The following is a 121,896-nucleotide window of genomic DNA, read 5'->3' on the forward strand; positions in this document are numbered from 1 at the left end:
TAAACTACTGCAGCTTGTACAGATACAAATATATTTAGAAAATACATGTATGTGCACTCATCGGGTGCAATATAAGCATGCACTTGCTCTTGTCAACTTAATTTCATTCAGTTTGGCAAGCTTTATTTTGCTAAACCCTTGTGTTTATGCAAACTATTTGAATCCAGCACATGTATGGTGGACAGCGTGACTTACAGTGCAAACTACTGTATGGTAACTTATGAGTGTGAATATCATCCCTAAATATCAATAGCTATCACTATTGGTACTTTGAAAAAATATTAACACAATTCCATTTTTTATCAGTAATCATTCCTAATGTGTATATATAATGACCAAGTGGGTAAAGGCAAGTATTAAATTGAGAAAAGTACATCTCTTTACTGTAATGCAACCTTTAAAATTTGGAAAAAAACCCCACCAATTTACTCCACGTAACGATATAACAATATCCAGTATATAAGACGATATATAGTCTCATATCTTGATATGATATGATATCTTTATATTGCCCAGCCCTAGTTGGGGATGTACATACTTTGACACAGAGACGCAGTAAGTAAGGTGTTGTGTAGAAACAGGATGAATCCCCTGCTTCCTTTGTCTTATCCACATGTAATCCAACACTGTGAGGGACGCTTCGTAGAGCTCGGGGGAACGCGGCAAACAGGCGCGATCCATCTTGGTGCTAATTAGAGATGTCTCAATTTTATTGGCATGAAAAATACCGGATACTGTTCATAACTTCAGCTCTGGCCGGCATATGTGCTCAGGGATCTATTCCTCATCAAATATCAGATAACTAAATATAGCAATAACACTCCTGAGGGCAGTCTTAATGACAGTAATGGGTACAACTGTAATGCATCACCGTAACACCCATAATAACAGTAAAGAATATCCACAGGGGAGGCTGCAGCATTTATGCAGCAGTTACCAATGCATGTGGTCTGAATTAAAAGTTTTCTTTATAATGTTGGGTGTGGAAATCATCAGTATGGTGAACACATCTTTGGCCAATTAAATTGCTCAGGTGAAACTACAGCACCTGTTGATTAAATAGGGTAATGCGTTATATATTTATTCTGAACATTTTAATCTCTGTTCCAGTTTTTCACAGATACAGCGAGACTTAACTGGCTTGTAAACCTTGGATTACAGATTAATTTAAAGTACTTATACATTTTTCTATTTCCAACTATGATCTTTTCCCTTTTAAATCATATATTTATATATTTATATATATATATATTTACAAACGAAGAAAAAGATTCAGGAAACCCATCAAATGTCCACCCACACAGTTAAAGAAATTAATGAATAGTAATAAGTGCTTGACACAAAAGAGTGCTTGACACAAAAAATTAAATCAAATTGGTTTTATTTCTTTCAAACATGGGGATAGGGCAATGAGTAACTTAAAAAGACGAGGCCCGAAAAATTTGCAATAAAAAAGTAAAAAAGTTACAGGAAAATTACCTGAAAAAAGTGTATCTCTCTCTCTCTCTCTGTCTCTCTCTCTCTCTCTCTCTCTCTACATATATATATATATATATATATATATATATATATATATATATATATTATAGCCACAGCTATTTTAAATATAAAATTATTGAAATTATAATTATAAATGTAGTTCTCTTGACATTTTTCCATAGTTCCTTTGGCTAATTTTCCAATAATCCTCCTCTCTTTTTTAAAACCAATTTTAAGGTAATATTCTTGTCCAGTTTAGCTAATTTCTTGCAATTTGTGGGACATTGCTTGCTAAGTCGGTCATTTCCTTTTTTCCCAGTTTTTTTGGAAGTATCTAACGAATTTGCTCAGGTTTCAAAGTGTCAAATAGCTTGTGAAAGGTATCTGAATGCACCACAAGAAATTCAAGTTTCAAAGGGTTAAAGAAATCAGATGTAAAAGCTCAAACTTCAGTTAATCCGTTGAAAAACTCAGTAGTAAAAATCAGATGTTCAGGCCAACATAAATCCACTGCACCTGTCAGAAGAACTGTAATTACAATATACAAAGTGAGTGCACTAATTTGAGAGTGCTAATTTGCCAGATGGATGATGTATTATATTAAAAATGCATGACCAAATCTGTAATATAATATAATCATTTGTTTTATATTAAAAGTACATAATGAAAGCAGACATTTATATCATATTCATTTGCACTACTCAAATACAAAGTGTTAGAGGGGTGATTTAAGATATTATGGGATAGTCTGAAAATGTTTAAGGAGGAAGCAAGAAGACGTGATGCAAATAATTGCAGTGGATATGGGCAAATAAGTTCAGTTTTCATTGCCATGTTCTGGCAGCTGGAAATCTTAAATATACAAATGTATAGGTTAAAGCTGCACGAATAAATTGTTAACCCTAACCCTAACCCTAACCCTTAAAAATATCAAATGATTATGTGAAATTTGACTGGAATAACTTATAGTGAAAACATACAGAGAATTATGCTGTACCGCTGAGCTCTTCTGAGCTTTATGCTCATTGTTTTACTTTTAGGACCTGCACCTTTGGTGTTTTGGTTCATTCTCACAGCTCTCATCAGCCGTGTTTCCAGAAGCAGCAGGCAGCTGTTTTTTATGCCTCCCCACCAGCTGTGGCCTGAGGCTTTATTTTTTCGGGTTGTCCGTTTGTCCATCCGGGTTATCCGTTTGTTTGACCCATCTTTCCACCCTCCTGGCCAGCCCACGCAGGCTTTCTCACTCTTTATACATTACTTGCTTTGAGCATCAAATACTGCTGCAGATGGGGTTTCACTGGAGTTAGTTGAAAGCCTGACCCCTAAATTCCACTGGATCCATCAACGGCAAGTTACGGCCACGGCAATGCCTCCTGAGATGATTGTGGACATTCTAGACAATGCTCATTAGTCTACCGGGCGTGCCTCAGAGCGTCTCAGCAGCATCCCAGAAGCGGCTGGCAACTCTGCTCCGCATAAAATACGTGGTGAGTCTATTTTTGCTGGACACAGACAGCAGATGCGTCAAGCCGCACCGAGCAGATAGTACCAGGCAGGAAGTCAAGCAGCGTTGCATCCAACCAGTTTTCAAAATAAAACGCCCTGCACGGACTCAGGATCATGTTTAACTTAACTGAAACATAACTTCGACAATATAAGCTACTTCTCCTTCCACCAGCCCTTTGTATTCTGTCCAGTAGGAGAATTAATGCTCCTGCTAACAGTCACTGTGTATGAAATAGACAGAAGTAGGTCATAATTAACAGCAGCACTGTATTTTTAACAAAAACACAATTAGAAACCTCTATGTATCTATTTCGTTTATAATTAAATTATTCATCTGTATAATTATTAAGATTGATATGTTTTTAATTAAAACACAGCCACAAATCTTTTATCTGTTCCATGTTGGACTGAATTTATTTGTAGACGGATCTGTATAATTATCAAGATGATTTTTTTGACTGTTGCAAGGCCAAAATTCTTTGATCTACTTTGTTTCTGGCTGGACTGTAGGCTGCAGCACGTACGTAACAAGTGCCATGTTAGAATCACAAAAATCAAGGAAAATGACCATAAAATTAAGGAAAATGACAAAAAAGGCACAAGTCTGCAGTATCAGCTGGCAGGACGCTCTGCTTCTGAAACACTCACAGACGCTTTCGGTGGGACATAGAGCCATGTGGAGGACGTAGCAAAACAGCGCTGCAGATGTAATGCCATCGTCATACTGCCGGTGGAATCGAGGGGTGATGGCTCTCATTTACACACCAAAGTGTTCTTTGGCGTTGTTCTTACACACATAAGGGTGTGACAGAGTGCCAGCATTCGACAGCCTGGGAATGAGAATGGGCTGGCTAATTAAGGGAAAATTTCACGCAAATATCGGATAGGATAAAATAATGAAGTAATGATATTTTATATCCAAAAGGTCAAGGGTCAGCTTTACTGTGACATCATGATGTTCTGCAAAAATACTTTTCTGGCCATTATTCAGTTTCATAAGACATTTTGTCAGATGAAACTGTGCTAATTGTATAGATCCTCTGTGCTGCCTGATGCATTAGGCATCCATGTGTTAGAGGTTGTAGCTTTGTCTACTGTCATGGCGACATGAGTCTGGACAGACATGGATGTAAACTGTAAAGGAACTGGTTGAGTAAAACTGCTTTGAGTTAAACTTTGAACGTGACCCGCCACTTTTGATCCTTGATGACTGATACACATGCAAACAGTTACACAGATGTTCATAAAAATTAGAATGATATTGTGATGTTCAGTACTATTATTGAGATGGATAGCTGGATAGATAAAATAAAGACTTCAGGCAATTGTTTCCGTAAGCCGCTGTTTGTTTGCATTCTGGTCACGACTGGAGAAGATGGAGGTTTCACAGCTGAGACAAAGTAAAGTTTCAGACTGGAGTTCCCAGGCTTGGCTTAAAAGGATTTCAACACACAGCAGTGAGAAGGCTACTGTGAATCAACACTTCTCACAGCTCCAGCCTTTATTACACCCGCAGAAACATATAAATAATTCCAGCACAGCCAGTGTCTCATTCGTCATTTGATGGCTTGATGAATGCATCAGAGGATTTCCTATTGCTGGGTGCGAGGCGCATCCATAAAAAAAACAGCATTCATTAGCTGTATATCATGCCTGTATTGAAATGTCATACAGACTACTGCGTTGCATCGGGAAAACAAATTACATGATCAGATGAAAAATATCCTGTATGTTGGTACCTTTTGCAAACGACATTCTCTACGTTTCAAGTTTTGGAAGACTTCATATCGGAGTGATTTACATTCACATCTGTAATTCTCTCCCCAACATGTAATTCTGACAAGTCCTTTTGTTATGTAAAACGATTAAATGAAATGAAATTAAATGAAATATCTTCTCCCAGAGAATCAATGAGCTCCATTCCCCTGGTGCACTGTGTAATTACAAAACCCTCATTAGATTATGAAACTATACAACATATGGTGAGAGGAGGAGATTCCTTTGATGTGCTCTTGTAATGACTGCAGCAAAAAAAAAAGAAAAAAGAAGAGAGAGAATTGCCTGCCTTTACTTCATTTGAATCTCTTGAAAGAAATCAAAGCTTTGAAAGTGAGGTTTTCTGTATTTTGCTGCTCCCCCACCTCCGGCCACTCCTGCAACTCCTCTGAAGTGACTCAGATACCAACCAGGATTCTGGCATTGACCCTGGAAATGTCAAACTGTTTGGACACGCTGGGGCCAGCGGTGTCACAGCCTTTTTGATACGCAGAGAATGTTTGTCGTTTTGCCAGAGGACGCTGTTGGTAAAAAAGAACGAGGCTTGTTGTTTGAAGGAAACTCACGCTCCTTGTGAAACATGAGAAAGACGCTTTAGGCGGCACTCATCTCTCTGTTCTCGGTGCAACACATTTCACAGACTCGCTGTTTAGAAAAGGATAGCTGGCTGCATAACAGAGTCATTCAGTGCAACTATGTTTGACAGACGCTGACAACCAGCAGTGTTTACAGCAAGCAAAGTACATTACAAAGGGAAAACCAAGGTCCATTAAAGAAACAAAGAAACAAGAGTGATATCTGTTTTCCAAATCATCTTATTTCTCTATCTGTCAGGTGGATAGCCTCTTGATTACACTACTGCCTCCAGTGTGGAAACATTTTTTTTTTTTCTTGTAATTTCCTGAAAGAGAAGCATTTAGAAATTGAGATGTGTCAGCAATGCATTAAAAAAAAGCATGGAAAATCCTTCACAGTAGTCTGGAGCAGCACTTTTTGAGCTGTGGGTTGAGATCCAAATCGACTTACAGGCTTGTTGCTGGTGGGTCCCTTTATGACGATGATATGAAATTTTTTAATAAGCCTGTTTCCCAGAGCAAGGGAGGCAAATATCTCACTGGGGTCCTCAGCTAAAATCATTTAAGAAGCTCTCATCTAGACAACAGAGTTATATGTAATATTGGAAAATTTGTAGGTGGGATAATTTTATGAACCATGTTGTAATTTATGGGAGGTTTTGTGTCCATACAGGACTTAGGGGCAGCAGGTTGTAAGGTCATGTAATGCAGTGTTTCTCAAAGTTTTTTTTTTAATAATGTACCCCCTTTGAAATAATATATATGCTTATTACCCTCTGACCAACGTGAAACTTTTTTAGTGGAGGCTAGGGGATGATCACTATATAGTTGTATTGACGACAGCGGTGGTATTTAGAAATCAAATATTGAAATCATGTAAATAATACACATATGATGATATCATGGAAATAATCCAGCGCCTCTTAGATCATTTCTGCTTGTTTACGTTCTCACTTTGTCTCCCTCCTCCAACACCATCTGGTTGCCTTTTCACTACCCATAAAGTGTAATTGCTCTTTTTGTAGCTTTTGTATAGTTATGGTTTCAGACTCTCTCCTGGCTCTCAAATTTTGGTTTAATTTATTTGGCAAAAAAGAGAAAAAATGCACAATAAACAAAGTTAAAGATTAATTTGAATGATAGCTTTTTTTTTTTCAAATTTTCTTTAGATATCACGATAATATTGTTTTTGTGAAATCTTTTTGGTCACGGCAGTCGTGCTGTATTAATCTGATGGTATGCAAGGGCTAGAAGACAGGCGCGCTGAACAAAGATGGACGTGATTGTGATTGTTTTTGTTGCAGCAGTTGACAGTTTATAGTAGCTCAGTCAGACAGCTCACTTTTGAAAAGTTTATTACAGCAAAGCAAAGAGTTTGGCATCTTTGTCCTCCTCACTCCCCGTGCATACCTTCACATGAGATATTGAGGAGTGATGATTCGGAGCCTGCAGGTGGATGCTACGGTGGAGGTGACCGATGTAGGGCAGCAGCTGCATTGACAAGGCAGAGGGAGAGCTGGGAAATGTTTGTAGCCTAAATATATTGCAAAATTTAGACGGTGTGTTCTGTAGACAAGTTTAAAGAAGAATCTTTTTCATGATAAATAAGTGGATTTATGGACATGTATTCGCCATCACAGATGGCGATAGCTAAAGGAATTGCAAGTCAGGCAGAATCTTAAGAAAACTATATTGTCTGTCAGATCTGAGTAATTATTGCAAGCAGAGAGCACAGATTTTGACTCTACTTGCAGCTAAATGTGCTGTTGTCTATCTAGTTAGACAATTGTTGTATGTTTCTGTGATGAAGCACCACCTTGTAATTTTGGAGCATTTTAGGAGGAGCAAGTTTTAACACTTTTTCTCAAAGGATAAACAGGATTGTTTCATTTAAAAAAAAGAAGAAAAAAGAAGAAGATTGGACTCAGAATGGGTCAACATGAGGATAACAGATGGCGCTCTCGTTGTGGAAGGCAGAATGAAATAAAAAAGACAATCATTTTGAAACAATTCAACGAGAAACTACAAAGCAGGGATAAATCTGTTGCAGAGCTGTGCATTTCAAACTAAAGTGACCATTTTGCCTGCTGATTTACATCAAAACGCTTCCCTTCACACAGCGAGATTTCACCCACTGTGATAACACAAGTCATGACAGGCTTTTTTCAGAGTTGCTGAAAAGCAACTTTGGCTTTTGATTTGATAACTTGAGCATCCCCTCTGAGGTGACGAGTTTGTAAAGGACCCTTGATGTTACGGTAGAATTAGAAATGACACGCAGGCAGCTGATTGAACTTGACTGAACTCACATTCTGTTATCAGGCCACTTAAAATTTTTGCTGCAGCTGTCGGGGGGCTGAAAATTCTTAATTGGTATTTTCTCTAAAGCGACATTTCCATTCACCAACAGGTCTATTTTATTTTTCTGTGAGCACTTAATATGAGAAATTATTTACAGATGTCAAGAGATGGCATCAGCTAATCAAACACAACATACACAATCAACAGCTCAGCAAAATGACAAAGAATACCCAAAATTGTACAACAGACACGGCAATGACTTCCTCAAAAGCTAGATACAGGACAGTTTATGGCTTGAGGTCACCCAGTATCCTGTTAATTAAATAATCATTATATGTTGGTCACAGAAATGGACGAACCACAACAGCTAGCGTTAGCATCAAATTTGGTAGTGTAGTTAATGTTAGCCTCTGACATTCTCTGTCTGGATAGGTTGAGTTGTTGTTGTGGAGTGGACACAGGCAATATTTAGGAGGAAACATTGGGCAACATTCACTTTTTTTTTTAATGAACACATCAACACTGATAATTCGCACCAGAAGCGGTCGACATGGTTGTCATGAGGAAACTTGCATACAGATTTTACCCTACTGCATTTTTGCATTGCATTGGCTAGAAATGGCTTTTAGAAATTTCTTATTTATTTATTTACAAAAAAAAAGGACCTTTCAACTACACTCTCTTTGGCAGAATGACTTTGCTTAGGTGTCAGAAATTGTAAAATTTTTGACTTTTTGATATACTTGCACAATAGTACTTCAAAATGTAACTCAGTGTAACCACCATTAGCTGTTAGCTCCAGCCACTGGCTGCAGAACTAACAATACCTTGCTCTCTCCTCCAGCTGATGTAAACACAGATTTGTTTTTCACATTGTAGCATTATCAGATATAAAATAGGGTACGTCTCTGACACGCTAATCTTGAGTTCCAGCCTGTTTTCATTCAGAACATGTAAAATAGTGCTGCTTTGTCAGTGCTATTGGTTTAAGGCACCAGTCACCTGTGCATGAAATGTCACTGAATGGCTGAGAACGTGGACAGACCTGGTCGCATTGTCATTATACTCCGGCGAATGGCTGGACAGCACCTGCCACGTCCACATGCTACGGACACGGGTGAGTTGTCAATTGACAACCCGGCCGGATGGAACCTGTCGCGTGCACATGAAACGCTACCAGTAACGACATGATACAAGAAGCGGGAGGGCCCCTAAAGGGTGGGTGGAAGAGGTGATGGATGGTTCCCACAAACAACGTCCATTCATGTATTTTTTTTGTGAACTCGCCGACATTGGCTGCCTTGTGCTGTTGTTGCCTATACGTAACCACATGCCATGTCAAGTCCACTGACAAGGCAGTAATATGTGACGTTAGGATGAGAATGTGTTGCGAGTTTAATGCGTTCTGTCGTCCCAAAGACGTTCCTTAAGATCTCTGTTCATACCAAACACGTTTTCTATTGTCCCCTGGACGACAGGACACCATTCGTCTCAAGCCCTGCTGTTTTAGCCTGCTCAAAGTTGATGTGACACAACAGAAAAACATTGGCTGCTGAATGCCATGTTATTTGCTGGCAGTCAACAAAGCGAATATCAGCTAATAAATCAGTGTGTCCCCATTAATAGGTGGTAGACCAAAGTGTTGGACCAACAAACAGACCCTCACTGCCATCCCTTTAGCCATGCTGCTAACATGGCTCAATATTAGTCATTGTTAGCACAGGGATGCTTAAAAACCACAAGTCTTAAGTTACACAACCATAGTTTATTACTGATGTCATCACTTACACAGACAAAGGAAGTGTCAGCGATACCTACTGAAAGGTGACCAGCAAATCATACTCGAGTAACTACTCAAAAACAGTTTTGGGAACATTGTTGTCATCACACAGCCAGTGACCAGATGCTGTGTGTTTAATTTACACTGCTGTTGTCTATAATCTGAACTCCAGAGCTGTGATACAAAAACAAAATCTGGCAGAGGTGGCAGAAAAATGGCAGAGTGATTTTCAAAGGAAAAATAAACCATGACTGGATCCAACTTTCTGCCTGTTAACAGCTGGTAGGTTTGATCAGTTTATACCTTTTACAGCACCGGTTTAGTTCAGCGTCCTCATATTGTGATGTAGGTTTATGTTAAGTTTAAAAGTTTATCTTCCTCTTCTGTGTTATGGCACACAGTGTGTATGATGAATGTGGCTGTGTATTTCTTTGAAAATCACCCTGAATATCTGCTGCTCAGCCACATATTTTCATCTTTATCAATACCTTTGAAACTACACGTTGTCAGAGAAGAAAGCCACAATGGACTGATAAAACAAAGTCACATTTTGTATTGAATATTTGCAATGCTTACAACACACTGGCCTGCCATTCACTCCGGTCGACTTGTGATGCAGATCCCTTGAAAAGGACATATTACTCTAGAAATTAACACACAGTTCACCGTTGTATTCCACTACAAGCAGTACAATGTCAGAGAATAAATCCTGTTGTCCGGTAAGGCTAATCATAAGGAGTCCTCCAAAAAGAAGTGCTGAATGTTCAGAGCTTGATGTCCATAGAGTTCAAGAAGAAGCATTCAGAGTTTTCCAAAAGATTAATTGCAGTCCAGATGAAAGGAAGTCTTTATTTACAGAAAGGTCCTTTTGCACTACATCTCTTTTGATGATCCGACAAAGACCAGAGCTGTTGGTTCACCTGGGACAGAAAGAAAATGTGTTAAAATGAAATCAGAGCCATCAGAGAAGTGCTAACATCAAAATTCCATCTAAGAAAGTCACCTCCACAAGCATCACTGAATATATTTGTGTGTTTGAATGGTACTTCACATCGTTTTCATCTAAATTGTACATAAATGCCTGCTTCTCTCTATCAGAGTGATGTAACACAAAGAAGCAGAGCACTTGACATAAACAGAGACTGATAACACGACTGAGCAGGGAAAGAAAAGGGCACGACCTACGGTAATAAAGCTCAACTTTGTCAACAGAAGATCCGAGGAAAAAGACATTAGACTCCTGCCCACACTGATTGACATGTTAAAGCTGTTGGCATAACAGCTACAATATCAGATGCATTATTCAACACTGAAGACTCTTTTTAGTCTTGCAGTTTATTTTTAATGTTTCCAATGTGAGAAAGCTCATTATATTCATATGAAAAATAAGGCTAAAGTTCTTAAACCCCTGCTAGAGGCCTTAAGAGGCTTTATACTGTAGATGAGTTGGATGAAACAAACTACATGCTCACAATTTTTCCTTTTGTAGAGGCTAAGCAGCCGTTTATCATGCAGTGGTGCTACAGTTAAGGCCACGGGGTAGCTAAAATCAGAGGTGTCTGTCTCATTGGGAGCAGGAATGCTTTGCAAATATGACAATCTCTCTATTAAAGATCTTGTGTGTAAAGTTGATCTGACATGATGAGTGCATGATGCTAGCAGGGGAAAACATAATCTTAGCTATCCCAAAACAGGTGAAAAAGAATATCAATAAAATCATGTACAAGCCTGTTTGCTTGAAATGGATGTATCTTTTTTTCATATGTAAAGTGAGTAAAAAGTAGCCTTTATAGTGCTGGCCAGCCAAAAAAAAAATCATGTAAATATATGTTAAAATGAAAACTTATCACAATATCACCAGTGATGGAAGAAGTATGTAGATTTTTTACTTAAGTAAAATCACTAATACCACCCTGTATTTTATTTACAAGCTAAAGTCCTGCATTTAAAATTTTACTGAAGTAATAGTAAGTAAGAATGAAGTAAAAGCATCAAATGCAGAAAATAAAAAAAAACAAACAAAACACCCAAAGAACTAAAAATTTTAAAAAAGAAAAAAAATCTTAAAAACTCACAAAAGGGGGAAAAACACCCCAAATTCTTGGAGGATTTACCAGAAATAGAAAAACATTTGAAAAACTAAAAATTATTTAAAAAATAAAAAAACCTAAACATGATTTTAAGAAGAACTAAAAAACACCCCAATAAACTTTTTTTTTTTTTTAAAAAAAAGAAGAAAATAATCCCCCCAAACAATGGAGAAGAAATACTCTAAAATAGACAAAGATTTAAGTGTTTATCAAAATTGTTAATTTTCTGTCAATCGACTGATGGATTAATCAACTCGTCATAGCAGCTGTACTTGGTAGTAATTAAATTCATCCAAAACTTAATATTTTATTAACTTCCTTTTTTTTGCAAAAAAGTTTCATCTGTAAAGTAACTAAAGCATTCAGACAAATGTAGTGAAGTTAAAAGAACAGTATTTCCTCATGAAGTCTAGTGAGTTAAAAGTGTAAGGTGACACGAAAAGAAAATGCTTAAGCGTAAACCAAGTATCTCAAATTTGTATTTAAGTGCAGTACTTGAGTAAATTTTCTGAGTAGCATTCCACCACTGACTATCACACAGCAGTTTATTGACCAAACCGATAAATCGGTTCGACCTCTAGCACCACCTGTACCCAGTCTGTGTGGTGTTGTCCTTCTGACAGTGTGAAAGACAACAGTCAAGTGTAAAGGTCAAGTTGTGGAATTCTTTCAGATTCAGTATCACCGCAGTACCTCATAAAAGACTCATATTGGCCTCATGTATCAGTACATCGATCTCTCCATTAGAGTGGTGGGCAGTATTCAGGATGACTGATGCTGGTGAGTTGGGTTTGTGCTCCGCACTGAGGTTTTCTCTCCCCTAGTTCGATGCTGTCAGATACTCTGAAGACCTCCATTCTCCTTGAGATTAAATTGCCTGTCATGAGGCCCAGTGGCTGACTGGCAGCTCCTCTGCTCCTCCAAAAGTACATTCTGGAAAAGACTCTCGAGGAACATAACATAACAACCTTCATAACGATGTCCGCTATCGATTTCAACCGTCTGGCAGCTGCCACGTAGGTTTGATGGACTGAGGGAAGCCGTCGTCGAACTTGTAAGGCTCCATTATCGATGCTGAACTTTTGATAGGAAGCACACAGTGCTGACAGCCTGGTTAGATTAATTCACAAATGAGTTGTTTGACACAGAACACAGTGGACCAGCAGCGCCGCACTGCACAGTGTCATATAAATCATCCTCAATTATGCAGAAAAGCAAAACAATCCAAAAACCATCAGGCCATCACTTGACAAGAAAACCTGCATAATCATATCAAACACAGGGTAAAGAGTTTCCATAAATTTAGGTTGTGGCAGCACTTTGCCGTTCTCCGTACCGGCTGTAATAAATTCTTCCCTTTACAGAGTCATTTACATTCTCAGCTGTCACTGTGATTAATGTGGTACTAATTTGAGAATAATTCCACGCCGAAAAGACAAAGAGCAGCGCTGCTTCTTGTCAGAAGAGAAAATGTCTTCAGAGATGGATCTATACTCCGCGCCTCACTTCAGGAGGGGGGAAATCATTAACAGTATTTGAGTGACTGTCTCCAACAATGCTAAAAATACTGAGAGGAAAACTAAGTCTTCAGTGGGTGTTGCGTTCGTTTAATTGGTGGCTGACAAGTGCTAATTTAACTGGCAAAGGATTCATTTCCATTTAGTGCCTGAAGTAAGGTTGGCTGAAAGATTTAACACAGCAGGTGCATGGGCTTGTGTTTGTGTAATTCAGCCGTGTAATTGGCACACCGCAGTGTCCTTCTCAGCAATATGTTTTGTGTTGTGACTAGTGAGGCTGGGATTTTCATAGTATGGCAATTTTAAAGCTGCATTAGGCAGGATTTTTATGTGAGAATCGGCCTGTAAAATCAGCAAAAACAGAAAGCAGAGACACTGCAGATTCACCTTTACACAAATTAAGTGTCACTGTCAGGCCCACTGGGTAACGACCTCCACAAATCAAAACCTATAGTGACTATGGTAACACTTTATATTGGTACACGATACACTATTGCTTGTTTCTCAGCATGAATATTAGCTGAATATTGTCACTGTAAAGCACTTACTAATGGCTTCTTGCGTGTGGCCATACTCTACAATTAAGAGGCCATCAAAGGCCCGTTGGTAAGAGCTGAGGAGATATTGGGGGATTTATTGGTATCTTTTGCTGAGGATTGCAGATTGCAACCAGCTGAAATTTCTCTCAGAATATTTCAAGTGTTCATTGTTCAGGAGGTTTTTGCCAGGAACCAAACTGTCTGCAGAGGTCTCTTTCTCTCCAAAACAAACTGACCAGGTGATTAAAATAGGTAAAAACACTGAATAAAGAAGTTTCACATTAAAATCAGTGTTTTTTCCAATGATTTTAGGCATGTTGGAGACGGGCATTAGCCTAGCACATGCTAATGTGTGCTCACCTTTTCTTTTTCCGATAACTTAAAGTCCAGATGTTCAGGAGGTTGTACTGAGAATCTAATTTTCAGCAGAGGTCTCTTCCTTCCCAAAACAAACAAACCTGGTGATTTCAACCGGCGGCTATTATAAAGTTGTGATATGTAGTGATAGATGCACTACATATCAAAACACAGAATAAAGCAGTCCCGTGGTTAAAAAAAAAGGTTTGCCTGATGCTCTCGTTTCAGAAGGACTTCCCACTACATTGGCCCTAGAGCCAGCGTTTGCTTTGTTCATTTTGGGTTTCTGTAAGTGCCATGGCAGTCTCGTAGATGAGAACCTGCCCCCTATATAGATACAAACGGCTCATTCTTAGGTAACGAAAACACAACAATTCTTATTTTTTAGGTGATTTAACAGGAAAGAAAATATACTCATTATATCATATTCTATTTCTGTAAATATACTAAATCGTACACACTGGACCTTTCATTAAGAGTTTTCTCTCAACAACAGTCCAGTTACCCTGAATTGCGGCCTTGAAGTGTTAATAGTGTCCAGATAATTCATTCTGACTTGTTGTCTGTAAGTGTTACTGAAGTGGAGGTTTCTGTGGAGTGGAGAATGAGGAAAAAAATAAAATTCCTTTAATTTTTAGACCAAAAATAAAAAGAATGAATAGAGTAAACATTTTAACTAATAGATATCATCATGAAACTTCCTTAGCTGATTATTTATATTACGATAATTATATTTTGTGTTAGAAGTTTTCTTAATTGTAATGTTGCAAATCAGGCATTATGTTAGTTAGTTTATTGCATTAATTTCCAGAACAGAAGCTGATTAAAAATAAACACTAAAATGGGCCTTTTGGATGTTTTCTTTTCATGGGTCTGAAAGAAGAAATGTTGTGAAGGCAAACTGGTGATCAGTGCGTAAAAAAACTATGTTTCACCTCAGGTATCTCACTTGTACAGTGTTACTTTGACTGTTTTTAAGGGAACTTTGTAGGCAAAATGCCGCGGGGCTCGTCATTAACATGAAGGAGAACATAAGATAGTAGTGGCAGAAAACATAAAGTATCTTATTTTCACCTGTTTCTATGACATGAAAACCTGAATCTGCTTTAAACACCCTCCGGGCAAAGCGTATTTTCAGTCACTGAACAGTCACAGTAAAGTTACACTATAGGAAACTTTGCACCTTGTGTGGCAGAGAGAGATAACACTTTTTGTGAGCTTTGCGGAGGCTTCACAGAACTGCTACTATAATTCTGATTGTTCGAGGCAATGTCAGATGAATAATGCAAATCTTCAGCATATTTTGCTGGCCCTTTTTTTTTTGATCACTTGTTGGAAGAGTTCACACCAGACTTTACAAGAGATATTCAACACCTCATACTGTTAGATTTAATGCTCTTTACTTATTTAATGTCTAGCTAGTGACGAAACTCTGAAGATAGAACCTTTATGGAAATCCTGCTGTCAGCATGCAAAATAAATAAATCAATAAAAATAAAATACTGCAACCTGTAATTGCAGAAAAATCTTCCTTGACTGATGACTGGATAGAGATCGTTCATCAAATATGTGTGACAGAGAAATCTCCAAGATAAATTTACAAATGTCTCGTCAAGGACTGAGTTGTGTAAAGTCATGAATAATACAAGTAATGAGGAACTTTAAAAAATAGTAAAAAACAGTCTTAAAAACAGTGATTGGATTATTTTCCCACATGATTACATCCTCACTGTTTACATTCCAAAATTCCCAGTTTAAAGAGCGACTGTAAATGCACAGATTTTAACAGCTCAACATCTCTACCTGTCAGACCCTGTTCATCACTCTGAGATTTCCTCCGCGCTGACACACTGTATTCCCTGCTGAGTCGTGGGATTTGTAGTAGCCAGTCACTGCTTTGTTTACAGTGTGAATTCTCAAGGTGTCTCCAGTGTGTATGAATGCATTTATGATACAGAGCAATAGAGGTCAGTATAGCTGGAGGTACAGTGTTTATGTTGTAGCTGTTTTCCCAAACGCTCTGCAGAGCTGAACAAGAAAGCCCGACCCCCCGTTGCTTCAAGCGGCCTGCAGGAAGATTTGAAACTTAAGAAACTTGTTTCTCTCGCTGAGTTCAAAGGTGCGTGAGATAAATCCGCTGGGTAATGCTGATGCTTTGAACAGGTTGTTGTCGTCTTTGTGGATCATACACCTCCTCTTGCTCTCCTCTCTGGTGGAGTTACACTTCTGGGAAATGTGGTTAATAATACAATTTGCCTTGTCTGTTTTAATGACAATGAGGAGTGACACTTTGTAGTAAATTACATGCGTACGTTCTTTCTGTGCTATGAAGTAATAATGAGACACATTAATGATCCCTGTTGGGAATTTCTCTGTATTTTTTTATTTGGACGTGAAGCCTTCAAATAGAAAAACAGATTTATTACCTGGACTGCACTGTGAAGCATCTGACGTTACCAGAGCTGGTCTCTGTCAGCGGAAATCTTTCCAGGCATCCACGTTAAAGAAGACAGCAAGAAAAAATACGTTAATTTTCATACTTTAAAATACTTATCAATATCCAATAGTTGTCAAAATTACCAAAATCTTTTCTCTAAACTTGGTCAGACCAGTCAAAGAAAAGAAAATATATATATATATATATATATATATATATATATATATATATATATATATATCCCACTTTGAGGTCCCGACAAGTCCCCGAATCAATAGCCCCAGGCTCCAGGCTCCCGGCTCCAGGCAGGTGTGGTGCGGCCAGTTTAAATAATTAAGTACATGGAGAGAGGCAGAACTGAAGTCTACGGGTCGTCATAACACAGTGAAGGATACACGCATCATGTTACAACGTTAAAAGCAGGTAATTGGAGTGAGTAATTGGCCAGTTTGGGTGCTCAAAGTGGGCTGAAAGTGCTAAGGAGACATGGCAGCTCATTGATTACAGGCCCCCGGGGACCCGAGCAGCGACTACAAACATTAGCTGTTTTTAGGTAAAGGCAGGGAGGAAGATTGTTACAGAAGCCACAGCGGTTGACTTTGAGGAGTTGAAGGTGTGCGAGGTCAGATTCAACAGGTTCGAACATGGTATCACGAATGTCCCTTTTTTTTTTTTTGGTGACACTTTATAATAACTGTTATTAATACATGCTTAGTTGATAGTTAGGCTTATTAAATAGTTATTTTACTGTTTACAAACAACTACATGATAAGTAACAGTATTTACTAATTCTAAGTTATAATATAATGTATTTTGTTTTGTAATAATGTTAAATGGTTAATAAACACTGTGTTGTGCATCTGTCACATTGACTTGGTGGCCATTATAAAGTTGTAATATTTAAAGATGCACTACATACCATTTATTAACAATTTGAGTTATTATAATCATCAGTTGCAATTTTATAATCACCATCTTAATAATGTTACAGTTTCCAAGCCAAATATTAAACATTAACAAATATTTAATATAATACATAAAATGTTGCGAAGTGCACAACAATAAACTGTTAAAGTAACTTAAATTATAGCATTGAAAAAGTTATTAACATCTGTTTTTATTTAAATGTACCTTAGTAGTTTTGATCTTGTTCCCTGTAGCACAGCTCCAGCCCTTCAGATCAGGAAGAACTTTGCATTCCTCCCCATCAAGGCACGGATGCATCTGACACCACCACTTCTGCTCCACTATCGAGGCTGTAAACAAATGTAGAAGTCAAACATCAAACAGTCAAAAACATATGTTTTTTTTAAATGTCATACCAGTGTTTAAAAAAAAGGTGACATTTTTCCCCCATATAAAAACAATATTAAAAACGAAAATAAATTAAAACAATAAATTAAAAAGTTGTATTTTATATTAAACTAATATTTATATTAAACTAAAAATTTCTGATGAATTTGTACGACAATTGCTGTCACAATAACACATTTATGGACTAAATTCAGTTTACAAAACTTGTAAAGCATGCACCCATCCCCACTGAAAATTTGATTTTTTTTTAAGCTTTATTGCCCTGTTTAAAACATTTTTTTATGGTTTAGTAATTTAAAAAAGTGATAAAATGTTACATTACCTACATTTTAACAGGGTAACTAGTAATCTGTAATTTGTAATTTTAGGATATTCTGTAATTTTAGGATTTTTTAAAGTTTTTTTAGGACATTTCTCAGATTTTAGGACATTTCTCGGATTTTAGGACATTTCTCAGATTCTAAGACATTGCTTAGATTTTCGGATATTAGGAATGCAGCTAGGACCTTTATTGGGGGATGTGGGGGACCCTCTACTGGCACTTTTTTTGATGAACAAGCTCTATTTAGATGTTGCTTTATACACTGTGGCACCTTATGTATACTAAAAGTACAAAAAATGATTCCCAGTGTTAATCACTTCAGTAGTATTGTGAATTAGGAAATGGGGGCCAGATTTGGGCTGTAAGTTGAGTGTCACCGGTGTAGGAGGTTGCCGCATGTTGTCAACTGTGTAAATCTTCCATTAGATAAACATTACTTTAAATATTATCCTCGCATTTATGATGATAATATTTGCACACATCTTATTTTTCCCCACTGTTTTGTTGCTTCCTTCGTGAAATCAAAATTAGGTATTTTTCATTTTTTCTTAACTTTAGGAGATAATTTGTGTTTTAAGCTCACATCTATAACATTATGAGCCTGAAACGAAGCGGTTCCTGAAATACCAAATAAATCTTCATAGATGTGTCTCAACAATGCTGTCAAATTTTGACAGCTGTCTCAGGTAAATGATGTAAGCTTTGCTTTTTGACTAGCAACACTCGCTAAATCTATTTTGAGTATTCAAGCACACAAGGTGTTGGGAGCCTTGTCATATCCATGTGTTGAAGATGGGGAACTGGAAAGAGATCATCTGACGGGAAAACATCCAGCTTCACTGAGATGCCTCCATAAAAGAGAGCATTAAGCTTCTGCTACTCCATTGTACAAGACATAATTTAAATTTGGCGTATTACAGAGGTCATTATCTACGTTCCACATCCCCCTCCACCAGCATTAGTGTTTTTTTCCTAATGAAGAGGACTGTTATTATAATCCACCCATAACACCGGAGCCTCACTAGAGTAAATTGCATAGAATGGATACTTTATGACGTGAGGGAATCAATTTGCACCACACAGCCATGGTTATAGCAGCAGTGCGGTGTAAAACGTGCATCAGGTCAACTGCAAGCAGATGGTGGTTGTGTAGCAGCAGCTATTAAAAAGCCACAAAGGTTTCTCATGAAATGAAATGGGAGTATTGATAACAAAACATACACATAGTGCATGGGATACGTTTCACTTAACAGTTAATGATGCTTTAAAAACAAGAGAGCAGCTCAGGCTGAAAACATCTGGGAGCAGAAATTAGATTTATGCTTTTATTTATGTCATTTTCCTTAGTGTAGCTGTTAAATATGCCTACAAATTTTTGCTTTGACCTTGAGCTCATATCCATTTATGATCAGTAAGGGCTGAGCTTCACACATCGCTATATTATCTTTTATATGTTTTACAAAAACATGTTGAATAATCAAGGCGTTTTCTTATAATCAGAAGTTAAAATGTCTTAATTGCAATCATGTGCCAGGATTGAAGATTACAGTGCTGTGGCTGAGTGTCTCTGGAGTGTGGCCAATGTATAGTTCTGACATCAGTTAGCTCAAACTATAGCAGATAACGAGTCGTAATTCTGCTGTTAAGTGCATATTTGGAAACCAAACTTGCAGCTCTGATTGACTGTCGACATGTGACCTAACAAAGATTTTACTGATGCTCAGGGTAAATTCCTTCTTTGTCTTTAACCCTGTTGTACCTCACACAGATTGGTGATATAATTGTAGTTTTTGTCATCAGCAGCAAATCAGGTTACGTATAAAACAGTTTGAACGTGGGCTGTGAAATGATTATTTTAATTGCAATTAATCCTAATATTTAATCACATGTTTACAGTTCCATTATTTTCATGTCAAAACTGTTTGAAGTCCATAGTGACAAGGTAAAGCAATTCTTATCAGATCGTATTGATCAAGAATCAAACGACAGCAAAAAACTACATGGGATGAGCATAAAGTGGGAATGTCTGTAAAGGGGAGACTCATGCCCCCCCCCCCCCAAAAAAAAAAAAAAAAAAAAAAAATTTGTATACAGATAACCTGAGTTCAGAGGTCAGGGGGACCCTGTGAAATTGGCATGCTGTTTTCTCATTGCCAAAATTTACCATTAATGAGATGTAAGTATGATATGTCTGTCTTCTAATTTCATACGATACCAGTATCATCAATTTAGCTTTAAAACACAGCTTACTGCCTCTGAAAGACACGAATCTGTGATTAACAGGATTAAAAATAAACAAAAACAAACATTATGCACAGACCTTAATAATGTTTTTTTTATATATATATATTTCTTAATTGAGTACTTTTAATACTTAAGTACATTTTCCTGATTATACTTAGTTACTTTTACTTTAGTATTTAGTATTTAGTCCTGCATTTTCGATGCAACAGAGTATTTTCTCAGGTTGGCGTTACTACCTTGCAATCAAGACACGTTTTGAGAAACTGAATTGAGTGACTTTTGCAGGATTTTTTTGTTTTTTTTGGCTCCTGTACCTCTCTGAATTACACATTCAAATCTATTCGTCTCCTCAGTTGTCCGGAGGTTCATTTGTCTTCGTATAAAGAGGAGATTGTCTCACACAGAGTGGAGCTAAAGGTAATCCCTGGTTGTAGAAGAAAGAATAATTAAAAGGTTAAGTGCTGAACATTTTTTTTTTTTGTGGGATCACCCGTGGAGCTTTAAACTGAGGCCAGTGGCTCACAGCTCTAATTTGCAGAAAATGTCAATACTAAAATGTCAAGGAATAGGTCAAACACGATTGGGTCCAGAGTTTAGCCAGAAACCCGCGCTTTTCAGACCAAAGTGAAGCAGCCACTTGAGCTGAGTCGGCGGTCTGACACATTAGCATGCTAAGAAGCCCTCTGGGGCACTGGCTTTACTGTCAGGCAGTAGGTAGTTTCCCCCTCTTTTTATAGGTGATTTAATAAAACACAAAAAAACCTCAGCGCCTTTTTGTTATGACCTGGATTTACCAGACTGTATTCACTGTTAATACTACGACTACAGTTAAACATTACAAAGTGACATCAGTCTGTTATGTCACAGCATTAAACAGGATAATGGTAGCCAAAAGTACTAAAACTGTCTCTACAAATACTTTTATCACTGCTGGAGTATTTCCTATTCCACTGCAGTATTACTTGAATCAGTATTACCACTGATACTACTCATACTCTAGTTCATACATGTACATTATCATACACAAAATTATGTTTGGCAAATGAAACCTTTCAAGGGAGAAATAGAAAAAGACAGGCTTGATTTTATATAATTGATTGCAAAATTACTATTATTTATTAAAATTGGTGAACATAAAGACTAATGTAAGGTTAAACAGTTTAATTGTCTTATCTAAAGTCATTTTAATGAGTATCCACATCCTGTCTCTTTGCTCAGATTCCAGGATATTGACTATATAAGCAGCATAGAGGAGATCTGGACCAAAAGTTAGGTTCGAAAAATGTTAAGGATCAATTGACTTGAGGCACTTGAACGTTTGGGCTTGAATGATGAGTTTAATTTGAGTGTTAAACTCAAACTTTCTATATGTTTTACTGTTGTGAGGTGCAATAGTGTGTTTATAGCAACATTGTTTATAGAGTATTGTATTAAATGTCCCATGAAATGGGACTACAGTACCCTTGAGTATGATCTTGAGTCGGGGATACAGAAATGTTTTTCACTAACGATAAATTTGATAAATGTGCTATACACATCTAAGTGTTCTTGCTCTATAACAGAAAGAAAGCGTTTTTCATTGCACTTCCAGCACCTACTTTTGCAGAGCATTTAACCCTTTGAAACCTGAGTGAACTGGTTTGATTTTTCAAAAAAGCATGGAGGGGAAAGGGCAGTTACCAACTTGGCAAGAAATATCCCACAAATTGCGAGAAATTAGTAAAATGTGACAAGAAAATGACCTAAAAATTTTGTTTTACAAAGGGGGGAGGATTATGAGAAATTTATTTAGTAGAAAAATATTCCAAAAATAATATTTATAATTATGTTTGTATGTATATATGTATTAAAAGCATCACTCGCAGTCTTGTTTTTTTTTTTTAGTTGTTTTTTGAATTTTTTGTTTTTTAATTTTTTAAACTCTTCACTAATTTCCAGATCATTTTTGAGTCATGTCTCTTAAAGTTAAAGTTCCCATATTTTTTCAAAGAAATCAAAGAATTTAGTCAGGTTTCAAAGGGTTAGGACAGGTGAGGGTTGAATACTTTCATGCATCTGACAATTTGTAGACCAAACAATGAAGAAAAAATTCAACAGGTTAATTAAAAAGCCACATCAAAGGATGTAAAGGATTTTTTAAATGTTACTTGAGTTTATAAAATTGAATATAAGTGGTGAAATTATCATATGCAGTTTTCACCAGTCCCCTCCTCATACAGCGTGAAAAGATCTTTGTGTCTGGAGTGTTCATCATGAAATGTCCCTATCTGGATTAAATCCAATCTGTAATTATGTATTTACCAAATTTCCCCCGCAGTTGTAATCTGCTAAAACAACAGTGTGACATTTATAAATGATCTCAAACAGATTATTTTAATCTATATATCCCCCCTGACAGCATCTTGTAGAAGAAATTAAATATAAGTGAGTTAGTGTGTGCTGGAACACTTATCGATGATCTCAGCAAAACTAATTCCCAAGATTTGTGGAAAGGCATATCAGCAAAAAAAAGAAAGAAAAGAAGATGGCCCATGAAATATTCAGCCGGAGCATACCATCTACACAGGACGGGGCAGCTCTGGTGGTGCCGGCCACTTGCCCGGGAAAGCAGGAGCACTTCACAGTTTGTGAGCGCTCCTCGATTTTGTTCTTGTTGCAGCAGCGATGCAATGCCACAACCTCACAGGTGCCTGTTCGGACATGGTGCACTGCTGGAAAAAACAACAGGAAGGAAGGAATAATCAGTGACGATTCAGTTCAACAGTCCTTAGCTACACACCCACAGTGGCGGTCTTTGACTGAGTCCCTAAAGATTATCTCTCTTTGGTCTCTATTGTCTTCTGCATCAGTCTTATCTGTCTCAATAATGAAAAAAATACCAGTGAGAGTCTACCTATTTTTGAAAAAGGGCCCTTTTTTTTTACAGAGGGTTCAATTTTCACTTTTCACTTCATCATTTTGTTTGAGTGGCCTAAAGATTTTGAAGGTGGATGCTGGTTTCATTGATACGTTTCGACTGTGTAACTCAGTTTTTGTACTCTGAGCATGATGACATCAGGCGTCATTGTTCGACTTCTTTGACTTATTAAACAAAACATGCAAGTGTTTTCACAGGCTGAGTAGTAGTACACGTGCCTTGTAAACTGAAAGATCAGTGGCGTGTCATGTTGCACTGCCATGTTTCTGCAGTAGCTCAGACCAGACAAATCAAATACTGTCTCTACAAAGGGCCATATGCATATAAGTTTTTATTTGTTTCACTGCATTCAAGCAGACAGTGTCATTATCTGTATTTGTACAGCATCAAGAGGCCTGTGACAAATGCATTATTGTTTGTATAACCAAGATAACAACTTAACAGTTGTAGCCATACATTAGGATTGTCAGTGACTGTCTGTCCATATAACATTTCCCCTTTTGGCGATAGGCATTTTGACAGTTTCGCATTAGCAGTCCTTCTGGGAAGAGCAGTGTTGGAATAACCCTTTTTTAATCTTTAACTGCTTTATTCTCTGTTTTTACAGGTTTTAATCGCCTGGTCTGTTTGTTTTGGAGAAGAAGAGACCTCTACAGATAATTCAACTCCTGTTATCAACCTCCTGAACATCTGGATCTGAAGTTATTTGATAAGAAGGTGAGCACACATTAGCAGGTACTAGGTTTTTTCGGCCAGACCGCATCAGAAAAACACAGAATTTTCACGTTAACCTGCTTTATTCTGTGTTTGTACTGGTTTAAATCACCATTTGTTTTGGAGAAATAGAGACCTCTGTTGATAATTTGGCTCTTGTGCCACTAAATCCTCCTAAATCTTACAAAAGATTTAGAAATAGGTAAAACATGTTGTATGTCATGAAATGCAAACAAAAATATATCCATGACACATATGATGATGGTGTCATGCAGCGGCTGAATTAGGGTACTGGCGCCTTTTTTTGTTCTTATTCAGGCACAGATGTAAATATAACTTTTGTTTGTTTAAAAGAAAACTAAGCCGGGCAACTTTAAGCTCCTGATGACATCATCAGGGTTATTTTCTCAGACTTTAGAGAGCTCCCTGCAAAGCCACCAAAGACACTGTACAACTGTTTTCACATGCAGAGTAGTACTCTCTGTGGCGAGTAAGCCTATCCTTACGTGAAATTGATGGATTGTCCCTTTAAGTCCATTTAATCCTTTTAACAGGAGCTTTAAGTGGTGTAGTTGCGGTAACCAATCAGGATCTGGCATTGCAAACATCATTAAGAACATTATTTTCATCCTCATCCATGTAATTGAAGAATTAAAGGTACCTTTAAATAAATAATAACTCACGTATGGGATGGTAATGATTGGAACTGATACTGTTCCACATTTCCCACAACAGGCAGCAGTCTTTAAAAAAAAAAAATTCAGATATGTGAAGAGGAAAGTGCAGCGCTGCAGTATTTGGAGCCAATTTCCAGATCACGCTCCATTGTCTGAATTATTTAGAGCCTGAGCTGCTCCATTCTCTTTTAATTGCATGTGACATTTTCTTGAGGTGTCCTTCTGCTGAGATACTCACTGCTGCTGCAGTAAACAGTAATTCTGAAATGATTGCGTGAAACTGGACCTAACTGTCTATACTGTCGCGCCTCGACCAAACCCAGTTAATTACGTTTTCACTTCAGCGTGTTATATCGGCGGACAGCAGCACTTTCCAGCTGCTGTAACAAGCAACTACTGAGACTAACAGTGATGGAGTCAGCTGCTCTGCTGAGCCTGAATGATATTAAATCTGACAAAGATGCTCTGCAACTGTTGAGCATCACTATACCTCAGAGATTTGCCTGTTACCTCTTTTTTATTTAGAACTCAGAAAACACTGCTTTTACATTAAAAATTAAGTGGGAGTGTAATATTCCTCACACCATATGTTTCCCTCCTTCTACGCTGTTTCAGTTACCTGCTGTCTGTGATTCCATAGCATCAAACATTTCACTGATGGCTGCTGCTAGAATATATAAGCGGACAGCAGGCAGAAAAGGACAAAGTCAAATTTAAAAGCAAAAAGTCAGGGAGACAGGAAAGGGAAGTTCTACTTTGATTATGCACTCAACTTTTGATAGCATGTCTACTCTAACAACCCCCCCCCCCCCCCCCTCACCCCCCGTCTGTCCCCATACATCAAAAATAATTCAGGTAGTCGCCCAAAAGTAGCGGGATGCTTACTCATGCTCCGGCCCGAACACGAAAAGATATGAAAGACAAACACGCAGCAAGCAGAGCTGCTTTAGATGTAAGAGAAGTGCTGCCAGTATCTCTCTCTAAAGGACATGTTTCACACTGAGAGGCTGAGGTTTTTCTGACTGGATTTGGAGTTCTACTTGGATGCCTACTCAGCTTCCTCTGCCAGCAGATACGGAGAAAAGCATTTCACTCGGGAATCACTCTGTCCTGCAAACCAGCTTTAAACCTGCTGCGCTGCCGCTGTGACAGAGGAGATCCCTCTGGCCCTGGACATGCCGCTGCTGTGGTTGTGTTTTGTAGATTTGCGTCTTTCAAAGTTTCATAAGACAAGGATGATGCCATGAAATTTAAATAACAGGATTCAAGGACATCCGGGTGGCCTGGTGGATAAGAAATACACAATATAACTGCAACTTCCCGAGCCTGATTCTGGCAGGTGACCTTTGTTGCATATTGTTTCCTTTTCTCTCCATGTTTCCCATGTGACTCAACTGTTTTTATCCAAAAAAAAAACGTGAATACACCATAAATAAATAAAAGTATCCATTCTTGAAAAATGTTAGAAATGCATTACCTGCAACCGGAAATTGTATGGAACAAACGCTAACCGTTATTTTTATTAATTTAGTTGCCTACAGTGAACCACTTTGTAAATGGCCAGCAAATGCTTGCTTTTGTCATATTTCTTCAACTATAAATCAAATTACAGTAATATTTAAGCCTCTGAGACACTCTTTAGACTCAATTTGTGTCTTTTTAGGGAGGACGGGGAATCTTTAGGGGAAGGTGGCAGGTCAACAGTATACACCACATAGATGTAGTATCCATTTTCTGAAAGCTGGGAACTGGCAGATTTATTTGAGGTGCATCTTAGCACCATGTGTTGAGTTTTTCTAGTCATTAATATTTAATAAACACTGTTTTCATTAGGGGCCCAATCAGACTTCAACTATTCAGGTTTAGATTGCATGGAGTGCTAAATGTAAGCATTTTTCAACACTCAAGATTAATAAAAAGTGGTCATTAATCATTGAGAAACACCACAGAATGCTGTAATTTGGTATCAAAGTCAAAACACTGACATTTGGAAATTTCTGTAAGAGTTAAGTTTTTAAGTGACTGGATGACGTGCACTTCCCTATGGAAACTGCAAATAAACCCTCTTATTTTCAATACACCAAAGCCATATATCCCCTGAATTGCAGAGGTCTCTAGTTTGTGGCTGTAAAGTTTTATGATGCTCTGATTATCCTGGAGGTCACAATAAGTCATTTTAATTGATGTTTCAGATTATGAAAGAAACTAAAATCCACATTCAGTAACATGGATTTATTGAACATTTCCAGATTAAATATTTGTCAAAAGGAAAGAAAAAATGCATCAAGGATGTTTGAAAAACAGAACCTGACCCTAATTGATGATTTACTACAGTTTTGTTTCGACTTGATTTTACAGTTTAAGGAGGAAAAAAGAAATTTTCATCTGAAGAGAATTTAATGTAGCTAGTTACAAACAAAAGTCCTCAGGCTTGTTACATCGCTTTACCTGCAGGCAAAACTAGAGTAAAGAGGTACTTCTAGAGAATAACAAGGACATAAAAGAAAAAAACAGTCTCTTTTAATTATTGTTTCATTGTGTGCACAGCCTATTGTTTCCTGTGCTGTTTGTTTCACACATACAGAGAGTATCATAACACCCTTTGCCAATACAAATACTGGATACGTTTACAATATCACAGGATGTAAAGACAGCTTAATTGTCTACCCTCAGGGTCAAACCTGCTGGAGACAACAGGTAGACTTAATATCTTATAGACAGAGTGAGCAGCCAGGTGCTTCACATGCTCGCAACACTTCTGATAGTCAGAGCATCGTGTGGAGGCTGACGCTATTCCCCTGGATCCCCTCCACACGAGCCTGCTGCAACTCAAGTAATCCTTTTGTAAAAGTTCCCCTGAGTTGAAAGGTCTGGCGTATCTGTATTGATGACATCAACAGATTGTGTTTGAAATATGAAAACACTGTTTGCGTCAGATGTGTGAGCTGTCAGAAACACTCATCCAGTGAGTCAAAATGCAGAACCTGTCTAGTATAAGGCTGTCTTTTTAATGAGAGCCTATTGCAGTGTTAAAGCATTAAAAAACATGTTGGAGTCAGCATTAAGTCAATTTCAGTGATGGTTTTTAGGACAAAGTGACCTTAACTTATTAACTAACTCAATCACCAGAACTTTAAGGTCTCAGTTCAAAGCTTTTAACTTTGATTATATTAACCTTTAAAGTTAACATGGAGATTTAGAAGATGCTGTTTATCAGCTTAGACCACTCCACCTCCCGATGAATAAAGGCTGCTCATATACTACGTCACTTTTGAAATGTTGATATGATAATATTTGTATAATATGATAATATGATATAAAACTTGCACATGTAACAACATGTAATGAACAATGCATTTTCTTCCTGCAACTGGTAAATACTTACTATGACTCAATGTACTGTGGTCAAAGCCAGCTGACACTATCGCCCAAGGTCTAATTGGCCATGCAGCCCAGTCTCAAAACAAACAAACAATAATTAAATGGTTATAGCAATTACATGATAATTTAACAAATCGTAAATTGCTCTAAGTGCAATACAAAATAAAGTCCAATATTAAACACTATAACCGTTATATATAACTATCTCAGACAAAACAGTCTAAACTCTTACTTTTGTGGGTTCCTTTTAGACTCCATCCATAAACAAGTTTGTAGCCTTTTAAATGTCTAATCACCATAATAATGTTTTGTCCATTTTCTACCTGTTTTGTCGTTAGTGAGTGTGACTGTGTGACTACTTGCTGTTAGTTGACAGTCAATACCAATGATTTATTGTCAAGGTGCTAAGTAAAGTGGCTCTGTCCAAAACGCTGTTTTTAGATAAAATCCCACTTTCAAGATACATGTACTACAGAACATTATAAAAGATGGGAGCTGAAAGTCTGTTGTCCTCCTCTCCTTCATAAATGATGTTCTCCCCTGTGGAAGGACATTATCTTGTTTGTTTAATGTGTACAAGAACCAAAAAAATAAAAACAACACATCACTCAGTGGAGGCATCCAGCAGAGACATCATAAAGTTACTGGTTCCAGCCAAGGAATAGTCCAGACCAGTAGTTCTAAACCATTATTTGGCCAGTGCCCCCGTATCCATTATCCACGTCCCTTATTGCCCACCATCAGTTAAAATGAAGGCTAATTGTCTACCCTGAATATTAAAATTGATTAGTATTCATTAAAAAAAAAACACCATTGAATGCCAAATAACAGATTTTATTAAACTGGGAAGATGGAATATCATTATCATTATTTCCCAGGGAGCACAAAAAGCCATGTGAATAAAAATTATATTTATGAGTGTTATCGCAAATATGCAACTGTTAGAAATTTGACATTCAATTTCAATTATGTTCCAGTCTTGATCACAAACCACAGCCAATCAGAAATTTGTAATATGGCACCAGTGCTAAACAATAAGCATCTTACAGGACATTTTAAGCATAAACACTTAATTTTTCTGTATTATGGTGAATTTTCATTCTCCAGCTTGTGGTGGAAAGTGTTAATTCATGTAAAGGAAAACAGACTGTCAAACTGTCCGACAGACACAGAGCTCCACTAAAACCTTTCTCTGGATGAGACAAAGTTGAGAAAAGCGGCTGTGCTCTGCTCTTTGTCGGGGGTTGGTAAACGAAAACTAAATCTTACAAAGAGCAGGAAGAGCAGGGAGAAGAAGGTGAAGGTGTAAACTGCCAATAAAAAGCCCTGAAAAACACCCCAAGCCCCTTTCAAAACTACTGCTTTTAGTGCCCCCGACGTTCCCTCAGTGCCCCCTTGAGAAACACCAGGCCAGACCCTCAAAAAACCAAAATATGTTGTAAAAATTAAGCTCGAATTATATTCCGATCAGATCTTGAGAGCAAATTCCAACATGAACTCTCAACACTTATTGCTGATTGTCAGACAGTATTGTTTTTACCAGGCTTTTGTTCCTTTCAGTGAATCCTTTGAACCAAAGTTGCTTTCAGCGAGAAGTGATGGGCCATTTTTCTCTTTGCAGTACTGAAATTACTCTGCTTGAGAAGCTTTTATACGTTGGTCTCTGGAGACAGAGAAGCAACTGCAAATGATGCATACTTTGTATCATTCATGAAGCTGTCGAGAATGATAATGTAATCATTGCTTTGCTTTATACACAGTGTTGTGTTGCCAAAAATACCTGCTCTTATGCAGAGAAATGATCGTTGACGATGAGCTCACTGAGTGTAATTCCCTCTGTACAAACCTGCATAATGAGGTGTAGAACCCTTATGTTAATAGTGATGATTTCCCCTCAAACTGTTTGTTACTTTGTTAGTAGCAGTTTAGAGGAGTGACGGATGAGGATCCATCTTTCAGCCACAGTTACAAATCAGACTCAGGGAGCCAAACTCAATGTAAATTACTGAGCATTGGATTGATTGTTATGTTTACCATGGGGATCCTGTAGTGTCTCTGACTGTTAGTTACTGCTCTCTCAAGGGTGCAAGCAGCGTTTTCCTTTCTTGGCAAGATGCTTCTTATGCATCATATAAGTCACTTTTATTACAAAGTGCAGAAAGTCTAAGGTGCAGAGCAAGCAACAATTTTTGATGCATATAACACAGGACGCACAGTAAGTCAGACATGGAGGTCAGTGCAACATTTACAACAGTAAAGGAAGAAACTCTACTACAAACTGAGTTTGATTTTGAAGCATCAAATATATTTCATTCCACTTGGGTTCAAGTTCCCCTTAGCAACCTGCATGCTTTGATTCTTGCTAAGTGGCTTCCCATTGTGGACATTGAAGTCCAAGGCTGTAATGTCTCTGCAGAGATCACACAAGAAAATCCAAAGGTCTGAGTTGACCTTGAACTCTCGACACCCATTTGGATAATCATCAGATCTGAAGGTACTGTGTCTAGAGACATGCTGTGCTGAGATGTGTCCCTGCCTTTTTCCTGATTACAGTTGTCTTTGCATTTACACATCGCAAATAAGGGCTGAAATGCCAACAGTTTCCCCCTGTACAGTTTCCCCCCATTCTCTCAGCCGATCCTTCACTTCTGTATCCACTTTTATCCTCTAGAAAACTTCATCTTTTGGTTCGGTTAATTCACAGATTGTAACTTGGGCAATCCAGTCACAAGTGGACAGTGCTAAATACAAACGACCACCAGGAGTTTTTACGATCCAATCAGTCAAACCACTTACCGAGGTGGTCATCTCAACTCATCGAATACCGACGCGTTGTCAATGTCCATCCACTTCAAAACATGATTCACTAGGTCAACATACTGTCATTGAGTGAATCATGTAATATCCTACAGAAATGCATACATAACATATCATATGATATTATACGAATTAGCACCTCATGAATGTTGTTTATCCTGATGTTTGTTCAAGTGTAGCTTTTAATTTGTTTGATGCTATAAAATGCAGTGTGACATCATGATTGACAGCTGTGTGTGCCAGTTGGTGTGCTCGCGTTCAATGGCAATGCTTGTGAATGGTTGGACGCATGTACAGGTGACAACTTGATACCACTCTGGTTCCAAAAGACCTCACCAGCATAAGATGGCAGTGGCTGTATCTGGGATAATTTGGCTTCATTTGCATACAGTGGGTGGAAGTGGAGACGTGTCATCCATCTTTTTATACAGTCTATGGTCCTGATGTGTACTTGACAATGACTGTGCCACCATTGCAGCCTAAATTTACCTTTGAAAGGGTAAGAAGGCTCAAAAAACAAGGAAAGGAAGAACTTGGAAGGTTTCATGTAAGCACAGGAAAGCAGCTAACTCAATGGATCTATTAGAAAAGATGCTAATGAAAACAAATCAGATGTCCCCACAATGTGTGAGGCAAGTCACCCTGGGACTGAATCCTTTCTGCCTCTGTGCCTGCCTTCTGATCAATAAAGGATGAACAGAATGGCCATTGATATTTTTTAAGTTTGTTTTGTAAACATCCACAGTAGCAAAGGATCGTTGTCTGACCAGAGAGCACAAAGTGTCTTTTTTCAAATATCAGAGAGAAAAATAAACTGAATTTACATAACTGTCAGAGAGTAGAAAAGTATGTTTGATATGTGTAAATATGATCCCGTCTATGCTGACACAAACTGGTTATTTAAAGAAGTGAAAGCGTAAATGTGCATTAGAATATCAGCTTGTCTCCTTATTGAAATGAGTTCAATTTGGCCTGCTTGTCAGAGTAGGCTTAGTTTTCTTCTTCCTCTGTTCTTTGGGAAGAAATACATTTTCTCCACTTTTGGATGTTCATTTCATCCCTTGAATTATAACAGGTTTACAGCAACAGAAATAACACCCAGGGGAAATTAGGGGGCTGCGGTGGCTATCAGAGAGAAATTGAATGTGTGTGAGATTATTCTGATCCACTTCCTGCTGAAATGATGAGCGCCTTGAGTAGGGATCGCTGCCAATCAAAGCCACGCACATCAAAGTGCCGTGCTCCCATCTAATTGGTCAACAAAGAGGAGAGAGGTATGCGGGACTTCATGCTCACAAATAGACATCCTGTCCAGCTGCAGTGCTGCCTGTACACCACCAATTACCTGAGGCTGTGTATTGTCAGTGGGACACCCAGTGATGAAACATGTGGGTTGGCCTCTACTTGTAATGTTGCTGAGTTGCCATAATTGATCTCCTTGGGTTTACTAGTGACGACTCGACAACACTTTTAATGAGGCAGAGGGAGATGAGTTGGGCTCATATCTCCAAAATAGCGGTTTCAGTCCAATTACTCCCCCATTTACTGCTGTGACATTTTATCTGTGATGCTGCATGGAGAGAAAGTCCTTTCAAACACCTCACATGACAAAGCTGAAGCCACCTTGGTAGCACTCCTCCACGCTTCTTTCTCCTTTCACCGACAGAGACATTGGGACATAGCCATGGATCCTAAAGTTTGGAGGAATTGTTCCTAATCCTCTGCAGGACACACCCACATCTCTCTCTCTACAGAAGTACTAGCACTAGCAGCTTATGTTTGTTTTTGTTTTTTTCATCTTCTCACCCTTGTGCCATTCCAACACAAAAAAAAATCTCCTATCAGAGCAAAAGACAATCTGTATGACATCCCGATATCCCCAAAAACAAATGCATATTGCCACAGAAATAACTACACACTCTTCCAAACAGGAGCACATGGCTAATTATTATAAGGAATGATGATGCTGATGATCTGATGATGTTATTCTGCAGAATAATTAGCCATGTGCCTTTGTTTTGGAGAGAGCCATCAGAGAAACAGCTGTCGGAAAGGAAGTCCCCTCTTTTCCAACCTCTGCAGCAAACCATTCAGGGGGTGAAGCTTGCAACGCTGACTGTGTCATTCAATTTTTACCCGGATGCCTGTCCCTCATAAATGTAACATTTTTGACATAATTGGTTGCATGAGAGGCATTTCAGGGCAGAGATCCATTCACGTTGATGTCAGATATGGATCACTTTAAACATGATTGTGGTAGAAAATATTGGATCACGGAAAATACTGGAATTTAGCATTAAGAACCCAAAATATCTATCTCTTGTGTATTGAACAGAAGAGCAAGAGCATTGGTCTAACTTTTTGAACCCTTTGTTGAATGATATATGATAACAAAGTCTACAGATGAACTTTCAGTTGTCTTTTGCTGTCCTCAGAGTTCTGCAACTTCTTTGTTTTTCTGCTTTTATGAACAGCAGTTCACCTGGTGTGATCCCCGCTATCCAAAGCTTCCCAGCTTCATATATCCACTGGAATAAACATCTCAAAAGGGAACTCCAATTTTACACATCAGTATCAGTTTACTCATAAAGAGTATGACTCAGCCTGTGCAAACACTTGTTTATCTTTCTGGCTCTGGAGGAGCTTTGTCAATTCTTAGAAAATAACACTTGATGATGTCATGAGGGATATTTCAGGCTTGGCTCCGAGAATATATTGTTAATGGCATAGTAACCCTTTGTTAGAAATTGCAACTGGAGTTTGACAGACGTCAGCATTTACCAGACAAGGAAAACAAAAAACAGGAGAAAGCATTACTATGACGCATACTCTGCTGTGACGACACAGTTTGTGCTGCCATAGCAGTACTGGAATCCATTGTTTGCCTTTCACAGTAGCAATATCTATATTTTTTATGTGTATTCGCTATGATAAAATTACTGACTACCAGTAGCTTTATCGTTCCCACTGCCAACACATAAACCGAGCTGCTCAAACTTTCATTAAGCAATAAGGCAGCAGGATCAAGGTAGTCTGTCAGCCAATATGCTAATAATGTTTCTCAACCAGCAAGTTGTTACAGCAGCTTTGGAAACTTCTCAAGTGGTATCATGAAGATATTTAAGTTCTAATGCCACAAGATGATTTGGGAATGTGCACAAATAGCACAAAGAAAGGAGCAGGTGGTGACAGTTTTAACCTTTTGTTCAGTTGGCTCATTGAAAGGTGCATTTGTTCCCACAAGAACCAAGTGTTTAATTAAATATGCATATGGAGGGCAAGTGCAATACTTAAGAAGTTAGAGAAATGAGCATGAAGAAAGACACTTAAAGAGCAAGATAAATCCAGGTGTATATTTAGTTTTAACCTCTTCCACTCTGCTGGTATGTCAGCATCCTCGGCCGACATTATTGTCTCTCAGAGGCTGTAGTGGGCTGAGTCTTAAGAAATCAAGATACTGGTATGATATGCAACCTTAAGCAATCCATTGGTACCAACCATTTCATGCATGCTTGTTAGGAACTTGGTTAAATAATGCTCCAGACTTGGCAGAATTTTGGCGAGGGAAAAGCTAACATGGCCATTTTCACAGAGGTCCCTTGAACTCTCACATCAAAAATATATGAATGAAAATGGGTTTTCTGGGTACTCACAAGTTTCCCCTTTACAGACACACCAATATATGGTAGTTAATCCAGTCTGGGGGAAAACCATGCCTTTTTTATGAAGTAAAAATATTTATTTTTGCCTATCATAAGTCTTTGAATATTTCTGCATATTGGAGTCCCATAAGAGTCTTGGAATATTAAAATTGGATATGAGTCGAAAGTTAAGATTTGTGGATACAATGAGCCCAATTCTATTCATGTGTGATGATGTTAGACCACAAGTAGCCATTTCATTGAAGTGAGAAACTTTGAAACTTGACCTCACTATATAAAATGGCCCATTGTGACCTCTTGGATAATCACAGCCTCATAAAACCTTACTGACACAAACTAGAGACCTCGGGAATTCAGAGTTTGTATGGCTTATTGTCTGTGTATACTGACAATAAAGAGGCTTTCACAACACAGCAAATTCATTTGCCACATCCAGGAATTTTAATGAGGAGAAGGAGGCAAAGGGTAGGGTTTGAATACGGCGGTAGAGGCATGAAACGGTTGCCACCTGCATGAACACGTGCAGATTTTGCTTTGCCGTGCAGAGTTCATCATGTTGAACTTCTGGCGGTTGACACCTGGCTTTTGTGGATCAAATATTGTGCATCCCAGAAGCAGAAAAAAGACAAGATAGAGGAGCTGTTAATGTTGGTATTTGAATACCAACATTATCAGCGTAGAAGAAGTGGGGACGTAGAAGAGGTTAATGTGCTCACCTGTAGCTCCTTCTGTCGGTACAGTCATCTCCCAGACACTGATCACAAGCACCATTAAGAGTAGAGCCCCTTTACTTCCGATCTGTGTGTATCGCTCACTCATCCTGGGAAAAAGAAAGAGAAGTGACCATGAGTACTCAAGGCTGGGTAAACTAGAACAGGAAGTGGGTGCTTCTCAAGTAGCTCACAGTTTAACTTCACAATAGCTCAGCTTGTCTGACTGCATATTTGCTCTTATTGAGAAGAGATACAGGTTTTTATCCTTCTTGCTTTCCAAAAACAAAGTACAGCTGCGGATGCGCCCTAGATTGCTGTCTCCAAATCCTCTCTTTCTTCCCCTGCACCTCCTCCCCTCTCTCTTCCCACACAAGGCTCTTACACCACGAACATGAACAGAAGGTGAAGACCCTCTGCTGCCCCAACAGGCTTCAATAAGCCTCTGTCGGCTCTACAGCAGAATGGAGGAGAGCGAGCAGGCCGCAGTAGCTAATCCACCCCTCCACAGTACCCTTTCCTCTGCACTCCCTCTCCCTAATGAAGTGTGGTGGAGCTGAGGCCACACTGCAAACACCATCTGGCACAGTGTGTTATCATTGACAGACACCGATCAGATTTCAAACGGAGATGCAGGAGCGGTACGGTTATTACTGGAAGAGGCATGGTATCGTATGGCGTGAGCGGACAATGTTACAAGCTGCGTTTACACCTTATTTATCGCCTCTTATCTGCCTGCCTCATTGACGTATAGATTGGCTAAACCTCGTTGGGGTTCTCAGATTATATGTGTAATTAAGTTTATTTTGGCAAGGCGAGCGTGACCTTTTGTCCAGATTTTCACAGCGTCACACAGGAATTAGAATCGAGTGATGCGTCAAAATAGAGCAGATAGGACTCGCGTGTCTAAAATGAGGAACAATATGTCTATCATCAAGACATGCAGGCAATAATAACATAAACACAGGGGAGGGATTTCTCATACTGACTCTACGCACATAGAAAAGCACCAGACAAACAATAAGTCCTGGTGTATTTTATGAAATAATGTGAGAAAGGCAGAATTAGTGTGAAAATAATGTGAAGAAAATAATGTAAAAAAGAGAGAATTAGGTTAAGAAAGACCTAAACTGATTTGTGCTGGTGTGATTTTTGTCTCTGAGTCATGAATTCACTTTTGAATGTTTTTATGTCTCCTTGCCGGTGACAGCAGTGTCCCAAAGCATTATGTTTCAGGTTGTCTTTATGTGCATCCATACATTCCAGTCTGGTGAATTTGATATCTCAGGAATATCTTGAGGGAATTTCCTCAAATTTGGCACATCCATGTAAACACAAAGATGAGCTTATTAGATTTTGGTGGTCAAAGGTCACTGTGACTCAGAGTCCTGCACTGGGTCGTACCCGATTCGCAGGTGGTATTTTGTTTTAATTTTATTTTCGGGTTCAGTTCTGGGTTAAACAAAGAACCTGCAGGTAAGATCACAGATGCTGGATGATAAATAAAAAATATATTAAATTAAATAGTTATTTATTCCTTTGACTGCTGTCTTTGTGTGGCGGCTGTTTCCTGCACCAGCTTGAGTATGCATTACCGGCATGGCAAATATGCTGCTAAATATCATATTATTTGAGTTCCTGATTAGCCTTCATTTTATGATGTATTAGCTTAGCTGTATGTATGAAATGTCTCAAAACGATCTGTGGACCTGCGGCTTTGGGTCGGGCTGCAGATCTTGTTTCACCAGACCAGGTCAGGTCGTGTTCTGTTACTAATTGGTTGTATGTGCGGGTGGCAGAGTGAGTGCAGTTTTGTAGATTGTGGTTCTGGTTTGGGAGTGGGTCTTGAAATCAGCAGGAACAGGACTCCACTGTGACCTCACTGTTACAAGCGTCCACTTGGACTGAAGGATGATCTGATTAGAATTTGGCAGCGTAAAGGTCACTGAGAGCTCACAAAAGACATTTTCACACAAATGTCCAATAGGATAAAATGATTATGTGATGACATTTTTTATCCAAAAGGTCAAAAGTCAACTAACTTTGCGTCCTTTCCTTTGATGACAGCCAGGACAAGGGGCCTCCTCTTCCTCTGGGAGTTCAACACAAGTCATTGGTTGAGTTGCTGATATTAAGCTTCAGGTGATTGTTGGCAAAGCTTTCTATTTATCCTCTTTACTCCTGTAAAATCATCCTCTTCACACCTACCCCATTTGCTCTGAACTTTTGGACTTTTTACTTCCCAACTAAAATTCTGTGTATAAACCCCACCCCCAGGGCATGGTTTGGCTAAACAGTGCAACCTTGGACTGACAAAAAGAGGCCATCTCTGTTCGGATCAGTCTGAACCATTGTTCAGTTCAATTTGTTTCTGGAGTGAAAACATTTTCAGGATGGTTTGGACTTTTGGACCACTAGAAGAAGTTTTAGCAGGCTTTCCTTGGGTGGTAATAATAGTGTAGTGCCTCAGTGCATTGTGTGTGTGTGTGTGTGGGGGGGGGGGGTTTAGTGATGAAAAAAAGTGACAGTGGCTGCGCTCACAGCAGATAGGTGTTGGTGATTGGTGCAGAGGATAAATTAGCAGTAAAGTTGTCAAGTGATGTAATTGTTCAGTGCAGGTTTTAGTTTGTCCATTTACAATAACATAACACAACATAACAGAATAAGCTGTGGTAGAACAAAAGAAGAGGAGGTTTGAAAAACTCACAAAAACTGACACATTTCAGTTGTTCACTTGCTACTTTTAAAAGTGCATTTGTAATGATCCATAGTTAGAACAATGGGATGAATTTATTTCTGTGATCTTTCTTTTATTAATACAATAGTAACAATTAGACACCTAGCCCATTTTAGAACATGAACACGCTGCACATGTTTACGTACGTTTCACCATCCAATTTGTCCAGCCGTCGGAATCACAACGCCTGATCATATAAAATTGTTACAGCTGATCATAATGTCAGGAAGTGGTTTTTAAATTTCCAGTTATTGACTGTTCTGCATCAAGACCTAATCTTTAAAGAGAGAATTGCAGTACATTTAAGGGTAGTTTTCCCTCACACCTTTTTGTAATTATTACTTTAACCCTCTTATTCCTTAACCGTCACACCTGTTTTATTAGTGAGATTATACATTTCATGGTGGATTTTTCCATCACCATCACGTAAAAACCTCTACAGAGGACAGATTGTCAGCTTCACTACACTTAAGGAATCCAAAGGTAGCTGGAGAGACATGTGGAAGGAGACTCACTCGATGGTTAAGTGTGATATGGGCATAATGGTGAGGTTTATATATTTGCTCAAATGGACCTGAAATTGTACACTTAGATACTTGTATTAGAGCAGCGGGTGCTAATGTTAACCTTCATGGCGACAGATTTATAGCTGCTGGTGAGCCGAAGAATTAGAGGCTGGACTGAAATGGTGGCCAGAAGATGTTCTTGTGCAATTCAGTGTGTGTGTGTGTGTGTGTGTGTGTGTGTGTGTGAGAGAGAGAGAGAGAGAGAGAGAGAGAGAAGGGTCATTGGTGACAGAGTGCAGGGCAGAGCACTACAGCATCATTTGTTGGGTGCCGTCTAAGGGTGCAATTCTATAAATGACATCTCATTGTCCCTGAATGTGCTGTGTTGTCATTGGTGTGCTTGGCAGAGCGAGTCGCTGAAGATTTGTTACAGTTTGAGGCCATTTTAGATCTCGACCTTGAATTGGAGGTCTTTAGCAACTTTGGAGAAATACAACAATAACTGCTGTGTGAATTCAAACTACCTGCTGTTAAAGTTATCACCATATTTTGACATCAGTAAATTTCTGTTTAGCTGCTCTCTGCACAACAAGGTGCTCCAGCCTGCAGTTCTGCTGCACAGGAGAAATGTTTTCCTAAACTGTTAAAACAGTATGAGTCATATAATGAAAATAATTCATGTGACATTTTCCTGATCTGCCACTTAAATGCATTTGGTTTGGTTAGGGAGTCTTATAGTTTATCATGTTTGAAAGAAACCAACGTGGGTCACAGAAACTATAATCGTGCTTTTGTTTTTCAGGTTCATTCTGACACCTTTTACTCATTTTTAAACCCGTAAACCTGAGGAAAATGGTTTGATTTCTTTAAAAATTATGAGAAAAAAACATAATAAGAAATGTCCAACAACAATAATCTGAAATTTAGCTTGTGGGGCGTCCATACTAACTACATTAATACTATAGCTATATTTAAACTTCTCGTAATTATTTAAAATTATGTAACAGAATTAAATTAGAATTATATATATAAATATTAAACTATTCCTACTACAGCAGGAATATGCACTTTTCCAAACCATTTGAGATGATAGCATGCCTTAAAATCTTAACAGAATTTGGGAAAAATATAATACTTGCCAAAAATAAGAAATAATCAGTCAACGTACTATTTCGTATTTAATTTTATTCATCAATCTGAAACCAAAACACAGCAACTGTTGAGGATGACTAATTTTCACTCCACCCAAAACGAGACGAAAATTGTCTGATGTTACTATTTTTAAGTTGCATAGCAAAGGGAATTTGCTGTAAAAGGATTGCAAATCCTGAAGCCTATTTTTGTTATACTCCAGTGTATTATAACTAAAATAGGTTTTTAGATTTCACAGTGTTCACAGAGTGAATTTTTAGTTAACAAATCTGCTGCACTTGAATCCATGCCATAAAAAATGGGCTTCTCTGGCTGCATTTTAAGGAACCTCAACAATGCCAAGTAAATGTGGACTGACAGGAGAACATTTTCTCAGTTGTATTATATTTCTTTAGGGAACAGCAAAGATTCGGAGCTTTTGACAAAACCTTCAAGGCTGGAGCCCAAGAAGCACCCCCACTCCACCCCTGAACCTTCGACCAAAGTAAATGCTAATGTTGCCCTGTGTCTGCTGGATTTGTAATTAGGTAATTATTTGTTTACCTGATCTGTATAAAAAGATTGTCAAATTAAGTCAATAAGTACCACTTAGATTAATGAGAATATTAATTTAATGCTGCAAATGTATCGACGAAAGGCTTGAAAACATAGCTAAAACATATAATTCCTCCCAAAATCACATTTATACAGAAGTTAAATTAGAGGTCAACTGATAGTGGATTTTTTAAGGCCAGTACAATGATGATAGTTTGGAGCAGGAAAAAGCGGATGGCCAATTAATCTGCCATGATTGAAATTAGTGTTGGAGTCAATTTTGTTTTCTAAACTATTGTTTTTTCTAAAAGTAATTGTAATTTCTAAACAAGATACCTTAAAGTGGAGTAATTTTGTATTTTCAAAATACTTCCTCATTGATTTATAAATTATTGTACGAACAAGACTAAATTAAAACTTAGTATATGGCCAGACCACATGAAACGTTAGAGAGGCAGGAAGTGGTGGCATTTACTCAGTTAAGGTCTAACAGACTTACACTCTAATACCTCTTTCCCCAAAATTAGAGTGAGCACGGGTAAACCTATTTAATACAGGGGATTGATTGCATTCCCATTGCCAGTGAACACACCGCTGGAGCACAAGGGTTTGCCTCCCTGAGATCACTGACAGGCTGCAGAACAGGTAAACAGACAGCAGCAGGAACAGAGGTCTATATCTCTGACCTCTCTTTCAAACGTGGTGCAGATTTATTTGGATCGGTGTTTTAGCACGACTTAGGAGGAGACATAGGGTAATTAGTGACAGTGCATCATTGCATCTCTCTAGTTAAGGGGCTGAAATTACCATGTTCACCCTGGTGTTGTATTCCTGTCAATGCCATCAGAGCCAGAGGTGAAAAAAACCCATGTCTGCTACAGAGTCAATTGTGTGAATAACAATCAAATGCATCCTCATTGCATCAAAAAGCCAGATGTTAGCAGGTTTTTTGTGCAGTAGGAATAGGCATTACAGTGCCCAGCAGCCCTGGACCTGCCGTTGCTGTCCAGCCAAAAACTTCATGTAAATGCAAGTAAAAACAAACAAAAACACAAAAACACAAAGACACATAGACATTGACACAGCAGAAGGGATCTGCTTTCTGTGGAGGTGTAGCCACTGATCAGCTTCTTCTCTTGATCTAAAAAAACCCTTCCCTCCTCAGCTCCTCTTGGTGATGTAGGCTACGTGACTGGTGAAAGCTACGCACTATTTGGCCACTATCGGAACCAAGTTCCATCTATAACAATTGTTAGTCAAATATTCTGTCAGCTCCGGTTAATCAGCCAATCAACAAAATAAGTGGATCTCTAGCTTGAACAAATAAAGTACAACTTTTAAAATGAGCAGTTTTCCCCTACCTCTAATCCTTACAATAAGCTAGGCCAACAATGTTTATAACCAGTTGACATGAGATTAATATTGATCTCCTCAAAGTATAAACAGAAAGTATTTTAGTTTGTTTCCCCACAATTTTAAATTATTCCTTTAAGTGTAATTAGCTGTGAATATTCCCTGGAATACCATCAGGGCAGAACAGTAAAGATAATCCTCTTGGTAATAATTACTGTTGAAGTAAAGGTTTTATTTGTTTATTCTATACGTTTGAGTAGTGGCTTTTATTGCCACTGGAGATGTTATATTGCAGGTTTTAGATCCAAATGGGTGTCTTGGAAGGAAACAAACTGAAGAAACAGTCTGGAGTGGTTAAAAGTTTTAATTGCTGATTTTAGTTTCACAATATTTCATGTATAATGTATACATTTAGTCACAAACTGAGCCCTAAAGTGAAAAACATAATGCATGCAGATGATGGCCATAAGCATGAAACATAGCTGCATGCTGAGATTTGGCGGATAGCAGATGAAAAACAAATACTAATAAACTGAAGCTTAAATGAAATGTGTAATTATCCTCTGATTGTCTGCAGTGCTTTATATCTTCTCCTCTTGCCAGCAGAGACAGAGCGTTTTCCTATCTGCAGTATATTGCTCTGCTCTTGAGGACACTTTCAAATGCAAATGAACACCTTTAGCGAGGAATAATGCATATTCTTTTCACTGGTGCCACCTCAGTAGTTCTCCTGGATTTGTGTGCTCAAATTTATCCAGAGATTGGACTTTTATCCCTTTGTTATGAGTTGGCTCTGTTGTGTGGCGTCTAAGCCGGCGCTGTAGATCATCGGATTTCCTTTCAAGAGTACAAAGTGAATTTGTTTAAAACTGAATGAAGCAAGAAATCCCCATCTCTGACCAAAAACTCTGATCGTCTCAGTCGTTTCGTCTTGCCCTCCCACTCCCTTCCTCTCTGTGAAAAAAAACCAACAAAAACTGAATAGCAGCAGACCAATGAGCCTGATTTAAAAAAAAACTCCACTTGAGGCTTGACCTTGGTGAGCGGACACATTGACTGGCTTTTAAAAGACTCCTACACTCACAAAGATGAAAACACCTTACTGTAACAAGCACAGCAAATCTCCAACTCAATTAAATCAAAAGAAATAGTTGTATTGGTAATGCTGCCAACCTTTTTTTCTGCTCTTCAACCACCGCAACACACCCATACAATGATAAATTATGAATAAAGCAAATTAGATATCATTCCTAGTGGTTTTCTTTTAACACTACATTTCTTTAACTGTGTATACGTTAAAATAACATTATTAGACAGTTCTACTTTTCACTGAAGGTTTTTTAACTGCCAAAAAGAAAAAAGAAAAAATGGATGGAAAAGTTTTGACAGGGCAAAGTGCAGCACTGCCCAGAGTCTACTTTCACTTTATTGCTATCGATAGAGAAATAATAACATATGGTTTACTGTTGCCTAGAGACACAGTGAACAACCCCTGAGCTTGACACGTTGCCCAATATTTTTTTCCTCCTGTACTGACAGTGAGACGGAGCAATACATCAAAAAAGTTTCAGGTTATGTTCCCTTCTGTTATGTTCCCTTCTTTTGCTCCCAGCGTTCATATTGGGGTTTTCTTCTTTTAACGTCTCATTAGCGTGCTAACTAACAAGTCTGTCACAGTTTTACACACCAGCTTTGTTTCAAAACAATATGTGTAGTGTTTGCGAATGAACTGGGTAAATATTCCCCCATTAAACCACTTTACTGTTTAACTGTAACATGAGATTGTTTCCTGTTGGCCGGTCACTATTGTTTCAATTGAACAATGGCACATTATGTTGTCCACTCGCTGGAGCGTTTATTAGTCTGCTGCGGCACATTGCATTTTGGTAGTTGAAGGTTTTCTAACTCTTCAGCTAAAGGGTCATTTTTCTGTGTTCTCTGTCATCATGTAGAACCAATTTTAAAAGTATTTGTATCTTTCTACTCCAGAGACGGACTAGTGTTTTTTTGTGGCTAAACATAATCACATTAACCACAGCTCTGCTGAAACATAAAGTAACACAATGTTCCAGTGTAACAGTTGCAGAAATGCGCTGAAATTGTTGACTAAAGCATCAACATTACATTAAAAAAAATGAATTTTTACTACAATTGCAATTAATTAGGCTGTTTACTTAGCAAGCACTTAGTCCAGGTAGATAAACATCAGCATTAGGCGTTTTTTTGTACTGCTAAGTCAGCCTGTTGGTCAGGTAGCGCAGGTTATTACTGATCTCAAGTTTAAAGATATACGACACAGGATTGTTGGTTATTGTTTGTATTGTTGCCACCTTTTAGTAAAGTGTCCCTTGAGCACACAAACATCACAAACACAAAAAATAAGAAAATATAAGCAGGGGTCGAAAAATACACTGCCACACACTTATAAGGGGTCAAAAGCAATGATTTAGAGGGATTGCTTCTCTATGAGTATTAACTTTGGTTTTTTTTTAGGAAACTCGTGCATAATTTATATTAAAATGAGGATGGTGACTTTGATATAGTAACCTACATTTTGAAAATAAAGTTACCATACCTTGCTCAGCAGTCAATGTTCAGCACAGAAACACGACAAGCTAACTCTTCGTTTCAGTTGTCAGATATAATTAACTTATAGCCATTTCTACACTGATTTTCCATGACAGAGAGACTTGGCTGGTGGCAGATTTCTGATGTCTCTACAAATTCTGTGTTTGTATGCACAGGCAGGTGACAGCTTAACAAAGATTTAGACTGACTACTGTATTCTATTTGACAAGAGCTGAAGCCTGAACACTGGCACCAACAGACAGTACATAAAAGGATATTTCTCCGCCTAATAGCTAAGATTTTTCAGTGAAAATTCAACCTGAAAGAAACAAATTGAATGCATCAAACACCTGCAATTTGTAAAACATCAAAAGGAAAAGATAAGTCTCTCAAGTATCTGCAAGTAGATCCTGGTTCTGACCTCTTTTCTCATTGTTGTCCCATTTGTGTCACTTATTTTCCTACTTTGATGGGCTTACACAAAGCCACAATACTTTTCATTAGCAAGGAAAGGACTCCATCGTCCTTGGCCTACTAATAATAAATGTTTGCAGAGGAGAAAAAAAAGCCGGGGAATTTATCCTTCACCTGCTTTCTGCGGGATGACGAGTTTTTAAGGTTGTGACTGAAATCCAAATCAACTCTACAGAATGTTAACTTTGTATTTATCATTTTTAAAGCCATTTTACATGTAAAATGATGTATTTTTCTAAGAGACCATTGATACTCAAAGGCTCTACTAAATGTTGCACATTGAATTTGACTGTTTTTATCTTATTTCCCCAAGTTGATTTATGAATAATTTACATCTGGTGATATGCAAACACAGGAGGTGACAGATGTCCTTTTTAGATTTTCAGAATGAGGCAGTCTGAATGTTTAATCCGTTAAAAAAAACTGGTGAACTGTAACTCATTTGGATATAAAAGTTTATGTATTCATGTGCACTGTGGTGTGCAAGAAAGTGTATTTACTAACTAACAAAGTACAAGATATTTTGATATAAATAACACTATACATAAGGGATGTTTTAGTCCACTCTCTGCATGAAAGTCTTGACTTTGTGTTCCTCATTTGGACGACTTCATTATCCGGGAGTGCAGTAACATCAGTGAACTAAATTTCATTTTTTTTCGTGTGTTGTGGTTGGAGGTGGTGAGTTCAGTGTGCTCTTTCACACTGTCATTCAATCAATTTTCTGAGGAATAACCCTGTTGGTCGAGTACAAGAAGGGACAAATCCAAAGTTAAAGATCCCTTCCAGACATGTTTGCCAGACATGCTGCTGGACACAACATGTTCCCTGCATTACTGATAAAATCTTTGATTTTTGGCACTGGAGGCTTTAAATTTCCACAACTCACTTATGTAAGTTTTATACTGGACCACAGTTATCTTAGAAACTAGTTGCGATGTCATATATTGTGCAAGTGTTAGGGCCCTGACACACCAGGCCAACAGTCAGCCATCAGTCAGTGTTGGGCTGTTTAGCTCAAAACTGCGCTTGTAGACAGTTTTGACATCTGTTTTTTTTAAAGCTACAGATCCAAAATGTTGTGAATTTGGCACAGTTTTAATTTTTCTTGAGACACGAAATCTACTGTGTCTCCTCTAGTCACCCCCAAAAACATATTAACTTTAATAAACAAACACAGCGTGTGCCGCTCGTTCCCTTCCACCGCTACTGAAATTTGATTTTGTTCATTTCGCCGACATCATCCTGCGCTCTTCAGGAAATTGAACGCAGTCTGTCAGACACTAGTGGCTCTGTTAGTCACTTTATTAACAAAATATTATGTTAATTACATTGTCATGTTGCGTCTGTTGATTGATTTAGCACTGTGACGCTTTCGGCACAGGTTGCTCATGTAGGCTACTTTTTAATTTGCCCGAATGTGTCATGATGACAATTGCTGGTTCTGCTGGATTGCATAAAATCAAACCAGTTTAAGCTTTTAAACTGGAAATCAACTGCAGTCAGCTCTTTTCGGCCTTCCAGCCAATTCTGCATGTTGCATCGGCGTTAGTGAGAGAAATCACTCTCATTAGTAGTTCATCTCAGTGCACAAGAAGAAAAATTGAAGTGAGGAAAGCAAACAAAGAGCTAAAGTCAAGAGGACGTGAGATAAAAACAAACTTTTATATTAGGATAGATTATGGTAAATATTCTTTGTTTTTTCAACATTGTTGATTGTTGATTGTGTTGTTAATGTGCTAACTGGCTAACTAGAGTCTTGCATTCATCCTAATGGTCTTTGGGTCTCTCTCTGTGGATGATGAATACAGACCAACGCCACCTGCAGAATGTATGTGCTCGTTGGCTGAAGGCTGTCGTCTTTGTGGTGCGACCATGTGCAGCATTTTGGCTAAGACGCAGGTGATGTGACAGTCGGCCTGGGCTTTTACACTTAGGTTTAAGGTGAGCACAGATAAGCCGCTCTACGTATCAAACTCTGCACAAACGTGATTCTAGACAGTGACGGTCAAACACCCAGATTAGTAACAAAAAGAGAAACACATTTTTGATTGGAGACAAACTTTAAGAGGAAGGTTCTTCTCGCTTTAGACACTTTAAGGCTTCTAACTCTGGCGCATTTGCCATAAATATCCTGCCTGCAAAGCAGCTTTAGTAGTAAACCATAATGTGTTTTACTTTCGTGCCAGTAATCATTTTTAAAAGATTCAATTTTCAGTTTCCCTCATTTGTATGAAGATGCTGCCTTGAAATGCACAAGGCAAGTGTGTAATCCACAGTATCACAGAGATTGCAGGGCAGGCGGAGGGAGTGTTACTAAACCGTAAAAAGCTGGACTTTCCCTCTCTGTTTCTGCAGCTGGATTCGATACAGGGATTACCCCCCCCCCCCCCCCCCCTTCCCCTCCATCTCTATCTCACTCTTTACTTGGACCGTGACAGAGACTGTCACCTCGGACGGCTGCAGGGAGCCGATTGCTCAGTCGCAGAACAAACATCGCTCATTCGCCAAAACACAGATGTTCCCTCCTGACAGTTGAGGAGGGAAGCTCTCAACCCTGTCACGCCAAACAAGGGAGTTTGCCCACTCTTTGTCACGCGCTCTGTGAAGCATCCGTCACAAATCCTGCTCAGTTCACTTCATAAACAAGACAAGACAGCTGTCAGGGCCGTGTTGATGTATGAACTTAGGACTATAAAAGGAGCCTTACTTTAGCACATTGTCCTGACGACTTGCTAATCAAATCATTATAAAGCCGCCTGCAGCGGCACCGAGCTACTCCGCTGTGTGATTCACAATTCACATTCTGTCAGAAGAGACTGTAAGTGACTCGGCTCGCTCCTCAGGCCTTCATGCTCACTTCTGATTTGCTGCTCATATCTGATTATTTTTGGATGGCTGTTCATTTCAATTCTAGGATGTAATCCATATCAGAAACCGAGGACCTGACAGCGCTTTGAAATGTTCACATGCAATAAATACATCTTAGCTTCACCAACTTGTTTAACAGATTTCAGTCGCGCATTTTTCCTGTATTTTTCTCTTTCAATCACCAATCAAGCCTCACATTTTTTCAGTTGCTTTTAGTTCTAGCTGACTTGCATGCTAATGTTTCTTAGAAATGATGACTTTGTGAGATCTTCTTTGGATTTGAGCAAACAAAAGTCATCTGGTTCTGATCAAAACTGCAAAATAATGATTTTTCAAAGCTTTTTGCTGATTATTAAATTTAATCTCTGAGTCACATGTCTCTTCGTTAGACATTTTATGTCTATTCTTGGACATTATGCGTCTCTTTGTAGACATTTTGTGTCTCTATGTAGTCTTTTTGTATCTCTTTGTGGTTGCTTTTCCTCTACTCATAGTTGTTGGAGTGAAAAAATAAAGAAGCATAGAATGGAATGCGGAAATACTGAGAAAAGCTGATTGGGACATGTCCGGCTGCAGCTTGAACGGAGTAAGGGAAGGCCTCGATTTCAAATTTCACCATAGAAGAGGCCGAGGCAGAGCAAATATCAGTGCTGTTACCCGACACTGATGCTGAGTGCCCTTTCAGAGAGTTAACCACCAAAACGACCTTCCGTAACGACACGTCGAGATGCTATCTGAGAGGCCGCGCTCATCAAAACCGCAACAGCCAAATGGTCTCAACCTTAGTTTTCCTTTGATCAAAGTGTCTATGCATCACCGTCTCATGATCCAGTGTGCTATTTCAGTCCAACCCCACCTTCAGATATTGCCTGGCACCATCAGCACGATGCAGAGTTCATACAGATCACAGTGTACCTCTCTAAAACCAACGTCTCCTCTGCTTTCTTTTTTTAGTTTAGATCTCATAACAAATCAGCCTGCTGTTTGCATCCCTGTAATTGCTCTCTTAGCTGAGGCTCTTTAAATTATCAATGAGCACAGGTTAGACATTTTAGTTAAAAAATAAGCAAATTTGTGCCTGTTTAGGGAGCAGAAAAACTGGAGAGATTTCTGAGAATAATGCCTTACATCTCTTCCTTTTCACAGCTATGATTACATTTCAGATTGACGGTTTTTATACAAAAAGTCATGGTATATATCATGGTTAAGTTTGCAGAATGTGATGTATTGTCATGACACCTTTTTAAAGGAAATCTTACTTTTACTTGAGGTAATATACAGTATAATGTTATGCTGGCATTGTTCAGGCCAACCACACCGATTAGGAAACTTTGGACAAAAACAGTAAAGGTGGTGGAATTAAGCAAAATGTTATGTGAGGATTAAAATTCACTTTTTATGTTAATATGTTACAAAGTACATACAAACTTTCACTATTGACTCCAAACTTCACTATAATAGATAATGTTACCATACCTTTAATTTCCTAGCTGTTATTTTTGGCATGTCTAATCTCTCTATTCATATCCTGCGTAATTTCTTACAACCTAGATGCAAACACCATTCAAACTTCCATACCTGTCCAGATAACATTAGTTTTTTTTTACTATAAAAAGTGGAGGGATCCAGTACTAACCTCTGAAAAAGTGAAGAGGCATAACTCCCGCCCCTAACAAAAATGTACACCCCTAGAATATTGCGTGTATTAGAGTATTTCTACAGTGTTTTACAGATACTTCTAGTTGCATGAAGAATTAAATTAAATTAAATTATTAAAATATATCTGCCATCAAAACAAAACCAAAAAATAGACAACTGATGGGAAGACTTTTGACCTTAAACTTGGACGATGACATTCTTAAATAAAAGTAAATGGTCTACAAAAAGTTTATGTCTATGTATATATATATATATATATATATAAAGTTACTTTTTGAACACCCTTTTGTCTTTTTAATTGACAGGACAGCCATAGACAGAAAGCCTGGGACAGAGAAAGAAAACCACATGCAGCAGGCCAGAATTGGACCAGGGCAGCTGCAAAAGCCTCAGCCCAAATGGGGCGCACACTCAACCAGGTGAGCTAGAGGTGTCAAACACTGTGGTATTCATATTTCTTCCTAAGATTCTGCAAACTTAAAATGTCATGCACAAACACACTGCAATTAAAAAATTAGAATAAGCAGCAGTGAAAATGCATTGTCTTTGCAGATTGAAAGGCCAGTGAGTGTTTTCTTAATGTGTCATAAGAAAAAGAAAAAAAAAGTATGATTGTTAAACAACACTGTAAACTACAATAATATGAATGTGTTTCAGAGGCTTATTTTGAACTTCAATCTAGAAGAAGAAATACCCACTTTTTTAATCCCCCCCAACACAATAGAAACAAACTGCCTTCAACAAAAAGTGTCAGTTATCAGAAGCTTCAGTGCTAAAGTAAATTAAAAAAATTGTAGAATTACTCCGAGCACAACGTTCACAAAACACAGAGTAAGTGTCCAATTTCACCAACCCAAACAGTTTCATGAAGGACATGCAGGAAATAAAGTCACACTGTCAAAAGTGCATCAAGGTCCAAAGTGGGTTAAATCACCGAGTGACATTTTTGTCAGCGCTTTTAAAAAATACATCAGTGTCACATTGTTGTGTCAGTGTGTCCTCGCAGGTCCGTCCTGTAACTGGAAGGACGCAAGTCTGATCCCTATGACAGGCCGGTGTCCTTGTGCGAGAACTCCTCACTACCGCCGTGTATAGCTGTGGATGAGTGTGTCAGCTTGATGACTGCAGAACAACATGGAGGATGATAAATAAATGATGTATGAAAAATTATATTTATCCCTGACAGCCAGTCAGGTGTGTGGGAGTCAGCAGGACGCTCTGAGTCTGATTTGATTTCAGTTTTGTGGGTCACTATTTCATGCTGTTGCAGTTTCTAATGCGTTGGGATGTTTGATCGGCCGCAGTGCTTATTGTCTCTCTGCTGTCTCACTAACACCTCAAAGAAAATTATTATTAATTCGTTTGTGGCGGTTATCGAAATCGTTCCTCGGGATAAAAAGGGGGGAAAACAGGACATGGCAACCTGGGTTTGAGTCTTTTTTCGCTGTCCCTTGGCTCGGCTGTCAGTTATGTGATAAGCTGAATCACAGGCGTTTTGATATTACATGTATCAGAATATTAAATGCCATTTTTCTTTTGTCCCAGTTTGATAACAGTAGAGAAATTGCATCCTGTATCAGACAGCGGGTAGGAGGACTGTGGTTTTCATGTTAAATATAATGCGTTTTATTGTTTTTTTAAGGTTTTATCTATATTTTTGAGATTAATTTTGTATTAATGAATACTATACTTTAACTTCCCTATTTAGCATTTATAAGCACTATATAAACATTTCATATATGGTTTACAACGCACCATAATGTAGTTTGCTGTTATAAATGTAGTATTTTACATTTAGAACTTTCTAGTAATATATATTTGATATCATCACACCCGTTTTTCATTATCTTGTCATTCATTATGTTTATGCAACAACATGCATGTCTGAGTGCCCACAGGATGAGTTATTAGTTGTTGACACATACATAATTAAATGCTTATATTTGCTTACATTATAGTGGGTCACCCTTGTGACTATAATGTGTCACCCTATTTATTTGACACACAGTCTTTAGAAACCATTCACTGATTTCTGCACAGATCAACCCACAAATTAAACTATATTGCTTGAAAACCTTTTGTAACATAAACAATTAACATCAGCGATGTTTACATTTAATGAACAGTAGAAACATTATTAAATCAGCCCTCGTGTCTGCAATAATATATAGTCGGTTGTTTAACGGGGTTTAACAGCAGTATTATTTAACGCTTTTACAACACCTACAAACATGGATCTGAAATAGTTCTGCATAACATCAAAGGTGCTGTCTGTGTTTCTGGAGAAAGGTACTCGATTATTGAGTCTCATTTCCACAACATCAAATACTAATACTTAGAGTCGGTGGTTGCACTGACCCAAAGCATTTGCATTGACTTATTGACTGCTTTAGTGTATTATTTGGTGTTATTAATAATTATTAAGGCAAAAGAAGTATCACAGGTTAAAAGTGACAAGGCAGTGCTCTGAGTGAATTAAAATCTTACAGACACATTGTGTGCAATAGTCCACCTCCAGTGGTTGATTAACCAAACCTATAATAGATACATTTGGTGTGCTAAAAGGAACTTATTGTTGTCTGCTGAGTTTTGAATCCCTTCCGACTCTCAGAAATTGCATCAACGCATGAGGACTTACATGAAGAACTTACCTGTTTTTGTAGTAATACATATATTTTCCAAAAATCAGCCTTATTGGTTTATACTTAGAATGTAACTAGTTTTTCCCGTTTTCCTGAAACAGGAAAAAAGTTTAGGTGTGTATTCCCTGGAAATCCAGTTTCACCTTTTTTTCCAAATAAGCCCTACATATTTTAAAACAAAAAATTTGGGGCTTTTACATCAGAAACCTGGGAACAGATCCGTGTACACTTGACCCCAGTGTCTAGTTATTTGATTAGTGTGAACACTGTGAACCGTACCCTGGCATATTACGACGATCTGTACGTTCTGTACATCCTGTGCAGTTGATGTGTACGCCAGTGCGGTTAACACAGGGTGTGATCGCCAACTGTACCAAAACACGGAAATTGGCTGCTATTCTATGCAATTACAAGGAGTTCTTAACTGGTTATGAAACAGTGTTTAAAACTGATGCCTCTATATCAGATGGCAGTGCAGCCTGCGTGCTGCGGACCGACCCAGATCGCCTTCTCTGCCGCCTTTGACCTGCAGTTGCAGTGCCCTACAGCTCTGTGCCCAACAGCAGCGGCTGCTCCTCCAGCCAGAAACTGAGCTTTGCCTCGCGGCTACACTGTAGCCCAAAAAAAAAAAAAAAAAAGTCATGTAGATGATGATGACATAAATGCACTTGGGTGTGGAACAGCGTAATGTGAAAGCTGAGCGGCGGGGGAGCGGAGACAGGGGCAATCGTACTTGGCCATGGTTTGAATCAATCGTGTCTAATGTGAAAATGCCCTAAAACTATTTGGCAGATTATTAATTGTTCATGTAAGAACCCCATCACTTAAAGAGCTGCATGAGAAATGCATTTTTACTTTGACTCTAAAACAACATGTTTAACTTTGCTCATTATGTGTTTGTGTCAAGAGTTTTGTACCTTTCCCCCGAGAAAATGTACTTTTTGTAGAACAAATGAGAAACTGATGAGATTAGTTGTGTTTAGGGGCAGCTTGACAATTTGGTTCGTGTCATTTTTCTGTGCGCATAAACAAGCCAAACACAATCATATTACAGCTAAATTTTGACTGCAGTGTGGAGGGACTGATCTCTGTAACACAACTGCAGTTCATTTTAAATTCACAGCGGGGTCGACTTCCCTTTAAAAATACGGAAGAAAAGCTGTTTAAGAAATGACATAGGAGAAAAGAAATACATTACACTCTGAGGTAGCTTGCCATTTATCATCATTATTAAACAAATAGCCAGAGCCTGAGTTCTGGGCCTGTACGTGTCAATGTGTAATGCTCTCTGGATACTTTCCCTCCCTCTGCCGCTTCGTACCTTTCGTCCCTGACAAGTTAAAGCACCTAGAGGAGCTTTTTGCAAGTTTTGTTACGCTCTGTGAAATAATAAAAGGCCACATTATGAGTAAAAGAAGGATTTCTCTTCTCTAAACTGATATAATTGGCTTTAAATCCTTGCTGTGTTTTTAAAGGGAGATTTTATTCAGGTTCAACTTGGAGCTGAAGGAAAATGGAAAGTATATAAACACTTAGAAACAAAGCCGCAAAAGAGGAGAGTGTCAATCAAAACATTGTGATATTCGCACGCTTTGTGTGAAATAGCTGTCAAGGCTTGTGCCGCCTCGCTCTTTGTAAAGCTAAATAGGAAAATAAAGTGAGCAGATATGAACAAGGAGAGAATTTGTGTCTAAATTCAGATGTGAGCCGCACAGCTGTGAAGAACAGAGCAGACAGGGTGATATAAAAAGCAGTGATCGTGAGCTCTCAAGTTGTCTAGCCATGTTTAAGAGCAATTTTCCCTTTTTTTTTGTTTTTTTTCCCTTTGCAACTCCGTCTCACTTATGACTATAAATGCTTTCTGCGGTGACAGGCTCAGCGCGCTCAACCCGGTGCACCTTCCTCTGTCTGTGTGATCGGAAACCAAAAAATTCCCACCTCGGATTAGTTGCAGCCAATAAGCGTGGGGGGAACATGAATAGAGTCGGCTCTTGCACGCTTTGATGAGAAGAAAAGGTGAGGAGTGAGGTGTCGGAGCACGGGGGAAATCTATTTTTAGGCGTCTAATGAAAGTTTTCGGCGGCGCACCGACGACAGGAGAGAAGTTGACAGGCGATTATGATACTCTTTAATTAGCTCCCGAGCTCTGGTGTATCTGTTAGCCAGTTATCATCACTGGACGTCAAGTGTGATGCCTTCCACCCAGGTTTATGCCAAAGAGCCATGGAAATGTGGATTAATTTATGTCATACTACCTATGTGTGCAGGACTTTTCATGTGGAGATTACATGACAAAGTGACATCTTCACCCACTGAACCAGGGACAGAAAGTGAACAGCACTTTCAGAATCTTCATCTGCTGTCCCACAGCTGTCACTGTCAACATACATGTGGACATCTATGTGAGGGTGCTACCTGAGCAACATAGACAGTGTGACAGCCCGTCCAGACATTTTCAGAAACTACAGCGGTTGAAGCAAAAAAAAAATTCTGTGATCTAAAACATCAACTGTCAAAACCAAGGACATCTCTCTACAGCCACCTTTTTCCACGGATGTTTAACACAACGTAATCTTGTGTAGCCCGACCTAACACCACAGTGCTGTGTCAGTGCAAGAGAAAGATCTGGAAGTTAACATTATTATTCAAATATTCTAAAATTATTCTCACTATGGCAAGTCGTAAATCTTTGGAAGTCAGCGTAAATTCAGAATCTCAACTGTTTCTGTATATCAGCTTCCTGAGAACCAGACTTTTTGTGCTTCACCTCAGCTTGTTGAACAAGTGACAAAGAGTCACAGGTAAAAGTGCACTGCTAACGTCTGTTATCAAGCAAGAAACGTAGATAATTAGCTGGTCAGCAGCAGCAGATAAACTCACTGGCAAATGTCATTTCAGTCTGTTCAGACATTAGTGTGGTCCTTACCTTTTAAAACAACTGCTAACACACGACACTGTCCGTTCATGAGTTTTAAGCCATCTTTGTTCACTTTTGCTCTTCTTTTATGTTACCTGTGGAGCTCCACACGCCAGCTGCTGTCAGTCAAACACAGAAACATCTCTCCTGTATAGCTCTGTTAATCTTTGTATCTCGATGTCAGTGAAATTGTCTTTCCTTTTTCTCTGATCCTCCATAATAACGTTGCTGCGAATTATAAATGATAAGATTTACATTAGTAAGACAGCAGAGGAGCGGGTTAACCCTAAGCAACAGCCGTAGTCGCTCGGCATTCACATAAATGCGCAACATTAAAATTGGGCTTAAGACTAGGCTTAAATTTGGTTGGTGCAACTGACAGAAAGTCTGTTCTAAAGACTGGTCTTAACAAAACCCGACTGAGCAGTTAGAAACACGCTTAGTTAAGACTAGTCGCCCTTACAGAAAAACCTGTGAAACCTTTTCACATGCTCACATGTGAATTATGTGGAACCCCTTTTTTTTCTTTTATAGTAGATTATTTTCAAAGTAAGAGAACAGCTTGAAAAAAGCAAAATATTGGTTAGTTTATACCTTTAATGTTTGCCAGGTACAGGCCCAGATGCTGTATGTTAGTAGCACATCTGCCTATGCCTTGGCATGTTGATAGTGTCTTTGGTTCTGGTACAGCATTTTTTGGGTCTGTGTTTGAACAGAAATGTTGATCTGCCACTGAGTATGGGTCTGACTTGTTGGCAGTTTTGCTCCAGAATACTTTGTTGGTGACCCCTGACTGCAAAAGTTATTCACCCCATGAGCTGGTGTGATGGATTTGATTTATTATCATCTATAGACTGCAGACATTTTATTGTGGGGACCGTAAGACTTTGGTTTACCGAAGCACGAACTTGCACTGTACCAGGTTCCCTTTACTACCAGGAGAAAAGATTGACTCCCCTGATTGTAAATGTATAATTCTCACTGGCACCGTCAGGGTAAAAAGATGTTGCAAATCAACTCTGACTGGCCACGCCAGAAAACAGATCAATGTTAGGCACGAGAATCCTGAGACGGAGCCTGTGTTTGTCCAAGGTGGATTCACAAGTTGATTTATTTGATTTAGATCTTTACAACAATTCAGCAAAAGAACAAAGCAGGCGTGCCTTATTGCACGATCCAAATCTTAGTTGAAACTTCCCATCTTTAGTGTGCAGGTTGTTAGATCGAAGGTTGTTGTTGTTGTTGTTGTTGTTTCCCATAGAGAAGGTGATGGTAACAAGCAGATAGCAAAAGGGAGGAGAAAGCCAGCCTAAATAGCTGAACAATGGCAGACTTATAGCAACAGTCTACATCCAGTGAGTCTGACTAAACACAGGTAGAAATCCATCGTAGAAGGACCACAGAGGCCAATTTATACACCCACAGAAGATGAAAACGACTGGCCCACGATGCAGCAACAAAGACAGGTTGGGTTTTGAGTCGGGTCAGTTGGGACATCTCTCACCATTACTGTCTTTCTCTCCTACTGTGTTAAAACTGCAGCTGATTGCAACAACAGCACCATGATTTCGGAAAGCAATTTATGGGAAATTTAGGAAGTCACAATCAAGATGGAGACGCAGGCTGAGGAGAATGGACTACAGGTGCAACTCAAAGTAAATAAAAATATAAATGCTGGACAGCATTTAGTGGATAATTCCAGTATATTCTAGCTTGGCCCTTATATTCAGGGCTGCAACTAATAACTATTTTCATTGTTGATTAAATCATTCATAGTATATAAAATTGATGAAAATGAAATATGTCTACCACAAGGTCCCATAATTAAGGTTACTTATTCATGTATTGTATTTTTCCAACCCGTACCAATTCCATAATGTTAAAGAAATACTTCAACCACAGAATGTCAATTTTTAAATCCAAGGTAACACAGCATGACTCAGTGATATACACATGGTCATTTTGTGGGTGAAGTATTCCTCTATATTTACGGAGAAAAGCACTTTTGCTTGAAGAACAACCATCAGAGGAACATGTCAATGCAGCATTGGTCTTGGCTGGAGGAGGTCTCGCTTTAAGTCCGATTCAGGTTCTCCTTGTTCACTCATCATTTTGGGCAGCATGAGCAGTACATTACAATAACAACACATGAGCTAATGAGAAGAGTCTGGGATTCATGAGCAATCAGACGTTCAACGGGCTGACATGATACTTACTGGACGCTAAAAAGAGTCATTCACAACGTTCATTTTCACCCATCACTATTAGAGGTCAAACAGCCTGGAAACCAGAGAGGGCAATGAAGTGAAGTGGTGCAAGGCCAATAAAATGCTTTGTAATTGTAGTATATGAATGTGTGTGTGTGTGTGTGTGTGTGTGTGTGTGTGTGTGTGTGTGTGTGTGTGTGCGAGAAAAAGAGAGCCTGACAGGAAGAAAAAGAAATTGAGGCGAGAGGGCAGCCCTGCCAGCTTATCATAACTGATCCTCGCACTTCTGCACCGGTTGAATTTACATTCTGCCCGTCTGTGTATTACAACACCAACGGCGGTCATGAATGCGCCGCAAGCGACGAGCTCCACCGACATGAGCCATAAATCAACGGCTCCTCGCATCCTGTTATCTGCTGTTCTTGTGTGTTGACCTCTCTTGAGTGTCAGAGCAGAGGCATAGCGGCGAGCAGCCCATGAATAGCGCCTCCGCTGTCCGACGTCTGGTGAGGTGCTGCTGGGACAAAGTGGCCAGAAGACGGGGAGAGGGGGGAAATCAATTTAATTACACAAGGCGATTGAGCAGAGCACACGGGCTTTAAAATTAAATTGCACCTGTTTTTTTTTTTTTGTTTGTTTTTTTTTTCTCTGGTTACACTCCTCTCCGCTGTTTTACATCACGGAACAACGAGGCTCAAGTTATTTTAGCCGTGGCCCTCGTGAGGCTTATAATCCAGGCTAAGTGACAGGCTAATTTGTGGTATTAGATTGCTTTCATCGGGTCGTTTGGGCCTGCTTTGAACGTTAGCGGTATGAAAAGGCTGCTCTGCCTCAGCGGTCACATTGACTTGTATGCTGTGTGACTGCTGGGGGTGGAAGCGGGAACAGAGGAGGAGGGATGGGGGGGTTACAGCGGCTCTCAGAGGCCATATTTCCTGAGTCGTGTTCAATCTTCTCACTGCAGATAGAGAACAAGCAAGAAGGATTGAGCCGAATGTAGGAAAATCGGAGCAGTGTGGCGGGAAACTTCCAACCAGCCGAGATCAGTGGACTGTTCAAACTAATCGCGGTCTGAATTTAGTCTGTTTATAATGAGCGATGAGAGTTAAATTGAACTAAAGGTCCATGGAATGAGAAAATAGGTTTTCTACAGGGGTGGAAATCCATCAAAAGGGACAAGAGGCGACTCTGGTGGTGGCTTAAAAGTGAGACAAAACATTCAGTTTAAGATCTCTCCATGAAGAAATCAAAGTCTGTGAGTGTGTGAGGGGCCGTTAATGCCTAAAGCCTCAAGATATACCCTTAAACACAGACACAAGACCGTTTTCTTTAACAATAAGATGGGACCCGTGCTAAGTCAACTTACTGCTGATGACCATTCAGAGTGTCAGAGGCCGGAACAAGTAATTAAAGGCAATAGAAAAATGGAGGATTAGTTCGAATTAATCCGCAACTCTTCCCATTTTCTTGCAGAAAATGCTGAAATGGAAGGATATGGAAATCTAGCAGAGCATAGCAGAACTAATGGGTTGGCAGCTCTCCCCCTGAAATGAGAAGGGACTAATGGATCCGCGGCCCTGGCTAAGATGGCTGAGCCAGATTGCATGTGGATTTAAGTGATTAAGAACATGGTGGCCCCCGGTTCTTCTTTTGTCGGAGAAAATGTAATGTATGACAATGAATGCTAAAATATGAAATTCCACATTTAAAGAATCCATCGCCATTGCAGAGAATTTAGGGTACAGTTCACGTCCAAGATTAGGAAATTGTATGCTCTGTGAATGCATATATATGACAGGGATGCAGAGGGCATGGTGTGAGGGAAAGCAGAAGTCTGCACACTGACTCAGATAATAGTTATGATCACGTTTGAACTCTTTGGGCTCATCTAGTTTTCTTTTAGAGAAGTTTTCCCAACTTCCTTTCATATATTACATATTATTATGCCTTTGCGCCACCGAAAATTGTAGCAGGAGGCTGTATGTTTTCAGGTTGTCTGTTCATCTGTCCATCCCATTCTCGTGATCGCGATATCTCAAGAATGTCTTGAAGGAATTACAAATTACAAATACAAATACAAATACAAATACAATACAAATTTTGCACATACTTCCACTTGGACTCAACAAAGAACTGATTAGATTTTGGTGGTCATAGGTCAAAGATCAATAACACTGTGACCTTGTCTGTCTCAGTCTTGTGAATACAATATCTCAATAACACATTGAGTGAATTTCTTCAAATTTGGCACAAATGTCTGCTTGGATTCAACAATGAACTGACAAGAATTTGGTGGTCGAAGGTCAAGTCAGCCGGATCTTGTGTCCATCTCATTCTCATGAATGCAATATCTCAAAAAGGCCTTAAGGGAGTTTCCTCAACTTTGGCACAAATGTTCTCTTAGACTCAAGAATGAATTGATGAGAATTTGGTGGCCAAAGGTTTCCATCACTGTTACCTCACAAATCATGTTTTTAGCCATAATGCAAGAATTCATATGTAATTAAATAACATAATGGAACAAAGAGATGTGTTTGAGGCATCCTTGTTTCACAGACATGGATGTAAAATGTAAGTGTAACTTGACTGGTGCATGGAGGAGCACAACTGCAAGGTGGTAATTCTAGTTTCTTGATGCCATGGCAGTGATTAACCTCATATAACCCTGTTTAAAGACACTTGCTTCCAGTGTTAAAGAATTATCTCACCCAATTGGCAGAATTTTTATTTCAAGACTAATCATAGGTGAAATTAATAGTCATCACAGAAGGTTTTGTTTCATTAAGATTGACATGATTCATTTCAGCAAGTTAAAGTATACACAAGTTAGATTTCCTGTACGTTGATACAAAAATGAAACTGGACTGATTGATAGTGCTAATTAAGTGTGGTAGCATGTTTTCAGCTAGTGGTGCAATAATAATACTGCATGAAGTGCGACAAGTTGTAAGAAAAGGAAGAATTTCATCACACTAGTGGCCCTTAATGTTGTTAATGTTATTGGCTCATCGTTTAAAATTATGATAGCAGGTAATGTAATACTGTGATGTTATGTTATCTGAAAGTTGATTGCCTTGACAAACTTTATTGCTTTTTTTAGCCATGCAAAGACAATTTATTGCATTTTCACCAAGTTATTACATCATTTATCAACAAAATACGGGAAGCAGAGGGCTCTGTGTGTGTGAGTGTAGTTGTGGGTGTGTGTGTGTTTGCCTGACATCAATGAAACTGAATCCAAATTACAGGGTTACAAATTTGACATGAAGCCATTCAAAGTCAGAGGGCAAATTTATTTTGCCATGTTTTAAAAATGATTTATTCCAGGATTAAATACGTTATGTCGTAACGACAAAGTAGGCCATTTGTCTCAAACGCACACATGCATTTCAAAAACAACTTTAGTCCAGGCACCTAAAACTTCCTGTTTATGTTAGAGAAAGCTCATATTTGTGATTTGATACCAGATGCAAACTCAAAAAAAATCTCCAGAGTGTCAAACACTTTGTATTCTTGTCCATCAATCCACCCTGACCTCGTCCATTGACTTTTTTCTGTACCATGACAGCATCATGTTTCTTGTGATCTAAACAGGCCATTTCAGTTTATCTGAACAAATAACTAAATCACATTTCTTCAGAAGATATAAAATAATCATTGCCAGACAAGAGCTCTTTTTCCACCATACAAAAAACCCACTAACACGCAAACATCTGGCTTCTGTATTTAATAGGAAAAGCTACAATCAGCATTCACTCCTTGGACAAGTGTAGTCCGAAGTAGTCACAAGTATGTATTGGCACCAACTCAGTGGCAGTGATCAAAATCAAGCAATGACATGCCTCCACAAAATACTTTGTCTCTGTCCAACAGTGTTTGAAATTAGTCAGCAACAGAGATGGTAAATAAACAGAGATAAAGAGACAGACTTTAGTACTGTTTAGGAGTATTGCTCCTAATTTAGTTGTATTCCAACAAATTAAAACCGCCCTCTCCTGCAACATTTTTGGAACCTCAATCCCAATGCAGTCCTCTTATAGAAGTATGTTCAATATAAAAACACACTGAAACCTGCATATCACTTCTTTCACACACGTGCATGTAAAAAGCTCATTCGATGCATATGGGTGCTGCTCAGCAGCTGACTAATTAGGCAAAGGTGCTGAGTTAAATCTTAAAGGCTACAATCTGATTCCAGGACCAAAGTCCGAATCTGATGAAACTACAAATTAAAATGAACAATTCAGGGAAAAGTGAATCCCTTTCTTTGAAATATACAATTCAGTGTGCTTGTGCCATAGCAATCCCCCTCCTCCCCCCTCCTCTCTCATTATAAGAGAGTAGGGGACATACAGTAGAAAGCAGAGGTGTGGGACTGCATGCATGCCGTCTGAAGGCGCCACTCCGTACAGCCACGACCGACTTCGACAGGTGCCGGCAGATAATTGGGCGCCGTGCCGGCTACAACCGCAGCGCTGCTGTCTCCTCGAGCTCATTACTATCACTCAGAAGTTCCCCTTAAAAACTTCCACAGCCACATGACTCGACGTATTTGGTAAACCCACGACTGAAATCTCTTGAAAGGCTGACATTAAAGGGGCTGTCACTCTGCGAGTTGTTGATGTGCTGTTTGGACGGGTAAATGATTGCGCTCAGCATGTCGTCAGCCTGGAAAGTGTCAGGTTTCGACATACAGGTTCAACTGCATGCAAATACAAGCAAATGGTTAAGTTCAGTCAATCCTGTTATCTGCATTAGCTGGTGATCACAGCTTTAAACCAGGACTGTCTTATCGCCCAAAAAATGTTTGTTATAGATATCACGGTTGTTAAAGAGCTTCATTGAGCCAACAATATGTTCAGTTTCGGTTTAAAACTCAAGCCTTAATACTTTTCTTGCTCATTATGTCATGCTTTATCAAGAAGTCAAAGGTAGTTTTTGACAGAAGAATAGAAAGACAGAAAGAATTGCCACGAAGGAAGCAGGATGTTGCAATTACCCTTCTGACTAACTGACCAACCAAAACGCCACCCACCAGGGCTATTCAGACTGAATATAGCCCTCAGCAAATCACTGCGAGGGTCTGCGTTGGTGTTGTTTTGTTGGCACTGAGAAAATATAAACCAGAGAGTCCAGTTTAAACAGTTCTCAGACATCAAGAGACTGCATGTTTTTTCATTATACTCCATAATAAGGCAGATTTGTTCTCTATCTCAATGCTTGTGATTTAACTCGGGAAATTAAATGCTACAAGCAACACACTACAAGGTATTCTACCTACACAGTGGCAAGTCTGAAAAAGCTGGAAATTAGTACTTCTGCATTTCCATTCCCCTCATCTCAAAGTCAATGGATTTTTTAAATGGTTTTTTTGATTAGATGCCTGAAATAAAGTCTGAGGTTAACACAAGCTTAAGAGGCTTTAACAACATAAAATATGTCAGTAAATACCCCACTCGCAAACTTTAAAGCTTTTATGTGTCTTAAAAAAGCCATTTGGTAACAAGAGGCTAAATGAAACTACAGAGCGTCATCATGCCGAACAGGGCTTTACGGTCAAGTTGTGGTGCTGATGTTAAAGTCATGCAACTGTAGTGTAATTTGATCATTGGCTTATACGAGCGCTTTACTGCTGATGATGGCATTTGCACTTCAAAAATCATAGTAGTGGTGTCATTCCTGAAGATAATCTTGCTGAATAAGATGTGCAAGTATCATAAACTTTTGTTTTCCACAGAGTTTCTGCAGTAATCCAGAATCCAATGAAGAAATCCAATTGGCTTTTTGTCAAGGGAACCATGACAACATCAGCTTCTGGTGTTGGGTTGGCCCACAGAAAAAGGCATCCCTGCACCACTGTCATGGAGGTTCATTCCTAATTGATTCTTGTCAGAGCATTCTTCATTGTAGTCTTGCTAAATGACGTCAGTTTGCAGCAAAAGCTGAGCCATGTTTTTGCAAAAGACACTTCACTTTTTTGCCAGAGCTTTCTGCATGGCACTCATTCAAATGAATAAAGTAGCTGCATTATTTGGTCTCAGTGCAGCCAAATTAAAATGACTTTGGACTTTTAACAATAATGGTTTTACAAGCTTTCTACATCAGCTGCATTCATTAGCCTGTAAGCCAGAATGCAGACTTTCACGTTTAGAGTATTTTGTCACAGTAGGTTCGATAATGTACACTAATGCACAAACACTCTTAAAGTGAGTTTAGAACCAAACGTAGAGCAAATTTTTGACTGGCATTACTTGCTCATACGGCTACATAGTACTCTTGTTGTGTTCACTTTTTCCAAATCCTCTTTTTTTGTTCTGTCTCTGTACAGTACTGACATTGAGCTGTAGAGCTCTGGATGCTCACAGACACAATTTTTTCCCTAAAGATAAAACGTTTCAACTTGCATGGACAGGTATTTCTGTGATTTTGCTCTGACTACCTTTTACTGGGTTAAAAAAGGGACTTTTCTGCCAAGCTACCGCAGCTAAAGAGAGTGAGAGAAGACTCTGGTCGCGGTTTACTGTTCCACAAACTTTTGTTGGAAGAGATAAAGTTCTTGCAGCTCCTACTGGTGCCTATGGCAGTCAATAAAAGTGATAATTACTTAACACCCCTAAAACAACTTCTAGAATCATTTCATGCTATTGAGTCATGAATTTGTGATAACTGATTTCTATACGCAACGCTGTGACCGGGAGGCATCATTAAGATCTCGAATAGACACTGAGCCTCTGTTCAGAGAGCAGTCCATCACATTTACAAGTCAACTGTCTCTTCTCCAGACAGACGACTGGAGGGGACTGACTAACAACATGACATAAGTAAGCAATCAGACTTTGTGGTTGAGTAATAACAGAATACAGTCTTAGTGGTCACAGATTTAATTCCCTCAAAGCACGGCTAACAGTGCTCAATTTGCAATCGTGGAGCTGGTTACCAATAAATTCACGTACATTTTCAAAAAAGAGTTGCTCCATTTTAGATGAGAAAGTTACTGTAGCTGATTGTTGCTGCTTTATATCTAATAAACCAGATGACTGATGAATGAATGAAATTATCTGACAGCTTCAAGAGAGCAAACAACTTCAGCAGTGTTTGATATTAGGTTCACTTACATGCCAGAAATAATTATGTCAAATTCAAATCGACATAAAATAATAGACATTTTTCCATAGTTGGCTCAGCTGTTTTTGTTAGTACCAATGAGTTTCTTTTAGCTTTGGATTGCAGCGTGTTCTTATTTAAGGTGGAGTAGGCAGTTTTATTTTTGCGTCATTGGGCACAAATACCAAAATAAACTTTGAGCATATTGTAATTCAAGTGGTCTGAAAGAAAACTAGACTTCTGATCCTGCTCTTTGCTCTGGTTTCACGCTTAAGAAAATTTTGCCTGTGATGAGAGACTTTAGCTAATTGCAGGTCATTGCAGAGAGAGGGTGTTCCTATTGGCTGTTAATGCGGATGCATGTGCTGGTCCCTTTAGTAAAAGCTTGATTCAATGGTGGAGAGTCCTGCAGAGAAAGTTATTATTCCAGCACCGACACCAGCCTGAATTCAGCCAGTACAACTCCAGCTCGAACCTGCTCCCAGCCAGATCAGCAAACTTTCTGTTGCTGCCGTTACACAGGTTAAATCCAGAGCTGCCTCTTTGTGATCTAATAACCAGAGAGAGAGAGCGAGGCGAGGAGGGGCTGCGCAAATGAGCTGTGTGCAACTTTGCAATGAAAGAAGATTAAATATATCAGTGTATGGAAAACTCTTTTTTTTTTTGCCTTTTCCAGATTCTTGCCTACCTCAGCTTTAACAAGGCTCTGATACCTTCATGTGCACACTCACACACACCTTTTTCAGTCTAATTACAAATACAGAAGTGCAGTGCTGAGCAGATGCTCCTCAGCATGTATCAGATCATATACCTTTCAAAAAAGGCTCGTCAGGAAGCAACTGCAAATTCCTGTGGTGTGCTGATACCCTGAGTGCCTTCATGAAGTGGATATTAAGAGAACATTTACATTTTATTAAACCTTTTAGTTTTCAAATCTGTTTTCATATCACATCTTTTCATAATTGAATCCCAATCTGCCCGTAAAGTGTAATAGTATCACAAGTTTAGTGTAATACCAAGAATACTCAAGAGTTGTCCTGATCAACTTAAAGAGGTACTTCTTTAGCATATATTTAGTATTCCAAGAATACAAGCATCAAAATCAACTATATACTGTTTTTATTTTTTTGTTAGTTTGTACCTAACTTAAAGGTTCAGGATGTAGATTTTAGGGGGATATACTAGCAGAAATGGAGTATAATATTATAAGTATTTTGTCTTTAGTTTATGATCACCTGAAAATGTGAATTGTTATGTTTGTGTAACTTTAAAATGAGCCGTTTATATCTACATTGGGAATGGGTCCTTGTCCATAGAGATTGTCATGTTTCTACAGTAGCCCAGAACAGATGAACCAAACACTGGCTTTAGATAAGGCCATTCATGTTTTTGTATTTTCTGGTCAGCCACCTGAGTAAGCAGCCCCTCTGCTATGAGAGCGATGGAAAAACACAGATTTTTAAAATCTGGAACTGCCTTGTTCTGTGTCTTTTACAGATCTAAATCACCAGACATGTTTTCTTTTGCTGACAAAGAAACCTCGACCAACAATTTGGCTCCAGGCTAAAACCTCTTAAACACCTGGATCAATAACAAGGTGAGTATATATTAAGTTATCACAGAAAAAAGGTGAGCACGCATTTTCAGGTGTTGGGCTGTCTGCGTCGTGCCAAACATGGTAGAGGGAAACACCTGTTTGTAATGTGAAACTGCTTTTTTCAGTGTTTTTACCGGTTTTAATTACTTGGTCCATTTGTTTTTGGAGAGGAAGAGACCTCTGCAGATATTTTGGCTCCTGGTAAAAACCTCCTGAGCTATGTATACTTAAGGAATCTTAACCAGGAGAAGTTCTAGATGGTTGCAATCTGCAGTCCTTACCATTTTATGCCACTAAATCCTCCAAATCTTACACACCGCTCCTTTGTGATCAGTTATTTAAACGCTATGTGTAAAATATTTGTGGTTAAAGTCCTTACAATGTTCTTAGTAACTGCTAGCTGGTTAAATTGATCACTGCGATCAATTGCAGTGCCCGACCTTCAATGCTGTATCCAGTTTTATCTATATATCGATGTTCCCACTGGATCAGGTTGGGGTTGTCTCCTCCTGAGGATGATTAGAGAGGTGTATTTTCATATACAGTATGAATATGATGTCTCTCAGCAATCAGGTGTGCCGTCTGAGGAAGAGAGATTGCTCTATGAAAGGGTTTCTTCACTTCGGGTTTTGTAATTAGCTGTCAGCACCTTGAGCTTGACGATGTAATTGGTTCCTGTGCTGCTTTAAACTCATTAAAGTTGACTATTTGAGAACTTGATTTGCACTGTCCTTCAGAGTTACTGAAAAGGAAACATTTAGTTTTTTAGGAGCAAACCAGCCCTCCACCAATATGCACAGGCGGCGTAGAAGAACACAGCTGAGTCAGATGCAGTTGTTAGTGGTTACAGGACATTGTGGGGCACTTCTTTTTATCTATCCTTTGCAAATTCAGCCCCCCCCCATCGGGGTAGCGGATCATTGTGTGTGTGTTTTCACCACAGCCGGTCCACAGATAACATCTGCTGTACTAAATAAATGAACCATCCAAAACAATACTGAAACAGGACTGAATTGAGATCAGAGAATCCTGTTATAAATCCAGACTTCTGCTGTTGGACACTGATGTAAGAAATTTAATTAGTAAAAAGCTGTCATGAAAGTCTTTACATTTAATACCAACTATGTCTAGATTAAAGGTGCTACATGTTGCAACTTAAGCATGAATGTCTGGTTATTAAGACTCATAGGAATGATAGGAAACCAATGGGGGAGTCCAATATTCTCTTCTTTCAGCTCTGTTCAGTCTCCACCAACATCTAAGAAAATATATCTGGCTCATTAGTACTCCACTTTTTTCAATAGCTAGTTGCCACTGTTTACATGTCATTTTGTGCTGGGGATGATTTACAGAGTATCTATCCGAGGACTTGATCCATTTCTTCTGATAACATTTTGAAAGTCTGAAAGAGCCAAACAATTAGGTCATTTTATCCCTATTCAAGTTTGCACAGATCCAAACTGGAAGTAGTCGACTCAGCAAGCAGAAGTCTCTATGAGCCACACAGTACAAAAGCGTTGCTGATTATCTGGGTAATTTCCCACACGGTAGTTGAAATTTTTGGCCTTATGCACCACTGAGCAACTTAGATGAACGGGCCCCACCTCCACCTTTCATTTATCACTGTTGTAGGCCTAAAGTGATTTAAAGTGAATTATAAAAACATGTAGCATATACATCAAATAATTTAAAATGAATAAATGTGCATCATACATCTACTTGCACCTTTTCCTCTAAATTTTGCTGAACTTCAGTGGCGATGGCAAGTCTTGAGTCTGGATAGGGTAGCTATGGATTCCAAATCCAAAAAAGGAAAATAGAGTATAATGATTATTTAGTACTTTTGCAAAGCTGTGGAGTCCATGTAGATGTAGACATATTAGTAATGTTAATTAGCTACTTTAGACTCCAGACAGGCTAAAAATTGTTGTTTTGATAATAAAGGTTGCCGAATCCTGCCATTGTTAAAACACACAACTTTACAGCAGAAATAAACATTATCATAAAAGCCAGATAACATAAACAATAATGTTTCTTTACAGAACATAAGGGGATTAACATAGCTGACAACAAGTGGCAACCTCCAAAGCTAAAAAATGAAACGAATGTGCAATAAACAGCAATTCTTCAAATGGCCACTTGAGGCTGGCTCCAGAAGTAAATCAGTTCCCAAAGACTCCCATGTTAAAATGCCCAACTTTATAGCAGAAATGAACATGTTTAGTTTGGTTTCTATAGCTAATTTCAACATCAGTGACAACTCTATATTTTTATATAACTCACCTGTTTAAGTGTTATTAAAGCTTAAAGTTACACATAATTAAGAGTGCCACCTCTTTAAGTGACAGGCTGTCTGTGAGCATGTCCTTAGTCTATGAGTCAGACCCACTCCTCGCTCATCCACAGCTTCACCCTATCATCCAAATATGGTCACTTCTGGCTCCAAAAACCCAAGATGACAACCGGCAAAATGTCACACTCAAAGCTTCAAAACTGGAGTCCACATTTTAATATGGGATCCATAATTTTTTATCACAGTCTATGGTTTTAACACATCAAGCAAACCTGTAATAATTACCTTGAATAAGGCTGTTGCCTAAGGTACTGGGTCTGATAGTTGCAGTTGAGTTTTAAGTTCAGACTGTCTCTAGTTCACACTCTGGTCCAACCAAAAAATGATGAAAACCCTCTCAGTCATTCTGCGATAATATCCGGGGGCCAAAATGCATTGCTAATTGAATAATTTGAACATGAGTCTTTGCAGCAACTAAAACAGATTGGCAACCATCCCAAGTGGCACCTGAAACATCTGGCGTGTACATCAACAAATCAACAGAGCCTTGAGACTGCAGCTCAGTGCTTTCTGCTGTCTGGAGGCTTGCTGTTGCTCATTTCTGGCATTTTACTGTACTTGCAAGCCAATGTGATTGCATTTCTTCTTTCTCTCTCTCTCTCTCTCTCTCTTCCACAAGTGTATAGTAGCCTGACGTTGAGCCAGAGTGGATAGGGAGCTTCACAGGCAAAGACGTGATGTAGAGTACATTCAACACCGCCTCCACTGCTTCTTATTCTCCATCAGAAATTCAGTTTTCTGTCAGATTGAGAGAATGGCAGCTGATGTAAGACCACAGGATCGCACTTCAATTCACATTCTGCCTGACATTTGATTAAACGCTGCAGACAGATAGACACAAGAGCAGAGTGTGCACAGACTAGTTTTAATTTTACACAAACGTCTCACAATTAGAAACCTGTTTACATCATAAAATAGAGGCAAAGTTGATATATGAAAATACAGTGACTTCTTTCATTATTCATTGACTATCACGGCATTCATGTTGTTGAAAGGTCACCAAGCTAGCAAACTGGATTACTTGGGTTGCTGTGGGCTAATATGGCTGGCCTGAACTTGATAGGTCTGCTGTGTTCAGCAGCAGAGCTCGAGGCTTCATCATATTAACTCTCTGCTCACGTATGTCGCGCCTTTTCTTGAGCTTCACTCTAAGGTTGTGTGGATCAATACCTGAAGCATCAATACTATCAATACTAAGTGTTGTTTTGAGCATTGATTGGGCTGATACTAAAATTGATCTGTCTCCCTACTCTGTTGTACCAATTTTTATTTCATTAAAAAAAATCCAGGGGACTGTCTCAGAAAGAAAACTTTGTGTTGTTATCTTATGATGTTCGATCAGGCTCCGTAGCCTCTGGCTGTAGCTTCATATTTAGCGTACAGACATGACTGGTATCGCACTTCTCGCCTAACTCTCTCTATAGAAAGTGAATAAATGTATTTCACAAAATGTTTAATGTTTGGCAAATCATTTAGATGTTTTGGAAAGTGTATTGGGAAGTTGCATCATTAATCATGATACATTGATTTCCCCTATATAATAGAACATAAGGTTTATAAAGACAAAGTGAAATGAAAAAAACATTTTCCCAGTTTTAATCCTGCGTCCCTGTGGTAATTGATCATTTATCTCTAGAGGTTGTTTTTTTTAACATCAGAATCCATGGCTTTTCTCTGTAAAACCCATAGATGTTTAAAGAGACTTGGATACAGCGTTAGAGAAGGAGGCCTGTTCATTCCTATAAAAGTTGCTTATTTGTGCATTAAGCCAAAAAAGCTAAATTTCCACTGTATGAAATTGCTTGCATCTTTCGGATCGTGGGGCCCAGAGAGCAAGCACACTAAGAGACACACTGCAACCGAGCAGCTAGCTTCTAGTTTATGCTAGGTCCACAATGGAGGCGGAACGGCCACAAAGCACGCCGATTTTCCATGGAGCTCCTGCTGCTCGCTATCAGCACCGGCATTGAGCAGTCAGGCCTGGCGCTCCTTGGCAGGCTGACGATGTATAGCAATAGTTTCGGCGTCTGGTCTATTTTTTTCACGAGCTATGAGTGAATTGGGCAGAATAACACACTATTATGAACAATATAAAGGACATATTACATGTAATATAAATGACATGACAATGATAAATTATAAAATATGCATCCAGCGCTTCCACATTACTTGTCAGCTATGTCTAAACACAGAGGGAGGGGGCACGCAGACACACAAAGACGCACATACACACTTAGACACACAGCCAGAGATACCCAAGCAAGGCACAGACAGAGACACGACAGAGCTCTCTGTGTGATTAGAAAGGAGCAGAGAAGGAGAATCGCTAGTGACCGGTGCTGACAACCACGCTTCTGGTGTGAACGGCCAGGCGACTGCTGATGGGCAGTTGTACAGCATTAACAATGCAATTAACGATTCCGCGTCCACTATGAACCCAGCGTTGAGCATGTGAACCCTTGCCAACTTGAATGGGGATAAAAATTCAAGTGTGTGGTATTGCCTAGCTCAGTCTAAAGTCTTGTTGATAATTTGAAGACAATGCAACAAGCACTAAAGACAGAACTGACAAATTACCACTTAATGATACGGACAGCTAGAAAACAGTTTGTCGGTTTACGTGTCTAACAGACCGGAAGCAACATCATTCAGAATTCATTTGGAGAATGCACATGTAATATTCCCTCTCCTATCAGCTTTATTTAGTCTCCACCAATTCCTGAAGGAAACATCCTGCTGTAGCGGCTCAGTGCTCTACAGTGCACATCAGATAGTTGCATACTCTGTCTGTGATTAGAGCTGTGGAACTGAACCAAAACAAAGTTAAGGATGTGGAAACCGAAACAATCTGCTGAAAGATGCCAAAGCGCCGCATAGTGCTGAGGGTGACTACAGCATTGTTCATTTCTGGTTTTAACATGAAAATATCAGTTTGTTCACCTTTAATCAGAAAACAAATCAATCCCAGCTCCACCCTCTGAGGTTTAACTCAACCAATGAGATCATTCCTTCTCCTGAGAAATGTTTGCAAACCAAAAACTAACATGTTTTCTCCTGCCGCCTCTTGGTTTCTCTAGCTCTCTCTCTCCCTCCCTCTCTGTTTCCATCTCTCCCGCTCTCCCCTCATATCTCCAGCTGTCGTCTGGTAGAATGTAAATGAGCCTCTCAGCACAGAGCCTATGATGTGTCAGCCCTCTCCTTAGTCTCTGGTCTCATTAGAAGCCTAGTGTAGCTGACATTTACCCAGCCGCTGTGTTGACTAGCTCTTCATGCGGGCCACATGGGTCAAAACAATACACAGTGAAATCTCAACCATCCAAATCTCTTTGGAAAGGAAGGTCGCAGGAGTCTGGGAAATGACTGAATGTTAAATAAAAAACACTAAAATACCAAAATAAATCTTTAAAATGAAAAAAAAAAATAGCGACACATTCCTGTCTATATTTAAAGTGAAGAAAACAATGAAGCATCGCCACCCGTGAAGTTTTTATGTCCTTGCTGTGTCGTGTTTACTGTCAGCATCTGTAAGTTGTCAGCATGACGAATTCCTGGCAGCTGGACTAATTAAAATTCTGAATTAGCAGCAAATGCTCCACATTTTTCTTTTCTTTTCATCTACATGAGAAAAAGCTGAAACTGTCAAGGTCGTTTCGCACAATAACCTGAGTAAGTTTACACATTAGTTACTCCCTGTCTGCTCATTGATAATGTCAGTACACTGCACACCATCATCTTTAAGAGAAAATTCAAATTTGCTTTGATTTCGGAGGAACAACAGCCTCCTGAGCCCTCCAGTGAGCTGGAGGAACGGTTCTGTGAGTTTGAAATTAATAGGATGGCCACAGCTATTTCCTGACTCTTCGTCCTCTTGGGACCCCGCAGCTCTGTTTTTCTGCGGTCCTCTCATCCTGTTACTAATGCCTGAGTCTGTGTAACCCTTATCTCCATGCTCACTACATGGCCTGATAGGGCTCTGTGTGTAAGCAATTAAAACAGCTTATTTGCCAGATAAGTGGGGGAGAGCGGTCAGATTGAAAGCCACAGGCTGCCAGTATCAGGTCTTTAGGTTACAGCCCCCGGGTTAAATAGCCCGGGGGTGCAGAGTGAGCCAAGTGAGGCGCACAGCTCAGTGTGAGTGTGTGGTGGGGCTGAAACCCTGCCAGAGAGAAGCACACACACACAGGGCACTCTGTATGTTTTCCACATTACCAATATACACCACAGTTAATATTTAACCATCATCAAAAAATACAGGTATAAATAGAGAGAATATCTCTCTGTGTTCACATGTGGGTGGATATAAGTGGCCGTGCACAGATAGAATATAATATATTCATATTATATCTCCATGTCTAATGAACGAAACAAATTCTCTGTGAAGTATTTCATGTCTGTACATCAAAGCCTGTTTCCATCTCTGATTTCTGCAGGCAGACAGGTGCAATACCATCTCAACACACTGTATTCAGGGATGAAATACATAGGAAGAGCTTGCTTTAATGTTGCAGTAAAACTAATCACTGCTGCTGGTAGCTGCATAGTTACACCTACCCTGCAGTTTGCTTCTTTGGGCACTTTTTACATGATATGAAGTGTTCTGAAGTGTAATAGTGAATCTGGTGTCATTTTTGTTTTTACGTGCCCCTTTAAAATTTCCCTTCATGGAACGGAAAATGTAGCGTCCGCAGCCTTTTTTATTAAATCTCACGATATACAAGTATTGAAGATAACAGCGATATTTAAAAATAAATATTTATATCAACACACATATATGATAATTAAACACACATGATAATATCAAGTAAATTGTTAACTTTTGTACAGTTATGGTGATAGACTTTCTCTCTACCTCCCTACACTTGTGTTTATACTGTAATTCAAATGCCAAACAAGGAGACAAAACTAAATTAATTAAAGATGAATTTGATTCATTATTGATTTATTGTTTGCTTTTCTATAGATGTGATGATAACCTAGTTATCGTGAACTCTTTGGCCACAATAATCATGTAAATATCCATTTCTTAGAACAACAGCACTCTAATTTTTGTGTTGACTATCGTTTTCCAAATTACGTTAGATGAAATCAGATGACTTGTCATTGGCAACCCGCGATCCACAGCTTGGTATAAAAGTTGGCTTTCACTTGCTTCAACAGCAGCTGCTCCTCTAATCAGATGATTTGATAAATCTGATGTGATCAGCTCTAATTGATCAAACCACGTCGCATACGGTGGGTGAGAAAAACTGTAAGGGTTCTTAAGACTAGGCAAAGGATCGGGAAAAAATACAAGATAATACAAATATGCTTGCTTTATATATGACGTTTAAACCCTCATGCATTACCAGCACAGAAGTTAATATATGTGGGTCACACCCGGTTTGTGACCCGGCTTGTATATTAATTGCTATGACTGGAGAATAACCTGGTTGGGTTTGAACTGGTCCAGTCTGTTCGTGGTAATTGGTGTAGAAGAGCTATAAGTTGACTCTGCTCAAGTTTTTGTAACATGTTCAGTGTCAAAGGAACCACAATAGTCTTTTCCTTTCTGTTGTTGTATATTCTGTCACTGCATCTCCTCACTCATTTGATTGTAATGAAGCAGACAGATCACATCCCCCTCATGACGAACAAACACAGCAGCCAACAATAGCCTGAACAATGAGAAAGAACAAATGGAAGAAAAAAAAAGTAGAACAAAATAAGAGAGTACCATTAAGAGACCTTCAGTGAAACACAGGAAATGTAAAATGTAAGTTAACTAGGTCACAGTAAACTACATTTTTAAAGAAATATCCCACATCAGGTGCTTTTATTTTTCGACAAATATTTTGCCCAAATCGCTCAGTTTTTCTTGAGCTTGGTTCGGCTATGTATTGGACCACCATAACGGCTTCAGATGCGGTTTCTGGGAGGTTTGCTCACAAAGCATGACATGGCAACATGTGTAGATTGGAAAGGGGAGAAAAAAAAGCAGCAGTAACAGAGTCTGCTCTCTGAAGGCGGCAGGGCAGAGTAACGGAGAAGGAGAAGACTTCGACCTTGGCCGTGACCTGAACAAACTGTAATGAGTTCTGAACTTCTGCCTCAGCTCAGTATTGTTGTGGTTTTCAGAGTGCTGAGAGCTGGTAAACAGGATATTGAGTCCCAGATGGGTTTGGCTCACATCATGAAAGTACTGTAGGCCCACAGCTCTGCACAAACCATCAGCCATCGAAATGAAATGGAGGGAAGGGGATGCGTGGGAGAGAAGAGAGAGGGGGGATGTGGGGAAAAAAGATGTTCCTGCTGTCCAAAATGTGCGTTGGTGTGTTTGTTTGGGGGCCTGGTTTATCCTGCGTGACCGGCACATGTTTATGAGCTGCTGGGCCACACACAGAGCAACACTAAGACGCTGCTGAAGAGATAAAACGTCCACGCGGGGGGAAGAAGCCTGGACACAGACCAGCGGATCTCCGTTTTCTCTCACTGTCTTTTTCAGTTACTCTCCCTCTTCTTCATCCTTTTCCCTCTCCTGCTGCATGAAATAGGATCACAGCTAACTGGAGTAGGACTGTTGGATGAGTGGGAGGAAAGCGTGATCACTAACTACAAAGACCAGGGTTGTCCCAGCAGAGGAGGATTCTGGGACGGCACTAGACGACGAGACATGCTGTCGCAGCATGTGCACAGAAAGCAGAAGTCCATTTAAAAAGCCTTCATTTCTGAAGACAGGAAAACTGTACTCTATAATAACTTCCCGATGTCCTCACAACTGCAAAACGTGATATTTAAGTTCTGTTAGAGCAGTTTCAAGTCATTTCATCTCTTTAACGCATTAAAAGAATATTCAGTATTTTCAGCCTGGATCCTCTTTTGGGAGTTGTCATTGTAATTGTTTACTATAACATTTTACTTACCACTTTCATTGCAGTGATCTGGAGCAATGGGGACGCCATTAACCACAGCTTAACAAATGATTCAAATAGGCAAAGCTAGCAGCTCAGTTTCCCTAGGGAATTAAATATATGTTGGACAATTCTACAAAATAATTCATGTAGAGCCAGCATTCAGTGCCAGTGTAGGAGGCAGTGTGCCCTCTGTGTTTTGATTTTACTCCTGGCACAATGCAGCACACAGTATAGTGCAATTGTCATTGCTGGTGTCAGGCTGATACAGTTGTCATTTTCATGGCCAGAAGACACGTTGTGTAAGCGGCAAATGTATTTGTGCCCATCTGTGTGCCCATGCACATGTAAGTCTGAAAATGAAGTAAACGTGGTGGTGAGGTGCTTTGTTGGCATTGTTGAGAGTGGCTGTTGCTGAGGCGCTACAGCGGGTCGTCCACTAATTTGGAAGGTCCAAAGTTAAACCCCTGGATCCACAAGTCTTCATGTCAAAGTATGGGCATGGGCGATGGCTGTTCCATCAGTATGAATGCTGGAAAACTGAGTAGCAAGTGGCACCTTGTATGGTTACCTCAGCCATCAGTTTATGATGACTGTGTATGCGTGTGTGACAAGTGGTGTAAAAGTGCTTTGAGTGGTCAGATGACTGGAAAAGCGCTATGCAAGTGCAAGTCCATTTACCATATTGCTGTTTTGAAGCAACAGAAAATGACTGTGCCACTAAAAAAAGTGCTCTCATGTCAGAATGACACAGTGTTTTCCTGTTATTTAAAGGGCAAATTAGTCAGATAGTAAAATGCACCTCACATAGGCGCGTTTACAATACGTGTACACTCTGCTTGTTACATAAACAGTGACATGCAGATGAATGCGGGTGGGGGAAATAAAACATCAATACTGTTGAAAATATTAATTACATTCTCTTTAACATAGCAGAGAGCAGAGCAGAGCTGCAGAGCTGCTCTCCAACTCTCCAGTAAAGGAGAGGCAGTGCGCATTTACACATGAGGAGCAGCGTAATTTAACTGATGATTTCCGAAGCTAAAAGCTGATCTGTTTCCTCTTTCAAGTGTATAAGTACAGTCTTTACTTTTGCTGCTTAAATGTACTACAATATTTGCTGCAACGACGTAACTGCTTTTACTGTATTACCCTCAGCAGAAATTTGCTTGCTTTTCAAATTTGCTGAATTCGTCATGTAAACAGCAGTGCACCAGGTGCATGCACACCTGGCTTTTAAAGGAATAGGTCATGACACTGATTGGTAGAAGTCATATTGCGCCCAAAAACACCACTGATTTATTAAGGACAAATGCAACCCCTTTGCACCTTAAATTGCTCCATGCACTTTAGACCATACACATACTGATACTTTAAATATATTTCTGTAAGGGTGTGGGCAGTGGATGGGGTGCAGCTTTCATAGAGGAGACCATGGTTCATGTTTCATCATGGATAACAATTTTCTATTACATTTCATTTTATTTTAAATTTTAAATACTTAAACTAATGCTTCTAGCTGCTTGCAACTACATGATTGTGTGCTGCAAAATGTAATTGATGTTTACAACAGACTATTTGAGAATAATTTCTATCCTTTTTTCATTTGGTAGTGTTTAAGTTAACATGACTAAATGTTGGAATTGTTGTGTGGAGGAGTGAAATGATGGTCAAAATGGTATCCTGGTGCAGATTTAAGACATGTATCATGTAATCACAACAGTCCAGATTCATCTTTTCCTGTCACCTCTAAGCAAAAGCAAAAATCCCTAAAATACATAGTTGTGAATAAAAGCTATAAAAGATTACAGAGGGTCAGCATTACAAAGATTTGATCAAGGTTACAAAAAAGTGTAGTTTCGCTCATTCTTGCTCCTCAGTGTCAGTTGTAGATACATTTTCTGAAGGCCGGCACAACTATTTTTTAAAAAAGAGAGAAAATCTCTGCTCATTTGAACTGTTTTGGTTTTCAAATGTTCTGTTATTCTTTTATCAATAATGGCTGCTCAAGATGGACCTCAACCATCATATTCTGCCAACGAGCCCATTTTCTAGTCTACAAATTATTAACTGCATAAACAAAGCATCATTTTTTTAAATGAGTAAAAAAAAAAGGAGAAAGCAGATAAGAACAGCCTGCAGGTCACAGTCTGAATATCCAGAGTTTACAGCAGCAGCAAAATAAAAAAGGCACATTTATCACAAACACGTCCACGGCAGCCAGTGTGAAAAATAGTGAAAGGAGCAGTCAAAACGAAGACAAGAACACTTGTCAGGCAGGCGAGTGAGACAAAAATCTCATCAGAAGAAGAAGAGGCCGAGTCAGGAGAAGAAGACAGAGGTCAAAGTGAAAAATGTATGGGAACTTTTTGTTATTATTCTATCTTTACTGCCGAGCTGCTGTTTATTCAGCGGCTGGTGATTTTTTTTTACTACAAATGAAACAGAGGGAGAGCAGAGCGAGCCGCAGATCAAATAGAATGTGAAAGAGAGTGGCGAGCAAGAAAAAGCCCTCGCTTCCTACTTACATTAAACAACCGCACAGTGGGTGCCAATCAGCCGATGATATTTTACACAAATTCCAATAGTTTTCAATAGTTTTGGGAGAAGAGTAGCACAAAGTTGCCTATCAAGGTGCTGCAACCAAGCACCCGACCTCCTCTCTGCTTTCATTTGGAGCGATGATGAATAATTCCCAGGGCATCGTTGCTAACACGTCATCAAACACGTCCAGTCTCATCTCCAACACAGTTTTTTTTAGAACAATGAGGCAAAAACCTGCCGGTGGTGATGTCATTATTTCACTGATTTAACTGCAGTTTCACCAGTTGAAGGCATTTTCTTGAAACAAGTGATGTGCTTTTTCTAAGATAAAGAGTTAGTAAATTTGGATAGAATAAATCAAACGAAATCTGAATCTGAAAAATATAATAATAATGATTATTTGGGTTAAAATTGTTTGTTACATAACAAAAACATAACATGTTGCAAGTACGTCACGTGAAAAATATCAGTGAGCGATGACGGCACGTTAATTACATAACAACATTACATAATGTGACTTTTGTTTTGTTTTACCTGTCCACCTCCCTCACCCTGCTCTATGCAGACTTTATCGATCTTTATATCACATTTTTCTCTCAGCGTCAAGTATTGCCACAGATGGGTTTACATAGGAGTTTGTAAAAGGCTTGGTGTGTCTAATAAAGATCCTAAAGGGTGCCTTTGGCATCAACATCACATGCAAAGCAGCATGAGAAAGTGCTAGTATTTGGCGACCTGCTAATAAGAATGGGCTGCAAATCATGGGATTGGCACACCTACATTCACACCTACAAGACTCAATACTCAATTAATCTGCCTGTCTTTCAACTGTAGGAGACCGACGCAGACAGAGGGTGAACATGCAAACTCCACACAGAGAGAAAAACAACAGTCTTCTTATCGTGACGCGACAGTGCTAACCTCTGCACCACGGGCTCAATTCGCAGGTAACAAAATCCACCTACCAGCACCTCTAACGCGCACCAGCAGGCCTATTCCACAGTAGACATTTGGACTTATCATAGTAAGAAAAGCATCAGTGTTACTAATAATGTTAAAGTATCTCTGTTCTGTTCAAGTGCTCCAGTAAGTCACAGTGAGACACTGAGCCAGCGTGCTCGATACAAGGACCCCGAAACTACAACAGATAAATGGAATTCAGCCATCATTCATTTATTTCTTTACACCGATGATTCTCCTACTTAGGCATGTCAAAATAATTAGTGTACATCTTTACTTTGGAGTTTTTTTGTTTTGTTTTTGTGTCTAAAAAGAGACTGACAGATTTTACACAAATCTGGCATCTGCGCTGTGTGTTCTGCCATCCTGCGGCAGCGCCATTTCTGTCGTGGCAAGTCTGCTGACAGTGGCAGCAGCAAATGTTGAGGATTATCTAAATTATCGCAGCTAATTAATGAAAAATTTAGGCAAAAAAACTTTTCCATGGTTATTAAAAAAGAAAACACTTTACTCTGACTAAACAGAAGGCTGCCAGTGTGTCAGTTTAAGACTTTGTTAACTGGTGGCTTTCAGCTGAATGCATCTGTGGTCGATTGTAGTAACTTCAGTACGTGGTTTGCACTGATAGACCAGGTGAGTATGTATTTAAAATTTAAATTGAAAGTAAAATTCAAATGGTGTTGCAAGAGGGTTTGGGGTCCGAGAGTTTGCGTGTTCTTGCGGTGTTAGCATGGGTTCTCCAGCTTCCTCACATATTCCAAAGACATGCAGGTTAGATAAATTAGGGACTCCAAATTGCTGTAGGTGTGACCATTGTGGCCATTGCCAGAGTTCAGACAACCAACATTGTATAGATTTAATTTATTTCGTTGTGACCTTAGAAGACAGTAACTTTACACCACTAACACTAGCTACATTACATAAGTAGTGTTAACTTTTGGTTCTTACAGAACCTTAGGGTTGCAGCGGTATACCAGCTTCATGGTATGCCGTGGTATGAAATCGGCCGTTAAAATTTGTGTACATTTGCTTATCTGCGTGAGTGAAAAAAAAGCAACTGGACAGAGAATCTCACCTTTTTGTCAATTATTTTTTAAAAAGTGAGACTTTTTACACATTCTGTTAAAAACTTTCAATTATCGTAATAAAATGTTTGTCCAACCATATCAAAAACCTTCTCTTTTAATATTGTTATACCGTGAAACCACAATATTTTCTGAGAGGGGAATCGTAGCGTGAAAATCTCATTATGTCGCAACCTTCTTCCTGATGTTGTCTAAAGAAACGTAACCTCTTGCATTTATTCATTTTATGACACCACTGCAATAATGGCCACTTATTTACTTCTGGTACTCCCCCAGATTTGTCTAAAGATGCTCTGACCCTCACATGATTTTGTGTGTGATTTTAATGACATATCTTACATCCAGGTGTCCCTTAATTTTCTTCTGTGACAGTGTCATAGACTTATTTATAAATGTAGGCCTAAAAAAATTAATTTTATAAATAATCACCCACAAAGACAGACTAATTCACAAACCCCCTCCACTGCTGGTGTGTTGCATGTCACAGCTGTTCAGTTTTACCTCGGCCTGGTTAGCGAGGAGCAGCGGACCGTGAAGCCTCGGTGTCATCACTTTGGATCAATGGCGAGGCAGCGCGAGGACGAGGTCATGTGACCCACCGGAAAAAAAGGTGACATTGGCTGATCCGCCAGTGCTGGCCAGACAGTCGGCACCAGGTCGCCCAGCTGGAGGGGGAACCAGTCTGACCTGAGCCGAGCAGCCCAGAGCTTTAAACCTGAGCTGCTGCTGCTTAATGCTCCCCGCTAACCGGGGACTGCCTGGGCTGCCAGCTCTGAGGAAGTAGCTGCTGGCTGCTAGAAAGTTGCTAGAAGGTGCCAGATGACGTCATACTTGCTACATCCCTCTGCTCTGTGCTGAGGCAGTGGCATCCACATCCTTTATTCAAATATGAGTCCAAAGTCATTCATGTACAAATAAGTTTTTAGTAAAAGTATTCAGAATTTGACTGAAGTATCAGCAGCAACAAGTACTTTAATTATTAAAGGTAGTAATTGCGCAGAATAATTGTTCATGTTATACTTCAGCATAATCACTCTCATAATCAATACATTCAGCTGATCTGAACTATTATCTTACATAATAGATAGATCGCGAGATAAAGAGATAGATTTTCCTAATTGATACTTTTGCAAAAATTCAGTTTTCACCTTGTCATTTGCGCACATTTAGTGAGGATTTATGCTGTTAAAATCAGGCTAAGTGAAGGTGTCTAAATACTTTCTGAATATACTGCAGCTGGAATGATTAATGAAAAGTATTGAAAAATCTCTTTTAGTGAGTTAATGTCACAACGAACTCAAAAAAACAACATTCATGATATTTACATATACACACAAACACAAATATGACCGCACACATGCATCCATTGCAAACATATATAGTATTTAGCGGCAGACACACAAGTGGAAACACACACACAGGCAGAAACATGCCAACGTATTTATTCATTCATCAACTTATTATTACCGTTTTTTCATTTTTTCCTCTTTTTCTACCAATCCCACTTGTGCTTGATTCTTTTATGCTTCATTTTTGGTTGATTTATACACATATGTGTTCAGCTGAAGACCTCTCAGGCAGTTGATACTCTTCCAGACTGATGGTTTACTTCGGAGTCTGTTGAACCTTTTTCACCAAATTAGCTCTGGTTCTTGAACCAGTCCTGTTCAGGACTCTTGGAGGCTTGGTGCTATCGAATTTGCTAGCGAATTTGGCCTGCATTTCAGAGCTATTGTAATCAAGGATTACTTGACTTTCCAACCTGTACTATATGACATACCTACTGTTGTTGTCACTGTTCACACAGTGACTTAACTTTTGCCTAAATCTTGCTTTTGTTCCTTCTAATGTTGTATAATTTTCCCTCTTTTAACCTTTTATTAAAATCAAACAATGTGAGAAGTTTAGAGGGAAAATGTTTCTTTGTTGGAACTGCAAACAACCTGACCAGCAAGTAATGCATATTAAAAACTAATTAAATCTATATTTATATGTAAAATCTTAATTTTGAGGCCTTAATCTGAGCTAGTTAGTAGCTAATAATTATAGCTGCCAAATAATAAATGTAGTGCAATAAAAAGTACATTATTTCCCTCTTAAGTGTAGTGGAATAAAAGGATAATATAGAAATACTCAAGTAAAGTACTTTAGTATACAGACTGAGTAAATGTACAAAGTTACCACTAAGGGGATAAAAGTACTTTAATTACATTTCTTTAATACTTTTTCAAGTTGTTTTTTTATTATTAATGTTACCAGGGAGTGTGAAGAGCAGCTGAATTAGAAACAGAAAGAGCAATGGGACTTTTACCAACATTTGTTAAATTCAGAGTTTTTTTAAGCAGAAATGTTGTGACTTAATTGGTCTAACTGTGGAGCTGCAGTTTTTCTGTCTGTGATGTTAAACTAAAGGTCAGGGGAAATGTAAGAGAGGAGGAAGCTAATATTATGAAGACTCTTGTTATGTCCATACAGCTACATAAAGTTTATTCTCAACCATTTAGGTTTTCCTTTAATTAACGCTGTAAAAATGTGTTCTTTTAGCAGCTCCACCACTGAGAATATGAATACTGAATCGCATTATAATCTGCACACTCACCCGGCTGCTCCACTCTGTACTTTCTGGTGAGTATTTTATTTTCGTCTACAGCCTAGTCCCACTGAATCATCCCTGTCTGGTAAACTGACATCATGTCCAATTCCTTTTGTTCCTAATTAAAAACATGGGGTCTGCGTCTGCAGGTGGAAGAGGGGAAGTGTCCGGACCAGCCCGCCTCCACCTGCTGCCGCTGTGTCACTGTATTTCATCATCAGAGGACTCGCTCGTTTTGCTTCAGGTGAGCTGACGTTAGTCTCAGTGCAGGAGGTTAAATCAATACATCGCTATTAAAATGAGTTGACTTCCTGACAGCAGTGTGGTGACACCTACAAATAATACCAAACCACGACACGCATTTCTACATGCAGTATTAGCTCTACAGGCATTTACTAAAGACTGTAAGCAAAACACACATATACAAAACACTTTTGTTGACATTGACTTTGTTTACCTCTTAGCTCAATAAAAGTCTGATTTCTGTCAACCCGACCTGATTGTACATAAACTATGGACTGCATGGAAAGCTTTGTGAGGGGGACTAACAGCTGTGAAAATGCACCTGTAAAGCCCAAATCTGAATTCAACTACAATACTTGTGTTTTTACTCAGGAGTTTGGTTTATGAGGTTATGTTTCATTGAGCATCGGTGGAAAAAAAATTGGCAATTTTACAAATTCTGTAATATGTTTTTATTATAATAATAACAAATATAAATATAATAATAAATATAATTTATAGGCTATATAAAATAATTCTCCCCAAATCAAATTTTCTACAATAAAAAAAAATAAAATATACTAAATATAATAATTACTAGGCTATAAAAATCTCCCCAAATCAAGTTTTCAAATAAATGAATAAATAAATAAGCAAGCATACTGGAAAGGTGTGAGGCATCACTGCACTGTGAGCATGTCCAAAAATGACTGCAATAAAACACTTGCAATGCATCCCATGATAGAAAGTGAGATTAATTGGTTCCTTTGTTGTAATAAATATGTTTTAGGGAGCAGTTAGATAAATGTCTGAATGAAAATAAAAAATATATGAAATTGAGCTTCACCCAAGAGAATAGGGAGTGACCATAGGGAGTGACTGACGGGCCTGATACTTGTTTTGCGGTAATTGTTTCTGTCATGATTGGACATTGATGCGTGCTGATGATCCGTAAAAATTAAACCTTGCAGTGACTGCGAGGGTTTCTGTGCGCACTGATCGACGGAGAAACTCCAAACGGCCCCGAAAGAGGGCACAAAATGACCGGCGGGGTCTCGTGAATGGCTCTTACCTGTAATTGTCCCACTCCCTTCCCGCACCTTGACGCCCTCTCAAACCATCGGGTGGGGCTGCTGCTACAATCCAGTAGAGTATCTGTGATGTGGAGACATTTGGATTGGCGAGAGAGAGAGAAAAAAAACGGAGTGGTGCTTCTTCTTTTTGTTCCGGATGAAATCAAAGAGCCTCAGAATCAGACACGATTATTCACCTTGTCGTGCGGCAGCGTGGGCATCTCATCCGCCGCGCAGCCGAGATCCTCCCGCATCCAAACCTCCCTCTTTTAATTCCGTTATAGTCCAGAAACAACCAGCAGCCTGTTAAAGACTCAGGCGGATAATCAGCTTTAATTGCGTCCTGTTGGCGCGCCTTTGGTGTCTGACGGTCACCCAGAGGATCAGACCACACACTCCAAATGCATATATTGATTTATCAACGTGAGATCGATCCTGATCAATCACTTGAGTCTGCAGTCTCTGCTCCGCCGCGTCTCTCCCCAGTCTGACAGCTCAGCTCTGCGCGCACTAACTTTTATGGAGACTCCGGAGCGCACGGCGCACCACCGATTTACCTCCCGTGGTAACGCGGTACAGTACTCTGATTACTTTCGCGGATTTTGTGTCGTATATAGATGTGATCTGTTAATCTGAGCGTCACATGACTGATCCGGAGCTTCTGTTATCACCTTCAAATGTACCTCGATGTGATAATTATAATTTAATCATGGAAACCAATGTTATGATATGCTCTAACGAACTACATGATCATTATACTTTAAGGCTCCTTTTTGCCTTTTTTTAAAATAGTGATTCGCAAAACAGAATTATTTAGATTCTGCCAGAAGATTAAAGACACAATTACTAATTTAGGAATGTAAAACAAAATAATAATAAGAAGAATGTAACAAAGTTTCCCTGCTATAGGGCGCAATTAATGAATAACTACACGGAAATGGCAATTAATAAGTAATAAACCGCGTGTGATTAATGAGCTCAAAAGTGATCATTCCCCTTGAGACATCATCAATTCCACCAAAAGCAATAAATTCACAAAAAAAACCTAAATATGACAGTTTTTTTTTAATCTTTCAACAATATAATGAACTGGCGCCACATTTAATCCTTTAAATGACCCTTTAAATGAGACGCGTGTTTGATGAACTGTTGAACTGTGGACAGCATCCACTGCCGCTCCTCTCTCATCAAAAATGGCTCAGTACTGCCATCATGCGGATATTAGATGAATTACACCAAAAAAGCAGAACTGGCGCAAAGAGTGACCAGTATTCAGGTAAATATCTGAGACCCAGTGGAATGAAAAATAAATTCTCTGAGTTTTGTCCGTGTCTCTGTTTTACTGACAATGAATCTCTTGTTTTATGACAAATATATGTCAAAAAATTATATTTTAACACCAAAATCCCTGTCTTTTGTCTTTCTGTATAGAGTGCGGCAGAAGTGAGTCCTAAAACCCAAAACTTAGTTAGCATCATTTTGCACTCCTGGTTTCCTCGTCTCAAAGTCATTGGGTTTTTTTAAATTCGTTTTTTAAGTCAGATGTCTGAAATAAGGTCTTTGATTAACACAAGTTTAAGAGACTTGCACATTTTGTTCTGCGACATAAAATGTGTCACTAAGTATCCCACTTGTGAAGTTTGAAGCTTTTATGTCTGTTAAAAAAGGCGGTGAGACTACAAAACGTCATCATCCCTTTACGGTCGCATCGACGTGCCACCGCCGTGGTGTAGTTCATTTATAGCCTAACTTTAGCTTTTTACATTGACTGATTGCTTTTAGGCTTCAGATAGGATAAGAGTTGTGTTCAATGGTGAAGATTATCTAACTGAACAAAACTGGTAAGTATCATAAACGTTTGTTTGCTGCAGAGTTTTCTGCAATAATCTAAAATCCAGTGGAAAAATCCCATTGGCTTTTTGACAAGGGAACCAGGGTAATGCCAACTTCTACATCGGCCTACAGAAAAAAACATCACTCCTGAAGCACTCTATAAGGGTTTCAAATGTTTGATGAATCGTCCTGAACTCAGGGGCGTTTAAAAAAGTTCATTCTATCATCTAACATGACTAAGGGTGACTAGTCGTTTTTGGTTTGTATTAGCTAACAGAGCAATATGGAGAGATAAGAAGAGATGTGTCTGAATATCACTGGGAAAAAAACTTTGATTTCATTTCCACAACAATGTAGCTGAATTCTACGTTATTCATCTCCTTATTCTCCTCCTCCTCCTCCTCCTCCTCTTTATGTAACGGTGAGGGAGGTGTGTGTGTGGAGCCAAGTCTTCTCAGCAGCGAGCTCAGTTGTAGCTTTGAAGTCTGTTTAACTTTAAGTCCGCCCACTTTTTAGCAGTCAAATCTAATGTGAAGGAGTTGATTTAAATCCTTCTTTAACTGCACAATGCTCAAATATTTAGTTTCACTGGGTAATAACTCACAGTATGGAAGCTAAGGACCACGCAACCAGGCGCATGCTGGGATTTAAAGCTTGACATGGTGGACCAACCATGTAACTACAACTTCAGGTCGGTCATGCAATACCATGACGCCCAACATAGACCTGCATTGTGAAAGAGACGTCTGTAAATCAGTGGATACATTTTTTTGAGTGTAACAACCCCCGCGAAAATGACTCGTTTCACTTTTGGGATTTGATCCAGTCAGTCTGACAACATATGGAAAATCTAAATGAGCAGCTTTCATAGAATAAACACAGCCTCAAACTTAATAGTTGTCTTTATATACCCATGCTTAATTAATTCTAACTTCTGGGAACTTTAAGTATACTCCATAATAAGAGAAAACACTTTGATCAAAAACATTTATTCCATGGTGAAAACATTCCTGTCACACACACACACACACACACACCCAATTTTCTTTTTACAAACAGCAAAATTCTGTAGTATAATGCATGTGAGGAGACAATAAAATCATCAAAGTGACATAAGCACGAAGTGATTGGCTTTTGCAGTTCATTCAGAAATAAAGGGAACACTCACAAAGTCTTTTCAGCTCTGTCCATCGGGAAAAATCACAACAACTGATGCTGTTTTTTTCTTTTCACTTTAGGAAAATGTCATCCTAAGGCAATCTTAAGAGAGATTTCATGTCTGTGCGGGGCCGCTACGAGCGAGTGTCCCCGCGCCCCAGATTTCAACGACGATTGTTCAGGCTGCTTCTGAAAGGCATCAGCGGCTGTAGTAGTAGTAAGTAGTTCATGGACTCGTTTTCCCAGAGTTCCTCAGGATTCTTCTTTGATGTAGGTTTGTTCGTATGTGTCAGACTCCAGGTGCTCCAGTCGGTCCGTCTGTCCGTTCATTATCTCATCAGGAGTTTTCATGAACCTGGTGGGGAAAAAAGGTGTGTTTTTAAAGTCCAGTGTGTGTAGGATTTAGAGGTATATATTAGCAGAAATTGAATATGATATTCATAACTATGTTTTCTTTCATGTATAATAACTGGATTTAGCTGTTTATATCTACATGCAGAATGGGTCCTCTTCCTACAATGTTGTATCACCTTGTTGTTCTACAGTAGCCCTGAACGGACAAACCAGCCACTAGAGAGGGATTTTCATGTTTTTATGTTACCTGAAGGCCACTTTAGGTTCTACTTGGAAAAGGGAGAGTCAGGAGGAGTGGCATTCAGTTGGCAGTCTGCAGCCTCGCCACTAGATGTCACTCAATCCTGCACACTGCTCCTTCAAGTTCAATTTACCTGAATAGAAGTCTTTGTCCAGGCTCTTTCCTGATAATGTTCAATTTGTAGTAGTGTCTCAGTGCTCGCGACATCTTTTCGTACGTCATATTGGTCCGGTTCTGTAAAAAATAAAAGCACATTAATGATAATAAAAATAAAGTGATGTTACTGATATGCAAAAAGACATCACATCTAACATTGAAGGCACTATGGCGACTGGGCATAATAGTGATGTTTTAAACATCTTCAGATGCTCTCTGCCATTTTAAGTGGGAATGAGTACTTGAGTACTCAATTCCAATGTATTTGTTCAACGTACAGAGTAATTGCTTTTTAAAATGACAAATATAAATGTAAATTGCCCCCCCTTTCTGTATTAAATGTTCAGAGTTTTTGGACTAGAACCAGTAATGTAACTGCTGTCTATGAATATCTGGACAGGTCCATATAACAAAAATGATAAATCTGCACAGATAAGGTTAAGCATTTTCCCTCAGATATTAACATTATGTTACAGGCAGTATAGCAACCAGGCATAAGAGTGATGCTTTCAAGTAAATTAATATGAATGTGCAGTGCAAGGTATTTATTGTATCATAGCTAATCTCTGCAGTCTTCACAGCACAGAAAAGAAGGTTAAAGCTAATTCCAACTAAAATTTTCAAATGGGTGTTCATGTCAGACCCTATTTTTACTTTATATTTATGGAAATTACTGATCATACCCATTCCTAATTTAAAACTGCACCAGTTAAGGGTTTGGTCATAAAGTTGTAAAAACATGTTAGCAAACAAGTGTCTATTTAGACATCCAGCAAACAGAGTTTGTGGACCATGAAACCAAAAATAATGAGTTAAAAGTGGCTTAAAAGCTCTGCGGAGAACTGCAGAGTTTGATGTTAGTTATTACTATGTGCAACACCATTCATTTTACATAGTAAATGAATCAGCTGTTGATATGAAAATGTTGATTAGTGCAACTTTTATAGGAATAACAATGAGAGTCTTTTCTCATGTCTAGATCTGGATGTCCCTGCTCACTGACTCTGAACCGCCTGCAGTCTCATCACAGACAACACCATCTGCACACCTGGAGCCCGTTGAGTGTTTTTACCTTGTGATTGCCCCAGAGTCTGGCCAGGCCGTTGGGGTCCATGATGCGGAAGACTTTGGCCTCTGTATCCTCCCAGCGAATGTAGTTCTCGTACCTGCTGTCTGACAGGAGCTGGTAGACATAGTCCCACAGCAGCCTGCAGTCTGCAGGGACATGATGGGGAGACACAGAGAGAGACTGCATGAGAGGTAAGGATTTTTTTCTATGTGTTTTGGTGTGTCAGAGAATACCAAACAATCATAAGTCACCAATGCCCTGTTAGTATCTGCTCACACACTCTGTCTAAAGAGCCAGATGTGGAGGCTAAATTTTACCTGCTATCCGTCCGATGGGTATTTGTTGCTCCTCTGGAGGAGACACAGGCATGATGACGTGGTTTCTGTAGAGCGCCTCCTCCTGCTGCTGTTGCAGTAAATGCTGCTGCTGCTGGGATAGTGGTATCTGATGGTGGTGGCCCTGAACTTTCCCCTCACGCCCGTTCTCGAGCGTCGCCTGAGACGAGGGTCCACCTCGGCTGTGCCTGAAGTCCATGGCAGCACCCCCGCTGCTCCTGCTGGGGCTGAGGAGCAGGGGGTTCATTATGGGGCTGGGCATGAGCTGGATTACGTGAGGAGGGCCCGCCTCCTGGCCCCCAGGGCTACCCGGGCAGGGGGGTTCTCGCGGCGTGGTGCAGCGGCCGTTGGGTGCAGCTGGGGACACGGGACAGAGGGTACATTTCCTCTGGCATGTGGTGGTTGCTGTCTGGCAGCTGGGAGAAGGTTTGAAGGTGGTCATCAGTGGCTGTGCGGGAATGGTTCGGCTCCGGAGGGGATCGTCTGGTGGTCGGATGGTGCGGGGAGCGGGAGCGGTGCCGCAGCTCGATAGTTGGTGGATGCTGGGGGAGTGGCTCTGTACCACGTGGTGCCCGCCGTACCGTTTCTGGGATTATGAAAGATACAGTATGTGATAAATATTGACAGCAAAGGTACACAATATTATGTAAAAATAGAGCTGAAGCAGTCATTTAATTTTCAAGCAGAAATTTCAACATTTGATGGTTCCAGCTTCCCAAATACGAAAATTTGCCGTTTTGCTTTGTCTTGTCAGAATCCACTTTAATGGCCAAGTTAGTGAGTACACATACATGTAATCTGACTCAATTTAGTTGTTCTCTTGATGTGCTTACACAGAAACAGACATACAATTAAAACAAGGACAACAAAGGTCAACATAAACATGTCTTATATCGAGGATTCCCAAACAATTTCCATTTCCATACTTTTCCAGACTCAAATTTCAAGACTTCTCATAGATTTTCAGACCATATTTGACATCAAAGGACAAAAAGGCAGCCCTTGGAAAACTTGCTTCTACACATTCTAGCTGTTCAGACCACATTTCTATGCAGATGGTTGGACGATGTTACGCTGTCAAACACCTCTGCCAAAAAAAAATAGAATCATAATAATCAGTGCTATTCATATCATTTTCCATCAACATATTTAACACATAAAAATATATTATTGTTTCCTCTTGATTTTTTTCCCATTTACATAAACAAGAACTGAAAATGAATTTTAAAAAATCTTTACTAATTTAATTTGTACAGCATGAAATCAGCAAAGCTGTTCTGCAGTGATGTTTAGGTGTAAAGCAGCTCTGTGTATGAATGTGCGGTTAGTAGCACTCTATACTTCTTGCTCTGCTTTCAATGATATCAAGCTTGCGCTGGCCCAAACTCTCTCACACAGTTAAAATTTTGGCTACCTGCTCCTAGCACTAAGAAAAACACTTGTATGGTTAATGTCTTTTTTAATTTATTAATTAAATTTCTGAATTTTATATTATATTTTTATATTATATTATATTATTATAAGACAAAATAGGGACAGTAGTCTGGAGACACTTTTTTTTCCAACATTTTTTCTCTTTTTTTCCAAACATATCCAACTCAAATCCTTACTTTTCCTTATCCTTATCTTTGGATTTTGTGCAACAAAAACGCAATTTGAAGACATCACCCTCAGCGCTCAAAAACCACGATGGGTGTGTTTTACTCGTACACAATTTTCTGTGTTTGCAATACAGGTGTGCCAACAGTAAACACATATTGGCTGTCAATAGCAGAGTGAGAAAAGACTGTGACAAACTCTGTTCTTAAAAAAGTACTATACACTGATGAAGTTGGTCTCAGTTCTATAGGTTTAATACATTTGAAGACTTTTTAAGGACCTGCAGCCACATTATTTTGTCCACTCATTGCACAAACATTTCAAGTTGTACCAAGCCCATCTCTACCTGCGCCTGTCCAAAGTAGCAGAGAAGCCAAAAAATAATAATGTTACTTAATAAGTGAGTAACAAAGCATAAAATGAAGTGGTGTATTGTAGTTTATCATTTCACCATCCGACTTGTGCAGTAATTTGTCATCACTGCCAGTGAATTAAAAGATGCTGTTAGATTCTGGCTTCACACAAGAAAGACCACTAGGTGTCACTAATATCCTTCTGTTAGCCTTAGAAAAGTGAGGGGTTTTTTTTAAGAGTTTTAGTAAAAGTTATCTAGTTTGTGTTAAAAGCGGTGAGAACTTTGCTCTGAATTCTTTTATTTACAAGAACTGGAAAAAAACATCTACAAAGTGGCACTGAAAACCAGGAAGACAGTGGTGACAGATACCAGTAAACCTGCAATGGAGCAGTTTGTGGTGTTCTGCAGCTTGTTTAAATACAGCAACATTTCCTTGTGGAGCAGGTTTTACTGCCAACATGTAAGGCTACTCCTTAGATGAGAAAACAGAAAACACTCTTAGGTATTTCAACCCCCACACCCTAATTTGAATGTTTTATTTACCTCTTGCAAACAATGTTTTTGTTGTTTTACCCTGACTTTCATATGTGGTTCAAAAATGGCTCATATACATTTCTTTGGTTATTATTTCTAGAAATGGTTCAGCCTTATTAGTTATTCCTGGCAGGTTTACACTATACCTCAGTTGCAATTAGCAGCCATATTACGTTTTTTTTTACAATTTTAAATTTGGTGCATGTAATTACAGTTTGACCGCAGTGCAGCATTGACTAACACCTGCGTCAGAGAATCCTCAGCTCCGATTGGTTGTTTTTGTACAGCGGTGTGGGAATCTGGCAAATGCCATTAGAAGCATTATGAGGAGGAGAAACTTGACTTTTTGTTTTTTACAGAGTCTCATTCACTACTGTTTGGATATAGTGACAGTTTCAGCAAATATGACAAATAGATATCCTTACAGAAGTAAATCCCAATAACATAAGATCAAGTGAAGGCCTGTTAAAATGTATCTAGATGAAAATATATGAAATGCATGTATTAAAGAAGAAAATCAGTTCATTGGACTGACCTTCAAGCTTCAGGTGCTGCACAGCACTTTCAGGCAGCGAGTGAAAGGAGTTTCCAGGGAAGTAGGTAGACGGGTAAAACACGTGGGGCTTCCTCTGCTTCAGGATGTGCTGCAGCAGCTCATACAGCACGTCACCTGCAGAAATGTAAGAGGTCAGAGGTTACCACACAAAGCATTCCACGCCTGCATAAAATGGGAAATTAGTGTTTGCGTCATCCGCAGAATCAGTTTCTCCTTCTTCTTCCCTTTTCTTTCCAGGCAGTGGGGAGCTTAAGCAATAATGGAAGAGTTTGTGAGGAGTTAGACACCACATTAGAGAGACTGTGTCATGAAAGCTCGTCACAGCAACTCTGGACATGTTTTGTTATTAGAAAACCATTTCCTAGAAATTCAACACCTAGTCTAATGACTCAGTGAATGCACAGGAGTTCACCCCCAAAACAAAGAAAACATACTTTTCCTCTTGGCTGTAGTGCTATTTATCAAGATTGTTTCGATGTGCGTTGTCAAATGTTGGAGATATCGGCCGTAGAGATGTCTGCATTCTCTTGAATATAATGGAACTAGGTGGCACTCGGCTTGCGGTGCTCAAAGAGCCAATGTATGTAGGAACTATTTTCTCTCTACCAACCACACCATGTCACCTTGCAGGAGGAAATGTGCAGCTACTGTGGGTTCACCTAGCACCACTGAGCTAGCTAATGTTACAGTTTAGTCAAGGAAGACAGGGGGAGGGAGTGCTCAAGTACTTGATTTGGACGTCAGTATTCATGCAAGGTGCTGAGTGTTTTTTTGCTTTCTAAAAGAAACCATACATATGTATAATCAATATAAATGTGAACTGACTGTATTGTATCAAAGTTTACATTTTTTGAACGAGATGCAGTGATGTAATCCCTATCTTTGAATTTCTGCACAGATCCATATACCAAAAAAATGATCGATCTGATCAAGCTGCACGCAACATTTATTGTTGTGAGTCAGACATCACTCCACCTGCAGTTACAAGCAGAATGACCAGCAGGCATAAGAGTGATGTTTGGTGGTAATTTAACATGAACAGTATGAATGTACATTGCAAACTCTGTAATATTAAACTTGCATATCAACACTAAAGTACATGCAGGAACGCTAATCCCCGTATTTTCGCTTGGATGTTCACTTTGGACTGTATTCTTCTGTCAGATTTTTTTAGGCAAATACTTTATATGGAAATACCTTAAAATGCCCATTTCTAATTCCTTCATGAAAGTGTTCACAAGTTCTGTGGAGTAACTAGGTCATAATTTCTAGAGAGAGACATCTCTGTTGAGTTTTTCAAATTAATTATTTTTGGCGCTTTAAGCACCACAACCCGAATGCCATCTAGTTCCATTGTACTGGAGAGAAAGCAGACATTGCTGTGGCTCAACTCACACCAAAACAATCTAGATTATTAAATAGCACTACAGGTAAGAGGAAAAATATGTACTTAATTTTGGCGTAAACTGTCCCTTTAAGAATATGTGCTTCAGGAGGCATTTCAGGCTACACTGTGGACAACACGAACTGTTGACATAAGTAAATGGGCCGTAGCTCTATATGACCCTGGTATTCTCCTCTAAGTGGTTATACAGTAGTGGCGACCCACACACAAAGCCTGAGCAGGAAGTTCACTGAATGATTAACAGCTGTTTGTTTTGCTTCAACACCCGACAACATCGGCTCCTCTCCCAGCGTAACTAAACATTTACATGGTTAACAACTTAATATTGAGTACGGTGACAGTGATTTTTAACAACATTACCTCAAAGATGTTTTTAGAAGGCTTACCATAACAAGGAAATGATTCTCATAAAGGAAGTGATGGTGAACATGCGCACACAAACAAACAAACACACACACACACACACACCCCTTTCAGTTCTCACTTTCTGGTCCTGTGGCATTGACTTGCAGTGTGGGGAAAATTCCCGCTTACTGATTCTTTAAAGCACTGATTCCAGATTTTAAATACTAGTTTTAAACACATTTTTCACCAAAAAGGAATATGTGCAGCATTATAAAGCACAGTTACTGGGAAATCAAAGAAAAAGGAGAAAGTGTCATCTTAGAGTTAGTCATAGCTGATATTTGAAACACAACTTTTCAGGCTTTACATTTTCCCATTCTACATTTTCAAGTCTAAACATGTAGCTGAAAAGTAGCTCTACAAACTGTGCAGCTTATTGTGGGATGTGAGGTTAAGACATTCCAGGAAAAAAAGTATTATTCTTAGAGCTTCTAAAAGGAAAATATGGCACACAGCAGGGACTGATGGGAACTGCACCCTTAAAGTCCCCTAAAGGAGGAAACAGACACATCACAAGCCAGAACGTTTGCTCTGTTCCCTAAAATGAAGTTTTCACTGATGTCACTGACAACTGGGCCAAAACCACCTTTATTAAAATGTAATCAATCGCTGTCAGCTTTATCTCTCCACACCCTATGTTTTTTGGGAAAAAAAATGTGATCAAACGTCTACAGTTGCTGATGCAAGAAACCATTTACAACAAAATGATGTCAGTGTCACACAGAGACGAGTGGAGACAACTAATAAAACCTACGATGATGAATCACATTTTCCAAACAAAAAATTCCCCCGACCTCAATTTCTTAACAGGATGTGAAAACAAGCTTGACAACAGCTGTCAGCTGGGCCACGTCTCTCTGCGACTCCAGATTATTCCTCACAACGTGTAATAAAATTTAAAGGGGCACATTGGGGTCTCTGATTATCGGAAATAAATACTGAACTCAGCAAAGCCCAAACCCTTATCTGCTTTCTGTTTAATTGTTAAGGGGATCAAAAATGACTTATTCAATTAAATTTTTAAATCCATAAATAAATGTTCAAATAAATTAATCGTTTATGCGTTAGAAAAAATAACAGATAAATAGAAGCGAAATTAAATACATAAATGAAACAAATAAAAACACAGTTAATTGAAATATAATCAAAATCATATTATGGCCAAATGCAATATCCAAAATAGTGGAAAATGTCAGTATATCCCAAAGCCCAATATGACGCCTTCAAATGTCTTGTTTTGTTCATAACCCAAAAATATCGAGTTAACCATCATAATGGATTTAAGACACAAGAAAATACTCACATTTTTGAAGCTGGAATGAGAGAATATTGACATGTTTTTCCCTTAAAAAAATGTACTCAAATTAGTTGATTAATTTACAACTAATCAATTAAATGATTATTAGTTGCAGCTATACAGCTAGCTAACACCAGTAGCCGCATAAAGCTTAGCTTTACAAACCAGAAGTGAGGAAAAAAGTGAATTGATTCTGTGATCAATCATGTTTTACAATGAAGTTCATTACACTTACATTATTGACCTAAAATCAAAAAGTTAAGGAAACACATAGATGAAATGTATTTTAAATAATTAATTCCCTGATTAATTAGCAACAATGATTAATTTATTCATTGAATTATTTATCGGTGTGGATTAGCTTTTATACTTTTGTTCTTTTCTTCATCAATTCATTTTTTTCAGTTCTTATTTCAGCATTTTTAGTCCTCCATACATCTCCAACACTTATCTGCACTTTAAATGACCTCAAATTTTGTCATTTTTTCCAGGCTGTGTAGGGTTTATTCTGTGCTTTATCTTTGTATTTCACAACACTGACAACTCATTTCATCCCGCTCCCATGACCGTCATCCTGACCCACACAGCACTGCCTGACGTCGTGACCTGTAAAATATCCAGGTCACAAACAGATATCGAATCCTGTTTCATTTCAAAAACAGAAATCCGTTAACTTTTCTTTTTTTGCACTGTAAAAATACATGGCCGCTAGCGTTGCCAGGGCGACAGCTGAAGTTGGTTCGTACTTCCTGATCAACCGTCCCCTACTTCCTCCCCCAGCAGCCTTGCTGTAACAGCTGCCTCTCCACTGTCGCCTGATACCGCCTCCACCCCTCCTCAGCACTTTATTGATCTTATAAAGGGTGCAGTTTTGCTGTAAACACATTGATTTTAAAGCTACATCTGTGCAGGTTTTCATGGACAAATACTGTTGTATTGGTCTAAACCACAAAGAGAAACAGCTGGTTGAGGGGGATTTCGAGATTAATTATGGTCATGGATGTTCATTAATCGCAAGTTTCACCCATCTGTGAGGGCCCCAAACTGTGCATGTATAATTTTATTTGGTCCTATCAGTCATTTTGTGACAGCAGGTGTCATTTTTTCCTTGCGAGAAGGGAATTTACTTATAATTGCAACAATGTTCCATGATTTTTCTGCAACTAGTATGAGTGTTTCCATGATCTAAAACTGCTATTTTGTCCTAGTTACTAAATCCTGTTTTCCATTCTGGGTCCTGCTCCAGTTGGACTAAAGGAACCAACTAATGAAATCAATGAAAGTGAGTCATTTGAAAAACTTGTCTCCAGTTTTCCCATGCTGGAATACACTTCTAATATCTCAAAAAATTCATGAAGAGGTGGAAAAAGACAAGTACCGGAGTGGGGGGATCGGTAGCGGAAGTCCTCCTTGGTGAGCAGCAGCAGGGCTTTGCCGTTCATTTGGAAAGAGCCGCTGGTGATCGGCCGCAGAGCAAATTCATTCTCGGCCCATCGCAGCCACTGGGCCACGTCCTCCCTGCTCCAAAAGACTGGCTGCAAACCTGGAGGGGAGAAAAGACAGAGCAGGGTTCTGGTAAAGAAGCAACAAAGTGGAGGTGATGTGGGGAAAGGAAGGAAGAAAGGAAGGATGAGCTCAGAGAAGAAGAGGCAGAAGGACGGGGGGTTGGGGGCGAGGAAGGAAGAAAAGAAGGAAAGGCAGGAAGGAGGGGAGTGAGGGGGAGGGAGGAAAGGGGGAGGGGAGAGGAAGGAAGGAGGCAGAGGCAGTAAAAAGGATATTGAGGAAGTGGAGATAAAAGCCAAAAGGAGGGAGTGATTACGGGAACGGCAGCAGAGATAAAGAAAAAAAGATGAAGGAGGAGACAGAGTCAGAAAGGGAGAGGAGGTTAGAATAAAAGATTAGAAGATGATAGGTTAAGGGGAAGAATACAGAATGAGTCACAAAGATAAAAAAGGGTGAGGGATATGAGAAAAACTGTCCGACTGTTATTTTATTTGATCTGTTATGATCTGTGCTGCTCTTTTCTGAACTGCAGACAGGCACATCAGAGGACAGACAGTTTGTTAGTTTGTGTATAAACCATGGATGTATTAGTATAAACGGACATGGAGGGAAAGAGAGCTGGGGAAACAGCAATGACGTTGTCTTTTTTTCTCTTTTCTTTCTTTTCTTTTCTTTTTTTTTTTTTACTCCCTCGCACTCTAAAATGTTTCTTTCACTGTCGTGGGAACAGGAGTGTAAAACATCTGCACTGGTGACCGACAAGCATTTACAGGCAACAGGGAAAGAATAGACGGACTGTGAAAATGTGTTGTGTAATTCTGTTGAAAAAAAAAAAACATTTCTCAGGTCTGCTGTGAATGCAGGAATATTGTTATTGGTAGAGCTAAATAGAAATGTTTTTCTTCTGCATTGAAGATAGTGGCAACTTGGTCAAATTCTTACAAATTAGCCTTCCGCACTTCACCCACGTATTAGTAGTCCCGTGCAAATATGGCTTATGTCATAATCACACGTTTGCAGGGTAAAGGCGTAGCCATATTAGTGCTTTTCACTTCATGACAGTTAATTGTCAGAGATTTGGCCGCCTAAAAAAGTCTTCTTCAGCATTTGGCTTTACTAAAAGACCCTCTAAGGAGTTGGAAATTCAGTTTTTCTGTTAAGGATATACTGTTTTAATGGTAATTATCATTATCGCACCTAACCATAGCTGAAAATGCACAGTGCTAACCAAGCTAGCAGCTAGCGTTAGTCTTAGCTCCACCCTCTTATCCAAATACGGTCACTTTCGGCTCCAAAAACAAGTTGGCGCCAACCAAAATGCCAAACTCAAGGCTTCGAAATGGTAGCCCGCAAACCAATGGATGACGTCAGTGTGGCTACATCCATTATTTTTACACAGTTTTTACACAATTGAAATACATTTGATTATTTTTGCCTTGAAATACAATAATTCTGGAGTATTTGTACAAGTATTTGGTTTGTGGTGCCTGCGCTACAAACACTGGTGCACAAGCTAGTTATCTTAATGGCAAAGAAACCATCTTATTCTAAATAAAAGCACAAACAGCAATACTTATGTTATTAATGACTTTTGAAGATTAACAAGTACGCTCATAAAGAAAGCAATAGTAGCGTTATGGCTACCATCATCACCACAACAGCTCAAGCTAAAATAGCCTGAGCTGTTGTGCTGTTGTGTTGTGGCTGCTGTTTCCACATTGCTACAGTGGGAGTGCACAAATACAACTCCCCTAAAGGCAACTAATTACATACAATCTTTTTTTTTTCAACCAAGAGATAAGATTTTTGGTCAAATTAACTAGTTACAGGAACCTAAATAACGAAGAAAGACATGATTTTTTTCCCTTATAGCTAACACCAGAGCACTTCGCTTTATTTGACTATACTAGCATCCTCCTCCGTTGGCTAATGTCATTTTATGGAGCTGTAATCAAATTATATCTAGACAGATGAGGTTTATTTTTCAACAGCTGATTGTCTGTTTTCTAACTCTGATATTCTTGATATTGTCTGACATAACAGGAAGTATATTTTTAGTGTTACACATTCATGTTTTTTGACCGTTATTTAGCCCTGTTAACACAGATACTGCTACCTCATTGAATCATTTTACACTCTTGGTGTATACCAACGATTTACAGTATGACTTACCTCCCTTTCTTTCTCGTTAATGCATATACACAAACACACAGACTTGCAGCAGAACGATCAGAACACAGATGACACCCACACAGAGCATAACTACTCATTTCTTACATCTCACTTATCACCAGGCCTCAAACACTTCCTCTGGGAGTCGGACAGCTGTTATCTTTGGCCGCCAATGTCACTGTCACACAAGTAATAGGAACCTTGTGCTCGCTTTCAGCCTCCCCCCCGCCTCAGATCCCCTGACCCGTCAAACAGAGGAAGTTTTCACAGAGAGCAATCAATATAAAATGAAACCCTGTCTAGATAGTCAGATTCCCATTTCTTTTCTTCACTTCTAGTCCTCCATATTCAGATAGGCGACGCGAGCCCTGCCGATAAGCGCGGGAAGGCCTCAGTTATCTGGAGCACAGCTTACGGCCTGTCAAGCTCTGACCCTCAGCTTGTCAACAGACATCCTCAGAAAGTGTCAGGTAGTGGGATACAGGTGTTTTACAACCACAGGAGCTAGTGGTGGCCAGATAAGGAACTATATTTCATTGTGTTTTTACAGGATCCTTAGTAGAAATCATAGCAGGGCTACATTATCTCTAGCATGTTAAATATGATGTATGTATATATTAATTTAAATCCCTGCTTTCAAATGTATGAATAAAGCAGAGGGCAACTTAATACATCAGCAGTAAGAGAACAAATATTCCCAGATTTTGACTGCTTAAATTTGATGTCCCTTTTGTCGCTTCTTCAAATGACTTTAAATTTAGCTGGACTATATAACGCAGACAGATCTAGGATGCACTGGAATACTTCTGACTGACGACATCACTGACTTTCTATCAATATTGAATCAAGCTGCCATCTGCAACGCATGCACCAGCTGTACGTTCGTCTCTTGCGGCTGACTTGTGAGCGCAGTGAGGCCGGGGCGGGCAGCCATGCAGCCCGGGGTCGCGGGGTCATGGCTGCGGTATGCTCTCTCTAGAGCCGGAGAGAGGTGCTGCTCTGCCAAAACCCCTCCGAGATCCGGTCTGCCTGCCTCCGCCATCTGCACAGAGCCCAAAGGAGGAAGCAACAAGGGGAGCAGAAGGGAGGAGGAGGAGGAGGAAGGGGGCCCAAACAAACGTGTCCCACAACGTACTTTGGCAGGAAGCAATCCAGCGTGGGCTCTGTTTCAGCACAGGAAACTTCCTGCGGTAGGGTTAGAGAGCGACGCCGGGAGGTTTATTAACAGACAGCGGTAAGACGAGAAAAGGAAGAGTGGAAACGGAAAGGCAAAAGTGATGAGAGCGGGAGCGCATAGTGTGTGAGGGCAGGGGAAAAAAATATGGTAGATGAGGCAAACAAATTTGCAAAAAGAGGAAGGAAAGTCAAACAGGAAGGGAAACAGATACTTGGCCAGTTCACACAGTTGGACATCATGCTCAGCTTGCTCATATCTAATTCTTGTGACTGTTTCCTATTCAAGGATGTAACCAATATAAGAGTGAAGACTGTGAGCTAGTTCAGGCAGTCAAAGAGCACTCACATGGTATACTCATCTGATAATGAGCATGCGACAAAAACAACACAAAATTGGCAAACTAACGGTTTCTTTATGCTTTGTTGGTGCTATTTGGTCTATTGACTACTTTACACGTATACTCACTATTTTGGCTTCACTACACAGAAGAAATATGGTTTCTGCTTTGACCAGTGGTCCACCTCAGCGTCCACCGTTTATTGTCAGTTTTGGACCATCAGGCCCTCTAGAGTGGGATTATTGTTGATGAGGAGCAGAAGTTAAAGCATCACTTGTGTCACTGAGTGAGCTGTTTCTTCCTCATACTGAGGGGAAATAACAGTGATGAGATCTCTTGTTTATTCTAAAAAAGGTAATGTAAGGATATGCCCTCGTCATTTTTGCTTTCTAGTGTGGACAGAGTGCTTAAGTATTTACAGCAGTGTAGTGTAAAACTTAATGGCACTGTGTTCATTGGCAGCAGGATCAACCTCAGAATCAGATTAAATGTTTTCCAATAATATCTAACTCTGTACCCATTTATTATACTACAGTGAGCGACAAAAAGTCACTTTTTTTCTCCCTATTGACGTGTGTCTTTGTCCTCTGTGCTAACATTGCGCAGCAGGCTGCCAACGCTGACAGTTGTAAGTGAATCACAAAGATTTATTTGCAGTCGTGTCGAGGCTGATAGCATCTGATTTCAGCTGTAAAACCTGAGTCACACTCAAGTTGTGAGTTTAAGGATCGGGTTTTGTATCTCACATCCACGCAACGCAGACAGGAACTGATTCTAGAAAAGATTGAAGCCTTTCTGTTGCAGTGAGACACAAACATCCTTTGTTTACTTGGAGGAGGAAAGGAAAATGGATGGCATGGACCTGGAGTGAGAGGAGAACAGAGAGAGCACCTTGGACCCTGATACTCAGTTCCCTCAGCACATTCACACACTTTCCCGAGCTGATAAATTTGTCCTCTCTGGTTGTTTTCTGTCGGAGAACGAGTTACAGATTTGTTGCAGGTTACAGGAAGAAAATCAATTCCAGTCTTCCTTGTCATCAGTCTGCCTTTGTTGAATGCATCTCAGATTCACAGCGTTCATGAGAGTGAATACGTGTGTGCGTGTTTAGGAGTATGTGTGTGTGTTTACATTGAATAAAACCCTCAAGCACGACAGCAGCAGGATCCCAAGCCCTTGACTAAACCGTGGGCTCCTAATCCTCTCTGATGACACATAATTTTCACTCTGTGGTTTCTCAGGCCCCCGCTCATGCATACTGACACACATACACACACAGAGCGCACAAGTTGCCAAGGCAACTCATAAGCGCTTGGGATGAATGAAGGGAAGAGGAGGATGAGATCACTGGTATCTTGTTTCGTTGTTGCGGTACAGAAGCCCTCAACTTCCCCCTCGCAGCCAGACGAGTTAATGAGGTCCGTCCCGCTGTGGAGCTTAGAGGTCCTGTCCAGACTCACAGTTTCACTCCGCACATCTAACACTGACACTGCCACGTATGTTTCTCTCACCGAACCGAAAGCTGCAACAACTGCTTCGATACTTGACTGACAAAGAAATGCTGTCATCATGTCCTTTTTTTAAAAAAAAATAATTTTATTTTTTGAGGCTCTGCTAGCAATTTTACATATTCACATTCCCATGGTGTGTACAGAACCATTTTTGTCATAACTTTAGATGACCTTAACTGAACACGAACAGACAGCAGGAGTTATATCTCACACACACAACACAGATAAGACAAACAAAACATGATAAACACAAAACAAGTCGGTTTCACAAAACAAAACACAAATACCACCACACTGTTACGGTTACATTCATATTGTTAGAATATGCTGTGGTCAGTTCCCATGTAGGTCAAGCCAAGTCCAGTCCAGTGGGGTCCACCATGATCAAAACTGGCTATCATGTCCCATTTTAAAGGGCCATATTTTTTTGGAAAAACATTGTGCCAACAGTAGGGTTGGGCACCAAACTCTACACCAAATTTCAGTACATGAGTGTGCACCTGAGTGAGAATGCCAGGTTCAAACAGGAAGCACAAGTGCTGGGAAGCAGGCCATTGAGCTCGGTCAGCTTCCTAGTGAGCCGAAACTATCGCTGTGGTGCCAATAGTTTTGAATCTGGTCAAGTTACCTTTCTAATTTGTTTTTGAAAAAGCCTTGAACCACTGCTGTTTGTAAGTGTGTTTTTAAATTACATACTTTCTCCATGCAAAATACTGCATTATAATTTTATTGTTTTTTACATGTTTAGAGTGTACTGTAATGTTTGAAACTCATTATTTAATAACACTGTAGGTCTGTATGTAAAAGGCCAACTAGAGTCAAGAGTTGAAACTTAGCTATAGTTATACACTCTTTGTGCAATACATCAGTCTCATCAATTACATTGTCCCCATCAATTTAATCAATTCAAATATTTCATATGTGTATGAGACTAAATGCTACATTTTACACAAAAAATATTTTAAATTTAACTTGGCTGCATTATTACCTTTAAAATCAAAAATTTTTTGGCCAGTAAAGAATTATTAATTTCCCGTACATAGTGTTATGTTATCTGCAATTTGGCCATTTCTATTCGATTGGTTATCTGTATATTTTAGTGCATGTTTTACAAAGTTGTAGTTGGTATCATCCGATAAAAAAGTTCAGGTATGAGAATCAGTATCCAGAGGGAAAAAAATAGTTTTAAAGCATCTCTACTCTGAGCACCACAAGTCTAGTGCCGAGTAGTTCCATTATATCTGCAAAAAGGCAGACATCTCTATGGCCAATATCTCCAAAACTCGGCAGCTCACACCAAAACAATCTGGACTGATAAGTAGCTACAGGTAAGAGCAGAACTGTCGCTTTAACCATATAGCTCAGTATTTAAATATAAAAGTAGGATGCCACTTAAGAAAAGCTAGTAGGGTTTGGGGAAAAAGATCGACACAGCATAGTATCGCAATATTTTGCTTGACAATATTATATCGATAAATGGACACCAAGTATTGATTTTGCATTCACGTATATAAATCATTAATATTGAAAATACAAATTCAACTGTTGGTAGTTAACTAGAATAATAAAATCAATTGCTTTTTCAGTTCATTAGATGCAAGTTGCTTCACTGCAAATGACTGCTGTGAGATGAACCTGCTGAAAACAAACAGATGCTGACAAAGTTTTCCTAACTGTTAGAAAAAAGTTAATAAATCGCAACACATGACAAAAATGTTTAAAATCGCAATAATAATGTATCATGATGCAAGTATCATGATAATATCATATCAAGGGGCCTCTGGTGACTCCTACCTGTAGAAGCTGGTATTACAATACCAAGTTTTGCTAGTTTAAACCTTTTTAACCAAGGTTAAACCTTTGAAACCTGGATCAACATCGCTCTTCTTGTGTTGCATTCAGACACCTTTCACTAGTATTAAAACCTTTGGACATTGAGCAAATTGGTTTGATTCATTTCTAAAACATAAGAAAAAAGGCAAAAAGAAATGTCAAATTGCAAAAAAGTAGTAAAAGGTGACAAGGAAATGGCCTGAAAATTAGTGGGGGGCTTGTTTACTGTCAAGATTCTGGATATTATAAAATGTCCAGAAAACTATTCTTACATATTTTTAGAATTATGTTACAGACAATGCCCAGGTGTTAAAGGGTTAACTGTGCTGACTGTGCTCTTCTTAAGATTTATCTAATTTAAGGTATTTTGGCAGTAAACCAGCAGCCTGTATGCTTTGCCTGTGGACACACAACAGGCTGTTTTCACCAGCATTTTGTTTTTAGCTTGGTTGGCAGATTTGAGCAATTTAAGGAGAAGTTTTCAGTAGCACTGGTTCATGATAAAAGACAAAAGTCTCTACATGTGAAGGCCAGACTCTCAGTGTCAGGCACATTTAATCAGAAAATAAATCACCAGGATCTAAGAGATTCAAAACAAAGCATTAAAAGGGGGAAATGTTAATTAAATTTTTTATTTCCTGTATCTATTCTTAGCATAACAAGTAATGTTTACCAAAGGTCATGAGTATTTTGAATCATTGCGAAACAGCTTCAGCATTTTTATTTATTTTTTTTAGTGCGTCACACATTTCAGAGCCTTTCTCTTTATTTGTAAACCTGGAACTAAACTGCATACAAGTACTCTTTTGAGTCATACTGGAATCGGAAAGTCTCAGCTATTGTTTTTTTGATAAACTCTCAACACTCCAAATATACACGAAGTCAGACGAACGGCTGCACATAGAAAAATTCTAAGACAGAGGATTTCAGCTTCGCCTGACCTGCATGAAGTATAACTAAATAAACAAAAAAAGAAAAAAATGCAGCGCTGCATCAATAAGGCTGGGACTTTGCTCTCCAAACTCAGAGCTCCTTAGTCACTCAGTTCTTCAGTAAATGTTTGCCTATTCTCTCGAAGCAGAAGTAGGCGGATATTGGTCTTGCTATCTCAATAATGAAAAGGTTTTTCTTTCTCCAGACAGAGAAGGAGGAGGAGGAGGAGGAAGAAGGAAGGAGGAAGAAGGAGGAGGAGGGCTGACCGTGACCTTCTGACACCTTGAATCACAGACTTGTGAGTATGAGAGCTACACATCTCCACAGTTAATACTCAAATCCCCTCAATTTGTGTGTTTCTGTACATTGATTCGCTGTCAGGTGGGTGCGGCAGGGGAAAATCCACCTACACACACAAACACTTTTACTTTTCACTCAGGAGAAATCCCCCCCGCCTTTCTCTCATATTCATCCTCCACTTCCTCCAGAGGCATGCACGTGCCTGTCCCCGTCCAGCAAATCTGGACTTCATCCAGTCAAAACAAACATAAAACAGATCATCAATCACACAGAACTTTTATGGCCAGGAAGTAGCGCGACCTGTTTTTGATAGCTTGTTGTTGAGCGCTGGAGCAAGCCGGCTCTTGTAGGTTAGTTCCTGAATCCAGCGTCAACTGCCACTCTTCCTTTTGTTCAGGAGCCAATTTTTTCTCCCTTTTTTTTTTGGAAAATGCAGAAGCTTCAAAGACATTTGTTCACTCAATCAAAAGGCTCCTGCTTGTCTGAAAGACACACACACACCCTTATACTACACTCTTTTTTTTCCTCTATCCATGTGGAGAAAGTTCATTCAGCATTTTGAGCAGCGTTAGGTGATCACTTCTACTGCTCGACAGTGTTTCACAAGCTTTGTATCTTGAAGGGGAACTCCAGTTTTTTTTTAACATGGAGTCTTTTTTTACCATGTCTTTGTGTCGAAGTGACTTTAGGGAACAACAACTTTGGAAATTGGTCCAGTGTTGAGAAAGAGCTCAGCAGCAGCAGCAGCAACCAAGAAACAGGCTGCGATGTAACCACTCTGGGCATGTTTGCATCGTCGTTTTACGTCCATTAAAAGGGCCTTTTTTGTTGCTGACAGGCTCAGATTTGAGTGTCAGACAACTTAACAGAAAGGACCCGACAGAGAAATGATGTGTTTTTCTGTAACTTTCACTTGTTGCGGTCTGTTTTGTGTCAGAGTTTTGTTTCCTCAACATGCCAAGCCAACGGTCAACCATCAGTCAATGGTCGTCAGTTTTTACAGTTTTAGCAGTGTGTTGGCCCTTGTTGGCTTTTTTTTTTTCGGCCAATTCAGCATACTGAATCTGTGTAGCCTATCGGTGAATGTTACTCTGGCAGTCCAGCTGTTTTGGTTTTTTTTGTTTGTTTGTTTGATCTTTAAATGAGCACAAATTCAATCCTGCATATTTATCAAACAAACTTTAATATAACCTTTCACATGAAGTGTTTTTTGAAATAACTGTTTCAAAGACCTTTTTTAGTAAATGTAAAATATCATAATATCCTCTCTAATATCTGTTTCATATTGCTTCGAATGTCATCTTATTCAGCGAGGCTAATATCATTCAACAGCGATGCCCGGTTGATTAATGGGTGCATCCCTAGAGGTCAGGATATCTATATCTTACTGCTGTCATTTTGGGGATTTTGTTTTTGATCAGTCTTTTGCACATCAACAAACTTTCTAAAAGTGCAATATAAAACTGTTTTCTGCTGTTTGCATGACGATGAAGTTTCTGTAGGTGGTCTGTTTACTGCTCATGCCAAACACCCCACATCTATTCTTCCTTTTTCTTTTTCCAAACATGTCAGAGATATAAAAGCTATTAATATCGCGGAAAATATTTCATTAACTGGATATTTATCAAGAAGAAAAGCAGTTGTGCTTTTGTGACTTTTCCTAATGAAGCCTGACATCGTCACGCAGTGAGTCAGTAATACGAGTGTGTGTTCACTGTGACGTTTCGAGCAAAGCAAACCCCCCCTGTCAGAAACGCCATGTGGAGTGTGTCGCTAACAGGAAGAGAAGGGGGCTGCGCTCAGCTCACTCGCTGGCATGTGAGAACAGTTTCCCTTTCAGAAGAGAAAAGAGAGCGAGTTCAAACACACACACACACACACACACACACACACACACACACATGCTGACACACAACAACAACAACAACATTTATTCAGGAAGCGCCGTCTGCCCACTCAGGAAATTCCTGAGGACAAGAGCTGCTTCCAGGGGCAGGAAATTTCCCCTCAGAAAGACCAAACACACAACATAAAAAAACACACACAATCTTTATAACACCAATTCTCCCACACAGTAAAACGGGTAATATACCACAAAGAGAGACACACCAAAGGAAGCTGTGGGGGGGGGGCGTGTTGCAGTCATGTACGGTAACACACACAAACTTACTCATATACACACACACGCATACAATGTACACCTACACTACCTCTGGCGAGCTTTGCACAGAGACACAAGATTCACTCACACTCATCCACCCACTCACACAAGCATTCATAGTGCAAACCCAGCTGTGAGCCTGCACACACACACACACACACACACACAGAGAGACAAAGACACACACTAAGGAAACCAGCCAGTCTTGTTTCCATGGACATGGATTTTTTTAAATCATCCAGTTGGATATTTCTGCTCTTGCAGCCACTCTTCTGTTGTAGTTCATGAATGTTTATTGTAAAATAACGTTGAACGCCTTGTGTTTTAGACCTTTAAATAATTCAGTGTCTTCCCGCTGACTCGCTCTCGGTTGCGTCATGCTCCGACTACGTGGGAGCCATGTTGAACGATGTTGCCTGGATTGCGATTGAATTAAAATCCGACAAATCCACTTCATCGTTTAACGCCAGCACTGCTTCATTGTGAGTGGTGGCAAAAAAATCCCTCCCAGGCCTTTTAGCATTTGTGTCATTTTTGACACAGACGAACAAATAAAACATTACGGGTGGTTGACAACAATCCTCCGCCTGCTGTTTAAAACTGTACGTTTGTCTACTCACAGACTAATCTTGCTGGATTATTCCTTTCATGACATGCATACTGTGTTGGTTTTTTTTTTTATAAAAGACAATAAAATGACAACAGTAGGGTCCTTTTAAGCTTAAGAGTCTGGGCCTATAGTTAATAATTGCAAAATAAAACTTATTAGTTTTTTTTCTTCTTCAAAAACACAAAATGAAACGTGACAACAACACAATAAACACATCAAGTTTAGTAAAGAAATACTTCCACATTTTGGAAAATATTCTCTTTTTTGCAAAGAGTTAGATTTATGGGATTGATACCTCATGTGTATACCCTAATTATGTCATTACTGCCAGCCGTCAGTTAGCTAAGCTTAGCATAAAGACTAGAAACAGTGGAAAACAGCTCACCTGGCTCTGTTCGGAAGTAAAAAAGTCAGCCAACCAGCACCTATAAAGCGCTAATAAACACAACATCTTGTTTATGTAATTTATATGGGGCATTATGTGCTCGACAATTTCTTAGTTGGGCACAGTGAGTATCATCGTGAGGTTACCAGGAAACCAGCGCAGACTTCAGGAAGTCACTAAAATAATCCAGATATGTGCCACCTTCAGAAGAAGTTGCCTTTACAGTGTTCACAAGAAGAGACGGTATGAATGACCCCTCTCGTGGTATGCACGACCTTGGAAGCAGACATTTTCTGAATAGATCATAGGTTGCGGGTTATTACATGTTTGCTTACGTTTTTCAGAAATGGTAGAGTCCATGGAGGTTCATTTTTGGTAGTTAATATATTATAATAAAACGTAATTCCAACTGCTTCATCTTTTTCCTTCATCAATATGCCTTAACGTTTCCTGCATTGCGGTAACTTGCTAAATTCTTAGTCTTGATGACTTCTAGCCACCAGCAGTACTGTACATGTTGCTGTTGCACTGCAGCGACCTAACAACTTGAATGCCAAACATATTGTGTACTTTCCATTGTGTAACCAAGAGCTTGCAAGTTTCACATGAAGGCAGCAATAGCATGTTGTTTATTGCGCTGTTGGCAGACAGATTTTGTTGTCTTTGGACAGAGCCGTTACATGCTACCTGTTTCCTCCTCTTTGCAGTCTTAAGCAAACCTGCTGTAGAGTTGTAATAAACAAATAGATATGAGATTGCATCAGTTTTCTTATCCATGGTGTAGATGCTTCTCAAATATTCTAAAATATTATTCATTATTCAAATTTAGGTCATTAAATGTCATCCTATTGATGTACAGTATTGAATGGCCCTTTTTGTATATAGCGCCTCCACATCTTGACTCGGCATCACATCAGTGCAGTTCAGCTCTTCATGTGTTGTTGACTTTATAAACAAAATACAAATGCATGCAAAATATATTTCTTTTTACAGTGTGATGCCACCCTTTATATAGTCCATACAGTAAGATTTTCATTTTTTATTTTCAGTAATTTAAGTATTTCCATGCTCATTTTTTAGCATTTTTTTCCCTTAGTAACATAAAAGCACTTTTTTGTACAGCAAATTTATATTGCCTGTCATTTGAGACAAAGACACCTTCTCTTTTTTCTAATTTAACTTTATTTAATGTGCTTTAGCACATGTCTACAGTTTGTTTTTTTTATGCACGTATAATGTGTTTTTACAGTATGTATGAATTTGTTTTACCTTGGATATTAAGCATCTTGGGAACAAAAACTTGCTTCATAACAATATATATTTTATCTTAAATGCATGTTACTATACTACATTTGGTGACATTTAACTGCACAAAGTCAGTTTACATTAAATAATAAATATGAGAAAACAAAACAAAAAATACTTAAGATATGAACGCCCAGATCTAAACATTTGAAGAAGCAAGTGATAGACAACAGAAAAAGATGTTTAATTCCATATTTTTACGTGGTTAGGGTTTGTAGTGTCATGTCTGGCTGAAAGGGTTAATATCGAGCCTGGTAGCATTCTTTAGTGTGAGGAGCAGGCTGCAACTCTCCCCGATCTAATCCACTTCCTCCCCAGGAAATGGAGAAGGCGGATTTCTGCCCACACTGCAATTTCCTCCCTCATTTTTTTTTCTTTCTGTCTTTTTTTCCCCTCTCCTCCTCCCTCCTCCTCCTCCTCCTCCTCCTCCTCCTGCTCTCTTCCTCCCCTCTCCCCCCTCAGGACAGAACTCCCTCTGAGTGTGGGGGTTAATGGACGGCTTGTTTTCCAGCACGTGTGTTTAGATAGGCAGGAGGAGAAAGGACGGGCAGAGGTGTTTAAGACTGCGTGCTCCGTGACAAAGACATGTCGCTGTCTGTCTGAGAGTCGATGCCGACTAGCAGCTGCCATAAACTAAACACAGGCGAGAGAAAAAAAAGCGACATTTTCCTGATCTGCAGATGTGCGCGAGTCATGTCCGTGTGAGGAACTGTGTTTGAAATCTGATTAAAACAAAGTAGGACTTCCACATGTCTGCGGATGTGAACTGACCCATCGGTTTACTCGACAGGAAACTCAACGCGGACCTGTTGAGCGTTCTTCCTTTTTCTGCAACAATGCAAAAGAGGAAGTGGGCTGAGGGAGTTTCCTGTGCATCTCATCCAGCCTCAGTGCAACCGCCCAGCCAAGCGCCCCCACAAAACCCCTGAACTTCACACTTGCGAGAAAAAAATAAATAAACTGGTTAAATATTGACAGACGCGTGGACAAAGCAGCTCAGGGTTACTCTTTGAACATTGAGCCTATCTGTTGGCACGTCTCCAACCCCGCCTGCTCAATGATTGGTTAAGCACCTGCAGACTGTTTGCTTTTCACTCCGTCTTCTCTCTTAGTTCAATTAACACCGGAAAGTTCAGGTAGTGTCAAACGCTGACCAGTTAAATCTAGCACCTATAACTGCCTCTCTCAATTATATGGTCTGAGGAAAAGTGGAAAAGTTGTCCTAGTCTTAATACCATTACATTTTTAGTTTGTTCTGAGTCAAAGCAGCCAGCTCGCTCAGCAGAGCGTGGTCACCCGAGCTGATCACTGCCACTCGATACAATTCTTAATTCCAGCAGATGCGCTGCAGTGTGTTACATTAGTGTCCCAGAAGCTACAAAATATATGTGCCTCTATCTTTGAGAAGCCGTAGCACGTTGATTATAACAGCAGGAATTTTCCTGCAATCAGGCACTGTATATGAAATATAGATACAAAATAATTGTGAGGATGAATGTGTTTTTTATTGCTAAAACACAGGGAGAAATCTTCGATCTATGTCATTTATATATGGACTTTGAACTGTATTAACTTTATCTGTAGGCTGCAGCTCAACAAAACAGGAAATGATGACAATTAACACAACTAAAACCATGCAATTGCATATACCCCGGCCCTTTCCCACCAAAATTAGTGCATACAGTCTAAAAATAGGCTACAGACTGCTCTTACATTGCAAGTAGAGCAGAGCTTGACACAGCTCTGCAGCAGACGAGTGTGCCTTTTGTGTGTGTGTGTGTGTATGTGTGTGTGTGTGTTTTGTCTGTGCAGCAGAAAGCAGCATAGATGGAGGTCTGTGAAGTCTTTACAGTGGTTACTTCTCTCAAAACTCGGTCAATGTCGGGTCGTCAGTTGTTACCGTTTTAGCAGTGTGTTGCGGCCAGACCTGATCTGATCAGGAAACAACAACACATCATCGAAACAACAATTAACAGCTACTGGGGGGGAAAGAACTCAAGATTTCTGCCTGTGGTGCGTTCGCACACTCGCAGGCACGCAAGAATTCAGAGAGGGGACACAATTATAAAAACAAAAATCACACACAAAAAAAGGAATTTTGCAGACTATCCCCCTCCCCAATTCGTTGGCTTGTTTTAAAGCATGACTCTGCAACTTTTGCTGAACTATTGTGAAAGAAGTGTAAATGCATTGGTGCAACAATAGCTCAAGAGAAAAAAAATCATCATGTCAGCCAAATGAGTACATAATGTCAACAATATCAACCTGAAGTTTTCTAACATTATCTGATATCAGTCATTTTTGATAACAAGGTTATCAAAAAGTTTATCTGTGTAAATTTAACTTTTCCATTACAGGAGAGAGAATAAGTTATTTCTACATTCAAAAGTTACGTAGTCCCACTTTATAGTTATTTCTGTAAGCCAATTTTAAAAACCTGCACAGTTGCACCAAGAGCTCATTGTTCTGTCCATTGTTCTGCATTTTAATCTTTTCAATATTTTTACGAAATTAAATTTACAACTAATTTTAAAGTAACCAAAACTGAAGAAAAAACAGCTGACATCAACCATTTCGGGATAGGGACAATTTTGCTAAATACTTATTGTAACATAAAACATGATTATTTTTTTTAGAGCTGTTATTGCAAAAGGTATTCAGTAAAGCATAATTGAAAAAAGGAACTGATGTTACCAGTGATTTTGAGTTTTTACAATGCAATGTCGGAAATAAGATTATTAAAGTCCTATCTCCAATGTCTTTGCATTTTTAAGACTTTTTGAAAGTTTGATTTAAGATATTTTGATACTTCTTAAGGCTTTATTTTTTGATAAATTAATTCAGTGCCTATGAAGAATTTTTAATGACCTGCAGGAACGCTGTTTATCACTATTTTTCAGTCTCTGGCACAGGACGATGATTTAACCCAGCCTAGCACACTCTGATTGGCTCACTTGCTTTTCAACTGGGGAACGGCCTTCACTCAAAACCTAACCTAACAAAATCTGAGAGTGTGGGAAACAATGCAGACCTAAATCTTTTCCAAAATGCGAAAAATTTCACTGCCTTTATTTTCCCCATCAATCAATTATTCATAGTGCATTCGCAAGTAAGGACAAATTCACCGTGCTGATGGGTTTAAGGAGGCTCAAGGACGTCTCATTCAATGGTCAAAAGAAATGTAAAGTAAATGTCTTGTTTAATAAATGGGTTTATTGAAAACATAATCCTTGAAGAAGAAAACATGCATAAATAGATTCATTTAAACATCGGGCCAAACATAATTCTGCTCTGTTTGGCTTTCTAACCATGACCAGCTTCATCTATGTCCCACACTTGAGGATTTTGTCTCTAAGTGGTTGGTATTATGTTCTTAACCCTAATAAAACGTTCAGGTGTCTTGGCCCCTGTACCTTAGCCCACTTCTTCAACCTATCAGTGTGTTCTCCTCCTATGATTCCCCTGTGTGTTCCCCGCGCCACATTATCTGCTGTGTGACTGCTGGTTGTTCCAGTGCAGCAGGTCTGTCAGTTCTGGTCCAGTGGAAGCGTGTACGGTTCAGGTGTTTGACCCCGGATCTGCTTCAACACCTCCCAGCTGAGAGGTCCAGCACTCAAGCAGTGATAATAATGTGTGTGTGTGTGTGTGTGTGTGTGTGTCGTCATAATAGGGTGTGACATGGTTTTGACTTTTAACCCCTTGAAAACCGAGCAAATTGGCTGTATTTCTTTCAAAAATATGACAAGAAAGCGATGAGCAATAAAACAAGAAGTTTGCAAGAAAGTTGTAAAACATACAAGAAAATGAGTTAAAATTTTGTATAATAAATTTTGTAGAATAAATAAAGAAATAAATATTTTAAGAAATGACAGGAAAAAAAACACTTAAAAATTACAATAGTTATGTAATATAATTTAAAATCTTTAGTTAGTAATTAGTTAGTAGTTAGATTATACATAAAGTTTTTACTTACTTACTACATAAAGGTTGAACTACTTGTGAAAGGCATCTGAAAGCAGCACAAGAAAAGTGATGTCGCTCAAGGTTTCAAAGGTTTAAAATGATCACCCACTACGTTTGTATTCATGCATGATGCCTGTTGTCTAAACTCTCTTATATCATCACTTGCAGAAACTGAATCGACAGAAAATCCGAAGATGTTACAGTCCCTGCCCACACGGTTTGATTGACAGGTGGGATGAGACGAATAAACTCGACTTCCCAGATTAACACAACCAAACAAACATTTACAGATGCTAAAAACACAACAAAAATCAATGTCTTCTGTTCAAATGACCGACTGATCAATGCGTGTAGGAGTCACTGCTCATCTGTGTGTGTGTGTGTGTGTGTGTGTGTGTGAGACAGAGAGTGTGTGTGACTCACGCAGGTGCGCAGGCAGCCTGGCAGGCTTGTCCTCCATTCGGCTGGCTGGCCTCGCGGCGGGAGCATGGACGGGGGAGGAAGTGGAGTTTGGCAGCGGGTTCGCGGAAGGACTGAAAGAGCTCCTCTCCTGCTATGAATAGACACAGAGACACAAAGCATGGCTCACAAAGCTCCACAACGCACCGGCCCTGAACCCAAACAGCCCCACGCCAACTCGCCTCACCTCACCGTGCACCCACAACATCGGCTAGCCTTGGCCTCATCTCTGCACACAGAGGAGTATGTCCTTCTGATAAACTGTCAGGCTGTGCACGCACATTCTGGAGACGCACATATCCAAAATGCCACACATGCTTCAGCACGTGTTGCTTTGCAGTTTAGTTAAGTCCTAAACCAACCAAAGCTATTTTTGTTGAGATCAGCATCTTCAAGATGCATGAAGATGCTGCTCCGAAACAGCACAGCTGGATTTTCATCATCAATCATTTTCTCTATAAAATGTCAGAAAATCGTAAAGCATTTCCATCACAGTTTCGAAGAGCACAGGGGCCTGTTATTGTTTGATGTTTTTGCCTAATACACAGTCTACAGCTGTGGTGGGCAATATATCGATATCGATTGTAATCGTGACATGAGAACATATCGACTTACATTCTCGATATCGTAAGTGTTATACAGTGATAGCATTTTTTCTGAACTTACCAGACTGTTCTAGGTACTCTATCATTGGCTTTTACCCACTTAGTTATAAGATCAACATTACTGATGATTATTTATCAAAAACTGAATCGTTTAAATATTTTGTAAAAGCACCAAAAGTCAACCTTACAGTTTTGTCGCAATATTGATATTGCTGTATTTGGTCAAAGATATTTTACCCACATCGCTGAGTCCTAGTAACAACTTATTACCTTTCACTTTAACTTTAAATGACAGATTTCGTATCTTTTGTTTGAATAAAATAGGTAAAGTGAATAATGTCATATAATCTCCCAGCGTTTGTCCACAGTCCAGCCCCTCTGAATGTTACACCTACAACATAATGACAAAGAGACACAGCAAATGCTCACATTTTTGTTTCATTTTTGTTTTTCATTATGACTTGATTAACCAAAATGTTGTCATTATTTTCATTTTATCTAGAGCTGAAACTATTTGACAGAAAATCCTTCCGAAATTACTAGGGCTGAGCAATATGGAGAAAATCAAATATCACAATGTTTTTTACCAAATAACTCAATCTTGATATTGCAACAATATTGTGGGAAGACTATTTATACGTTCAGAAAATAATTTTAAGAGATTTTGGATAAATAATCATCACTCATACGGATATAATGAATTGTATAAATAATGGAACAGTGCGGTAGGTAAAGTAAATTAAATAATTTTACTGTATTGCAGCCTTAAAAACCTGGAAAAGACAACATTTCAAATATTTTGATATCCAAAATCTAAAACAATAATTGGTCTCACATCACAGTATTAATATAATATTGATATATTGTGCTGCTTTAGCAGTTACTTTGATATCCATTTTATTCATATTGTTTTCCATGAACAAACGTCAAACACTTGCTGGTTCCAACTTCTCAGTTATGAGAATTTGCCACTTTATTTATCTTACATTAAACTAAAGATTATTAGGTATAGGACTGTAGGTATTTAACAAAAAAAATAAAATAAAATTTCATGACATCACCCTCATGGGCATTTTTTACTTTTCTCTGACATTTTACGGCCTCAACAATTAATACAAATAACAATTATTTACATTGTCGATTAATCAGTTGATTATTTTCTCAAATGATTTATTAGTTGTTTGGTCTATAAAATGTCCAAAAATTTCATAGAGAAGTAAAGACACCCAACCACACATAAGAAGCTAAAATCACAGAATTTGGACTTTTGTTTCTCAAATGAAGTATTTAAAACAATTTATCAATGATCAAATTAGTTGGTGATTTATTTAGGGGGTCGAAAACTAATCAGTGAGTCTTTGCAGCTCTTGAATAAAGCTACAGGTGTGTCAAAGTTACCCTGAGTAGTAATTACAAAATAGGGATTATTTTTAATCTTGTCATGGAAAACGGTTTATTTTAAGATCCAGGATCATCTGAATTTAAAAGTGAATATTTTAGAAGGTGTTTTATCCAGATGTTTCATTTCAGGGTGGCAAATAGAAACTGCAGCATGTCTGTATTTTGGTTCCTTGAAGCAAAAACAACAGGACAAATGCAATCCCATTTTCTTAATGAGCCCATACAGGCCAAGTGTGGTAAAAAAACAATAACCAAAAGTAATTGTATCTCTTTATTATTTCTTCCCAATTTTCTTTGCCACAGAGACACCTGTTACCCCAAGGCACAAACCAAAGAGCACAAACGTGAGCAGCCGTCCATGTCTGGACTGTGGATATTCAGGTGAGTATTTAAATGTTGTTAAGAACATAAATCCAAAACTTAAAATCACATCAGATTTTTTTTAGAATTGAAAAAAGTTTCAGTCATTTCCTTTGAAAAGGGGCGAATATTCACTGATTTCAGTTTACTAAATGTGAACGTTGCAGCATATTTCAGTTTTATATGGTTCTAAATGAGATTTCTTTCATAGTCTGACTGTCAGTCGGAGAAGACTATCAATTTGGATATGTCAGTTGGGCTCTGGGACATTGTGACAAGCATTTTTCACTGTGTTTAGACCACTGTTATAAGAATAAACAAATAATGATTCAGAGAAATAATCTGCTTATTTTTCCACAAGAAAAGCAGTTGTTAGTTGCAGCCCTCTCCTGAATACTCTGACATTTTAGGTTCTCTCGCTCTGCTATTGTACTCTTCTTGAATCTAGGTTAAGGTATGAGGTTTTCCACTTTGTGGTCCTTCTCTGTTGACTGGTTTCCTATCCTGAAAATGAGGGCAGAGCATGAAGCTTCTTTAGTTTCTTGGGGAAATGAAGCTCAGTTTTTGCTGCTTCTCCCTCCAGTTTCAGCCTGCTGTCACCACCCAGCCACTCTGAGACCTGCACACCAACCGTATGCACCAGGAATTTCCTGTGGAAGCCAAGCAATAATCTTTCAGTCTTCTATTTCCTCCTCCTAGAGGCGAAAGCTTCTCCCCTGTCCACTTTCTTAAAATGCACTTGTTTAGAAAAAGGTCATGTTAGTGGAAAAGGGACAGGGCAGTTTGGACAGATATGATCGAGATGGTGCATTGGTGACAGAGCTGTGCTGCAGTATGAAGGTGAAGGGGAGTCGTGTCGACCGGAGCCTATGGTGGAAAACTTCTCAGAGTGGAGTGCTGATCACTCTCCAGCACGCAATCTAACAGTGACATCAGACTAAGCAATGAGAAGACATCCCTCATTACACTATAATACACTGTCATCGAACAGCTTGCAGGTTGACCTTGACTTTCAAATAATATTTGTATAATGATCCTATTAGGGCTTAAATTAACAATTATATAAACAATAAACCTGTCGAACAATTGTTTGATTTACCAAAGGTCAAAAAAAAAGAATTGCAAGTTCTGAGAGCCCAAAGTGACACCTCCAGCTGTTTGTCTGAGTAAAAGTCCAAAACCCAAATGTTTCGAACTGAAAACACAAAACAACAAATCCTGACATTTGACAAACCAGAGCAATTGAATGTTTGTCTTTTTGGCATCATGGCACGATGAAAACAATGTGTCAGTTAGAAAAATTGTTGCTGATTAATTGTCTAATTTTTCAGCTCTTGTTCTTGTTTAGAGGTGCGCAATTAATTGAAATATTACTTAATTGCAATGTGGCCAAGTGCAATACACAAAAAGCAGGAACTGAAATGTTTTTGATAAAGGTAAATGTGTCGCAACATATCAGTATTAATAAAGCTTTGCGGCGCTACAGATATGGCCGGCCTACAAATCATATTCCACATGAGAGGACCTGCTTTTTGTTACAGACAGCAAAACTCAAACCATGAAAATTAAATGCAAAAATGACCATTCCCGCCAAAACAGTGATGCAATCTCAATGTCTATCAAAATCAAGATAATATGATTTTTTTGCATATCTTGCTGCTCTAGTTCCTTTTGGGACTCGGGTCAAGTCTGTGCTGTCGATGATTACCTCTTTAATCTCTCACAATCTTTTTTTCTTCCTGGGGCTGCAACTATAGATTATTTTCATTACTGATTAATGAACATTCTTAACATGTCAAACATTATGACACATCATGAGCACAAAGTGTCTTCAGATTGTTTACACAGTGTGATCTTCAGCCACAAAAGCCAAAATATCCACTTAACAATGATTGTTTCTTTGAAAAAAATCAAGGCTGCAATAAGTGCATATTTTTCTTATAGATGAATATATTGTTCTTTTGTGTTAATCAACTGAACATTTAGTCTATAACATGTTAAAAATTACAGGTGGAAATCACCAGAAGCCCCACAATACAAAATTATCACAATACTTAAGTTACAATATGATTTTATCACAATACTTAAGCTACTATACAACATTATCATATCCCTTAAGATAGGATATAAAATTATCACGATACTTAAGTTGCAATACAATATTATCACAAAACTTAAGTTACTGTAGAACATCACTGCGATTTTAAAAATTTTGCTAAATGCTGTGTATTGAGATAGCATATAACACAAAATATTGAGCTATTTATTATATATTATTTACTACTTTCTTCTTCAAAGGTTTGTCAGCATCTGTTTTATGTAATAGGAGATTAAGTTTTCAGTATTTTTATTGGAACCATGTATCTATTCTTAGACTTAGGCTAATTAAAAAATTGTTACTTGACTGTGTTTATTAATAGATTATTGCAAAATGTTGCAAAAATATGTCGTAACTATTCTTTCCACACATATATATATATATATATATATATATATATATATATATATATATATAGTTGATTTTATTTTTCTAGTAGACCCCCAAAGTTTGATTTGTATTTGCAATATTAATAACTTTTACAAGCTTAAAAAATTCGATTCCTGACCTGCTATAATATCGCGATACTAAGCTTTATTGATCCCCCCGCCTGTAATATAAAAAATTACAATTCTCTACAGACCCAAACCCCAAAATATTATTATATTATTATATAAATAAATAGAAGCAAATCGTCATACGCTAGATTTTGCAAAAGTTAGACTTTTTTCCCCTCAGTAATCGATTATCAAAAAGTTGACCATTCATTTTCTGTCCACCACTAATACGCTAAGTTCTAACACAACAATTTGAGCATTTATGTATTTTTATAAACGGTCACTTAAATTGCAGCAAACTGAGTCAATGGTAGGCCTCCTATCCCATTACGGTATGTGTATTGTTAATAACAGGCCTGTTCAACAGTGAGTTTAACAGCTCCTCTTTATGACCCCCACTGTTTTGTTGTGACTGCACGAGAATCCTCTTAAACGCTTTCTCGCGGATGCTCCAGCCAGCGCTCGCGCTTATAAACGTGTTATTCGCGGGTAACAACGTGCTCGCTCGCCCACCGGCTTCGGTCACTTTTTGAGGCGGTAAATGAAACGGTCTTTTTCTGTTTGTTTAAGCGTGTCACACACAGTCACGACTTCTTCCCATCAGCAGAGTGGAGGCGAACTGAAAGCGTGGAGCCGCGAGCAACAGATGACTAGCAAAACAAACGAGCTGAATGGCGCTACGGCTCGCGAGCTCTGTTTTTAGGGGAGATATAAATCCCTGCAGAGAGTATCCTACCATGGGCACACTATGAGGGATTACATAGAAAAGGCAAACAAAGAAGACTGTGTTACCTTGTTCGCAGCGGAGGAGGATTCAGACATTATCTCCCGTCAACTTCTCTCCCTCTCCTTCCACTTTTCCGTTGTGCCCTCTTCTTTATCTCCTTCCTTTTCCTCTGGAAACCCACACAGCAGCAGCAGCAGTCTGACTGCTCGGCTTGTTGTTTGTGCGAGAAGTTGTTTTTTTTGCATATAGGCTGCTTTTTCTTGTTTATCTGCTGGCCGGCTCCATAGCGCGGCTGTCGGTGTGAAAACTTCTTTTGTCTGCGTGTGTTTTCCCTTCATAGGTCGGCAGCGTGCTGGTTAATAATCCCTTCCTGGAAGAGCAAGTCTCTCTCTCTCTCTCTCTCTCTCTCTCTCTCTCTCTCTCTCTCTCTCTCTCTCTCTCTCTCTCTCTCTCTCTCTCTCTCTCTCTCTCTCATTGATCTGGATGTGTGTAAAACGGCGAAATGACGTGAATTCCCAGCATTGAGCCTTGCCCCCTTTTAAAGGGAAACCCGAAGCAGGAAATCGCAGCAGCAGGTCGCAGTTTGCAGAGGCCGAGAGACATACTGACAGACAATCTGCTTTTTCTATTTCTTTCTCTCTGTCTCTCTCTCTTTTTTTTTAATCAAAGCTTCATGCAAATGTGGTTATACACAACAGGCTAAACCGCCATGCATTAATTACAAAGCATGCAGAGCAAAAAGCAACACCAAAAGTGTAGCTAAAAGATAAGATAAAGACATATCAGCCTGCATGATACAAGAGCTTCATATGAAACACATTTCTTAGTAATTACAGCCTGCACATCTAATGATCATGATATTAAATATTGCATAACGCCTATTATTTACCAACTCCAAAGTCAATCATTGACTTTCACTCTGGAAATATAATACAAAACCTCTATCATACAAAAAAAGCATAGGCCTCTAAAGGAATACTACATGAAAACAAGGAAACAATAAGAGAAAGAAAGATCATGCAGAAGTGATTTTAGATTAGAGCTTTGTTTGGTGCCATGTATATATATATATATATATATATATATATATATACACTGTATGTATGGGCAAGAAGATGTTTTTTGCATATAGGCTGCTTTTTCTTGTTTATCTGCTGACTAGCTCCATAGCACAGCTGTTGGTGTGAAAACTTCTTTCGTCTGCTGTGTTTACGTGTGTTTACATTAAATATATATATATATATATATATATATATATATATATATATAATAACTAAGGATAATCTAAATAGCCTGCAAAGCTACACAGTGTCTATGTTTGCAAGACAACAATTTCTGGGTCCAGTTTAGGAAGAAGGTTGTTGTTTAGGTTAAAACTTCAGGTTTGAACTGTTGACTGTGAACTTGTAAGCCAACTGTCCCTGAATGCACCTTTTGGTTCAAGTCCTTTTTTGGCTTTTCCTTTATTTTATCAGATTGAGTGTGAAAGCGGGAGAAAGAGGAGATGACTTGCTGCAAAGAGCCGCAGGCAGCAGTTGACATTTTTGATCTAAATTTGGTACTTTTACCTTGTTATTGTTATGGTAAGGATATGATTGGTTATACCATATTTGCCCACCCCTTTACCAGCAATTGAAGTGGCACCAAACTGTGGCTCCAGTGCCAAATTTGAATGTAGTCACTGGTGTTATATGCTTCCTTTCTTTTATAGTTTCCTTGTATGAAAAAAGGAAATTAATTTTAAACAGCACTGATACTCAATTTATGGCCTGTGGGCAAAATCTTGCCTGCCATAGTCTGCCTGTTGGCCCGCCGACCATTTTTTAATTCACAATGAAAATAAATTGATTTACACTGGGATTTTGTTTTGTTTTTTTGCACCTTGAATGTAAAAAAGGTGCCAAATTGCCATAATAGAGCATTTTTATGAAAGACAGATAAAAACAATAAATAGAAAGTGCCACTGGTGGACACACCTGACCTGTGCAGGCGTGCTGCAACTAATTGAGGACAGCAATCATTAAAAGGTTGAAAGGAGGCAATTCATTTATTGTACTGAGCTCAGCCCCTGAAGTCATTAAATCCTAGAATCACCCCTGGTTGTGTAACTGGAGGTGCTCATACAAAAACAGAGCTAAAAGAAGAGTTAATACCAGACTAACATTCATCAAGCAGATAGTCATGCCACTCCAAATGACTGCTCTACAGGTGTAGGTAATCACATCCAGTTGGTACGACTTATAAAGTTTACAACTGTAGTTGTTGATAATATGCAGATACAGTCTGTTCTATTGCCCCCAAGTGGCCAAAAATATTTTAACACTGCTTTAAATAGATTTAACTGCTGCACAATAAGTCATTTCCATAGAAACAACTTTACTGGCACAGGTCTCCCCTCACAGATGGTGCACAGTGCTAAATTATGAGTAACAAATTAAAGGGAAAACAATAAAAATGTCTTTGTTATGTGTCAGCTCACCATGAGACTCCAGAACATCTTCAGTACTCTGTAGCACGTTATCTCTAAATCTGTAAAACTGCACTGGAGTAACAGTCTATTCTTCAAAAAGAGATTCCCTTATTTAGTGTTTTTAATGATGATGGAGGGAAAATAATCTCTAAAATCTCCCACAGGTGTTTGACTCAGTTGAGATCTGGTGACTAAAGATGATTAGTGCCCTGTATAGAAGCATCTGACATGTGGAAAATGTCCTCAGTCTGGACACAAGGATTCCTCTTGAATTTGTTTTTAGTTTGCAAACAGAAAAAGAAAGTTCTTGTTCTTCCAGGTTGATGAAACATTAAGCTGTATAGTTTCTGGTGGCAGCAGATGGTGTTAAAGATCATGGAGAAATCACTTCCAACATGTACTGTGTGTTCTCATAAGGGAGAGGGAGGGGGACAGGAAGCAATGAGGCTGATGGGAAATGTGCTGCGAGCTGAGGGATGATAAACGTTCATCTCCTGATGCAGAAGACAGCCCTTGTAAATAATTTGACTTGCATGCTTTATGTTATTTCATTTATTTATTTCTTACATTTAACCACTACACAAGTCAATCAAAATTAAGAACAAAATCAAAACACTACATTGAATTTTTGCCTTTGCA

The 121,896-nt window shown here is 39.1% G+C and overlaps 2 protein-coding genes across 2 annotated transcripts; both read right to left on the reverse strand.

The window, feature by feature from the left end:
• Positions 1-16,346: 16,346 nt before the first annotated feature.
• On the reverse strand, positions 16,347-83,219 carry LOC121961613 (chemokine-like protein TAFA-2). The gene is made up of 5 exons (XM_042511669.1): positions 83,153-83,219; positions 35,122-35,225; positions 22,793-22,948; positions 17,489-17,613; positions 16,347-16,403 (listed from the first exon to the last, which is right to left on the reverse strand). The coding sequence occupies exons 2-5, from the start codon at positions 35,222-35,224 to the stop codon at positions 16,374-16,376; spliced, it is 414 nt and encodes a 137-aa protein (XP_042367603.1). The 5' UTR covers position 35,225; positions 83,153-83,219; the 3' UTR covers positions 16,347-16,373.
• A 2,928-nt stretch (positions 83,220-86,147) lies between these two features.
• Positions 86,148-119,186, reverse strand: LOC121961173 (transcription factor ETV6-like). The gene is given in 9 exon segments (XM_042511051.1): positions 86,148-86,499; positions 86,873-86,973; positions 87,968-88,110; positions 88,282-88,666; positions 88,668-88,885; positions 91,323-91,457; positions 95,829-95,993; positions 113,064-113,193; positions 118,853-119,186. Coding segments are annotated over 9 exon segments (1,410 nt in total). The 5' UTR covers positions 118,883-119,186; the 3' UTR covers positions 86,148-86,396.
• Between the last annotated feature and the right edge of the window lie 2,710 nt (positions 119,187-121,896).

Source organism: Plectropomus leopardus, chromosome 22, assembly GCF_008729295.1.
Source record: "Plectropomus leopardus isolate mb chromosome 22, YSFRI_Pleo_2.0, whole genome shotgun sequence".
In the NCBI taxonomy this organism is placed as follows: Eukaryota; Metazoa; Chordata; class Actinopteri; order Perciformes; family Serranidae; genus Plectropomus; species Plectropomus leopardus.

What these genes read in the sequence shown, in the direction of transcription:
- LOC121961613 (XM_042511669.1), bottom strand. Translation starts at nt 35,224, where the DNA reads ATGAGTGAGCGATACACACAGATCGGAAGTAAAGGGGCTCTACTCTTA. An exon ending in ACCGACAGAAGGAGCTACAG is followed by an intron (nt 22,949 to 35,121) that starts GTGAGCACATTA and finishes TGTTTTTTCCAG; the next exon opens with CAGTGCACCATGTCCGAACA. An exon ending in TGCCCCGTCCTGTGTAGATG is followed by an intron (nt 17,614 to 22,792) that starts GTATGCTCCGGC and finishes ATTTGTTTACAG; the next exon opens with CCTCGATAGTGGAGCAGAAG.